General features: G+C 38.4%; 7 protein-coding genes across 10 annotated transcripts; 2 read left to right on the plus strand and 5 right to left on the minus strand.

Moving 5' to 3' along the window:
* Window positions 1-18,237: 18,237 nt before the first annotated feature.
* On the minus strand, window positions 18,238-51,488 carry ldlrap1b (low density lipoprotein receptor adaptor protein 1b). Of its 2 annotated transcripts, XM_028000615.1 has the most exons (10): window positions 51,116-51,488; window positions 35,769-35,911; window positions 34,298-34,410; window positions 32,109-32,223; window positions 30,722-30,794; window positions 25,757-25,852; window positions 23,246-23,379; window positions 22,903-22,937; window positions 21,286-21,317; window positions 18,238-19,467 (listed from the first exon to the last, which is right to left on the minus strand). In XM_028000615.1, the coding sequence occupies exons 1-10, from the start codon at window positions 51,198-51,200 to the stop codon at window positions 19,421-19,423; spliced, it is 873 nt and encodes a 290-aa protein (XP_027856416.1). In that variant the 5' UTR covers window positions 51,201-51,488; the 3' UTR covers window positions 18,238-19,420. The 2 variants fall into 2 exon arrangements, with proteins under 2 accessions (XP_027856416.1, XP_027856415.1); XM_028000614.1 differs by lacking the exon at window positions 21,286-21,317 and having other exon boundaries at window positions 18,241-19,467; window positions 51,116-51,472.
* A 2,282-nt stretch (window positions 51,489-53,770) lies between these two features.
* Window positions 53,771-65,278, minus strand: maco1b (macoilin 1b). Its single transcript, XM_028000741.1, has 11 exons — window positions 65,199-65,278; window positions 64,094-64,235; window positions 62,812-62,938; window positions 61,860-61,983; window positions 60,840-61,018; window positions 58,993-59,536; window positions 57,829-57,987; window positions 57,489-57,671; window positions 57,292-57,412; window positions 55,788-55,962; window positions 53,771-55,672 (listed from the first exon to the last, which is right to left on the minus strand). Exons 1-11 carry the CDS (start codon window positions 65,276-65,278, stop codon window positions 55,470-55,472), a joined length of 2,037 nt encoding a protein of 678 aa, XP_027856542.1. The 3' UTR covers window positions 53,771-55,469.
* A 1,186-nt stretch (window positions 65,279-66,464) lies between these two features.
* On the plus strand, window positions 66,465-71,006 carry rhd (Rh blood group, D antigen). Of its 2 annotated transcripts, XM_028001552.1 has the most exons (10): window positions 66,465-66,679; window positions 66,941-67,127; window positions 67,637-67,787; window positions 67,959-68,106; window positions 68,290-68,456; window positions 68,616-68,753; window positions 68,836-68,963; window positions 69,060-69,139; window positions 70,557-70,630; window positions 70,740-71,006. In XM_028001552.1, the coding sequence occupies exons 1-10, from the start codon at window positions 66,529-66,531 to the stop codon at window positions 70,764-70,766; spliced, it is 1,251 nt and encodes a 416-aa protein (XP_027857353.1). In that variant the 5' UTR covers window positions 66,465-66,528; the 3' UTR covers window positions 70,767-71,006. The 2 variants fall into 2 exon arrangements, with proteins under 2 accessions (XP_027857353.1, XP_027857352.1); XM_028001551.1 differs by lacking the exon at window positions 70,740-71,006 and having other exon boundaries at window positions 70,557-70,731.
* Window positions 70,946-74,495, minus strand: tmem50a (transmembrane protein 50A). Its single transcript, XM_028001555.1, has 7 exons — window positions 74,364-74,495; window positions 73,777-73,882; window positions 73,468-73,580; window positions 72,899-72,966; window positions 71,932-72,024; window positions 71,732-71,792; window positions 70,946-71,637 (listed from the first exon to the last, which is right to left on the minus strand). The coding sequence occupies exons 2-7, from the start codon at window positions 73,876-73,878 to the stop codon at window positions 71,592-71,594; spliced, it is 483 nt and encodes a 160-aa protein (XP_027857356.1). The 5' UTR covers window positions 73,879-73,882; window positions 74,364-74,495; the 3' UTR covers window positions 70,946-71,591.
* A 1,207-nt stretch (window positions 74,496-75,702) lies between these two features.
* Window positions 75,703-77,585, minus strand: mgst3b (microsomal glutathione S-transferase 3b). Its single transcript, XM_028001558.1, has 4 exons — window positions 77,392-77,585; window positions 77,171-77,293; window positions 76,875-76,947; window positions 75,703-76,525 (listed from the first exon to the last, which is right to left on the minus strand). Exons 1-4 carry the CDS (start codon window positions 77,515-77,517, stop codon window positions 76,425-76,427), a joined length of 423 nt encoding a protein of 140 aa, XP_027857359.1. The 5' UTR covers window positions 77,518-77,585; the 3' UTR covers window positions 75,703-76,424.
* Window positions 77,586-80,049: 2,464 nt separating this feature from the next.
* On the plus strand, window positions 80,050-83,155 carry rsrp1 (arginine/serine-rich protein 1). 2 transcript variants are annotated; one of them, XR_003593457.1, is made up of 5 exons: window positions 80,050-80,279; window positions 80,670-81,376; window positions 81,474-81,649; window positions 82,016-82,741; window positions 82,827-83,155. XR_003593457.1 is itself a non-coding variant. In XM_028001553.1 (5 exons), the coding sequence occupies exons 2-5, from the start codon at window positions 80,692-80,694 to the stop codon at window positions 82,968-82,970; spliced, it is 1,071 nt and encodes a 356-aa protein (XP_027857354.1). In that variant the 5' UTR covers window positions 80,053-80,279; window positions 80,670-80,691; the 3' UTR covers window positions 82,971-83,155. The 2 variants fall into 2 exon arrangements, 1 of the variants encoding a protein (XP_027857354.1); XM_028001553.1 differs by having other exon boundaries at window positions 80,053-80,279; window positions 82,676-82,741.
* A 1,059-nt stretch (window positions 83,156-84,214) lies between these two features.
* Window positions 84,215-91,221, minus strand: syf2 (SYF2 pre-mRNA-splicing factor). Its single transcript, XM_028001554.1, has 7 exons — window positions 91,100-91,221; window positions 90,704-90,802; window positions 90,398-90,523; window positions 88,739-88,856; window positions 87,064-87,154; window positions 85,695-85,793; window positions 84,215-84,595 (listed from the first exon to the last, which is right to left on the minus strand). Exons 1-7 carry the CDS (start codon window positions 91,115-91,117, stop codon window positions 84,430-84,432), a joined length of 717 nt encoding a protein of 238 aa, XP_027857355.1. The 5' UTR covers window positions 91,118-91,221; the 3' UTR covers window positions 84,215-84,429.
* Window positions 91,222-144,179: the final 52,958 nt, after the last annotated feature.

The following is a 144,179-nucleotide window of genomic DNA, read 5'->3' on the forward strand; positions in this document are numbered from 1 at the left end:
GTGTATTGAAATACTGATGATCATATCTTTCAAATCTTTAACACACTTGTTGACCCCTTGTTAGCAAACATGCTGCACTGTTTCTAAAATAAAGTGCAAAAACCCCTGTAATAAAATCAGTTTACTGCTGCTCTTGGCAGTTAGCTTTGTCACTTTGCAAGTTTCATTTGGAAGAGGAGAATGGTTAAAGTTTTGTTTCATGTTATTACTGAATCCAACTTCAAACTTCCAAACCTAAATTAAGTGCGCCACCTGCTCTTTTTACGCCAGTCACTTTCAAGAATAACGACGTAGTAAACATAGGAGCTTCTTGAAAAACTCATCTTTTGGCTGTTGTTTTGGCTGAACGCAAAACTTCATCAACTATATGACTGCTACATTCAAACATGTGTAAACTGTGCATGATTTTTTTATTATTATTATTTTATTTTGTTTTTTTAAACTGTGCATGATCCTCGTGGAATTCCCCGGCTGCTTACCCAATGCTGATGACGTCACCAACTGAAAAGCAATGCGTTCTCTAAACCGAATAAATATCTCCTTTTATCTACTTCAAACGGTGTCAGTAGATATATTTAAAGGGGTTTTTGGTCGTAGAAGAAAAGCAGCAGAATTTCAAAGGTAAATGATCGCATGGGTGGTCTACGGAAATGAAAGGTACCGGCAACCAGCCGCAACCAGCTGCGTTTGTTGTTTAAACGTTCATTTCACGATTCGGAATTCTATCATGACAGAAACGCTGCTAGTGGTAGGGACACGAAACCGAAAAAATAAACTACAAACGGTATCTCGTACGGAGAGAAACAATTCTGTCATCGGCATTCGAGTGAGTCACGTGATCTGAGTAACCAAATCTCAGTTTGCATAAAACCATTTGACAACTGATCATATTTGCAACAAGCAGGTTGTAAATAAATAGTTCAAAACCATACTTACAGACTACGACTATCCACATCACCTTCTCCATATCTGGTTTGAACCAGAATGCTCGACAGATCCAGTCCGCGGAGTCTTTTTAACAGGCGGAGCCTCCAGATTATCCACACCCTCTGGATGATACTACTACTGCTACTACTACTACTACTGATAATAATAATAATAATAATAATAATAATAATAATAATTTATCAATATGCAATTGTCTAAATCACTTAACTGAACATTTGCTAATATTGTGGCAATGTAACCTATTTATGTTTTGCTATTCCTTCCCTTTTTTTTGTAGCAAATGATTCAGTGTTTTTTGTTTGTTTTTGTCTAAACTGGTATTGTGTAAGACAGCTAATATCAGTACCATACCAGTCAAAGCTGAAATTGCAGAAACAGATAATAATTCTCATACAGGAGAAAGGCTATTGGCTATTTCCATGGCAAAGTGTAAGGGAAGGTTACCCTCCCCTTTCATAAGAATCGGTGAGGCAAATTTCTCTATTTTTGTATTTTTACTTTTTACTCAGACCTTCAGCTCCTCACATAGTGTTTTCTAGTTTTCTATGCCACACCAGGCTGATAATGTTAAGAGTTGGAGCAAGCAAATTAGCCCAGATATTGTCCTCTAGTACAACTCTGCTTGATTAAAATCTCCCTTCACAGAATGCTTTGCGCTGTAGTCCACTTCCTGCGTTTGGAGTAAACTTTACTTTTTCTGCCAATTGAATGACTTCTATCTGTTTTCGAAACTACTTTACTGAACCCCACTTATAAGTTCAGACCGTCCTTCTATAGCTTCTCTTTGTCGGTGTACGATGGGTTCAGGTTTCCACACACTGGTACAGAAATTCTATCTTCACATAACCAAAATTAAAAGCAAAGGTATAAAAATGAATTTTCACTCTTTTTAAAGCACTTTTTTATTTCCATGAATCTATTTAAAAATAAATCAGGAAACAAATGGATTTTACATGTTAAAATTTACATGTTAAAATATAAATTTCTACTCTTAGGTTTTTTTGTTTGTTTGTTTTCTTGATCTTGTCACTTCAAGTCCTCCACTATATTATTTTAAGGGAGTGTCTTTAAAGATATGAACATGAAAATGTGTAGATCAACCCAAATAGTAGTTAATCCAGTCATTTACTTCTCTCAGATTCAAATTTCATGTTTTTTTCTTTGTGGATCAAAAAAGTGACCTAGAGTAACCCTGACTAACACAAGATTCCTTCCTTTAGTTCACTTCCTGTCTGAAGTTGACTCAAACAGGAGGTGAAGCATTTTATCTAGAAATCATGTTGTGTCTGTTTACAGAGTAAAGAAGGTTTTTCTTTTTTCCATTGCCTCAGCTTGCAAAATAACAGCGTTTTAGCAATTTACACTCTACTGGTCTACACTTTCTTGCTTTTTAAGACTGGGATAAAGTGCCTACAATTAAGACATGGCACATTTGCTACAAAATACTATGCATCCACTGTGTCACAAAAGCTCTAGTCTACATGCTAACAAAGCATAAACATGGGCTGCATTATTCTTGTAAAGTAAGCTGCTGCAAATGTTTACAACCTGACACAAAAAGGATGTATAGACTGTGAAAGACAAACATGCTCACTTATCAACTACTGAATAAACAAATCCAACAGCTTTTATCGAAGTAGTTTGTATGATTTGGCTTTTGGAGGAAGAAGTTACGTTGGTGCTGCGCTTGGACCTTTTCTCCTGTACAGTTTGACATTTTAAGACCTCACAAACGCAGTTTTGTCTTGTGGTTTGGGCCAATTTTATGTCACACCTTAAACTTGTTTGACTCCACACAAATTCTGCATCACATTACTTACACACATTCACTTTCGTGTGATGATGTAACTGTAATATTTGCAGCTGACTAGTGAATGGATAATTCAAGAATCCTCTGAAAAAATGGCTATGACTTTGTGGAAAAAGTGTTCTTAGCGGTGGGCCGTGGTGGTGGGGGGATTAGCGCGACCCACATTCAGAGGCGACGTTGTTGTCGTGGATTCGACTCCCAGACCTGACCACGTTTACCGCATGTCTTCCCCACCCCATCTACTTCCCCCTTTCCTGTCAGCCTACTTTGAAAAAAAGGGACACTAGAGCCCACAAAAAAAGACCCCTTGCGGGGTGATTAAAAAAAAAAAGTGTTCTTAGCAACTTATTAAACATAACCCTTACAGGCCGTACAGTTTGACATTTTAAGACCTCACAAACGTGGTTTTGTTTTGTGGTTTGGGCCAATTTTATGTCACACCTTATGTGACATAATGTCTCTGATGCTTGATATGTTTATTTTGTATGTTAAGAGACTCCACTTCTTTCAATGCTGAGATAAAAATATTGTTTAGTTGTGTTGAGACGCTTATCAAGGACACACACTCACAGTTTGTTACACACATGGAATTCTTCACTTTTACACAAAGGCCTTTGTAGAAATAGGGAATGGATCGTCCGTTTTTGATCAGATGCTGTATAATTTCGGTGACAGCTGGCCATCATAGGACAACGTAGAAGTTAGGTAAAGATTGATTGCGATCTGATCCTCAGATGAAGTATAAGTAAAAAGGTGTTGCCATCGAGGACTAAAATAGGAGCTTTGAAGAGCGTGGATCCATTTCGGTGTTCTATGTAAATGTCAGTTGTGTCTCTGTCAGCTGTGTGTCCGACTCTGCCGCCGAGCAGACGTTTTTGTCCATACATCGCTTTTCTGTTTGTTGTAAATGTGCTTTGAAACCATGGTTGGGGTTTGGGAACTGTAATTTGGGGGAAAGTTTTTAACTTTATCTGCTATGTTGATTTTCTCGCCGCCGTGCGAGCAGGAAAAAAAGGCAGAGGAGAGGCGATTTCTGGGTCTGAACATAGCGGATGAGGTCAACAGGGAGAAATACGATTCAAAGTGGGGCATAGGACCTTGGATTACCCTTGGTGAGCAAATAGAAGGATTAATTACTAACTTATCTGGCAGAACCTGACAAATTTCAGAATAAGGAGGAAGAAGGAAAACTGAAAAAAAAAAAGAAAGATGAAATGTCTGGTGGGGAAAAAGGTGGCGACTTGTTAAACAGACAGCCATTGGGAAAATACTTGCTGCAAGGGATAATTGATTCTAAAACATATTGGATGGAAAAACAGGAGGCAGGAGCTTTCACTAAAATAGGCTGCAGAAAAAATAGGCAGAACGCAGCAGGGACACAAAATGTAAATAATTCAACTACAGTGCACAAATTCATCACACCTTTGGCTCGATCAATAAATCAGCAGTTTCCTCTAGCCACCATCGCTTCTATTACTAAATTTGAATGGGATTGTAACATGGATCCCAAAGAGTATATAAATAAATCTGCAGAAACCTGGCTCAAACAAACTACAGTTAATCCCAAAGGCCAACATACAAACTTAACTGAAATATTTTGAGAAGCAGTTTTAAAAGGCGTCCCTGAACAGGTTGTGCAGTCTATAAAAAACAATCCAGATCTTGAACACACATTTTTAAGCAAAACCGTTAAAGTAAAAAAGTTCAGACATGACTTCCCAGAAGCCACCGCCTATTGTTTCAGCAAACATCTCATCTGAATCAGGTGAGAGTTTGACCCACAGTAACCCCTGCTCTCGTGAATATTTAGGCTTTGATGATGCACTCTTTTTTGATAAGCCGACAATAGATCACACCACATGCTAACAAACGCCGGATAACCAAAACTAGAAAGTTGCCATGCAAGATTCCTGGCTTTTGTTGTGAACTGCATGCATGACACAGTGACACAGAAGTGGCTGGGAGGGTTCATTTACACAATATTTAAAAATAAAAAAAAGCCTTTAAACTTTGATTAAAGATTTATTATTCCAGGGAGGCTGGTATGGCACAAATATTCAAATATGTATGTAAACAGCTGCTGAGTGTTCCACTGCAGAAAGACTTGTTGAAAAATGGTTACATCATTTCCTGTGCAAAATGTCACACCACCAGCAGTTTTAATTTTCATTGGCTAAAAAAGAATCTCCAGACATGTACTCCACCTTTGTTGCCTCACACATTAAGTGTAGCTATTTTCACTTTCAGCTTCTGCCTTAGATCTGATTTGATGTTTATCTCCCTTTTCAGAAACGGCAGAGTTTATTTAAGCTGATCCTGCTTTCAAGCATTGCCCACAATTCTTTAATATAGTTGATGCCCATACTTTGGGAATATGCAGGAACACTAAGCTGTTGATTTGAGATGAACAATTTGAAGGCAGCTCTTTTCATTCATCATTCCATCCACTTTCTGTAAAATACCAATACTCTTAACAGAAAACTGTGACCATGACCTTGCTTGGTGGTCTTACCAAACCGTGACCACCAAACAGTTGTACTTTCCTTTTATCTGAGGATGGCAATTTTTGTTAGCTTGGGTTGAATTTGGACAAAATTGAGTGTTTACAACCACACAAACTCATCAAAATGGAGTTATTGAAAGAATAAATCAGGCTAATATCAGGATTCTTGAATTGATTTTTGAAAGTTCCAACTTCAACATTGTTCAGTAGAGTTGAAGTTGAACTACCCTCCATTAAAAGCGTAACTCTTAAAAGCTACGACAAAAACATAAAAACAACCTATTTAAGTGAACTCAGTCACTGCTAAGAAGAGTGGCAGCTGACGGCTATGAAACACTTGGCCTGCAGCTTTCCACAAATGTCAGAGGAGGTTTATGTAAATTTAGAGCCGCATGCATAATTTTGATGTTAGGTATTTAGACCTGACAGGTTCTGAGGAAACATGCATATGAGGTTTTTGCTCCTAAAGATCCCTGAAAAACAAAAAAAAAAAGCATCCATGCCAATGATGAGTATATGTCAAGGTTTCACAGCAAGCAAACATCTGCAAAAACAAACCACAGACATCTTATGTTGGCAACTGGTATAGTTTTTATTAAGCTGATTAAAATATTGCACTAGTAAACAGTGCAGCTTATGAAAGGTGATACAGTGAAAAAATATAAAAAGTGGAAAAACATGATCTCATTTCACATAGTGAGTCCACACAGTACAGCATAGGTATAACACATACAAATCTTCTGTACGTATGTATAACATTAGTTGCCCATTCGGGATTTGACTCTGAAATCTAATATTTTATAATCATAATGCTCATATCTTGCTGGTGTAATAATAAAAGCTATTAATAATAGGCACTTTATGTGTATAGCTTATATATACATAATATATAGTTTACCATTGGTCATAATGCTACAGGATGCTGAAAGAACACTCGCTGGTGCTGCATCTCTAAGCTTCCACAGCTTTAAGTCTTTCACAGTAAGGGTGGGTTCAGGGGGCTGCTAATAGCTCGCATGGTGCACACACTGGTGAAGCACAAAGGCTTCCACAGCCTCAGAAATAATTCATCTGCGTAACAATAAGTCACACTTCATCAGAAGAAGGAATTACTATCAAGGCTGGGAAGATTATTGATTTTTAAAACATTAATAATGTTGGATTTCTGTCCAAAATAATAAGCTGGGGTTAAAAAAAATAAGCATATGTGTTCTTTAAATTAATGATAATATAAGTTAATTTACTAAAAACACCCAGTAAGATAAAAATAAATAAATAAATAAATGTACACATTAATCTGAGTTTTATAACTGGAGTGCTATGCTAATGGCAGTGGTGAGTAACAGTACATTGATAATATTCCACATGGCAGGATGCTACCATCAAATATAGGCAACAATGTTGAGCTTAAATACAGTTTATAGCAGAAAAACTCTTAAAGGCAAGAAGCAAAATAATTATTTTCTTAGATGCTTTTTGAACATAAAAGAAACTGCAAGTACATCAGCTTCCTACTGACTCGCTATCACCACATCGGATGGGTCTGCATCATTCTGCTTTGGTACACCCGCGTAGAGACGTCTCACAAACATTCTGTGAACAAAAAACAGAGCACTTTCTCACTACTCTCAGAAGCTGGACATTTGGCTTTTGTATGGATGTTACAGAGGGGAAGAAAGCAAACCTGCAAATGTTTGCTTTGAATTTGTAGGACAGGATGATAAGTCCCAACATCCCCAGAAACGATAAGACTCCAATGATGGAGTAAATCAAGATTTGTGAGTCTCCAACTGTCAACAGATACCATTAAATAATTAGAAAGCTTAAAATGTATTCATCAAAGGACTCATCTGATATGGTTTCTTTTAGAGGATTTTTAAATTACATAAAAATGAAGAAATAGAATAGAAATGTCCTTTATTGTCATGCAGTTGGAAAAATTCAGGTGTTACAAGAGCAAATTAAGATAAATGAAAGCAAGCACATCCACACAAAGTGAGAAAATATATTAAGAATAAGAAACTACTCAGAAGCAAGAGTAAAACATAAGTTAAATCATTATATGCCGTTATTAAAAATAGAGTTATTATAAAGTAATGTAGAGATGACTAGTTTAATTTAGAGAAAAAAACTTTACAAGAGGTGCAGAAAAAAACAATAACGAGATTATAAGAGCTGAAAAAAACTGCAAACAGGACAGGAATGTGCAAATAACACCAGGAATGTTATTTCAAGGAAGAAAAACTACAAATCACAGTAGGGATGTAAGGACTTGTTAGGTTTGTTAGGAGCAGAAAGTATTATAAAGTCTTACGGCTGCTGTGAAGAAGCGGGTCGCCGGTTTGTGCACCTAGAATGCATCAATGTGCATGCATCCATTTTATGTTACTCTAAATACTTGGATGGTAATGGTGTGAAATAGTTGTCATGTAAATACAATGTTGTGCTTCAAACTCACCTTTACTCAAGTTCATCACAGCACATGTTGCTAAAAAAACGACATTTACAAATAAAACAATGAATAAACTGAAACTCGAGCTCTATTATGAAGAAAAAAAAATACAACTGATAGGGAAACAACTTATTAAAAAACCAAATTCAGGTGTTTTGATGAAATAATTTGTGCAACCAATACTTACTGGTGCAGTTGGCTGTGTAGTCTATCAGTTCCATCCTCTGAGGAAAATAAACAGCTTGTCTATTTACTTATTTATTTTATTATTCCCTTTAAAATAAACTTTAATTTGAATAAATATTGCTCATTTAAACATCAAAAAAATATATCTAAATACAGTTTTTGTATGCTTCTCAGAGTTTAAAGAAAGTCTGTAGTTTCCAAAGAATTGTTTGGACATATTTTTTTTTCATCTTTGGTAAAGATTTTATACCTCCTCTGACCAGCACTGTGCCCTCCATAAAATGTAGACATGGCAGTCAGATGTCTCTAGAATGTGGAAGCTGTTTGAATGTTTGTCTGAGCTGGTTGAGAGCATAGTCTGAAATCAAAATAGAAAAAGAATATTCATACACAATTACACAATACACAATTTCCTGTTACAGCAGACCAGTCATCAGTGACGATTCTGCAAAAAATGGACCCCACTTTAGACGCTCAAATTAGAATGACATGTAGAACACAATACTGATTTCACCAATCTCAGTCTCTATTTTAGACAGTATTTGTTAAGTGTAGAATTGATCCTTTCACATTTTTCCTATGGAGCTGCTGTCTGGTCTCAAACTAGTCAAACTACACTCAAACTATTAGCAAGTCTCTATAATCGGGCGTTGAAAGTTTTATATCAAAAGCCAATCAGATTCCATCATTGTCACATTTTGGCTAAAGTTGGCATTTTGGACTTTTCTGATTTTATAAATTATAATCTTTTAAAATTGATTTTTAAGTGTTTAAATGGATATGCACCTAAATCATTAAGTGATTGTATAAATAGACTGCAGGGCAACAGCAGATCTACTAGATCAGCTTCAAATGGAAATTGTAAGGTTCCCTTTCGAAGAACCACGTTTTCTCAAAGTGCTCTGTCCGTGAGAGGATCTGCAGTTTGGAACTCACTTCCTGTTGATTTAAAGTCTGTAACCAGTTTTAGTATGTTTAAGAAGCAAACAAAACTCTGGTTATGTCAAAAACAGAACTGTACCCACTTTTCATGTTTCACTGTTTGTTCGATTATTACTTTAACTTTTAGAGGGGTTTTTTTTGTTTTGTTTTTTTAAAAAGCCCATCTAGGGACAAGTGCTGCGAATTAGCTGTTGCTATTGCACTATGACGTAAACATGGGACTGCTGTTTTGTTCAGTTTGTCTATGTCGCTGTATGTCTGTCCCTACCAAATAAACCAATTAAATTAAATTAATTGTCCAGTTACTATAAAGATTAAACATAAAAACATATTCAAGCATATTAGTTAGGACTGCATAGAAACACAATGAAATCCCATGTTTAAATCCCAGCTTGGAGTCTTTATGCATGGAATATGCATGTTCTCCCTGTGCATGTCTGGGTTCTAAGATAAAAAAGTAAAAATGACTGTGGGTTAAAAATGGGGGAAAAGGGGAAATTGTAACTTACAGTTTCATTGCTCCATGAGGAATCGCATATGGCTGACTGGAAACCTGAAGCATGAGACTCCAACGAGATGCTGTGAACCATCCGGGTGCCATTTCTTTTGACCGTGCACAGCAAATCCACAGCACAGCAGAAACTGAAAAGGAATGCTATGAAAAAAGACACAAAACACAACAAATGTCAGTAAAAACACTAAATACAAGGTGTAATCGTTTCTCAATATGGTCATTTCTATTGTCTCTCTAAAAAAAACCAATTTAGTCAATTTCAGATATCGCACACATAGTGTGGTAAACATACACAATGCATAGTAAATTTATCTCTACCCAGTGTGTCATATCTTGAATATTTGCAGTTACACCTGATGATGCAATAAATCTCAGAGAGAAGTTGTTTTTTTTTTTAACTCTGAGGCAGTAACTCTCTGTTGTCACACAGCTTAAAGACAAATAAGTTATGCAAATATTACCGTATATGAACAGCACAGCTTTCTTCCACAGCTCCATCTTAGCCGTAGACTTTACTTTATCACGGTGGAAACCAGACTAATGGCGCTCTTCCACATTGATACTGCGTACTACAGATCAGATCACAAGTGGTCTAAACACGCGAGTCAAGTGCAAATAACTTTGGCTGGTTGTGGAAATACGGAAGCCAACGTTTCTTTTTGAATGTCAAAGTAAATTACACACGAGATCTGGAAAGAGAAACTTCAGCTTTAAGTTCACAAAGCTAAGGTATATCATAAAAATAATTTACGGCACTAAAAACGTATTAAAATCATGCACTTTCATTTCTCTTTTTTAGTGTTGTGACATTTTGGATTTGCCCATTAATCATAAACTGCTTTTATTTTGAAAACATGTCGTCACGGATGATGCAAGGTTACACTAATGAGGTGAAGATGCGGCAGAAGCAAACGTCATACAGGTCCTGCAGTTTTGCGTAGATAAATCACAAGAATGAAGTGATTCAGAATATAAATATTAATTATTACTGAATCAAAAAAATACAGACAAAATCAAAATAAAGATTAAATTAATCTTTACATTTAATTATAATTCGTTAATTTCCACACCTTGAGACAAGTGACCCAAACGGTGCACATGTTGACATGGGGATTTGATCTTATTGTTGACGACATAGAGGTTTGGGCAAGAAATATATTTGATCCTGCTACGTTAATTATCTGATTTAGATTGCGATTATATTAACATTTTCAATGCATATCATGCACACCTACACACAACTTATGTTCGTAGCAATGTGTGTGTGGAGTGGCAGCAGCGTGTGTCGTTTTAATCTGCTTGCTGCCATCTACTGGCCAGTAAGATGGCAGCAAGCATCTGGATCTGGTGTGAGAGCTTAAACTGGAGACTGGAGGCATAAAGGACAGATGGGTAAAAAACTGGGTAAAGAAAGTAGCAGACAGATTGTTGGCTGATGGCAGGACAGGGTGAACAAGAAAAAATAGGACTTATTTTGTAAGGAGTCACACTATATAAGATAGCAAGGCCGTGTTCATTTTAAGAGATGTAAAAGTAAAAAGTGAGGAAAACCTTCTCTCAACAGCTAACCAAATCAGACTCAAAACTGAAAAATTCCAAACTAATTAATCTATAATGACCTACAAGCTTAAAAAAACCTGGCTAAATTCAGCAAAGAGAAACTGAACTTTTGGGAATGAACTGACACCAAACAGCCTAAAAGAAATCACACTGGATGAAATAAACATGGCTACAACCATAAAATTAACTCAGAAATCAAAGGATTATACAACTTAGACTTGTCTTCCAGGAACCTATGGCTCTGTTATGCTTAGGTGAAATATGGAGTTTATATATTTTATGATAGGTTTGGATAAACAAAATGTTGACCTGAAAGCTTCACACATTGCTCAGGAGAAAGTTTGACCGGTATAAACCCCTGCTCCATATTTTAAAAGCATTTACAGTTTGACTTCCTGCCCTGTCGCATTAGCTGAAATGAGTCACGCCACATGCCACAAGAAAACAGTTAGACAACTTTCAACACTTTCATATTTAACTACATGCATGACAGAGTGACCCTGAAGTGGGATGGCTTGGAAGTAAATAACTACCTTTCTAATCCTTCACGCCTTTCTTAGAAAGTTACTATCAGTAGACATAATAGTAACTTTACTGAAGTTATGCACTTTCTAAGAAAGGCAAGTTACTATCAGTAGACATAATGGTTCAAATATGCAGGTAAACAAAACTGATGGAAGACCTGATGAGCTCACTTCCTGTTACATCACCCTCACACCACTAACAGTTTATTGGTTAAATACATCTCACCACCCAAAGAGCCCCACCTTTTTTGTGGTCGTCTTTCTTTGTTAGTGCTTCTTACAATTTTGGTTTGAGATTTAAATACACTCAGCCTCGTGACGAATGTCATCACCTTTGGGCTTTTTAATGATTAAATGCCTGTTTTCCAGGACGGAATAATTATGAGTCAAACATTTTTAAAATTGTTTATTTCAGGATTTCTTCAATTTTCATAGGGTCAAAGTTACACATACAGGTTAAAATACACACTTTCACCAAACTGGCATGTTATGCAGCTAACTGTAGTGCCTTGTATTCTGTTATGTTTCTACCATCATTAAATATTGGACAAGATCAGATATACTAGCTCATCTTATTGGATTGGACCAGATAGGCCAGTATTCACTTCTCGGTTATTCCCAAGCTTTATGATGCTTCCGATCTCTGCTCTTTCCTTTGACATTTGACATATTCTGTACACTGCAGACCAGAAACACCCAACAGTTTCAGTTGTCAAACTCTCGCAATCTGGGTCCCGTCAATCTCACACAAATGCTTCTCCTTACCTATTTTTTTTTTTTTACAGGTTTTAGTACATGAAGTTTGAGCACCAAAGTTACCTCTTGCTCCCATATATTGCACCTACTAACAGGATCCATGATGAGCAGATGATCTTATTCACTTTACATGACGAGTGTGCATGCTCCCTATTTCCCTATTACAGTGTTTCCCAAAGGTGGTCCTCAAGGCATACTGTCCTACATGTTTTAGAGCACAGGTGTCAAACTCCAGTCCTCAAGGGCCGATGTCCTGCAGTTTTTAGATGTGCCACAGGTACAAAACACTGGAATGAAATGGCTTAATTACCTCCTCCTTGATAAGTTCTCCAGAGCCTTGCTAATGACCTAATTATTCCATTCAGGTGTGGTGCAGCAGAAGCACATCTAAAAGTTGCAGGACACCGACCCTTGAGGACTGGAGTTTGACACCCCTGTTTTAGAGGTTTCTCTGCTTTAATGTGCCTGATTCAACTGATTGCAGTTCATCAAACGCCTGTTAATCAGTCACCAATTGAAATCAGCTGGACTGAAGCAAGGAAATACCTAAAACATGCAGGGCAGTGGGCCAGGGTTGGGAAACACTGCCATATTAAGTACTACCTCAACAACATACTTTTTTTTTTATTTACACACTTCAAGTACAATTCCAGTTGGACAATTCACCACCTTTCTTGATAGGACTGGAATAGTTCATTTGAGTTTATTTGGTCTGGATTCGGGTCCAGGTTTCAACCATCTGACCCAAACCGCGAACCCCAGATGAACAGAAATAAGTTTCAGTGTTCAGGAACAGTCCAACAGCCATCAAAGCTCAAGCTTTTGACCAGAACCTGATCCAGGCTAAAACAAAGCTCAGACACTTTATGTTCATAATAGCATGATTTATTAAAAGCCTTGGAATAATAAAGAGCAGTTCATGAAAGGTGGTAGTGAGGGGACATGATCTCATTTCACTGGAATGAATCCAACAGTACATTACAGCACATACAAACCTTTTGTATGTATAATAGTTCATAGTATATAATCATAATTAATGCTCATATCTTATTAGTGTTACATTAAGCATTATCCATAATATTTATCTAATGTGTATATACACATAATATATAATTTAATAAATAGGTCATAATGCTACAGGACGCTGAAAGAACACTCTCTGGTGCTGCATTACTGGTCTCCAAGCTTCCACAGCTTTAAGTCTCTCATTTCCACCAGGGGAGAACTCAGGGGGGGGGGGTTTGGGGAGGTTACAGCCCTGCTAACGCCTCTCAGAGTGCACACACTGGTGCAGCAAAGAGGCTTCCACAGCCTCGGAAACAATTCATCTGTGCACCGATGGGTCAGACCTCATCAGCAGGGGGATTGTCATCAAGGCTACGAGGCTAATTAAATTTAAAACAATAATAGTGTCGTGTGTGTGTGTGTGTGTGTGCAGCACAAATCTGGCATCTGGCTTTTTCTCAAAAGATGCAACCCAATCTCAAAGCTTAGCTTGCAAAAAAAAAAAGTTCACGTAAGAAAAATATTGTTTAAAAATATCATATCAATACAGCTATTACCGGTATATAAAAACCACTTTTGGAAATAAAAACAGCAGTAGTATGCAGATGGCAGAAGTTAGCAGTAGACAGAACTTTAGATTTTAGTGTAGACAATTATTTCAGATATTAGTCCGATTGTTTCCTGAAGTTACATCACGTCTTCAATAGTAATAATGCAGGAGACAAATCTAGTGAATAATAGTGAAACATCTCTGAACTGAAATCCTCCACTTTACACATTGAAGGCTCCTGGTTCATTATTTTCCCTTTTCACAGCTCTGTACGCTCGTCCAATGAGGCTGCAGTGTAGGGTCCTGTCAATCTGAACAAAGCGGCGTCTCAGTATTGTCAGAATCAGTGATATATTTGGATATTGTGGGGGAAAAAACCAACCTGGGAATGCAGTCTGGAATGTATTTATAGAGCAGGAAAGTGGTAAGTCCGATCGGCCCGATTACAGCCACTACGATTCCAATAATGGCTCCAATACTAGTGTTTGACTGTTTCTCTATTAACAGATAACAATACATAATTATATAACTTTGATTATAATCAGCAAAAGGAAAATCCCACACTCTATTATTCTAAACTTTTCTACCATCAAGCATCATACGATGAGAAATAAATTCAGGACGTTTCACCTTCGTCCTTAGGTTTAGTGGTAGGGCTGTCTCCATGAAGAGAGTTCTTGCTGGCACATGTTGCTGAAAACGGGAGACATTTTTAATCAGAAAAAAATTAATAAAAAGGAAATTCTGAATGAATCTAGGGAAATACTCATTTTATGTACAACTGGTAAATAAAAACTTTAAGGGTAAAAACTGCAGTATATAAAACTTACTGCTGCAGTTTGCTGAAAAATCCATCAGTCCTCCTGGCATCTGAGGGAAATAAAGGACAGAGATTGTTATACAAATTTTATGACATATAGTTTAAGCATACACTATATATATATATATATATATATATATATATATATATATATATATATATATATATACATATATATATATATATATATATATATATATATATATATATATATATATATATATATATATATATATATATATATATATATATATATATATATATATCACATCTGAAATTACGGATGTGGGGACTCTAATTTCAGTCCCTACATCTCAAAGATGTAACACCTGTGAGCACTGTTGGGTCCAAGTCACATCAGGAAGGCATTCAGATGTTTCCAGAGAGCTGGAGTTGTGTCTCATCACCAGTGCAGTTTTGTCGTTATTGGTTGCAAGCATGATCTGAAATCAAAATACAAACAGGAAGAAGTCAGAGCATCTTACTGGACCTAAATCAAACCATGAACCTTGCTTGGTTTGAACCAGAACATGGTTTTAAAAACAAGGACCACCTTGTTTTATTAACTCGAAAATTTGACATTAGCAAGTGTTAATTTCTTTTAAAATTTTAATAGAACATAAATGAATATTTGTATTTCTAAAAGGGGTAAATGTATCCTTTATCAATTTTCAACATAATTTATAATAGCATAATTTAATTTTCTAAACTTTAACATTTATTGAGTGTTAATGAGCTAAACTAGGCCTAAGGGCAAACTGTACATGAATTACAGCCATACACTGTTCCAGGCCGATTAGATGACATGCATTTCACAAAATGTTTATTTCAGTCCATAAAGACAGAGACTAGATATGGGTCTTGACTTGGACTTTAGAAACATGACTTGTAAACATCTCTGCAAGAAGAATGCACATTTTTCAGGGTAAAAACTTACATTCTCATTGTCCCACAAGTAGTCACACTTGGCTTCTAAGGGATCAGAGAGGTTCAATATGTTGTAAAGCATCCCGTTACCATTTCTGGTGGGCTTACAGTCAAGGACGAAAACTGCACTGCACATCTGAAGAAGGAAGGCTGAAAAAAATAAAGTAATTAAACAAAAAAGATGCTAAAATACCAACTAAAATTCTTTATCTTTTAACTGTGGCTCTTCTTCATGATCATTTCTAGAAAGGGGCCAACAGAGGCCAGTTTCCCCTGGAGTATTGGCCCTGGCCCTTGTTATTGTTATTATAAAGAAAATACCAAACTAATTTCTTATGGTGATATGTGCTGACACAGAAACTGTAATTTATTTTTTTTATTACCTTCACATTTTTACTTCAACAATTAATTAAGTTCAGGTGTTGCATTTTCAGCTTAAGACTATGGAGATAGGATCAAACTTTTTATCTGTTACATCAGCCGTCTGTAACAAGTAGCTCTTTGACTCAATATCTTAAGTCACTAAATATTGCTTTGTTCATTTGGTTTTGGTTTTTGTTTTGATTCTTCTGGGGCGTTCACCGGCTAGCGGTTTGTCAGTGCAGTAAAGCATTACAAAGATTACGCAAGAACACACCGTCTGAGATCTAAACAAATCGCGCATTCCTAGTAAAGCTGTTCATCATCAAACAGCCTAAACGCTTAGTAACTACCATAGTTCAAAAATAAAGTACGCACAAAGAAACACTGCAGCCCTCCATTGATTCCACATCTTCTCCACGAGGCTTTTTCTGTAACCCGCCAAAATGGCTGCTTTTCAGACAATGAAACTTCAAAATAAAGGCCTGCCTGTTTTAATATGCTGAAAATAACCCTAGCCTAGAAATAATACAATTTTAGGTTTACACATCTAAATCCTATATGTGATGAATAATTGAACTGCTGCTGGAGTCTTTCTAGGATGAGTGCATCAGTTAGAAAACAATGTTGATAATAAATTGATTGGTGATCTAATACTAAAACTGGAGCTAAAATTCAGAAAAGGTGAAACAACAATTACTTACTAGACCATTTTTAAAGTAATGGATTAAAAGAGAAAACAACTCTTAACAAATGTATTCTATGCAAAAGTAAGTACAAACCTATCTTACAGCCACACATCTATCTTTTATCAAAAGGATATGTGTTGGTCTTGCATGAGACTTTGTTAGTATAAGAATCTCAAGTAAAGCAAATGCCTATCCATAATTATCTAATTTCATTTATGTACATCAGAAAAACAAGAATTATTCTTTATATAATTATCGCTAAAATGATGTGTAGCCTATTTATTGCTTTTATTTGATACAATACAGAAAACATTGAATAAACACCAACAATATTTTTGCCGTTTAGGGCAGTGGTCCCCAACCACAGGGCCGCGGACCAATTGTTACCGGGCCGCGCAAGAAATAATGTACTACTTCCGAATCTTTTATTTTGAAAACCCTAACCCGGATTTTACCGGTTACGTCTTGCGCGTCAAAATTGAACCAACTTGCAGCAGAATGAGTAACAACATGGCAGTACTGCGCATGCGCAGTACTCCAACGCTCACCTTATTTTTAAAGGGATTTTCCATGTTGATGAAATATTTGAACAACTGGTAAGGCGAGGCTTCATGTGATGACACAATACATGCTAGGCACAGTCCATCAAAGCCAAATCACCATGGCTTATTTCCTCCAAGAAAAAATGAAATAACTGAAAATGAATATTTTTAGCCATGAGTGTGAACTCCCCCATAATGTGGTATGTTTTTGGCAGTTTGTTGTTCTGGTGGACATAGGTTTCTTTGAGTACAATAGCAAAGAAGAACATCAGTAATTGCCTTTGTTCCAACTGTATCAATTTAAAAATCTGGGAAGGATTGTAAGGATTCCTCCTAATCTAAGTCCATAATTTTATAGTTGATGTACATGGATTATAAACAGTTAATAATCGTCCCAAGAGTGGACATCCCTGCAAATTCATCTCAAAGTCAGAGCACGACATGCGTACAGAAATGACACAATGACTAAAAACTTCATAAGCAGACCTCAGTGTGTAAAGGTGGCAGTTCCTAAAGACATTTAGAAATGATTGAACAACCATATTTCGTAACAACATGGCAGAATGGCCTACAGCATGCTTGCAAAGTGTCATGCTTTGTGAAAGCTAAACACTGAATCAACATAAACATCTCAAACTGCGGTGTCTGGTAATGGAGTGCTGATGTTTTGCAGTTGTCAGCCCAGCCATAAACTCCTCTGTATACCGAAGTAATTTGGAGTGAAAGTTGAGGCCATCTGTCAACTGAAGGTTGGATCATCAATAGGTTTCAAACACAGTAACACTGCTACAAATGAATGACTGAAAAAGAAAAGGATTAGTATGTTGCAACAGTCCAGTCAAAATCCAGACCTCAACCTGTCTGTAATATTATAGTGCAACTTCATGACAGCCGCCGCTGATTGTAGTGATGTGGTTAGGATAATGTAAGGTTTTAGTTTTCCTCCACACATTGTGATTTGCAGGTTGGCAGTGCAACTTATTCTTCCTCCTATTCTAGCAGGTTTATTGAGTTTATTTAGCCAATAATAAATAAAATACTAAAGGTAATTACTGACAAATCAAGATTATACATGTATGTTGGAGGCAAATATTTTTTTTTATGTATTTTCTTCCTAAAACGAGAGAAAAAAAATGATCACACACAAAAAAAGATAATTAGATTTTTATTAAAATTTATGTAATTTAAATTAATGCATAAAACAAACACCAAAAATAACACTGGGAACAGTCCCTGTGGGGGGAGAAAATTAAAAAAAGTAAACTGAATGTCACTGTAACATATTTTGACAAATGGCGTCCGAGTGCCAATAAAAGCTCTTCATCCTCTTAATGATCTGTTTAACAAGTCTGAATCCAAGAGTTCAAATGAACACATGAGAGATTTTCAGTAAAAGTAACTGATTGCCAGCTCCTTTTTCTTATTACAGCCTTGATCCTGAGTGGGAATTCTGAATTGGCAATTGCTTTTAATAAAACTGTGTTACGCACAACATCAACGTATCTGTCCCACAAATTTAGCTCAGGGATTCAGAGTTGTTGAAAAACAATTTTTCAAGTTGAGGAGGAAAAGCAGTTAATGTGAAAGCAAAAAGGTGTTCGACATTAAAATCCCCTTACATGAATTCTGTGCTTTTAAAGATGAATGAAAGCGGAGTGCAAAAATACACTCAAAAATACACTTTTTTTCGCAGTAGAAGAAAATAGGATTGTCACTCTGTTGAACAAACAAATGTTGACACATTTTTTTAAAGCTTTTGTGCCCACTGGAGTTGTGACACGCATATAGGTAGTAACTTTCTGCTGAACACAGTATGGATCTAGCGAGTTAGCATCCAATCTACTAAAGAAAACAACAGCCCACCTTGCGGTAGCTCTCACATGCTTTCCGCGTCGCAGTGTACACATACATAGGAGTGATAGGTAAAAACAAAACATAACAGACTGACTGTAACAAAACATGGAGTGGCTGCATGTTTGTTTTTTTTTTCCATTGAAAGTAAAGGGGTGAACTGGTTTGTATTGCTTTGGCCTGTTGTGTGAGCAGTCGGCTCGTGTTGTCCTTCTCTGCTCAGGTGGATTCAGAGCCGTCAGAGATCCAGACGGTTCGGAAACGTGGCAGCAGGGAGAAGCTGGGAAAACTTACTGATTTCACAGGCTTCTGTATCTATTCTACCAGCATTTTGCCTTCTTTTTTCCCCCTGGTTTTCCCTTCTTCTTGCCAGAGGCTTTACGTTAGAACTCAAACGTGTCTTTTTGTGCAGCTGAGTCTGTCTCTTCTTGGTCCCATTTGCCTGTGGTGAGGCACTCTTCATTGTTCAAGTCCTGAGGGTTTACCCCAATGTCCAGGACCTGGGGGTTAGTGCGAGACTCAGCGAGTCTGCAAAAAGCAAGAGAAAATTAGACATTTTAAACTTAACTTAGACCTCTGTATGACAAAAGACACAATGTTTACTTCACGTGTGGATAAAAAAAAAAAAAAGTACAGTACAAATATTTGTAATCATTCGTAGTCTCATTATATTTGACTTCCAATGATCTGCAGCTGCTCCTGTAATCTTCAGAGCACCTGGCACCTGTAAAACTATATAATAATACAAGTCTCAACAGTGACACATCACAAGCCTGTGTCTTGATGTTTCCTGATCTGTGTGCTGCATTTGATGTTGATCATGAAGTTGATTAGACTTAGAACAGTCTGACGGAATATTAAATATTGTGGTAAACTGATTCAAATATTACAGGTTATTTTGGGACATACATTTGGCAAATATACATTCAAGCAAACAGAGACCACACAGGCCTGGAGTTCCTCAGGGCTCTAATCTCATCCCACTTATATTCGACTTTAATTATTCGACTTTAATTGTGTTAAACTTGCAGAGTTGTTAAACACATTTTTTTATCTGTATGTTCCACTGACACAAAATGTGAAGCAAAGGTTGGCTTGATTCCAAAGTATGGTGAAGGATATCTGAACCATCTTAGATTAGATTAAATCTGGACTGACTTATTTGCCATCAGATTTTTTTAAAGAGAATTTTGTCATCTTTGCAGCTTTGGTTTTGTCTGTAAACATTCAAAAACTACAAGTACTAATGTTTGGTTTGGCCTCTAAAAATAGAACCAAAAGTTCAGTAAAATGTTTCCAAATGCCAAAAAGCTGTGAAACAGCCCCTTTTGTCTTTTCCAAATGAATGTGTATTAAGCTTGTAGCTTCTAAGACACTAACTTTTTTCCATACTCGACTTCATATTGTTTTTAATGCTTGTGAAATCGTTTCAGACAGAGTGAGAACTCTGAACATCTCATACCGTCTGTATGCTGATGACACACAATTGTATATCTGTGTTTGACTACATGACCACAATCCCCATGCCTCCACAAGAATTGTTTTTAGCTTATCTACAAAAGACAGGAGTCGTTATTTTTACTCCAATTAAAAACCAATATTCTGCTAGTCTCAGGAAGGGTTAAAACTGCAGGGAGCCAAAAACACTGGTGCCGTTATGGACTCAAACTGAAATTTTAATCAACAAAAAGTCCAACACAGCAAAGTACCAATGCCAAAAAAAGGTTTCTTATCAAAACAGAGAAAAAGCTATGACATACTTTCATTTTCAGAGTAATAGTGTCTCTATGGAAAAAGGAACAAAGGAAAAACACAGCACAATACAGCAGCTACAACAGTTAACACGGTGAAAAAACACTTTCAAACAGGCTGGAGAACTACTGATCTAAAGCACTTAAAAGATTACAAGAAAGTCTCACTGCTTGGAAGCAAAATATGAAGAAAGAATGAATGATTGAAGACTTTTGTACTATATTATAAATATAACATGGGCATTCTGTTTATGATAGTGAAAGGTGAAAATATTTCAAACAAACCAATTGCAGCAGAGTTAATTTTATCATACTATACCACAATCTGCTCTGTTAGCGCTACATTGTGAACGCACAGTCTGTGTCAAAGGTGCAAAAGTGATGGATGTGATGCAGAAAAACAAGGTCGTACATTGGTGATGAAGACGTGGACACGGTGGCTGAAAGTTCCTTAGGTTTGAGTCGACTATGTTACAGGTGTAAACTATTTCAAAAGTAACACAAAGCTACACGCTGAAAATGTTCTGGCTGAACACAGATGAGCAGGCTGGAACGGTGGATTGATGAGGAGGAAATGATTCATGACAATTGTTACCTGAGTAGGATTCAAAGCTATCCAGACTGCGGCTGAGGGGTGCAAAGGAAACATCACAAGTCAGGGAACAATCCAGCTTACAGCTCCTCCGAACCTCTTCCTCATTATGTTATGAATGGTCCATTTCTTCTAATGTAGTATGATTTTATTGATACGAATTTAAATAAGACCAGAGGTTTAAAAAAAGATTTAGATTGGTTTAACTTTTCCCTATGTTGTTACATTATAACCTCAAACTTCAGTTTTTCATTTAGATTTAATGTGACAGACCAACACAAAGAGAAGAGAAGGAGAACCTGTGAAATCCTGAAGGAAAACCTGTTATTGACATATGATGGTGTTGTAGGATCACCTTCCAGCAGGACGATGTCCCTAGAAGTACAAGCAGATCCGCAGCGGAGCGGTTTGGAGCAAAACATCTATGTGTTAGAATGATCCGAGTCAAAGTCCAGATCTAAATGCTAATGGGATTTTTGTGACCAGGCTTGCAAACTGCTGTACAGCCACATTGAAAGGACTCTGTGTGTGCTTCAGCTAATTTGTAAAGAAGAATGAAAATAAGAGACAGTTTTATATGTGCAAAGGAGGTAGAAATATAGAAGGATTTGAACCTGACAGGAAAAGATGGTTTTGCCAGGGACTTGTAATCCTAAAAAAATGAGGGAAAGCGCAACTTGGACAGTTATGTCCTCCTTAGTGTTGGTCTGTCATTTAAAATCAGAATAAAATGGGACACACTGTGACAAAGTTTAAGGCTTATCCTCTAGTAAGACACTGAATTTATTTTTAAAAAGTTAGGGTAATGCACATAATCAACCAGCAGATGGCAGCAAAGATTTAGACTGCAACAAGGTTGGACTCAAACATCTGAATTTGATACAAAATATTGCCTCCAGAATAACCTCTACTGAGTTCAGAGAGACATCAAATACTCCACATCCTGGCTTTAATCCTTTATCTCTACCTAAAGTTCAACTGCAACAAACACAATCAGCGTCCAGCAAGCCGGCCCGATGTGCAGCCCTATCACTGCTTGCACTGTGAGCATCCTCATTAATCAACAGCGTCACCGTGTAATTACAGTGTGTGCAGACAAATAATCATCTGATAACGGGTCTGAAACGGCCTGTCAGAGCCTGATTAAAAATACTCAGGATCCAATTCTCTTTAGCAGGACAAGACAAAATAAAATGCACTAATATTAAAAGGAAATAAAGCCCAACCTGGCAGCAGATCAACTTATTTCAGAATGCTCATTGAGGACAGAATCAACTTCTAAATATTTTTGCTTTCTGTTTTTCTGTCAGAATGATACTTTAAAATACTTTTTTGTGGCTACTTTAGGATTATTCTTCCTTTGATTTAAATTAAAAGTACAAACTGTGTCTCAAAACAGAAAGATTTGTCGATGGAATATAAAATCACTGTGACCTGAGTCATACGGAGCATGACTCAGGTCAAATGTTAGCTAAACTGGAGCCTCTTCCTGCCTCTCCTGTCTGCTGGAGGGAGAGGCTGCATTTTATTATTTGATCAGGCAAGCCCGAACTGAAGACTTGGAAGTCTTTGTGCCTGTTTAATTTCAGGAAACCTTCCAACCTTCACAGCATCACTCACCTTGAAAACGCCTCGTCCAGACCGTCCTCCAGCTCCTGTCAGACACAACACAGAGAAATAAAAGGTTTTCCTGTGAAAACATGCATGCATGTAAAACTAGCCTTTTTTCCCTATTATCAAAAGTCCCACACCCTTCTCTGCCATGTGGGAATTAGATAAGAATGCTTCTCCTCAATAGGCTATTGTCCACCTCAATGTGGCTGCAGCACAACTATGGTGCCCACTTTGACCGCAGCAAGTAAAGTACATCACTTGGTAGCATTTAATCAGTATTTCTATGAGGCATTCTTCTTATCAAACCCCAGCAGCTGAGACATGTTGGCCAACACCACTCTTGTCTTACCCAAACGGTATTGTTGTTCTCCGCCGTGTGATTATGCACCATGAAGGGATCCGACTCGGCCGGCTTTGTTCCTGAGTGGGCCTGCGCCGCTTTGGCTCCCTCCGCGAACTCCAGGAGAGTCCCTGTGGCTGCATCTGTAAAACACAGGAAAAGTTCACTCCATTTGAGTGCGTGCTATTGCTTCATACTTCATAAAGCAGATATTAGTTTCAGGCATGTGTGAAATCATTAAAGCAGCAATGGAACTTATTAATCAACGATCTGCTGGCAGCAGAGTGCAACCTCCTGACTTTCATACCCAACACACACGATGTTTCTGGTCTGCAACGGGATTGGTTTGTAATAGCACACATGGTGATTAATGTGCATCAACGCTAATCTTGGTCCAGGGCTAATGCATGGGTCAGTGTGTGTGATTTTTAATATCCGCACCATCCAAATCCAATATGAGAGGCAATCTCTAGCAGAAAGTAATCCACAATACAGATTCACCTGCTGCTGCAACATCTCATGACAACTCAGACATGTTTAACTTTACAGCATTTTGCCCTGTTGGAATGTTTTAAGTTGCAAATTCAAGTACTGCGTGAATTTGTTTTATTGTTGCGCTGAATGTCATATGTTGCAGGAGTTCTTTGGTAAAAATGTTAACTTTTCCAAACTCAAGCTTTTTACACGTTTCCCTTTCTAACATTATGGACATCTGAGAAGCATTTAGTTTTCTGTTCTCAGTTGCCGTTGATGGAGCTACAGCTGCCAGAAAATAATAGTACTCCTTTTGTCTTTGTTCTCCATGGATCTAGATCCCTGATCTAGTTCTTTTGTGTATACTCGTGACTCTTTTCTCAAATGTGCCATTAGGTTTATGCCCTCCTTGTTTTTGGTCCACATAGAAAGTGCTCCTGGTCCGAGTGAGATTGAAACAGGGCACCTACCCGCTAAACCTGCTCCTATTGAAGGTTTCCACTTGGTGACATGGGAGATAAACCTTTAAATAAGACTTTTTTTATTTCTGTATTTGTTTTCAGGGTTGATGAAAAGGCAACAAAAAAAATAAAAAATAAAAATACACAAAAAAAAACAAAAAAACAATGCACCTGGTTTGGCTATGTTGCTGGATTTTACATGGATTGGACCGATTTGTCTCATTAAGTGTCTACCAAAGACATTTTTTGGGAACCTAGTTGAATTAGATGGTGAAAATGAAGCAGATAACAGGCAATGACAGTAAAAGCCTGCTTGTCACATTCTCAGAATATTTGAGGATGTTTCTTTGGCATCTGTGGAAACTAACCTCATATATGAATTTCCACACAAAACATTATATTAAAAGAAAAAAAAATAATTTTACGGAGAGAGAATGCAAGTATTAGTTGTAGTTTGACATTCAGCCTTGTGTAGAGTTAGACCTTTGGTAAGGAAGCTGATACCCCAGCAGGAGAAATCCCCCAGCGATCAGGATGGGCTATAATTTAGAGCCGCAGTAAGAGACGCGGTTCCAAGAGAGGGTTGAAGGTATCGTGTCACATCAATAAAGCTGACTCACCTTTCAGCAATGCCGCTGAGCCGTGACGTGCTATTTGATCACAGTGAAGGGTACAAGAATGTAACCTTCTTATTAAAAGAAAAAGATCTTTCTCCAACTTCTATTTCAGAGGATTGTTCTGTCTTTTTCCCAGAAGCACTCTAAAGCTTCACCCCACTGTACAATTATGCCAATTTGCCTTGAGGAAATTCCTTTCCTCTGGCAGCCGAATGACCCAACAAGTCCAAACTTGTTGACACAGAGCCCCTGCTTTTGCAAGACTTGCTTCTCTGAGGATTATCCCCAAAAAACCCCACGTGTCATGAAACGTTTCACATCCAAGGCCACATGTAGTGTCAGGATGGATTTAGAGAAGAGATCCCTGTCTGGCCTGAGCCCAGCTGGCTGAGCAGAGGATGAAGCTCACTACACAGTGGATGTTTTCAGATTTTCACAAAATTCAGGCTTTTAAAAAGATCAGCAAGAAAACAATGAATAATGTAGTGTATCGTTCTGGTATCAGAAACAGAAAGGCTCTCTGTGAGCGAACCCTGCGGCCAGTTTAGAGAAATAAGAACAGGATTTTATATGGATGAGTAGATGTCGACATGTTAATGGCCGTATCATCTTACTAATTCAAATCCAACATAGTCTTATTCATGCTTTTAAACTAACTGGGCTCCACTGTATGATAATAGCTGTTATCGCAGATCGTCACAGGGATTACTGAGGCAGGATATATTTCAGCAGATCACAACGCGGCCGAATGCTTCTAAATTAAGGAGTCGATTATCATCAAACACGATCATCTTAAACTGTCACTTCCTGTTCAGATTAATGACGTCTTCCTGTGAGAATCTAGCCGACCTGCAGCTCTGATGTAGGCCAACCTTTTAACGAGTGGCCGAACACGCTCCCACCCCCGAGGATATGACTGCTGTGACAGCGAGGGTGAGAAAGACGTGATGACGGGTGACAGGACTCACCTCCTCCCTTCAGGCTGCCCAGGCTGGCCGAGCTGTCCGACTGAGAGCTGCTGGCTTCTTCGCCATCTGAACCCGACTTTACTCGCTTCTCTTTGTCTGTGGACGACAAGTCAGCACAAAGAACACAGCAAGTCAGTGAAGGTCAAGAAGGTGTGACCAACTCTTCTGCAGTGCACTGCTTAAAGTACTGTTATTTTTCTAGCAGCTGAAAAATAAGTAAAAGTAACATTTTTGACAAACAAGTCCAGCTTAGCTGGATTTTATGTCTAAAGCCATGCATCATTATCCCTCTACTTCATAGCTATTCACTAGTTTACATTAGTCCATCGCATGAAATCACAATAATACCCTGACGTAGTAATGCAAGGAAATGTGAAGAAGAAAATAAAGATGCAAGTCATCAATTGATGAGTTAATGTAAAGCTGATTGATCTCATCGCTCGACTAACAATTAATTGATAAGTGGCCATTTTCTTAAAAACCTGACTTTTTTTCCTCTTGTATCAAGAGGGCCGACTGTCTTTTCATTAACAAAGATGGATTAAAAATATAGAATTCAGCATATTTTTCCCAATATGTTGAATAATAATAATAATAATAAAAAATTCCACATTATTTTGTGTCAGTTGTATTATACAGCTACTTAATAAACAGAAAATGTTGTTTTTTCTCACATTAGACATATTTATAAGATATACCAAAACAGGGACCACTTACTTAGGTTGCTGAATAGAAACATAAAAGATGAAAAGAATAAACGACGCCCTCTTCTAGATGGTGACCAAACTGCAACACTAAAAGAAGGCTTAGGTGGATGTTAATCGATTGGAACCAATTTTAATCTAATAAGTCATTAATCATCAATTAATCACAAGTCAATTAATTATTTGGATCCCTAATATGAATAGAGCAAAGCACTGTAAGAGAGTAAATAGGAGAAGTTAAAGTGGCTCCTAAAACATCTGTTGGCTTGAACCTACAGGAGGGGGCCGTCTGCACCTCTAGAGGCTTCTCGTGAGTAAACACAGTATCAGTACATCTGGGTGAGACGGATGGAGAGCTCTACCCACGGCATCCTGTTGAGACAGTTTTCAATAAAGTGCAAGTCACACAACACGAGCAACAACAGCTGGCTGTAGACTTCCTGCAGTGCAGCGCTACTGTAGCGCCTCACCTTGTAGAGCGATTTCTGGGCCTATATTTATCACCCTTTCACAGAACGGCTGGTCTGAATGGCACCAATAACTCAGCAAAGGTTGAGACTTCTCCCTCAGAGGACAAAGGTCTATTCATAGGACAAAGCTGGACAATGCATTTGCACAACACTTCACAATGTCGACTCCATGACAGATTATGTATTGTTCTCCGACATTCTGGTGGGGAAATCTAAAGGTCAAACAACATGGCACCAGCTCTCACGTTTTAGGAGTGAAAGGTGAAACTAACTTTTTAGACTGTCTATTCTAAAATACTTTTATGATTTTATGTATGCAATTGCATGTCTGCTTTTCATTTCAACGACATAAAACCTTAAAAATAATTATTCTGCTCAGTTTTACTACACATTTCACCAGGTGGGACAGCGGAATCATCACTCAGCCGGGCTGAGACCGATTTTTTGTGGACATGTGAAAAAAGCGTACACGCCATGTTTACTGCGTATGTGCGCAACTGCTAACCAATTGAAGCAAGCTCAGGTACTGCAGCAATAACAATGTTATTCATGTTACGCTGCGTGCACAATCTCTGCACTGATTAAGATTTATCCACGTCAGCGTCCTGGAAGCCTAAAACTGAAAATGAAACTGACAGCATGACCTAGTTTCTGATCGATTTGGCTGACAGCTTTACAAATCAGAGAGGAAATCAAAGAGGATTGAACTACCAAGAGCTCAGTTGATCCTGACAAAACGGTACTAATGTTGCTGAAAACTGTAAATCCACACCCTTAATCTCAATATATGCTCACTGTTAAAAAAGAAATTCATAGAAAACAACAAAAACTTCATATATGACAGAATTGATGTTACCCTTTCAAAAAAAAAAAATCAGCTACATATCCTTTTGTTAGGCACTTTTTTTAATATGCCACCATACATGGCAAGATGGATGCCAAAATTTGAGAAATTAAAGTTGTCACAGTCAGCCTTTCTTATAATTTTATAGCATTTTTTAAAGTTACACAGTTCTGCAAAGATTTTCATGTCAAATAGCACTTCTTCACCAACATTGGTGTTTCTTTTTTTATCTCAGTGTGTGCAAGGGTTTTATGTTATTACAGCCCTACCCTAAAGGACTGGCCTCCTGTAAGTAATGGTCCTGCAGAGTTACAGCAGGCAAATATTTTTTATTTCATCACCACCCATCATCTATTTAGAAAAAAAATCCAATCTCCCAAGAGTCCTGGTAGCTTAGCAATGAGAGAGAGCAACGAAAGTTTCCCCAGGCGTCCTGAAGCTCACTCCGGCTCCTCCTAAACATGTAAGCCGATGTAAACATACTTCCCTGCTGTAGTGTTTACAGTGAATATTCTATGAGAGCAACTTTAAGAACAAAGTTGGGAGATGTAATATACGGAGGAATGTGGGTCAGGCATGTGTGTTGTACTGAGAAGAACCACAGTGGGTGGTGCAAGAAGAGCTCTTCCAAAAACACAAGAAAACCAGACGGTGGATCTCATCTTCCTGCCTGCCTTAATCCTGAGGGGTCCAGACTCAGAAGATTGCTTTGGGACTCAGTTTCGAAAGGAAATCTGTTTAGAGAAAAAATATATATACTTTGCCTCTTCTGAAGTTTCAAGGCTGAGGAGAAGGATAACGTGAGCAGAGGAAGGGAGCTTGAGTGAAACACTAAAAAGGTTGCGTTCAATTTTAAGTATTTAACCGAAAGCGAGGAAAATAAAAAGCCTGAAGAGGTGTGAGGTGAGGAATCCTTGGCCTTGGTGTAAGCAAAACAAAACAAAAAAAATAGATGCCTTCCATAGAAGACAGAAGGAAAAGCTGGTAGAAACGTTGCCTTTCGTCTGGTGCAGACGTGCGTCTCTAAAGGACTGCATAAATCAGCCTTCGTGTGAGACGGCATCTGACATGGCACTGACATTGAACGTGTCATGGGGCTGAGCTTCAGCTGACACAAGCGCACAATCATTTTCCTTTCTCTCAGCAGCCCTCTGAGCGTCACCCTTTCATGCTTTATTGCCCCCACACCCTACCCAGTTGCTCCCCCATTCTTTATCAGTCCTCGTAGCGAGCACCGAGAGACGAAAATTATTCTACGTTCAAGCCGCAGGTGCAAAACAATGCAGGCAGCAATTGGACAATCAATGAATTCAAAAGACCACCAACAAGGCAACACACATGTAAAAAAAATGAGTAAGGTGGTGGTGAGAGGAGAACTGGGGATGCAGGAACTAATATTATGTGGTAAGATATGCTCATTTACAGAGGAGTCAAACATGCAGTAAATTATACACGCTCTACTGAGCTTTAAAAAAAAAAACAACAACAAAAACTACTGCTTGTGTTGGCCACCCTGCTCACACAGCTGCTCCGGCTGTCTGTTGTCTTCAAAGACATACATTTAGGTATAATAAGTGGAATATTAAAAATGCTCAGAAATATCAAAGTACCAGCTAGACTCATAAAACACACACACGAATGTATAATAAGGGAAGGAAAGCACTGTGTGGTTAAAGATGCAGTGAAGAGAAAATGCACATTCCCACACATCTGCCTCAGGAAACACTTAATTCCTTCACAGTCTTCACTCACTAAAATCTTACAACTTCCAAGACTGAAATGTCCAGATTTGTTGGGTTTTGATGTTCAGATGTGAACATCACCAGTAAATGTGTCAAAAATCCAAATCTTCTCTCTAGAGACCCAGCAAGCCCCAGTTAGCATATTAAAGAAAATAATGATGGCACAAGTAGAAAACAAGCAGGGCTTGTTTGGAAAGGCTGAAAGAAGAATAAAAATATGGCAGCACAACTTGGATTTACAAAGTTGGCTCTGGGTCAACCACAAGACTTCTGGAACATGTATTAGAAGAACTGGTTCAATAACTGGTGAACATTCAGGGGAAAATAGATGGGTAGAGTTTGGGTTGGGTTCTACAGTCAAATGTAAGAACGTGTCCAAAAAGCTGAAGCTTGACCCAAACTAGGTCATCAACAAGACACCAAATCTAGAACAGACTAGCTGAAAAAACCTCAACCTTAATAAAAAGCTGTGGTGGGTTCTTAAGACAGCTATGCATACATGAAAACCTGCCTAGTAAATCTGAAGCAATGCTGCAAAACAGAGAAACATTGCCTGCTTTTTTCATTTTGTTGTTTTGTTAGGATGTATGTTAAAGACTAAATCATATTCATTATGAAAAGATAACACTTTCGGAGATCTTTTTGACAAGGTTGTGAAATAGTGTACTTTCTACAGCTTATAAATACGAACGATCAAAATAACGCAGACGGTTTTACTTTGATCGACAGAAAAAGGAAATAAATCACTAATGCTGACTAAAATACAAAATGATTTCAGATCTTCTTTTGCATCTTCATGGACTGTAACTTAGAAAGTTGCATTTGCATCTCTAGATTCTGAGTTAGTAGTTTTTAATTTTTAAAACACTGATTCAGCTTAAACGGGCCTAGAAGATTCTTAGAGGTGATTGTTACAGTCAGCCGTCACTAAACTCAAACAGCTCTCTATGCACTAATTGATGGTTTGGTTTAACTAATGTGGCTGTAAAATTCCTCTGAATGTGTGAAAATAGCTACACAGTTTGTCAGTATTTCATAAGGTGTAGAGAACATAATCAAGGAGAAGTGGGAAAATGTATTTTTCTATGTTGACATGGCAACCTCAGGATAAAGAAGAAAGATGACAGATTTGTAGGCTGTATGGCGAGTTTCCACTCATCTGTCAGAGGGAAATTGTGGGGCGAGGATGGGGCGACCATGCGTACCTTCCTTGGAAGCTTGCCAGAACTCGAATGCCACTCTGAAAGCCTGAGCCACCGTCAGGGTTACAGCCTGGGCCTGTTAGGAGAGACAGATGTCAGTCGGGGATGAAAAATACCGTCACGCATGTCAGCGACAGGAAGGCGAGAGCCGTCGTCTTGACACAAACAGGAAGCGACCGCAAACACAGGAGGCTTCGTCTTAAGGTACTTGAGGAGAGGGAAGAGAAACCAGTGGATTACATGACCAGTTGTTTGTGCAACTGGGAGGATACGTGGCCTTTTAGCCACAACTAAATTAGTGGGAGGAAGGAAGAAAAGGGAGTGGCTCCGTCATTCAGAAAACCTCCAGGGATGTGAGAATGCCAAGAAGAAGAATCACAAACTCTTTGACTTCCTTCTTCTAACTTCACATGTATTGGTCTGCATGAATAAAAGTCAAAGTATTGCAGCAGTAAATGGGTTTTCTGAATGTTTTCCATGTTCGTAGCACAGCTAAAATTACCTCTACTCCATGTTTACGGCTCTGTCCACATCATTTCCTGTCGCCCTGGACATCATTTCAGAGCGGTCATTCCCACTGAGGGTAGTTTGCTGACTTCCAGGGAAAATCAACAAACTTTCTTACTGTCAGTCTTCATGGTAAGAAAACTCATCATACTATGGATTTATGAAAAGAGATTTTCGGAACTTGCACAACACAGGCTGAATCTCAATAAATCAGATCAACACTGAAAAGTAAATCTATTTCAGTAATTCAATTAAATTCAAAACTAAACTAAGACTCCTATTACTCTCCTTCATTACACAAAGTGATGAATTTCAAGAGTTAATTTTTGATAACTGTGGCATTTGGGAATGAAAGAGGTTTGAATATTTCATAAGAACAGTAAAAATTTACATTTCACACTTACTTTATCTACACTGTCATAAGAACACTGGTGACATCACCCACAAGGAGTGTAAACCCCACAATGTTATCGACAAAGAAGCTGGCAGTAGGCAAGGTGCTGTACCCAAGCATTTTCATGGAAAGTTGATTGGAAGGAAAAACTGTGATAGAAAAATGGGCATTGAAAAGAAAGCTATTACAGAGTTGGGGTTGGAAGCAGTTCTTCAAGAGCCTCTGTGCACAGAGGCTCTTGAAGCCTCTGGGCATGTCCTGATACATGTATATCCAGAACTCGATACATGATATATCACGTATCAGGACATGATGTGCATGCGTCGAGTTAAACCACGTGTGAAAACATCACAATTGCCTTACCTTGGGTGAACAGCACATAACTGTTGCTCAGTAACAAAGTCCTACTTTCACATTTGGGTCCTCTAAGTGAACACAGGGCTCAAATGGTTACCATTCCCGTGCGGACGGGATCTTATTATTACTCACCATTTTTCTCTTGGAGCAGAGGAAGGCGTGACACTCGAGAGTCTCGTTGTGCTGGCTCTGGGCGATGTAGGCAAACACCTTATCGTGCATCTTGTCCGCAGTGCAATATGATATTCTGAAACAAACACATATGCAAGCACTTTAATCCAATTACAGAGAAAGCAGGATCATTATCCGTGCCTGCGATATCTATGAGGTCACAGTTTTTGTATGGGACGTTGCTTTTTGTAGTCTCTCGCACTTAAAAGTGAAAGGGAAGTAGAAGGGCATCCAGATGTGCCATTCCTGTGTCATGTGGCGGTAATAAGTCCTGCTCGTCAGTCTCAGGTGCAGAGGAAGCCTTTAAATCAAACTATAATGACCTACAAATAGCTTTTCTCCATCACTTCAGCATGATGTCATTATTCTAATATCAAAACCATGAGCGGGGATGGACAGGCAAAAACAATGATGACTTTAATGAATTTCTGCCATCTGTCCTCTCTCTGCCCTTCTTGCAACTCTGAGCATCATCATCACCGTCCAATCATCCTGGGTCATATTATCTGAGGTGGGGTTTGAGCAACAAAGATTTACTGCAAATATTTGGGTGGGACGCCATTAGAGAAACCAGAAGTCAGGGGAACTATTTGTTTTTTTCTCTTAGCAGATGTGTGAGGAACAAAGCTGCATTCCACTCAGAGCAGCTGCTCTAGGTTTCTGCACCATCACAAAGTCACTGTTGGACTCAACCTGAAACAATCTGCTTGGAATTGTGTTTAAAAAGGGGTAGCATTTCTGAGCAAATGCAAAGTGACAAAAACAACACGGGAGAATGTGGCACGCTGGAAACAATACGAGCCATTAGCTGCCAATGGAGATGAAATAATGAATACAGAGATTTGAACACTGAGAGGTTTAAACAGCAGGGGCTTCGTGAGTGGAACTGATCCGATTTGTGGCCAGTGGGTTTTAGAAAGCTCTTCAGGATCTTATACCAGCAATTAGTGCTTAATACAGCGAGGTTTGTGTGGTTTCAAAGAAAATCCACACCAAAAAGATTCGTCTAAACATGTTCCACAAAAGCATAAAACAGAGCAACTTTGCTGCAGTCAGTTTGTAAGTGTTTCTCTCGCCCTCTCACAGCCTGAATCACCTGAAAAACTGTCTGAACATGTTCTAGAAAATACCGCCAGGGTTTCTGCAGCTACTTACATCTGTGCTTCCTCAGAGATTCTTTCTTTTTTAACATAAAAACAAACGGATCTGAGTTTTTTCTAAGAAACAGAGAGTAGAAGTTGGTGCAACCAAGTATAAAGGTGAGGGTGTGTTCACTGTCACAAAAAAAGATTGGATTTTTGAATTTACAACAAAGCTGATCAGCAAGAGCCAAAATATTGTCCCTTTCTACTCAACAAATTATTTCTTTATCCATCTTAAAATAAGTAAAGGACAGTTTTGTTCAAGTAAGACAGAAAAGCAGAAAGAAATCATTCGACATTGAGGCAATTATGTTAATTTATGCTCAGATGTAATGTGACTTACACCACAGTAAATTAATATGCTTAGTTAATATGCTTGGGGGTTATATTATGAATTTTTCATTTTCCACAAATGTATCCTTTTTTATTTCGGTCTTCCTCTCACTGTTAGGTTGCAGCTGACCTTTACTTTGACTTCTTTCCAATTTTACTTTTTCCCTCTTTCAATAAACTTTGTGCAGAAGAAAATAGCAGATGAATGCACATCAGTGAAATAACCATAGACTTTCACAGTCAGAGAGCGTGGCTGAGATAGAACAAAAATACAACTTCATAAACCCGTATGCCGTCTGTGGAGCGTTTATGGAAAAGTCCCATCTCTTCTTGATATGCAGCCCAATATAAGTGAATTAAGTGAAAGGTGAGTCATGCCGGGCTCATCGGGTCATGAACTAAGCTTGCAGGCTGAGGCAGGTGAGGTTTTAACAAGAGAAGACAGATGTGGCTCCCTGTGACACCTCGGGTAAAAGCTCAGACTTACAACAGCTGCGGCGTTCCCAAAGGAGTTAAGATTGATGAGAAAAACAGCTGAGAGGGCGACTCGTTTTCCTCTCCCTCACACAGATTTACCACACATCCACAGAGTGATGAATGAGAGCCAGGCAGGAACAAGAACTTTGCTTTAGTTCGGCGTGATCAGGTCGAGGTCGGTTTGACAGGATGACTGACCTGTATATGGAGATATTTTCTATCAGCTGGTTTGAGGCACTGTCGTAAAGGATGATTCCACGAGGCGAGACCGTTAGCGTGACTTTCTGGAGCTTTTTCCCGCTGGCTTTGGCCTGGAAACGAGAGAGCAGGGAGAGAAGGAAAGGGCGGAGGTCACAGAGGAGACAATAGAGGAGGGAGTGTGGGAGAAAAAAAATAAATCTGCATTTCTAAATAACAACCTGCGGAGCTAATTGGTGATGTAATCAGACAATGAAAAGTCACCAGTGAGATGACAGAGGGGTACTAAAACTGCCATGTTTCATCAAGCCTTTCATTAGGCTTTCAGATATATGCGAGACCAAACAACAACTGCAGAAAGAAAAATCAGGCATATAAACAGCCCTTCACATTTTCACAAATTATCTTTCATTGCAGAAGCAAAACCCCATCAAAGTTTGGTTGAATTTTAGTAAAATAAAGTCTGTTTTAAGATGAGAAGAATTTCTACAAACTTTTTTTTTTTAATCTGTAATTTTGGGGTAACATCGCGCTGAGGTCCATTTGTCTTGGCTATTCCTCAAAATCAGAAAGAGCTGTTTAAAAAAAAGTATAGAAAACAGAAATCAATACAGAAAGAGTTGAGAAGAAGAGAGAACAGGAAAGACTCCGGGACTCTGGTGATCTACAGAGAATGTGCAAAGAGGAATTGCCAAAATATGAAATGTTATGGAAGACTAAGAGTATCCCAGTTCATAAAAGAGAGTAAGTGCAGGACTGTGGCACCAGAGACAAAAACTTTCTCCAGAAAATAAATGTACGCAAATTAAAGGTCGCACTTTTCAAAATTTTCAGTACGAGATTACAGCACTGCAATAAAAGCTTATTTTATCTTAAGGCTTTTCACAAATATTTACCAACACTGAAGGTGATGTATATCTAAACCATAAATTAACTGAGGCAGTTACGTAAAACAACTGCATAATGCCTATAATCTCACTGCCTAAGTCTTGCTATTCATCAAAATGTCAGAAAACATATCAGTTTAGCTGTAATCGGCTTTAGAGCGGACACCAACAGATTAGACTAAATCAGAGCCTTTTAGTTCCCCCCTCATTCATCAGCGTCTCTCAAGAATCCCACCATTGTGCCGTCTCTAACTTCATTATTCAGCGAACTGATGGATCCCATAACATTAAGCCGTTTCTACCGGAGCCACAGTCTGAGTAGCAGGGTCCACACTAATTGTGTCCTCTTCTAAAATGTCAACGGTGCGTTTGAGGAAGGTGGTCGGGGGAAGCAGTGTGATCACATTTCACTGAGGTGCCAGTCAGGTCATAATCATCTGGAGCGGCAGAGGTGATGATGTGGAGAAAATATTATAAATGCTTGACAGAAACTCATTTTCTGTTGGTAGGTTATTTACATACAGAGGAGATTTGGGTGTTTAAGCTGATTCAGGCTGTGTGTGTGTGCGTTTGTGGTGTTTTACCGTGGCTACTATCCTTTTGACGGCCGCCGCAGAGAGCTCCTCGCCTTTGGGCTGCTCCACCATCGTCACCCCCAGGTATTTGAGGTGAAACACCATGCCCTCCAGCAGGGTCTCCCTCGTGTCCGTCCAGTTCTCTGGAAGCTCTACAAAAATCACACACACACACACACAGCAGTGAAACTTCTGAACACAAACAACCCAGCAAATAACATCACAAGGAATGTCCTTTCAGATTGAAAATAAAAAGCTTTTTATGAATGAATAGCTTGATTGTAATTACTAGAAACCAGCAGAGAAATTAAATAGTCTGACAATTTTCCCTTGATCATTTCTGACCGGAGGTAGCCAGAAGAATCTGACTTATTTCCTATTTATTACATGAATCAGAACATAAAAACTTCCACTTGTTGGCCTATAAATGCATCAGCAAACAGAATGTCCTGTGCTGCACTCTTTTTTGACATTAATAAAGATCAGATAAAAAAAAGTTAGGGGCAGAATATTTAAGCATAAATGGGAATAATATTTTCATCCCTTCAAGGAAGCTGCAGCATATTTATTTTCTCTATGAAGTTTATACAAATGGTCAAAATTGTAACTGGCAGGTCTAAGAAATAAAAAAAAGTTTTCTGCATCTTTAATTAAAGCCCTAATGTCATTTGTGAAAAACATATATACATAAACACATAACTTTTGAGTTAAAAAAACAGCCAAAGGTTATAAACATGACAAATTTTAATTCTTCATAGAAATTTTAATTAAAGATGGGACTGAAACTGAGACAATTTTCCCACTGAAAAAAAGTAATCAGGAACTCAGTTGGTCAAATGCTAATAAAGGGTCGCCACATCGACTGCTGGACAGTGAGGTGGGTCTGTCAACACTAAGGTAATACACTTTTTTCTTGGATTGATCTCCAGCATCATCATCTAAACATAAAATAAGATTATATCTTTTGGAAGAAGCCGTGCCTCTTAAAGTAATCTGGGGATTTGTGAAATTAAGGCCAAGACAGTCTAAAGCCAACCTGGAAATGTCAGCTGAACCAGAAGCTCAAATATAATCCAAAAATCTGAAAGCTGTAAAAACAGTTGCTTGAAGTTGAGAACGGTCAAGAGATCCAGATACAAGCTTAGTTTAGCTTAGTGTGATTGAATTTATTAAAATTCTATTCAAAGTATGTAAGACTCTAAAACAATCTTACGAAACTTGCTCCGGCTAATATTTTATTAGTTCATTTAAATCAAAATTTCTACATTACGTGCATTGTTACAGCAGTGTTCGTAGTATTTTTATTTTTTTTGTATTATCTTGGATCCCAATGACACAACCTGAATAAATAGAAGTCAAATAAATTAATAAATGTGGATCGCTCTGCTTCATTTTTCTGTTTTAATAAACATTTGGGGAGTTAAAATAGATTGGGACCATAAACCTCCTCTGACCTTCTTAGACAAACACTTCAACTTTATCCATCCCTGTTTAAATCACTACTTCCTCTAATCACTCCATGTAATATGCTTAGTAAACATCATCAGAAGCAGCACTGGGCTCTTTTAAACCATCAGAAATCCCAAAATTTCAGTTCATTTCCATTGTCTGCAAAGAGACATAATTCAAGGATTCTTTAAAGCATCAAGTCAATTTAATACAAGCATGAGTACTGGATCATGCTGGAAGCATTCTAGTGGTCCCTCATTTGGTTTATGTGAAACCAAAAACTACTTCAACTGAGAGCTGAGCTAAAATAAAACTAGAAACAAAAAGATAAGCAAAGCTAGTAGAAGCTAGAAAGAAAACCTTTTTCCTTGACGCTTAGAAAAGGGGATGTTGTGTGAGTATGTGAGAGGGAATAAATTTGTCTCTTCAAGAGTCCCATTAAAAAAACAAACACCACCATCCACCCGCCTGTTTGGCCTGTTGGAGATCAGTATTTTCAGGGTGATCTGTGTGTAATATCACCACTATCAGTAGGTTTTTATCAAAGGGATTCAACACACAATTGATGTATTTAATGTTCTACTACTGAAAAGACAGCAAGCAGGTAGAAAAAAAACAAAAAACGGGCCTTTGGTTTCTACTGTGGTGTGCTGCAGCAGTCCACCTGCTCCTTTCCCAAACAGCCCTACCCTCTAATCATCTTCATCCCTGTTAAGTGCCTTGTTGCAGTGTTTGTTCTTCTTTTCTTTCCTGTTTAATTATTAGCTCCATCTCTCAGCAGACGGTATTTTTTCCCCCCACAATCTGCATGATGCAAACAGTTCTGGTCTATGCAAACACAAAACAGCTCTGGCTGTAAAAATGCATAATTATGGTCACCCGAATGTAGATATAAGAACTCGTTAAAATATGGACAAACTTGTGTCACTGTAGCGAGACACCATTTGCTCGGTGAAATTATTTTTAGTTACATATCTGCTTCTGCGTCCCATTAGAGAAAAACAAAGACATGTTTTGCACATATTAGCACCCATAAATACCTTCAGGAAGTTGCCCCCAAGAGTTTTAGAAATGCTTTTCAAAGTGGGGATTTTCCCCCCAAAAAAAGTAGTCTGTGGTGGATCTGTCTGGACAAGATATCTGAAAAGTTGACGAAAATGCATTTTTTTCTGTTTTTCTACCTCATGTTTCACTTTGCTCTTCCTTGGTATACATTAACATTTAACATTAGCTAAGGAAGTTCTTTGCTTTTATTGTTTTTAGGAGGGAAAAATGTCTATCCTTTTCATTTAGGCTCCAGCATAATTGTTTTCTGAATAAACTCACAGCTTTATTGTCTGCAACTTAAAAAGGTTAAAACCATAAAAATTTTCTATTTGAGACCATTTTGATCTAATATAATGATAGTGACATAACAATGCCCACTCAAACCAACTTTGTACAAAACATTGACAAAAATCAAAAAGAAAATAAAAACCACATAAAACATAAATAAAACAAATTTTGTCGACTGTAAACAAAACTGCCTTCATTAATCAGACAGAAAATGATTGACCTGTTTAATTCCTCATGTGATTAATTGAGTAATTGCTTATTGCAACAGGCTTATTTTTGTGTGAACCTATATTTGATGCGACTATTACACCTTTATTTCCTATCTATATCAATTCTATTCTATTAATTCACTTTGCGTTTCATCATCTGTATTAATCTGTATCCGAAAATAAACAAGTGTGCTTTCCATTCAAAAACTGCCAACTAAAAATGTAACCCATCTTGTACTACTTGTGAATATTCATATTGCAAAGAGTCTTTCCTTATTTTAAAAGCTTTCCTAATGCATTATTTATTGAGTGAGAATGCTGTCTGTCATTTAGAGTGCAGAAATCGTTGGTTTTGTGGCAGCAAATTAAAACCTATAGTATTCCTCTCTTTTGAAGCCAAACCAAGCCAGCTGCACATGGGTAACAAGGTTAAAAATGGTCTAAATGGAGCCACAACCAAACCTATACTTAAGTAATGAGTCTGACTGGGAACACCCGCTGCAGGGTCATGGTCTTTGTGCTGGGAACAAAGCGGATTTTTCTCTGCTGCTCCTGCAGCTACATTAAAGGACTCTGTAATTGAACCTGTGGCAAAGAATCACAAGCTGTCATTTATGTCTCCAGTTAACTTACAGAGAGGACTATAAATATCCTTTACAAGGTGGAGCCGCTTAAGACATCCAGACATTCAACACTTAAGGATAATATTTAACCTTCGGCGTTCGCAAAAACGGACCGTGAACCCTGAGTGAACTGGACACTCCGTCGACCTGCGGAGCTCCTGGGAATTTTGACACGACACATGTGCTTCAAGAGCGCTCAGCGAGATTCGAGACGCGGCGACGGCGTCGGCAGAAATGCACTGCTGAAGGAGCTTCTGCAGGTCCAGAGATCTGAGAAGCATCTGTCTATAGCAGCACTTAAAGATGACCCGCAGTTCACCCTGATAGTAGAGATTCAAGAAAAAAAGAATCGCTTCTTTACACTAATTGCTCAAATAAAGGATCTGCTGAATGTGAGAGACTTTTTAAAAACCAACATGATGCCAGTTCAACTCATGAACCCAAGCTATTTTTAGCCTAATGTGCACACCCAGCGTACCATCCACACTATTAATCCATTTTCATACAAGGCACATTTTCATTCACATAACAGTCACCCTCCTTCTTCCCCCCCTGTTGCAGACAGGCACCATGGCAGCACCTCTCTGCAGCTGTGGTGATGATCAGAGCTAACTTCAAAAGGCTTCAGGGTTGCAGCTTTGGTTGGTCACTGGGAGCTGTTTGTTTGAGTGACGAGATGATGACACAGGAAGTAATGAGAGGAACAAAACAAGAAGACCAAAGCTGTGAAGCTCACATAATCTTGAACTAAGCTCAGACTGAACAAACCTCTGATTGTCCCACATAAAAACAACAGCAAAAAGATGTTTTGTGAGAGTTTTAACCCTGAATGGATGAAATGTCACTGCAACAGGTCATTAGAGTAAAAATACCTCTTGAAAAAGCAAGAAAAAAGAAAAAGCCTCCTCTGATCACGAGTCATGATGAATGTACAGAATTAACATATTTTAAGTTCCTTAATCTTGTGGTATTTTGTAACGTTTTCATTTTAAAAACTACTTTGCTGAAGTCATACTAAAGATTCATGAGCACAAGAAAAAGACCATTTTTAGACCATTTTTACTTCTTTGATAATTTACTTTAAGTTTTTGAAGCTCAAATTTACATAAAAACATTAAAATATTCACACTGCTAAATGTTAATGTTCTCCAATACATTAACAGATGTTGATTCTGTTTCAGGGGTGGATTAATACAAGGAAGGCAGCAGTGGCAGCCCATCTCTTTATTATGTCAATGTGGAATGCCTTTAGTCAGCATCTTATGAATCTATTCTAAATTCTTCCTATTGCACTTTTTCCCTCCATTTTTTTTATTTATTTCTTTTTTTCAGTGTACAATAATAGCTTGAAATGGTACACAGTAAGTGGTGAACTGCCAAAGGTTAAAAACGGGTAAGGTTACCCAAAACTGAAAAATACATTTCAAAATGACAAAATTAAAGTAGTGCATTGTTAAATGATGAGAAAAGGTAATTAACAACTTAAAATGAAGGTATGCCTTTGGTGAAATTGCAAAGAAAGTCAAGGCGTCAGTGACAACACTTTCCTTCGCCATCAAAAAGCTACTCAGAGACTGGGGCAAGCTGACAGGAAGAGGTCTGGCAGACCAAAAGCCACAACTCGGTGAGAGGACATGCTTCTGAGAGTTTAGCAGCTTGCATGATAATGTCGTAACAGTGATTTCACTAAGCAAGTCTCAGAGAAGACTGCGAGGTGCAGGCTGGACAGGCTGAGTCCATGGTTGTTGACTTGCTCAGACTGAGAGGCACCTCGAACTAAAGCAGCTGACACAGCATTCTGAGCCACCAGGCAACACCGCCGGGGGTCCAACCCAAACATAAGTCCAAGGTATGCCAGAACTACTATAAGAAAACAACTTTAACTCCACTGAGCTGTTTGGGATGAACTGGACAGAAGCATGAAAGCAAAGCAACCAATCAGTCCCACACGTTTGTAAGTATTTCTGCTACAGATATGGAAAGACATTTTTGATGAGCATTTAATTTCTATTGTGGAAATAATGTCACAATGTTATACAGCTGTTTATCTGCCAAAGGTGGCTAGTTGGAGTCAAAAATTTAAAAATAAATTTTGGTCTACAAATTGATTCCATGACTTCTTTTTCATATCCTCTTTCTAACTTGTACTATCTGTGCTTTTTCTTTCAGGTGCAATGAGACATTAAAGTGCATAATTTTCAACAAGAAACTTTAGAAATTGGGGTGTTGTAAATTAATTAAATAAAATTAATTAAACTTTATAACATACGAGTTTCACTTCTAGAATTGGACTGCTACACTAAATTGCGGTGATATTTATAGAGCATCAAAATAGATAACATAATATAATGGAGTTAATCTATGGAGACCAGACTGTTGACACAGATCTCAGTGTCACCAGCCAATCTGCAACCACCTGTTTCATCTGTTAGATTAAAATGTTCTGCTCTGAGGTGATTGTTTCTTTTCCCTTTAATATTCAATCATTGGAGTCTACACTTTCCATTAAATTTTAACGACAAGAAAACTACAGAGAGAATGAGCTTCCTTTTGATGCTACAAGAGATTCAGGGAGGCGAGACAGTGCAGAGGTCTTCGGATTTATAATCAAAAGGATCTCAGAGTAGAGGATGTGTAGAATTAGGGAGAAAAAAGGACTGCGACACGTAGTAGTTTTGGTGGATGTTTTTGTCAAAACCAAAAACGGAAAATCTTCTTATCAAATTAGAAAAGTTTGGTAAAGAAAGGTTCAAAGAGGATCACAATCGGCTTTTCTTGTCAACAGACAGTGACAGTAATGAGGCAAGAATATGTTTAGTAAGAACAGAAAGTGGGGGAAAAGAATAATTGTGAATGATTTATAAAGAACAGAGTAGAAAAGATGCAAACCAGTTAAAAAAAAAAAAAGAAAAAACAATCAAAAAATCGGAAAGCACCCAATACACAGACTCTCAGCAAAACTAATAAGAGAGTTGGGGAGAAGCAACAGTTAAATTACTGTAGGAGCAGCAGGAGCTTTCTGCTGTGCCGTAAACTCTCCATCATGCTGTTAGTGCTAGACTGGAGGAGAGCAAGTGAGCAGTGATAAAGGCATTTAAAACTAAAGTCATAAATCAGTGTCACTATGACAGATCCATGGTTTCATCACAGCAATCTTTTCCACTCGAGTGTTTGGATACTAGACAATGGATGTGCCTCTCTCTAAAGCAACATGATTGTGTAACTGAGAACAAACCAAAAGAAAGATAAAATACGTCCCTCGTCTTAACCGTTTGTGACATTCATCTCCACACTAAACAAAACCCCAGAAACGCCAAAATAAAGGACTTTTAGTTTGACTGACTCAAACCCAGCCCCACTTCACAATAATTAGGTATGCGTAAATGTTCCCACAGGAACTAGGAAAATACCTTTACATCCTTGTTCTGAGAAAAACTGCAGCCATCAAACACAGTTAGTCGTAACTTTCATCATTTGGAGCTGTACTGGCTGGAGATGGAAAAGAGCAGTCAAAGTAGCAGAACTACAGGTCCAGTAAGGTCTGCACGCGTTGACTAATCAGCTGGTGAACAGAATTGGATGATTGTTAACTTGATGAGCCAGTAGGGAACATCAAATATCCCATGTTTTCTAAACAGGAAAGTCACACTTGTTTCTAACACCTTTGAACATGGATGCTGTCACCGAAGGAAGAAAATTACAGTTTAACTCTTTCGGGCCCAGAAAGACATTTAAAATGAACTCTGATGGCGTGTCATATCCCAGAAATACACAAAGACTGCCATTTGTTTTGAAAATATTAATGAAAGCTTATTTAAGAGAGACTTATCCCTCACACAGTGTGACATCGCCTCCACTCCTAATGAAGGCTCTTTGGCAAGAAGGCTAGAACGACATCAGCAGGTTTTACAAAGTCAGATATAAAAACACATTCACTTACATTTTAAAACTTTAAATCACTATGGCACATTAAATATTTTATCCTCCTTTATGTTTCCCCAAATGCAGCTTCATTTGTGTAAACTTTGTTTTAATTTAGAAATTATTTTTAAAACATTGTCAATTAAAGGGAAAATGTGTTCCCTGAAAGAAGTAGTAATTTTAAAATCATCAGAAAATGGAGGCTATTTCCATTTATGCATCAACTCTGAACATAAAGTGCATCAAGAAATACATGCTGTTTGAAAATGCATTTGCAGAGTGAGAACAGCGGGAATTTTCATCGCTAATGCATTTAAAGAACAGGCAGCCTGCTGTAAGTAAAGAAGACCCTCAGCATAACAAAGTGATCTGAAGAGAGTCTTCAGGCTCTGAGAGCGCTCCGCCCAACTTACTGTGTGATGTGAGCAAATTTCACTGGACTCATCTGAACCCACTCAATTTCAAACAGTCAATGACCCACTGTTGTTCTGGTTTTGCTGGACTAACTATAGCTAACTTGTATACTTTCTCCTGAACACAGTGGAGAATGAAATGTCTGGACTTGTTAAAAAAAAAAAAAAGAAGAAATCCTTGTCCGGGACCAAAGAACGTACACCAGTCTGGAACAAAACAGAGTCATGATTTTTTTTCTTGGTTTGGAGACGTGCGTCACCCTGGGAAACTGGGAAAAGCGTGTGTTTTCTGGCTGCTTTTTACATGGCCTCCTCAGAGGTTTGGTGTTTAACTGGGGGCAAAGGTATCACAACTCACGGCTCTTCAAGAAGGGAGTTTGTTAATGTCAGTCTGAGGCAGCCTGCCATTTAAAGCAACCCTAAAAGCCATTATTAGGTAGTTGTCTGTATTTTTGCCGTTAAATAAATCACGTAAAAGAACCAGCAGAACATTAAGTTGCTCCATCTCACAATACTTTTCCTTATCTTTACTTATTTTTAATATTTATGACATTTATTTCACTGTTGACATTTTTACTTTTACCAGAAAGGAAGAAAGCAAGAGCATGAACGCAGAATGAATCAAAGAGCTGTTGAAAAGAGGAAATGGTCCCAGTCTTTGGTTAAAGAACTGTTGGTTGTTCCTTCGCAAGAGGAAAAACTGGCTCCTGCTCTGAGTCCAATTGAGCCAAAGAAAACCTATTTTCAGCCATTTTTAATTTATATATTTTCGAATGCGAGAAGAGCCAACAGGATTAAACTGTCCAAGAATCACTTTTAGCACCAAGGTTCAGAGGAAACGGTTCAACTGTTGATGCATATTTAGGAAAAGCAAACCCTTCAATAGGTGTGGCTCGTTTATGAGCCCAGACTTTATTAGTTTATAGCTCAGAAGAAAAACACACATCCGCCTTTATCATCACAGATCATAACTGAATGTAGACACAGCTGGTTTAGGCCTTTTTGGTGGATTTTTTATATTTACATTGAAAACTTAATGTATCCCAGTTAGTTTGAAACCGCTAAAGTATTCAGATGTGTCACCACTGAGGTCTGGAAAGAGACCCAAACTGAACAGCAGGAGGATATTCAGGACAAACTAGGACCCGTCAAAGCTAATGTCAAAAATCTCTTACAATTAGGGCAGTGTTTAACAATTATCTTAATAATCAATTAGTGTACTGACTATTATGATGATTAATCAGATTACACAAAATTCTGCAGTCTGCATATTTTTCATTGGACCACTTATGCCCATTTTTTTCAAACAATATTAGACGTACATTGAAAGCTGCAAATAAATAAAGAAATATTTTTTTACATAATAAAATAAACATTTCATGGCCTGAAATGTAGTGACATCATTCCTTTAGTGAATGTTTGATTACTTGTTGCAAAGGATGCATTTAACATACTTCCGATATCAACATGTGAAAAGCTCTGCACTTTCTGCCTCACCAGGATTAATCTGATTAACACTTTCGGCTTTAATAACACTTGTCAAGCATGGTGTGGATGCGTCATACGTTCGGATTGTTTCATTCCTTACAACAGCGATGGATAAAAAAAATTAAAGACAAACTATGCATTTTTCTGGTAAGTTCTGAAAACAGTGCAGATGATGACCCCAAACGTCAACTCTACCAAGCCGTGTCCATGCAACGAGACAAGAAGTGTCTGAATAATGAATATATTCCAGTTATTTCTTGTTAAACTTCATTTCTTTCTTATCTTGGCCTATTTGGGCCCTCAATTGCAATGCTGGAGGTGATATGAACTTAAACCAATAAGGGGAAAGCCTGTTAAAGAATTAGATTCCTTTCAGCACACTTTGGACTAATTTAGAAACTGCTGATTCAGAGGAGAGAAGATGCCTGAAGGAATGCACCAATACTTGCCTTTAGCATAACAGGAGAGATATCCATATCCCAACAGCACCAAAAAGAATCAAAGCTTTGAAAGAAAGTTAGATCCTTTGTGTATGAAGAGAAAAAGTTCTTGTCTAAAGAAAGAGTTTGGTTCCTCAGCCTGATGCCAACACAAATCCATAATTTTAATTTCTGTGGGAAGTGTTTTGCATGTTATTGGAGGGTCAGGGGTAAAGTTCCCTACGCATGGCTTTAATATGCATCAGCTTCCATCATTATAACAGAAGACGCATCCTGTCCCAAATATCAACGTTGTATTGACCCAAAGATAAGGAGGATGCATTGCAGCCGTTGAGATTTAATTTGAAGACCCTTCAAATTAATTTCAGAGGGGTGAGGGAAGGGATTTAGCAGAGGATAAGTCACCGAGACATGTGTCTTTCAGTATCGGCTAAATCCACTCAAAGAAGGAAAGTGAGTGGAGGGAGAGAGGAAGATGACTGGTCATGGCAGTCGGGGGATTAGGGCTCATGACCAGCTGAGTTCAGAATGTACTCCCAACAAGAATCTGGGTTATGAAACTGATCCTCAACACGCTCCATTGGCAGGCTTGCCAAACAGGAGGGGCTGGGCTGTGACAACTCTGATGAAGCACAAAATCAAAATGCATTCTCTAAACAAGGGCAGGAAACTGAGCTTATTTTTAAAACAAACATTAACCGGCCCGGGATTTTTTTTTCTTCAATCCGATCTATGAGAGGCAGGAACAACTGGTGGAAAATGAAGTGATAATTAGTGTCATTCAACATTGACCAGAATAGGACAGCCACCTCAGGGCCGTTAATAATCAATAGGCTGCAGGCAGAGTTGGAATCATCAGTCGATTGGCATCAGATCACTCTGTTAGCCAACTGGCATTACACGTCATTGTTATATTTTAAGCTAAGATTCCAAGAACAGCTGATGGAAAGTCACCTTAAATATTCTGACATAGAGACAGATGAAGCAACAGATGAAGTAGATATGAAACTAGTGATGATGCTCTGGGACTCATAAGCAAATTGTTTCTGGTATCAAAGGTCATAAGATTTCATATTTATGTCACCATAATTTTCCAGAATGAAATCTCCAGTTCTCGTATGCCAAGTTTTCCATCACAGGGCGACACAAGAGACACACAGAAGCTAAATGCCGCCTCTTCTTGTGTGATTCTGGCCCTGGGAACACAAAGTAAAGAGGTCTCTGTTGACCTGAGGGCTCTATTGGTACATACCTACCAGCAATTCTCACACTTTCAGACCAGAAACCACTCAGTGTTTTATAGACCGTCAACCAGATTTTACGGTCTACACTTTTCCAAACTGGGACCCACTGCAGAGATTTAAGGTTTGGTGTTACATGTCGCAATGAGTCTTCCAGGGTTTGAAAATATACTGCATCTGTCTGAAGAAAAAGTGAAAAACTTTAAAAATAAACTAAGAAAGCAAAGTGATGCTGTAGTTCGCCACGAACACAACAGCATCAACAATGTGCTTTGGTTTGATGAGATTAAGAATGAGCTTCCTAGCAAACAAATATTTCAGGTCAGTGCATAAAATATGTGGGAAAGCACCCATACACATAGTTAATTTATTGCAGAATTATCTGGGAACTTCTTCACCTATCTGTTTGTAGGTGAAGCTAGTCAAACAGGGAATATTTCCTTGGGTTAACCAGTTGACAGGAAGGAGCCCAGATCTACATCTATGTCCGTCTACTAATCTGCTCATTCATGCTTGTGTGCATCTTTACACAACTTCTGCCAGCCAAAAAACATACAGATTAAGGAAAGGAAGAGAAATCTTACAGAAAAAAAAATTCTGATTCTCATGAACCTCGTATACAAGATTAGTTCAATATACAAGTCAGTGGTATTTCCTCCAACTTCTAGACTACTATAGAGAGGGTTTCACCTAAATTATTCTGATCAAGGTTTGGGCAGAGGAAAGGGCGCTACTTTAATAGAAACAACCTCAGGATAGAACCAGTTTGTTGAACAAAAACACCCAGAAGATCCATCACAGCCAATCAACGCACACCAACGATGACTGACTCTGCAGGAAATATGCAGTTGAACCTTTTTGCTTTGAACACATCTAAAGGAAGGATGTATAAATCTGCATTACAATAAGTCACCAACACTATGACCACTTCCAGGATGCATTCACAATATTATTAGTAATAGCAGTCAGGGTTTCTGCAAGTTTCACCAACACAAATGTAAAACTTCTTAAGACCATTAACAGAGAAATTTAAGACCAATAACAGAGAAATTTAAGACCAATAACAGAGAAATTTAAGACCACTAACACAGCAGAAATGTACAAAAGAAAATTGCATTTTTATAGTGTCAATGGTTAAGCTTTTTAGCCCAGAATGAATGCAGCCTTGCACGGGTTGGCAGTAGAGCCAATGGCGAAGATGAATGTAGTCCAACCAAAAGACGATAAAATTTACACTTTACCTAAGATTGATGCAAAAAAAGCTAGCTACGTAACCAGTTAGCTAATATAGTAGTACATTAGCTAGGTATGACTCAAACATTTGTCTGACAGAAAAGTCCCACAAGAAAAAAAGGCTACATACGACATTAAATAGTCCCGCCATGACAAAATTTACGACCTGTGATTGACATAAGGCCAACTTACATTTTTTAATGAGTTTAAATTTTTTTAAGGCCTAATTTTAGGTGGATGAATTTAAGACTGTTTTGTTTTGTTCTCCTTTGTTTTAATTCCTTCTACTGACCAGGATCTCCTGACACTGAAGCCGATAAACTCGGTGAGCATATGCCTCAACATATGGCTAAAGAAGATTACATCAATTATTTCTCACCATGAAAGAGATCTGGTGGACCAGTCTGCTCTCTGCCAAGTTTACTGGAGGAAAGAATGTGTAAACGCAGAGCACATCAAAGACGCTCTTACTATTACTTTGGATATTACTTTATTTTTTAAGGGTTTCTTCCTTTTGGATCACGTTTAAAAGAAACGAACCTTCCAGACTCCACAAGCCAAATTCAACACGACACAGAGATTAGCTGCTTGCCTCATATAATTACAACTGAGTACCCTGGCTCTTATTATAAATGCACTAAAATAACTATTATGACATTGTGGAGTGTTATGTTTTGGCAGCTGTGTCAGCTAGAACCAGAAAAAGCTAAACATCCATTTTCCCCCTCACTGGATTAAAACTGCCCTTCAGGAAAAACAGTGACAAAGCAGGATTGTGCCGCCCCATCTCCACATGACACCATCGCTGACTCCACACACACACAGGCAGCAGCACACTGACACACAGTAACCAACAGTGCTGTAAATCAGTAGGGATTTTACTACACCATAAAGGAATCCTGCAGGAAGCAATCTCCATTACAACATGTCAGATAACCGCCCACCGCCCATCACCCACACTGGGTGACTTTGTACAAGGGACACAAAACTGACTGCCCACACTGCTGGGCCAAACAGGTTCTAATGGAAAATACATAACAAACATGAAACACAAAGAAAGATGCATTTTTCCTTTTTATTCACGCTCCTGATATATTAAAGATCACAGAAAGAAGTAACCAAAAGGCTCATGGGAGAAATGGAGGAGGTTTAGAGCTTCTCCTCAGGTGGGAGAATCTTTTCAGAGGACAACCGTCAGTATAAATAGCAGGAAGGAAATTATCATCAAGGTATTATTTAACACAAACCCAACGTAATAAACTGGTGATGCCGTCTGAATACTGAGAAAAATCTAAGTTAGTTGCAACTTTGATCTCTGGAAACAGCAAGGTTTGTTAACAAGGTTAGACCTAAAATGTGCACTGATAAGCTGCTGCTTCAACATTGACATCACCAAAAATACCACTGTGTGACTTGGAAAGAGTGAAAATATTGTTTCTCTTCCATGTAAGCGGAGATTTCTGCCTACCACCACTGGAAAGTTAAACCACTATAATGACACTCAGCCATTTTCAAAACATATAAAAAAAGGATAATTATTCGGTCAGTTCAGTAAATAGTCTTAAATAGGAGACAGATCCAAAGTAAGAGCCAAAAGAAAGAAAAACAAACCACCACTCTTATTTTAAATGGTGAGGAAAAATTGCAGTGACCTTTCTAACAATCAGGAAAATTTAGTAAGCATGGCATATCTGTATTAAAACATGGTCAGTTTTTTAACATATTGCTACCAATCTAATAAGAAGAACTTGGTCAATATTAATAAAGTGCTTATTTCCATCTTGATATGTGTGTGTGTTTTGGGAAGAAAGAAAAAGCTTGACTGAGGCATCAGAATTAAGCTTTCCTTGCTTCTGATTTAGAATTGCTGCATCTTTAAAATAATGCAATCTAAAGCAGACAGCATGGAAATAAGTCCCAAATCTAAAACTGGGTTGCATGCAGAAGTCAGGATCCACTTCAGGAATCTGACAACAAGCTGAGACTGGCAGTCGTTTATTTACAACACTGTGGAGCCTGCAATTACATTGCAACAATCAAAAAGAGAGAAAAAAAAGAGGAAGATCGAGAGCTCATTGATTAAAGGACAGGACCATGAACATCAGATTAATGTGCAATATGAATGATTGACACAGTCCGCTTAAATGTCAACACCTTTAGCTGCTGACAGGATGGAGAGTCATGGCACACACTTCCAGATCAGGATGAGATCCCGGCACTGCATGCCTCTCTCTCCTGGACCAAAACAAAGCATCAGCTGCGCTCTGCAACACACCAAGCAGCAAATTGCTCTTTTGTCTAGGAATTAAAAGATGAGAGGGACAGTGAAACACTGGCCGTGGGCATCCCCCCCTTTGTGGAGATAAACAAATGAGACCAGGGTGAGTGTGAAACCCCACGCCAGTATGTAGAAAGGTTAAAGTCAAATATCCCACAGGAGAAAACCCTGATGGTTCAGTCGGTCATAAACGGGTCAGAAATTTTCTACATTTGAAGAATTTACCACCAGTCCTTCTGGCAGACTCGTGTTTTTTTTTTTTTGTTTCACATCGAGTATCTCCATAGCAACAGGGCTGCCACGAAGGCGAAGCACATTTCTCTCTCGGTGTGGCTCACAAGTCTGAATCACGGGAGGCTGGAGCTCCCCGCTGAGCCTCTGTTAAACGCCACCAACCACGGCCGGCTGTGGAACCTGACGTGACGGGGAAACTATAGGATTTCCTACAACTTTGGTGCTGCTTCCCTCAGCCCCATCTGGGGTCACAGGCGACTTGTGGAGTTCAGGGAGAAGCTTGCAAAACGAGCCAGCGTTGCGATTAAGTGTCAAGTTCATGTTTCCTGAAGTGTATCTCTGCGCTGCTGGGCTTGTAAACTCACACGCCTCCCCTCGGCGCTGTGAAACATTTTAAAGCCGACAACTGAAGTTGTGAGAGAAAACACACCCTAGCATGGTTACGGCGCCAGCTAACGCACAAATGATTGTAACACGTTGAGCAACACTTACTTTTATGTTTGCCTGCTCCCCACGACTGTTTAGCAATGCTCGGGCTCCGTATAATTGCCCTTCCAGCGGATTTCAAAGCGTCCATATCTCAAAACACAAGTGGGGCGAAGAGCCCACCGAGCGCGTCTCCGTCTTGTCGGCTCTCCTCCCTTGATTTTAAAACCCACTCACGCGTGAAAAACTTTTTAAAATATCAATATTCGGCTGTTTTCTTCTCCACTTCGCTCAGCTCGGCTTCACTCGACGGTGGATTATTATGCTCGTCCCCTGGGCGGTGTTATGTATGCAAATTAGCCGGATAACGTGCGTGAGCTACGCCTGCTTTGTGGCGTTACGCAAGCGGTTGTAGCGGCAGAGGCGGTAATCGCGGCGCGACTGTAGTTGTGACTCGCTGCGAAAGGCGTCGGTTCGGTTCTGCTCCCACCCAGTGTCTACCTGAGACAAGTGAGCCGAACAGGTTGGTTTCCTCGGGTCCCGGAGACGTCATCGGATACGTCATAAATGTAGTTGCCTCACCTCCGCAAGGTGGATTTGAAGTCTAAGGTGAAGCTGGTAGGTGCGGTGAGCCGCAGGGAAGAAGAGCTGGGTGGGATCACTACATTTATGTGCTATAATATGGTAGGCAAGACTTTTGGATGTTTGGTGATATTGCAATGAACTACTGGTCTATAAGGTAGAAAGCTTTCTCGCCATCCGTCTGCCACAAATTTTCTGTCAGATTCTGTGTGCAACTCCAGAACATGTTGATACAACTGTATGGAGCTTTGAAGATTTCATCTGCAATGTATTGGAGTATTATAGTTTTTGTGCTTTCATGAAATGATGTTGTAGGGAAAAGATAGATTAATATGATGCCATTTTTCTTATCAGGTGCATCTGATGATGCTTCTGATGTATAAATATCCTCTTAAAACAGCCTTTACAGTACAGGAAGGACAATCTGGCAACCATATCTTTGAACAAAAGTCATTTCACACTTCCTTGAGTATGGCTAACAGTAAATGTTTACAGAAATGACTAAGTATTACTCAACTTCCAAATGCCGTGAAAGTATAACCACCAAGTATAACTTCTCCTTGACTTCAAACCAAAATAAGCTAAAGAGGCACATTTATAGTTATACCTTACATGTGTTAAGAAATGTTTCCACTCTGTTGGATTTTCCTCTGATAAAATGGTTACTCATGCCATCTTGGGCTTCTAACCAAAAATATTTTAGTTGATACCAATCTACAGTACCATACTGCATTACTCTGAGCTTACATCATTAACCTTTAAACAAAAACCACTCAGGAGAAAAGCTTGTAAAAAAAATCCAGCTAAACCAGACTTCACATCAGATGACAAGCCCAGAGACATAAGTTCAGGGGGTTAAGACATTCCTGGGGACACATTATGCAACATTATGGATAACAACAGATTGGATCTAGGCAAGAAGTGACTTTTCTTGCTTTCCCGTCTAATATAATCAGATCCCGTGAGTATCCAAGGCAATTTAAAGAGCTTGTTATTCTGCTTGGTCATATAGAGTTTTTGTAAAGTGCTGCTGTTGCTTTTCAGCCGGCTGCAGCCTCAGAGACGAGTGAAGTGTGGAAAATTATGCCTTGGATTTTAGAGCAACAGCCTGGGGTAAAAAATTATAGAGGTGTACGTGAACAGGTTTACCAACTTGCAACATCTCCAATTCTTCCCTTTACACACCTATGTGAGTTGCAGCTGGAAACATGTTAGTATTAATGCAGATTTACTCGGCTTTCTTGATTTTCTGATCATTCCTAAACTAACATTTAGATCCATTCGTTTTAAAATTTAATAGATTTGTAACAAAGCATCACAAATCACCAGCACATAGCTAGTCAAATGCTTCACATTTGTTAAAGCATGATTAAGAGGGAAGGAATGAGGAATTTCTCCCTCAGTTTTCTCGCTGCGCCGGTTTATCAGGTGTGCTTCAGCATGGCTGGAAAACAGCAGAATGCTGAGCAGAGGGCTTCTTTCATGCATTGTTCTTGTTAGGAAGAGGCTCCTTATCCTCCTGAAAGGGAAGCAAATATGTGCTGGAGGAATTATCACTGAGATCAAAATCTCCCAGTAATAAATGTCTTGTCTTTTCACAACATATCTTGGTATAAAATCAAACACTCAAAAGGTCAAAATCTAAATATGAAACATAAAAAATGCAGGACTAGGAGGTTAAAAGAAAAACATATTCACGTTCTCCATAAAGGCCCCTCATCTGCACCACTGCTGTAGTCACAAAGCACTAAATAATTGTGCTCAGTAGCACTCAGGAAGATTTTATTAATTTTTTTTTTTTTCCTTTTGTCACCGCTAAATGGGATTTTATGGTCTTAAAAAGAGAATAATGGGTCTAGTCAGAGTTAACAAGATCCTGTGTGGACAGTTAATCTGTTTTGATTTGCACTGCCTCCTAGTGGTGAAAATAAGATATTGCACTGTAGAATCAAATATTATTTCAAAAACATTTTAGATTTGTTACACATAAAAGCAAAGAGAAGAAATCTGCAGAGAAAAATATATATATATACACATCTATAAATATAGAACAAATTAGTTGTAATCTTACCATTTATTCGCTCCATAATGCCTTACAAAATGTTCAGCAAAATGAGTTAAACAAAACCAACAGGTACATAAGTTTGCAAGAAAATTTTTTTATTTCCTGTAAACCTCACAGAGCGAGAGCGCAGCCAAGGTCAGACCTAGGAGAGAACTTAACTGTGACTGTGGGCATAGAAAACAAAAAACAAATAAAACAAGACTTCTGTTTACGTTCACCCATCAGTTGACGGAACAACTGACTAAACTGTAATTTTCACAACATTTTTCCAAGAAGGCGACAACTGCAGTCTGAGTGGGATAACAAGGTAGCAAATGCTTCTCCGTATACAGTAGGTGAACAGAACTTTGTGTGTCTGTGTGATAATCATCGTTTCAGGCGACGGTGAAACCACGTCAGACTCGAGCATATTTCTCGAAGAATGCCAGAAATGGGAGCGAGGTGGTTACCCAAGATTCGCTAAAAAGAAACAGCATTTCAATTTGACTACAGAGTTCACAGCAGAACAGGTGACCAAATCCTCTGCCTGGTGAAGATTTCAGTGAGGGGTATTTAACTGGATATTGAGAAATATGTGAGCGCAAATGTATTTGCAATGCAGTTTTGGAGCACATTTAAGAAAACAGGAAGTCTAAAGTGGAATAATATTTCATTCAAACACTGTCCTGTCCGTCATTGTGGATGTTAAAATGGACTGAACGATTTGGGGTTTCAGGCAGCACAAATGAGCTGTGGTGCTTTCCTTTTCATTTTTTTTAATTACTGATGAATCTGGTTAAAGAACAACAGTCCTTTCAAAACTGGTTAATGGAATTTCCTCCCGCTGACTATATGCTAAGAGGAACATTTCCAGCTTGTTAAATATGTCACAACTATTTTAAGAGCGTTTTGGGCCGTGCTTTGTCCTCCCCTCGATGACTTCACGCAGAACACTGTGAAGTCATCATACAAGTAAGCGTGGACCAACCAGCACTCTGAATGAATACTGAGGTTTTCAAATTCACCCCTATGGAAATATTTTCGAGGGAGAAAACTTGGATGGCAGATTTGTTGCTTTTCTTTCCTAATAAAAACTACTTGCATCATTTTATACACGCAACGTTTTCGAGTAAGTACTGAGAAACCATTGCATTCTTAGTCATACTGTAAGTATCTCATAAAGGTCCGGTTCCGATGCAACTTAATCTGCAATTTATTTCAAACTTTGCTTGCATGTCTTTTAGCCATTAGCTTTTAAAGAAAATAAGTACGGTGAAAGAAAACAACTGTTTCTGGTTTTGCAATTAGAGAATACGTTGCTCCGTAGGGAAATACATTCCTCTGGTTGTACCACTGGTGCAAAAACCAAGTGCCAAATACATGGAGCTATGAGTCATAGAAGAATGAAGCAAAAGAAACTCATCTGCCTCTCTCCGAAAGCTGGTAGAAGGCAGCAGTGACGGAGGAGCTGAACCCTTGAGATGAAGATACACACCTGAATCTGTGAGGTTTCACTAGACATTTAAATAAAAACAACCGGGGCTTCCTAATTTTCCAGGGGATGTCAGTTTTTAGGTGGTTTTGGGTATTTTTATTAATTTTTTTTGTCTTTTGTTTTAACTACAACAAACACAGTCACACAATACAACATCCTTCTGACCTGGCAAAAAGAGAAAACAGAAGAAAACTTGAGTTCTCAGCCGCGACATGACGGGGTCTGCAGGAGCAGTAAAAGTGTAGAGAGGGCGGATGGAGGAAAGGGAGGGGCAGAACGGAACAGAAGAGAAAAGGCGTTCACTTTTTGAGGGGCTGGTAAACAGAAGCGTTGGGGTCCAGGCTGGAGGGACTGGTGTCCATGAACTTTGAGGAGTAGTGGGGGGTCACGGGAGTCATGCTGCTGGTGTCGGCCGTGTAAGAGATGCTGGGCATGACGGCCATGACTTCTGCTATCTTCTGCTTCAGGTCTTTGATCTCTTGATCCTTCTGAAGGATCTGACCTAAAAAAACAACAACAACAACAACAAAAAAAACACAATTCATTTACTTCAGTTAAAAAAAAACAGTATATCAAAGTTTTATTAAAGGCAACATATTGGGAAATATTTTGTGCACCTTGTGCAATTTCCAGCTGTCTCTTGGCATCTCCAAGTGCAGAGAAGAGGTCCAGTTTGATCCTGGTCTCTGCGCTCAGGCTGTTTTCAAGGTGCTGAGTTTTGTCCTGCATGGCTGACAGTGCTGACATCAGCACCTCTGTGTCTTTTTCGTTTTCCTTATATTTATGAAGTTCCTGGAATATAAACAAGTTATGCACACAAGGTCAGACAATCACCCCAAGATATTTTGTGGAAAAAAATATTAATTTATCCAGTGAAGTATTTGTTTTCACAAACAGAGGTAAACTGATAATAGAAACAAGAGCAGGACTGCAGAAAATAAGCAGTTTTTAAAAAGAATACGTCACAACAGAATTCAGCAGAAATGAACAGTTTGCAGTTTTTGACATATTTCTGAGATTCTGAAGCATTCAAACTGCAAATTGTTTAACTCAGTGCTTCTCAATTCCAGTCCTCAGGCCCCCCTGCTCTGTATGTTTTAGATGTGTCTCTATTCCAGAACAGCTGATTCAAATGATTGCATGACCATCAAGCACTGCAGAAGGCTGTTAATCACCCACAGATACAATCCAGGTGTGTGGCAGAAGGGAAACACCTCAAACATGCAGGGAAGGGAAGTGGCGTGAGAACCGGATTGAGAAACACTAACTGCACATGTTTGAGCCCAGTTTCACACTACTGACTCTAAAGGCACAATAGGGATTGGAGCGAATGCAAGGTTAAAACAAACGGTAACTATGACAGTGAAAGTCTTCAGAACTTAACCTGATAGATGTCTGTTTATATGCCTGTTCGGTTTTTGTGCTTTTTCACCAAATGATTCAACATTTCTTTCTGCCTGAACCAGTTAGGTGGTTTTCCAGACCAGTGACTAAGCGTACAATCTGACATCATACTAGCTGAAGCTAATCCAAACACCTTCTCTCTGTGCTCAACAAGATTTTTCTTACTTCTTCACTGTGATGTTGACTGGAATGATTGTGATGGTATAGAGTGTACTGGATTTTGGCGATACAGCACTGTAGTTGGTACATGGGTGAATGTAGATTTTTATCTTGATTTGACAACAATTTAAAACAAATAGAAAAGCTGGCCATAAAATCTTGCTTTAAAGATGACAAATTACATCTGAAGTGAGTTTAAGTAATTTCTCACAAGGGTTTGGCTAATCTAGACTGCTTATGTGCATAGAATAATACAAATAAAAGAGAGAGATGGATGATTAAAGGCTCTTGCATTGTTTTCTAAATCTGTAAAATAATGGTAATTTCAACATTTTCTATTTTGTTTTTTGGACTCAACTTTGTTTCTACTGATACTGTAAGCTGATGAAAATGCAGAAAGAAGAACTAAAAACCAGCACTTTTAAACAGATGAATTCTGGCTTCCCATAATCAAACAGGATAATGCAACAACTCAGAACTGCCAGAGCTGATTATACTCGAGACTGTAAACATGTAAACTGAATTTCCTGCTACCTCTTGGCACTGAGTAATGCCTACCTGAACTTTTAATTCAAGATCCCGTATCTGCTCCTCTTTCAGCTTGATGTCCATTGTTAATTTTTTACCCTCTGCTTCTAATTCAGAGATTCGCCGCCGCAGCGTGTCTGTGCACTCCCCTCTGGAAAAAGAAGCAGAAAATAATTCAGTGAATCTCAGGGATAAACACTGGAGGAGAAAGTGAGATTGCAACATACCTAGATGCTGCTGCTAGCGCCACTGCTCTGGCCGCTGTGGCCTCCTCTAATTTCTTTCTCTTCTTTTCTTCTGTGAGCTGCTTCTCTGCCGCAGCTCGGGCCTCCTGTTCTGCTTTGAGCCTCTTCTCTAATTGGCCGACTGTCTGTTTGTCCTTTTGTTTCGCCTGCACAGCATTGTGAAGCCTAGTACATTGAAAAACACAGAACCCATCTGGCAACTTGACATAAAATACCCATTGTCCACAAAACATTCCCGCAATTTCAGAACAATATTTCCTAACTTTTTTAGGCCTCACTACCCTAACTGTTTACAGATTTCGCAAAGAGTTGTGCAACTTACTTGTTCTGCAGCAGCTCGTTTTCCTGGCGCAACTGGCCCAGCTCGGTGCGTATGGAGCGCTCAGCGCTGCCCAGCGAGCCAATCTGGCTGCGGAGGTCCTGCTCAACCTGCCGGCTGGCCTGCAGGTCCGCCTTCAGCTTTTTAATGTCTTGCTCCAGTCTGTGCCAGGTGGGGGGTGAAAACAGAGGATATGCTTATTTGTAGGAAACTTTTTTTTGGTAAACATCGTTCCTCTAGAGGAGTTGATGTTCTGGAACAGGAGATAAGAGAAACAAAAGTACCAAGCCTACAGCATTAAGTTTAAAGTATGAAAATTCTCATGTCACACATTTGTTAGCATTTCAAAATTATGGGCTGAATTTCCCAGAGTGGTGATTGTGTTTGATTGTTTTTTTTTTTTTTTTTGCAGATCTGTCTAAGGTTTAGTGAAAAAGTTAACTGTAAATATCCTGCAGATATTTTTACATCTCACTTTAAAGGTGGAATCCGCAAAACTACAGACATTGAAAATATGGAAGATTTTAGAAATGGGGCAGTAAACAGGACAGTCTTAAAAACGAAACATTTTTCCAGTATTTGTTTCATTTTATCTGCTGTCAGCTGTTACCCAGGTGCAGCCTAGGTATCTACAACCATCCCATCCTAAATGGCATTAAAGAAAGAAAGATACACCAAGCAGCAGGTTACTTCAGAAAATAAAAGAATTGCAAGATTATTGCCATCAATGCCTATGTTGCGCCAGAGAATCAAGGTTCACGGTGTAGGTTGATGTGTTTTGAGTGAAGGTGGTGTAGATGTTTTTTTTTAGTCTTGGTGAAATATGAATTGGGGAAAAAATAAAGTTTCTGGTCTTCAATTAGAGGAAGTAAAGGAGAAGCTGGCTCATTCCAATCTATGGAATATCCAATACTTTTCTTTTTCCAAGAAATGTAACTAAACAGTTAAAACTTGCATTCAGTTCTCTGCTCCAACAATATTAAACTCTAACAAACAAAAAGTGGGATTTATTTAAAAGTGGACCACACTAAAGGAAAGGCCAGACTGAACATCCATTTGTCTGAAGCTCAAAACCAACATTGTACTAAAGATGGCAAACATTACAAATATACACTTTGTTTAATAGCATAGAGCTATAAACTGTTAGTGGGTGGAAGCGCTTCATACCTAACAAGTGCTTCTGGCTTCTTCAGCTCGTTGTTGGGGATGCAGTTGTCGGTGGGGTCCCTGTGGGAACCACCCGACGTCCCTTTCCCCACCGTTAACTTGTGCTTCTTCTCGTTCTTCCCTGCAGACGACGGCTGTGCCGAGGTGGGTACGCTGCCATTGGTGGCGCTGTGGCCACACGGCAGGGAATTGAGCATTACGGGGTTGGTGTTAGTATTTTTGTAATTTTTGGAGGAGTTTGACGATGAAGATGAACAGGAGGAATTGTTGTCCTCTTTAAGCAACAGGTTCTCTGTGCTGCCCAGCTCTGTGGTCAGTCTCTTGTTGTTTATATGTTTCTCCATGTACTCCACCTCCTGCAATTTAGAGTCCACCGATGACGGCAGGATGCTGTTGTGTTGCTTTTTCGTATCCCCGCTGCTCCTTCCTTCTTTCCCTTTTTCTTTATACTCCAGTTCCGGTAATGGCACAGATGTCTTTTTATTGGCTGGGGTGCCATTCTGTGACACTTGAGGTGTGTCCACTTCAGATATTCCTTTAGTTGCTGTTTCACAAAACAGGAAAAGATGAGAAGATAAATATTTGACAATATTATTCATATTTGCACTGTCATTTATCATCCATGTTTTTTTTTCTTTAAAAAAGATGCAGGTGTCTTGCATCTTAAATAACCCTGATCAGTGAAAAATGTTGCACAAATTTCCAGTTTTGTATGAAAACAATCATATCACTTTTATTTATCCATCTTATTTAATTAAATGAGTACTCATGTTCAGTATGTGCACAGTATTTGCTTAAACTGTGCAGCAGGTGCACTTGCAACCACAGATTCTGAATAGAAAAGGAAGGCCCATGCTTCAGGTATTAACATGCACATTGCTATGGGGAAAAAAGCCTCAGAAAACTTCTGTTTTCACCACCTTATTATATTGACATGTTTCAGAACATTAAACAAACTTTGATGTCAAGGATTATCTGATTAAGTGCAACATGCAGTTTACAATGAAGGAATTTAAATTCATAAAGGGAGTAAAAGCTATCCAAACCAGCCTGCTCCTTTGTGAAAATATTTGCTCTGTGTATCTACAAAGGAGCTGCACAATATTTGCTAAAACCATGTTGGCCCTGAATTGTTAAGCAAAGTAAATGCACTGATTCATGCAAAGGTAAACTAGCGCTGTGGCGCTATGGCGATTGCACAGTGTCTGTGGGATCAATGACTACTGACACACACCACTCCTTGCCATAACAAAAACTGAACAGGTTAAAAAGCTCACTGGACTTAACCCTGAGGGAATGGTGACCCTTCAAAACAAGGCATCACAGAGCACTGCAGGATTAGCCCTATAGAAAGGCGACTGTCTGATACACAGATTATGTGTAACACTCTACATCAGCTTAATGAGCTTTATTATCAGCCGAAGGCAGGAAGAAGTTCTGAGGGAGGCTTGTGTTTGCTGATTTAATCAAAACATTTTTGTAAAATGAAGTTCTCATCTGTTCCTGACTGAAGTGTTGCTCAACATACTTCATGTTGTCAGGCATACCCTATTGAAATGATATTCAAAATTTGCTTGGTGATTTCAAACATTTAGTTGCAAAAGCAAAATCTGAAAACAAATCCGCAAAAGGGACAAATACTTTTTTATGGCACATTTTATTGCTACTTCCTTCTGAACATGTTCAAACTGTTAAGCTAACAGGTAACTATTAAATTTCATATCGTAATGCAGACTCCAGAATGATGCTGCATCAACATTCCAAGAAAATCTGTTTTTATGCATCAGTAACACTTCTGAATCTGGGAATCTCCCATCAACACAAAGAACTTTAGGTCAGACTCTTACTTTCTTCTGCTTCCCTCTCTTGCCTTTGAAGCATCTGTTGCTCCAGAGGCAGAGCCTGCTGTAGAAGTTGCATATAAAACTCATTCTCCTTCTGCACCTCCTTCTGCTTCCGGAGACGCATTTTATAACTGACGTAGCTCTTGAAGCCGAAGCCCAGCGTGACTACGGGATAGCCAATGCTATAGAGATGGATGCAGAGAAGTCTTGTTTAATTCAGAGCAATAATGACTCTAAACGCACAATAGTATTCATATCACTTGAACTTTTTAAGATGCTGTCATAAAGCAACCACAAAGCGTAATTAATCAACACAAAATAGTACGCAATTGTGAAATGAAAAGGAAATAACCCTTTGTTTTCATAAAAAAAAATCTTCAGGGGTTTGTTAGAGAACTTCAGCAAACAGAATTATGCAGACCAAGGAACACAGTAAAGAAGTCAGGAAGAAAGTTCTGAAGAAGTATAAAGCAGAGTTGGGTTATAAAACAATATCTCAAAACACAAACAATAGGCTGACTACCTTGGTCAAATATGTAAAAAAAAAAATAGACTGCAGCAAACGGTTCAGAAAATATAATTAGAAATTGTAAATATAATGTAAAATAAATAAAGCACAAACCATAGAATTAGACTTTATAGATCTACCCTTATGGGTCAACCACATTTTATCAGTACCCGATCTAGAATTGTTTTCAATATTGGGACTGATAAAGATATTAATATTGGATCAGTCCATCTCTACAACAAACCAATAGTATAAAAGTTAATCCACAGTAAGAAAACAAATAAGGAAATCATTGGTTTCCAAAAACCAAGCCAAACTTTTTTTTTCCAAAACAGCTGACAAATATGTATTACACTACATATTTGTGGCCAAAAAAGGTATAACAAAATGGCCCATTAAAATTTGCATAATTAGTATTTACAAAAATAAAAGCACCAGCAGTATGACAGCATTAGAACATGGTTTTTAATTCATAAGGTACACTTCCCGTTGATAAAAACAGAAGTGACGCTCACCAGTGTGCAGCAAAAGGACGGCATAAGTCCACATGGAAATTTTTCAGGTCTTTGAATCTGATGGCCGCCTCTATGTACACAAATAGTATCCATAGAGACACGGTCGGGAGACACACACCCCTCTCTGCATCAAGGAAACAAAGCACAACAAGTGTCAGAATCTCATTTTAAACTTGAGGGATTAAAAGTGGGTAAAATTGTTTAAATAAAAATATAAACCTGTTAAATACAGCCAGGTAGGATTTTCACATAAAAAAAACATATGTAAACATTTTTGTAATACGGATCTATAATTTGTCTTCTGATTTCCATCACTGCACTATTATTAGTAAGGATTTAGTGTGCCCTGAAGTAGACTCAACCCATTGTTTCTTAACAGCACTGCACTCCAAACATTCAACACCAAGCTGTTTGGTGCAACAAGATATTTATACTCCTATGACATGCTGAGAGTCTGAATGTCACTGGCGAGTTCAGAAAGCAACTGGGAACCACTGCGTCCCTCCCACCAACTGGCTCTTGGATTTCAATCTGACACCTGGCCTTTGGTCAACTCAGGCAGACGCCACTAAATCAGTCTGACAGGTAATCTGCAGAGCGTAGCTCGCTTATACCCACCATTCAAATTTTTCTGAAATAAATCTTGTTTGCAAGCAAGCAAACACAATAATGAGCAGTGGATTTAAACAATACCCACTTCTCTTTTTGGAAAGTATTCAAATGAGACTTTGATGGGAAACAAGAAAAAGGATGTTTAGTACATCTCATAAATGAACTGATATTGTCTTCCTTATTTTTACAGCTAAAAAGAAATGAAAGTCTCTGCCAAAAGATCTGATTGACAGAAGAAACCTGGCAGAAAAAAATCTGAATTTCTTGAATTTTCACCTGGGTCCGATCCAACATTGAAACTAGGAAATGTTAAGAAAATCAAAACATGGAGAACACTTACCTGTATGCCACACATACTGCACCCACACATAGGTACTGGCAGCAAAGAATAGCCATTGCACCGGGATGAAGAGGAGGCAAATGATGTCCGAGGTAAACGCCACACAAACAAAGAATACTGAAAACGCCTGAGACAGAAAGCAGGGGTGATAAGAAAACAGACAAAAGCCTTTTAATATTTGTAATCATGCTTACAGATCTAAAGGAGAATAATTAAATTGTTTTACAAAAGGCTAAAAAAGTGGAAAAGATTATTTCACTGATTTTTATAACTCTGAAAGAGGTCATTTAGTTAACCATTGAAGCTTATGTTAATACAGTATAATATCTTTGGTTCTATGTCTAGCATCATATTGAGAAACAGCAACACAAATAAACACCTACACAAAACATTTTAACAAGAACATGCTGTACAGGAGCTTAATGCATCAAAGGCAGAGTAGAGCTACTATAACTCTACTCTGTGTATATATATTCACATTATGAATATATAAACATGACTACAGAAGTGCAGCCCTGGTCAGAGCTAAACTTCGTCATCAGATAGGAAAAGGCAGCGAATGAGATTTATAAAAACAAAAGCATGTTTTTGAGATTAAGTGAATTTAATTGAAATTACAGCAACACAATCAAAAAATGCTAAAAGTAATGATTATGGAATTTATTGTGGTGGTTCTTTTTCCCCCACACACACCCACAGCATACGACAAGAAATTTGGCACACCACATTTGGCAAACAGCTTTTCTTTATTTTATTTTTGTAGTAAATAAAAGCTAAAATTTACGCCAGGCGTACTTTTGGCCATGTCTCTACAAGTAACGCTATAACAATAACAAAAGTTTGTTGAGAAGTGACTGGGTGCATGGGTGAAAGTGAAACTCTTTCAGATAAACTTTTGGTACAACTAATTCTCTATCTAAAATTCCCCTAAGCGCCAGAAAGGGAACTCAAGAAGATGTTCATGCAGAAAGACAACAAGAAAAATTACTTTAAATTCAATGACCTGATAAAACTAGCTGGGTTTCCCCAAATGCATACTTTGAATGTGTGTATATCACTGGGCTGACTTGACTTTATATTTCTGCATCCAGTTTTTAATCCACCAGGCTGACACACTAATCTGCACATTAGTGTCTTAGTTGTGAGAGTTATTTATCGTTTCTCAAAGTCTTTTGTAAAATTGGTTTTCTGGGACCATACCAAGGTTGAGTTCATGCTTTTCATTCAGTTTTATGTAAAAAAAAAGAGACAAATTTGCAAATCCTAATCCAGAGCAACTCACCAGTCCCTGGTATCTGAAGGAGTCGTACACACTCCGCATGAAGAGCCAAAATGGCCAGAGGTACTCAAACCTGAACTCAAGCACAAAGTCTGCCAGCAGCACCAGAGCCCACACAACCAGGAACTTCAGGTACAGGAAGGTACTAAAAAAAAAAAAAAAGGAGAGTCATATTTTAGCTTGAAAACACACAACATGATTTTGAACAATGCTAATAGCAATCCTAGACTTTGGCACTTAAAACACTGTAGTTCCCTTATGTTTTTTTTACTTGCATACATAAACTTGGCATCATGTTAAGTTCTTTTAATGCGCTTTCAAATCCTATTGTCTTTACATAACTACTTTGAATGAATACATTCATACTGACTCGTGTGTATAGGATGAAGCCTGGCAGAATAATTTAAGAGATGCACTTAGTTCAAGCATCTTATGTTAAATAATATATAAAATAGACATACTAATGAAACCTTCTAAGAGTTTGGCCAAGACATGTTAACGATTATCAGGGTATGACAGGGTTACTTCTTGAGGGTTGTCCTAACTCATTAATGCTGTATTTTTTTCGCCTTTTTCATTTTAAAAACCATATTTATTTCTATGATTAAAGCTGATTTGTAAGCCTTTTACTGTTTCATGATGTGGGCACCATCTCAATAATTTAAAGGCTGCTCCATATCTCGATGCTCAACTAGCGGCTGTTGACTGATCAGGTATAAATATAGGAAGTCACACAAAGGTGGAACCTGTCAGGTTCAGTTTGGACAGACCAAGAGACCTACAAAGCCCTCCTCTGAGGTTGCTAAACAGGAAGCAGCTACATTTGACAGGCACCAAGGGATGAAACTTTAACATTCAAAACGTTAACCTGGGCTGTTTGGTTACGATAATCTACATAGCTACAATAAAATAAACATAATGACATGGCTCAAAACAGGCTGTACTGGGGCCTAGCAGCTCAGTTAGCTCAACTGCTAATGTTACCTGCTGGTGTGCAGCGAAAAAACTATAGCTAGCTTCAGTAACATCCTGTCCCGCCGAAGTAGCTCACTCTACGGGGACCAAACCACGCCAGAGTCGTGGTGGAGACTTGTTCCGTATAAGTTACCTGCCGTATATCCCCTCGGCGATTCGGTTCCGTTTTAACGGCCGTCTTAGTTTGCTGCAGTCCGCATTGCGCCGCTTCATCCTCCTCCCCTTGGCTTCGGCCTTCGAGTAACAGCTGTAATCTTATCCAGTTTTCTTGCGTATACTGACAATGATAATAGATAAAATGCCTGTGGTGTGTGTTGCTGTTGTTATTATTATTCCCCCCCCCCGCTGAACACAAAGAAATAAATAAAGGACTCAGTTCGGGATCCTCCTCTTTTTCTCTTAGCGCACGCTCAATAAGCGCAAACCGCGCTGTGTTATACATACGTGACGTTGACAGACTTACCGGACATCCAATCAGCATTTCCACCGAGGCTTTCTTGTTTAACTGACGGGCCTGTTAGCCAATCACATTTCACCAAAGAAGCTCGCTCAGCTCTCTTCTGTCACAAACAACGGTGGCAAGCCATGAAAACTGCGTTTGGAAGGTCTCGCCAATCAGCCAATCACATCCTTACAAATAAATCCGGCATAGCTGATTAACCAACCAAATACTGGAAGGGGCGGGATATTTTATGGAGGCTTTTGGGTTTATTATGAGAAAAATATGCAGTGTTTGGTACAAAATTCTCTTTGTGTGACTTACAAAAACCCCCATTCCAACAGCTGGAGCTATTTATATCAGTGCCTTTGTGAGCGGGTCGTTGAGGGACTGGGCCCAAGGCGCTGAATGCCTCTATGCTTTGTGAAAGGTTAAAAAGTGAGCACAGAGAAAACAAACGTGCCGGAAAAGAGGGGTAATTTTTATTGCACGCGAAAAACAAGTGAGAAAACGTTCCTATATGTAATGAAGGGCAGATGGTGGGAATTGTCCATTTTGAAAATGCTTAATTAAATTAACTCTTCCCAATGAATCAATTAGTTTTTGTAATCTGTTGATTTAATTATTGAAACTCATTAATATAATTGAATTGCATCTAATAAAGAAGTCTTTCACATTTATTAAAAATGCTAAGAGTGTTATTTTAAATTTGAAACATTTATTGAAAGTAAAAAAGAACCAAAGTATTTTATTTTTGTAAAATAGTTATTGCAGCAGTTTGTATTAAATTGCTCATTTTTTTTCAGAATTGATTACTTTTATTTTTCTTATTTGAAATACACTGAAGTTTTTTTTTTCACTATTAAAAAGGACAAAAAATAGATACAGACTGTCTTCCTGCCCAGCAGCTGATAAAGAGCTGTGCTGGTTGCGCCCAGTTTCAAACCGTCGAGGCCACCGATTATGAGTCTGGCCTCGAAGTGAAGTGAAAGAATTACGCAGAAAACAAACAGCCATCGCCCAAATGGCTCCTCAATACGCTCCTAGTCTGCGTTCCCGTTTGGCTCCTTTACTGCTTATTCTGCAAACTGAATTCATCATCATAGCTGCACTTTGCTTTGAAAACAAAGAAACCAACAAACCTGACAGGAAATCCTTCTTCCACTTTTACCCAGGTGAGTTTCTTTCTTTCTTTGGGAGCAAGAATGAAGATGGCTTAGGTTCCAAATATTGAATTTTATTTCAATTTAATCAAATAACATATAATAAAAATAGGATTTTAAGAAACTCTGCCTGCCTTAAAATGCAAAATCAACTTAATAGATCTTGCAGATGTGATTGATGGGTGGCAGCATGGATAAGTTTATTTGTTACACAGTTACTAATTATAGTGCATTTATTGGATTTAATGACACAGGGTTTCTGTTGTCTTCCAGAGTTCCAGGATGTGAATGTGATGATGATTCTTGGTTTTGGCTTCCTGTGCACCTTCCCAGTGCGGTATGGGTTCAGTGGCTCTGGGTTCAACCTCCTTGTTGCCATCATTGCCACCCAATGGGCTCTCATACTGAACGGCATCGACTCCTGGTACAACACCAAGATAATCAGAATTGATTTGAAAAGGTACAGTATGGTTAGTGGACTTGTTTTAGTTATTTAATTATACAAACTATATTAGAAAGATTTATTAAGCACTATATTTCAATTATTTATTTCAGTTAATTTTCAAGATTAGGGCTTACAGCTCACGAAAATTCCTTTCATTAGAAAACTACAATATTATTAACTAACATATATTTTTAACACATATATGTTGACAACATATTGACATGTTGTCATGCCATGTTGACCTGCGCAAGCATGGTTACTTCATGTTTCCCAGTAGAGCATCCCTGCTGCCTTCAACATAGCCTACAATGGGCCCAAAAGATCATTGCTAAACAACTTGACTGTACACAGAGTGCTGTATTTAACCATAATAATGGAAAGTTGAGTGGAAGGAAAAACAACTGTAGAAATCAATATTAATATTGTATTAACATGTTTCAGTAATATCCTAACTTATTTACACCGCACCTTTGTATTAAGATTTGCACCACTCTAACCTTTCTACCATTGATGTTTTCGTGTAGCATTGTAAAGGCAGAGCTGTGTGCTGTTTCTGCACTCATTTCAATCGGATCCGTACTGGGAAAGACAAACCCAGTCCAGCTCACCCTGATTGCCCTGCTGGAAGTGACAGGATTCGCCCTGAACGAATGGCTCCTCCAGACGCTCCTGAAAGTAAGATTCTGTTCTGAAAATCTTCAGTGTACTAGTATATTAAATCTTCAGTGGAAGGACTTAAAACTGTACCCAAAACTCAGATTCCTACAGCAGCTCATATATTTTGAACACATTCTTTACAAAAGATTATAAAGGTCGTCATAAATGAATGATATTTTCTGGCTCCAGGTCCAGCCTCCGAACAGCATCATGCTGCTTCATGTCTTCGGGGCCCTCTTTGGACTCATGCTGACGTGGATCCTGTACAGAGACGGCTCAAAGCAGGGATTTGAGAAGGAAAAATTTGACAAGAAATCAGGATTGTTCTCAATGTTGGGTGTGTAACAGACTTATATTGAGACATTTCAGTATGTCACATTGTGGCATATACTGTAAGTCACAGCTCTTGCGTCACAATAGTCAATGTCTAATTGGATCCATAACAATTAACCTTTTGATTTTTGATTCCAAGTCAAAATACTGAAGACAAATTGAACTGTGCATTGTCTTTGCTCTCCAGGCGCTGTGTTTCTCTGGATGTTTTGGCCCAGTTTTAACTCGGTACTGGTGGGGGATGATCAAACCCGTCTGGAAGCGGTGTGCACCACCTACCTGTCCCTTGCTGTTAGTGCTGTGACAGCAGCCGCTCTGGCTGTGCTCTCCAGTCCCAGAGGAAAATTCAACCCAGTATGATGTGATCCTTTGTATACTCATACATACAACTATTTTGTAACTTTCTGTAAAGCTTCGGGGCACACTTCTTGAGCTTGTTTTTGTACCGAATATAGGAAAATAATTAAGTTGGCCACTATATTTGATACTTTTTTGCATAATTTCCTCAACCAGATCCAAATGCAATCATGCATCTTTGCTGGCGGCGCTGCTGTTGGGGTTTCTGTGTCGGTAGTTCAACAGCCGTGGGAAGCCATGGCACTCGGATTCACTGCTGCCATATTGTCAACCCTGGGATACAGATATCTTAAGGTCTTTATCTATCTTTACCTAAGCACTTTATTTTCTAAAATCTACACTTTAAACCTCTGCTCAGCATTTTTTTTTGTTTCAGACCCACTTGCTGATTGCATTTGAGTGCCATGACACCTGCTCTGTTCTGAGCACACATGGACTTCCTGGTCTATTGGGGTGGCTTGCACAACTGGTCCTGCAGATTAAATACTGTGATGACCACACTGTGTAAGAATGCACTCATCAATCGAAAAGCAATAAAAAACAGTAAAAAAAGAAAAGAAAAAAAGAAGCACCACAAAATAATTTTTTGTTTCGTTTTAGGGCTGTCCGATTTGCTGTGTATCACATCTGCACTCTCTTTATTACTGTCTCTTTAAGTTTGTCCATGGGAATCATAACAGGTATGTTTGTTCATAAGTTAGTTATATAGTCATTACACTCAATGTGATTTATTCTAAGCTCATTAGTTGGGTTGATTTTGATGATATGGCTTACAGCTAATGAAAACCTAAAATGTAGTTTCTCTAGCTATTAGAGCATTAAGATTTTAAAAAAATGTTTTTGGGGGCAGAAGTCTGCATGTAACATGCAGCCTATGCACTTAACACTTGGTTGAGGCTTCATTTAGCGTGAGTGCAGCATGGCACGGAGGCAACAGCGTGCGACTCTGCTGAGGTGTTAAAGAAGTCCAGTGTGTCTTATCAACATCCTTCAACTCATTTGCTGGTCTCTTATTTCCTTTTGATAACAGACCAAGGTGCAGACCAATCGTATCCAATCATGTAGTCATTAAATCCGATCCTGGTGCTTTTAGATGTATGGGCAGATGACAAATCCTGCTGGAAAATGAAATCAGCGTTTCCATGAACCTCATCAGCAGAGAGAATGTTCACCAGGAACCTCCTGGTGAAGTACTGTGCTGACTTTTGTTACTTCATTCTTGATTACAAAAAAAATAAATAAATAAACAAAACACCAATAGGTGCCATGGCACCGCAAATTATCACTGAATGCAGAAATTTAACACTGGACCTCAAGAAGCTTTGCTTGTGTCCCTCTCTATTCTTCTTTCAGACTCTGGGGCATTGATTTCCAAATAAAATAACAATCCAACTTTCATTTGAAAACTGGACTTTGGACCACTGAGCAACAGTTAGGTCCTTTATCTCCTTAGCCACAGTAATACAATACTGATGTTGGCTCAGGTTCATGAGTGGGTTGACACAAGTAAAGCAACAGCTGCTGCCCAGGTCATGGATATGCCTGCGAAGCATCTCTTGAAGCACTGACTCCACAACTTTTGAACTTCCATGAAACTTTTTTTAATTTACTTTGCTTCACAACCCTTACATGACTGCTGTATCTTGTTCATCTATTTCTACCACATTTTTTCCTTCCACTCAGCTTTTCAGGATCAAGTCTGGGTACAGCCCTCTTGTTAGAATCTTTTGGGGCTCACCCTACCCTGGAGAGCGTCAATGACTGATGGACAACCACGTCAATCATTGTGTGGGAAGTTGATGGTCACAACATAAGATTTCAGTATAAGTAATACTTTTTTTGGTCTGTAGTTTTCAGAGAAACTGACTTTTCATTAGCTGTAGACTATAGATTATTTAAATGTTCAAATATTTGAACAATGTAGATTTAATATACATATAAGTTGAATGTTTTGATATGAATTAATTTTGAATGACATTATAATTTGAGATGGCCCTGACTAACATTGAAAAAACTGATTGAAAGACAAATGCCAACTTAAAATCAAGCTTCAGCATTTTTAAGCTAATTTTAACCAAAATATTTTCTGTCTTAAAGCCTTTCTTCTCAAGTGGACGTTTTGGAGACCCCAGCAAAACAAAAAATGCTTCGATGATCAGGCTTTCTGGGAGGTATTCACACATAAATCTCAAAGAAAGAAAAAAAACCAGAAACAATAAAACTATTACAGAGAATCACCTTAATTTCTATTCTGTGAACTCGATGTTTTGTGTTTTGCAGTTTCCCAACCTCGTGGTACGGAAGTGAGAATATGAAGGAAAAAAATGATCAGCTCTCATCTTGGATATGGCTTTTCTACATCAATCTTTGCTATTGAACATAACTTTTATAATTTTGTTTTTCTTAAGAATAGAAATTAGATGTGTTTGTGCAAGAGAAATAAAAAAAAGAGGAAATGCTGGATGATGAAAAGACAAAAGCCAAGCTCATTTACAGCCCAGTGTGTTTAATGATGCTGTTATTGGAAACTGACTGAATGATTTACAGAAAAAACAAAACTGAAACCCAGACCTCTGTTAAAGCAACACCACCATACAGTTCTGAAACCCTCTATTGTGAAATAGTAAAATTCAACATTTAATCTAACTTAATATAGAGCAGATAACCCATTAAAGCTGAAAACATTTTTCAAACCCCATATGGATACATTCAGTAAAAATTCAAATCATTCTAAAATGTTACCTGCAAATTGCACCCATTTCAAATTTCCACACAAACAGTTCAAATTAAAAGGATGATGTGTTAAAGAAGTGAGCCGACCCAAGGGAATGTTGCAGTAAAGCTCTGCTATGTACATTTTGGTATACACAACTTGTAAACCATAATAAAAACATGGATACAGTCTGAGTGCAAACACACATTTAAAGATGTGCCACCTTTGAAAGTCCTTAAACTTCACAGAAATCTATGACAATTTGTGCTTAGTTATGATTTAGCTACAATTCAGCAAAGAACATAAATTACACAGTTTAATGTAAAAGCTAAAAAAGGTTTATATTTAAATGAATGACAGCTAAAGAATATTGTCTCGTACAATATAGAAAGAGTGTTTAACCATGGACAGTCAGTGTTTTACTGCCAGAGATCCTCTGTGCGCCCAAACTTGAAGACCAAACCTCTAAATTAGAGAAAGTAAAAAGATAATGAGTATCATGTTTCTTTTTGCTAATTGGATTGAATAAAAAGATACAAATAATTAATGACAAACTTACCCGAAGAAAATGAATGCATTTTGGAAAAAAATGGCAATACCAGGATACACAGCAGGCTTCTCTGCAAAAAACAACAATTATATCAAGATTATCAAACCGTGATACTTTGTGAAGTACAATTAATGTAAAAGTCTTTAACTTTTACTAAGACCTAAGCACTACCTGCTGCACTATATGCCAATATCACAAATCCTACTTACGAGGCACTACGAATCCTCCGAAGAGAATCCACATGGAGGCAATGAGGGAGCCGAAAGCCAGCATGAAGCCAATGAAGAGCCAAACTCGAGCACCTGCAAAGAGAGATAAGCGGGGGTGGGTTATCAAGGGCAACATGGTACAGCACTTCATGGTTAGTCTAAAGTAGCAGGGAGAAGTTTAGGAACATTAAAGTGATTGGTTTGGGGCTTTTAATGACTAATCAGAATTGTTCTTCATCACAAGAGGAATGACTATGAAACACATAAAAATGACATTGAAAGGCAATGTTTTAATTCAATCTTGAGGTTTCCCTCTTCCAAACAGGCTCAAGGAACAGTGCAGACCTCAATAGTACTATTGTAGAGTTACAACTGAGAAAGTGATCTGGAGTCATTCTAAGCAGCAGTGGTTTGATCAGTTCTAACTACTGTAAGCCAGCACGAGTCATCTAAACTCGTCAACATCTCATCTGGGCCTGTAAGAAGATCTAGAGTGTCACCTTCAGATGAAAGGAAAATATTTAACATGCTCACTTCTAACTAGAACTGAATGTGAACACATGCAATCAAGTTTAAACCTGCCAATGTGATTGGAATGTATTGAGTCAAGTATGCATTTCTGGATGTTCATTTTAGTAAAGGCCTTGAGTCAACATTCATTGTTAGTCAGAGCTATATATTCTGAATTGTTTAAAGAATACAATAAAAGCTGGTAGTTCCCACACCAGAAAAGCTGCAAAAATGTAGAATTCTACCAGAAATTGTATTTAAAAAGTGCAGTAGATTAAATTTAGTAAAGATATTTTCAAATTCATACAAGAATTCCTACTAATAATTTACTCAAAGTTGTTTCCCACTCACATTTACACTAAAAGTGGGTGATAAGCAAAAAAATATGAAACCAAAAGAAAAGACAAGACTTGAGTTGCAAAAAAAATAAAACAAAATGACTCATCCATGTACTAACCTGTCTGTCCAAGGCAACCCTCGCTGTAGCTGTCCCCCCTCACTTGGCCATTAGAAACAGCATTTATCCTACACAAAGCAAATAGAACGAGAGTTAAAGACAATGATCTCAGCCGTCTTTAAAAATACGTAAACATGAAGATTTCAAACCCAACCCGAAAAATCTGATGTCAACGAATCTCATTTTTGGATGTTTCTGCCTAATAGAAAGTTGCCCTGAAATTTGATCAAGTTTTCATACATTTTGATCAAAGTGGTGAGAGATATCACATTTATACTGTTCATGACAAACAGCAAAGGTCTTTATCATTAATGATTGTAGCAATTTGCATCTAAAAACTAGGTACCCAGACAAGAGAAAAGGGTTGGGGGACACACAAAAAACACATACTAATCACATGACTGAAATTCCAAAATGAAGTCATGTGATGAAAGCTACCACTCATCCATGACAATAGGAAATAAGAAAGTACTTAAATAAAAGGAGATTCAAGCTTCCAAAACAAAAAAATAATGGAGCTTTGAGAGATTACTTATTTTCTGCAGAAAGTGAGAAAGAACTCCACTTACATGAGAAAGGCCACTGTGGCTATGACTCCACATGTATGATAGGCATGATGAAATTCTCCCTCGGTGGGATATTTCACAGCAGCATCAATGATGATCCACCATCCTGTGAAAAACTGCAAAAAACAAGATGAACAATTACCCTCAATGGTTGATTGCTGACATGAGATCACTAAGAAATCTTCCTCTTCATTATTACACACACTTAGATCAGTGTTTAGAACATTAAAACAAAGGTAAAACAAACACAGTAGCTCACACTACCCTTTCCACAACATATGTGATTTGGACAAAAGAAATCATTGCAAATACCAGAACTCCAGCAGCTATGGATGCGATGGTATTTCTTCTCTCCCCCCAGTCCACATTGCACTCACAGTCTCCGCAACGGATTCCGTCCAGAAATCCTGACATGATTCTGGAAAAAAAAAAAAAAGAACACAAAATAATCCACAATGATACATTACGTTGTTTAAAAGAAATTAAGAAACGAAGCAAAAAAAATACACGTTAAGATCGGGGGAGAGAAAACAATAAATACTTTACTGCGCAGCCGCTGTACAGTAAATACGATGCTAAACCCAGTTCGCACAATAGTACTGTACCTCAAGATTCAGAGTCTAAACCAGTAGGTTTCTAACATGGATGAGACAACTACACAGTGAATGAGTGCGATTTTACACAGTAGAAAATGATAGTATTTTTCAAAGGACAAACCTCTGTTCCTAATGTCTCTTTTGTTCGTCGCTTTAACGCTAGCAAACATTTCCTTGAAGGTTTCTTGTTATAAAGTTACGAAAAATAGTGTCATAATTAGGACTGACAACAATAACGACTGACGGAAACATGCGTAAGCGAGTTACAAGTGATGTTTAAAGTAAGTTTCAAAGATAATTTACCTTTTAATGTTCGGTTTTTGATGTCAAGCCTTTGGTTTAACCCGACTTGGCTTCCGACAAGAAGCTCTCTCATGCACATGCGCAGTACATCCACACCCAAGCTTTGTTCATTCTGTTGCCTTCAAGTACCCTGCAGAAAATTAGACTTTTCTATCGCATTAAACGTAAAATACAAATTTGCAAAAAAAAATAAAGTTAACGGACAAATAAAAGGAAATACGTTAAATTGTACCACATATTTTATTTTCTTAGGAATATTATATATGTGACAAGTGTTTTTTTCCTCTAAATCAAGCTTTGGTGTCATAAATATTCTAAGTCATAAATATCTTTTTTGTTTGTCATAAATAGACAAACAAAAATGCGACTTATTGTAAACCATTAAAATAAGAAAGTGACAAAAACTATGATTGAACTTAAGACTGAATCAAGGTTGAAATTCAGTAAAATGTGATGCAAATGCAATAGTGAATTTGTATCTCTGTCCTTCCTTTAGCAGTATTTTTGCTTGAATCATAATCCCAACCTAACCCATATCCCAAATTATTAAAAATGTCTGTTTCATTTGCAAAACCACTGTACCACTGATCTAAAATTATTCTTAGTTGGTTCACTGAATTCAATTGTCATTCTCAGTGAATTACATTATGAACCTACTAACTAGACCATATAGATTGAGTTCAAATCTACTCTGACCCCCAGAACCAGAAACAAACATGGAGAAGGATTCGGTTTTTATCCTCTAGTATGGAACAAATTTCCAGGTAACTGCAAAAATGCTGAAACACTGAGTTCCTTTTATAGCCAAAAGCGCCAATTTGCCTGTCCAGCTAAATAAAATTGGGTAGAGCATCTGTTATCTGACCTAAAAACAGAGTAGTTGCATTTTATTTTGAGTATCCACTATAAGAATTCTTCTGTCATTTTTGAAGGACCACTGCTTTATGGCTATTGTTAGGTTTTAAAGAAGAATATAGCATAAATAAGGAAAAAGCAAAAATCGAAGTTTTTGTATTGAATGTTAATATTTGTGGAAAGCTGTGTAAAAATAAAACCACAAGTGGGTATTTCTAATTACCGACTGTTGAAGAAATTAAATGCATTTATTATATGAAACAAACATGAAACCTGCTAAAACCGTCATTTGTTAAAATTTGTTGACTCTTTATTATGTATCCAAAGCTATTAAAACCCATTTTGAAAGGTCCAGAGAGAAACAGGTTGCAGACGTCTGCTTAAAGCAAAGTAAAACCCCACTTGCCAGAGTTGCCATTGATAAATAATACCCGGAAAATGATGCATTTTTGTCTGTATTTCAACTTTTTATTTCTTTCCTTTATTGTGCCACTGCAATACATTGTGTTTTTGTTTAATGTTTTCATCATGTAAAACACTTTGAATTGCCTTGTTGGTGAAAGGCAATTCAGTTTAGACAAATAAAATTGTCTTGCCTAAAATAATAGTCACTGCCTGGATTAAAAAAAAAATGGAAAAGCATAACAAAAAAGCAAACTTGTAGGCTTCAGAGCAAAGGCTTCAAATTAACTCATCTAAAGGTAGCTAAATATTTAACTAATTTAAATGATTAGGAACATTAGAACAAAAAACATTTATTTTTATTCTCTTTGACGTTATTATTTGAATGACTGAGATCAAAGCATTTTATTGTGAAAGAAAAATCATATTCATTCTGTATGAAACAAACTTGAGGAAGTCAACATAACATTTTCTTCCACATTTAATAAGAACTGTATCCTCAGAGCAAGATTTGTGACTTAAGCATCATGTGTAAGTCACATAGAGCCATCAACCCTCACTGCTTGGCCCTTTCGCCACTAACACTCTATGAGACTAAAATCCAGTCATCTCTTTCTTTTTCTGATAATCCTTGGCTACATGAAGTATTTTTTTTTTAATTAAACAATATTAACAAACCTTAATGTCAAATTACCAACCTATAAAATATATGCTGAAACTAGCACTTACGTATGGAAAGTTTATTTTTGATGTTTGCCAGCAATGAGCCATTAAACTCTTTAACTATATGGGTTGAAAACCACCTTAAAAGACTCTCAGCAATTGCAAAGAAATGTATATGGACATAAGGATCACTCCAAAGTATCCAATGTAGCCAAAGGAGCCATTCATCCTCTTGTCTGGTTCTGGGAAGAAAGAAATAAACAAAACATTGTAGAACAATAAGATAAGACAAACTAAAAAGTATTTGTCTTAAGAACATGGTGAGTCAACTGCTGTAGATTCACATGTCTTTAGCAGATGTTCTGATTTTTTTTTTATGAATAACCTTTTGCCTAGGTGGTATCTTATGTAAATAATTAAACAAAACTAGGTGAGGAGCAACACATTTTGCAAGGTATTAGCTTAGGCGACACCTTCTTCTCATAAAATGAAAAAAGGCAGGTGTATTTGGGGCAATGTTGTAGAATGGGGACTTGCAAGTATTATCAGTTGAAATCCGTGAAAATAACATATCCAAAGTGGGGGTCTTACCTCCAGTGTAGTATCCCCAGGCATAGAAGAACCTACTGGTCACCCAAATAGCACCCAGCGCAGATGCAATTAACTAGTAAAACACAGACAATAGAAATCAGAGTCCACATAAGTAATGTAAATAAAATAAATAAATAAATTAGTTAATGACATCTGGAGAAAACACGCCCATCACTGTGACACCATATCTTTCGCAATCGGAGGAATTGCATGATGATTGGCTGCGTGTCGTTCTATGTACGTGGAAATGAATACACGAACAAATAACGATTAAGTAAGTATAAAATGATAAATACCGGGTACACAAGGGCTGCGATTGTTTGGAAAACGAGCCACTGTGGGTACACCTCTAATGTGTTCTGGTGGGCTCTCTGGATGCAGTTGAACATTTGGTCCTTGTCGCTGTACATTGCGGGATACTGTAAAATAAACAAGCAGTTGCATTAAAAAATGTTTTCAAACAAGTTGTAGGCGCATCATAAAGACTTTAGAGACTTCTCAATCTCAATCAAGGTACCTTCACTTTGTATTTCTTCCGGGCCCCGATAACCTTTGCTGCCAAATAACCCAGCATAATCCAGCTGTATAGGTAAATTAATATCACATATCCGTAGGAGGATGGCAGCTTAGCGAGAACGTTCATCTTGGAGCAGTTTATCGCCTGCTTGCAGGTTTCTGGAGACACAGAACAGGAAGTTGGCGAGCGTTCACTCGGTGGTTAAGTCCAAGTGCGTAGCCAAAAGCTGTAGACATAGAAGAGTAGAAGCTGCAACGGGTTCGTTGCGCCGTAGAAACCACACGGTCCGCCATATTGTGAGTGGCAACCGCTCCTTGAAGACCATAACCAATATTTGAAAATAAAATACTAAGTATGGCCGTATCTGTATCGTGCCCGTAGAAAGAAATTGCCTTGCAGCGAGGTTAAATATATGACAAATACACATACCCAGACACTCTACAACAGCATTGCAAACTCAACGTAAAAGCATCGGTAAAATTATCAATTCAAACCACCCACAATAAAATGATAAAACAATCACCCCCCATATTTTTAATCTTTCTGAGTAATTCTAATAAACCAAAAATGAACAATGCATATAATCATAAAATACGGGCCATATAATTCAGATAATGTTAATAAGTTATGCATTTAGTTCATTTATACTTAAAATTATCAATCACCATTTAGTTCATTTGATTCCGCCATTTTGTTTTGTCAACAATAATAATTTAAAAGGTGAAAGTCACAATTTTATATATTTTATATTTGTTTTTCTGAATGTAACTGCTCTTAATATTATACAATAAAAACTGCATAAACTGCAATTTTATAAATATCACGATCAAAACATTTATTTTGTATTTTAATGAATGCCAATATAAACTTTAGTAAAACAAATCAACCCTCAACACGTGACAGTCATTGAACAGCTTTTTTTAACTGTAATATGACAGAATGGAAAACACTAATTCAACTTAATGTTACACTCAGATAATATACACTACTCTACATTTTATTATACAAGAAAAAACAGCAACACGTGTCTAAAAAAGTGTCTTCCACACACACACACATACTTGCAAAGGCGAAAGAAGTGTATTCCGAGTATTCATGAGCCATTTACTTTCTCCCAACTGCCCAAATTCTTGTTGCCAAGGTTACCGGAGAAAAATGCGTCAAAGATAGTTTGCTCCCAAGAGCGCTCGCTTTGTCATGTTTCCACAAATATGACAAAGATGCCAAATTTTGATCAAATTTCCAAACCAATTTTTTTTTTAGCTATTCTTAGCAGGAATTTAGTCTCACAACTTGTTAGCTATGAACTTATTTTCCAACTTATTATTAATAATAAATTAATAAGTAAACAAAAATAAATAAATAAATAAAAAATACAAATCCCACATTTCACCCACGCTATTTTCAATAGAAATGTATAGATTTTTAATACATAAAACACGCATAATTACATCAAACTTCGAAGTCGTAGTTTGATGTAATTAAACTACAGTTTTTTATCTCTAATACACTTTTTTTTTCTAAAAATGACCATCACAAAATGGCGTTGACACAGGACAATCTGTTTTTCTACGTCTACTCAAAGTAAACAGGAGACGTTACATAAAATGTCGCGAGATCGCCTGCAACGTCTGCGATTGAGGGGAAAGGACAATGATTACATTTTCTCCAATGTAACGTCCAAATAGGACAAAGATACCTATAAAACATAACACTGTGTTGGCATGTCATCACAAACCTGATCTGTTACAAAGTACAGAGCTGGGAGATAAAACTATTATTTCCAGCATCACAAAATTCAAGCATCGACAACAAATAGCTGATATTTTCATGTTATTTTGCAACATAAAGTAAACTGACGCTGTGTTGTTGAAGGGGTTGGCAAAGCGATACTTCTGGAACTGCAGAGAATCTCGTAGCTTTTCTACACTGACCTGCATTTTAAGATGCAACGCAATTTTTGCAAACAAATTATATTTACTTTTTTCATAACTAATACTTAACTGCAAACCGGAGTAAATCTGTTACGAAATGAGTTTAGTATAGCTCTCAAAGTGAGTTGTACTTTGACCTGCAACAGACGAATGATTTAGCAGAGAGATGTAGCAGTTAAAAACGTTTAACACAGTGGTGTTACTTTCGGGGTAATCCCAAATAAGTAAAAATGATTACAAGAAAATTAATTAGTTAGAACACATAATTCAAATAATATAGGCTTTGTTAACCATACGGTTATTACACAATGAACCATATACTCAACTATTGTATACTATGCAGCTAAAAAGGCTGAAATTGTATCTTCACCACTTCTATAAGTTTTATGGATTTATTTCCTAAAACCGCATTATGCTGTGCACTTACATAAGCAAAATGTAACCCGTACTCATCCATTTTACTGAACGGCGGGCCGTTGAAACTGATTCGATTCTTTTGGATAGTTCCGAAACTGGATTTTCTTTTTTAATTCAATCTCAACTTCACAGTCATTTTGAGACAGAAAATAACAAACTTCAAAACATTTCTTGGTGAGCAGATGTATGGCGACTTGAATTTGGAGAACACTGGGCTTCTCCCGATAACTTAGAAGAGTCTTAATAGTGAACTTGTCAAAAACGTCGAATCGGCCGGGCAGCACACGAATGGAAATTTCCCGAGGCTTCTTAAAAGCAGTTGTAGCTGCAGCCTCGTCGTCATTCGAGTAACGACGACTGGAGAGTCAACGTTGGATGACACGTTTTGTTCTTTTTTCAGCATTTGGAAACAAGACAATATATCTGATAGCTTTTTAGCTGTTCTTCTACACTCGCGCCTTGTTTTAAGTTTTTTCTACATAGCAGCCTTTTCTGTCGACGTTTTTATAAGGAGACCAACGAGCTACATTTAAATTGGTAAGACTACAGCAACACGCCTATATTTTCGTTTCTTCGGGGCTTAGTGCTTATAGAGCATTGTTTTTATGTTTTGTGTAGATATTTTCTTTGAAATTAATACAGAAGGGTGGTTGCTGAATCGCCCACAGATTTTATTGTTAGAAGAACTAGCCTGCGAGTCTGGAAATTTCCACAACTCTCCGGTCAGCCGTTGGGAGTTACGCAACGCTACTGCAGTCACTAGGGGGCAGTATTGAGTAGAATTTAGTTACGTCATCCATATTTCTACAGTACTTATTCAAATGTCTTTGGTATTTGTATAATAGACTATCTAAACTTAATGAAATCAAGTTACGTTTGCTTTACATCCATACATATAGTAACTTTTTAATTTCCATCTTCTTTCAGCCTTCGGCAGAAAAACTTAGAGATGGCTACACAGGTTGACTCGCACTCTGATATGGCACATGCTCGCCAGAGCGACGGCATCAATGTGATCTTCGACCAGAAGAGCCCAGGCTCTTCACACTCCCGATCTCGCTCACGATCCGTTAGCAGCTCTGCCAGCAGCCGTTCCACTGGTTCTGACTACAGAGGGCGTAAAAGCCGCCACGGACGCAACAGGTCTTCATCCTCCTCATCTTCATCTTCTTGCAGGAGCGGGTCATCGTCTAGCTCCAGGTCCCGTTCCAGGTCCCGATCCTATCCGCGATGCCACCGACATTCATCCCGCTGTAGATGTGATAACCACCGCAGTTATGGCGGCGACCGCTACCGCTGGTCCCCACCCAGGCGCTACAGGGCACACTCCCGCTCCTTCAGCCGGTCCCCACCCCGCCGCTATAGGGGACGTTCTCGCTCCCACAGCCGATCCCCACTACGCCACTACAGGGCTCATTCCCGCTCCTACTCACGCTCCCCGGTATCAGACAGATATTCCCGCCATCGCAGAAGCTATAGGTCCAGGTCCCGCTCTTGGTCTCCTGCACGCTGGAGTAGGTACAGGAGACCAGCAAGTCAGCTGAGATACAGATACTCTCGATCTCCTTCCATGACCTACAGGGGGCGATCGCGATCCAGGTCATCTGGACGTTCTGTCAGTTTAAGCCTACGTGGTGAGTAGACTTTTTTCTTATTTTTTTCTTATTTTGCACAGGTGGTGGATAGTATTGATTGGATAACTGTCTTCTCTATTTTCATTGTGGTCCACAGACAAAAGGGAACTCCTTGAAGTTGCCAAGGCCAATGCTATGCGAATGCTTGGAGTGGAGAAGCTGGACCTTCCTGAAAGTGTGAAGCCTATCCTGTCAGAGCAGCCAGCAGCCAGAGGTTCTTCACCAGAGCCTGTTACAGGGGTGAGGCATGGCTCCCAAAAGACTCATTTAGAGGTGAGTGTTTTTACTACTGATAAAAAAATAATGCTATAGAAGAAATTACCTCCTCAATCACTGAGAAATTCTTTGTAAATTCTATTTTTTTGTAGCTACAGTACATTGCTATTGGCTTGGTGAAAGTTGCATAGAAGTAAATATACATGTTTTTTTGGTTTTTTTGTTTTTTTAAAAAAAATAAAAGTAGGTTCTTTTAGATTCAAGTTCCTTACATGATTTTTTTTTTCTTGAGAGCACACCAAATGTATTACCTGCTCTTGGTCTAGTTTCTTTTCTTTCTCTTTTGGTTTTATTTCCTGTCTTTTGTTAACCTGACCCATGAGGGAACACACCTGCTCTCTGTATTTATTCCTGTCTTCATAGATAACATGACAGTGGTCTCCTTCACTCATCGGCACCTGGGATTAAAAGGCTGTCATGTGACATGGGTGACAACCATTTGTTTGCGTTGACATGTTCTCTGACTTTAGATGTTGCAGTATGTTTAATATATGGAATAAGCACATACAGTTAACATAGCAATTCACTCTAGATTACATGCATATGCTTATTGCACAAACATGTAAATAATTTAGTTAGGTGTTAGTTCTGTGCCATTACAATGTATTTATGCTTTCAGATGAAATGGGTTATTGTTACTTAGCAGAATCTGCCACTCGCTGAAGGAGCACAGGCGTGTGGACTGCATTATAATGACTATTCCAGTCAAGACAACTCTTCTCCATATCCTAAAGATAAGTTGGTACACAAGATGTGTGCTGAGGGGCTGGGGAACTTGCGTCTTGATCACTCTTCCAGTTTAAACAAACTAAACTTTTTTATTATCATTTTATAAAGCTTCAAGGTCTGTCCTTTAGATATAATTTAAGTAATGGAGGGCTGCATGAAAGCTGCAGTTTGAAAGTGCCATATATTAAGTAGAATTGTTTAACTAGATCTTGAAGTCCATCAGTTTGAACTTCAGGTTGAAGAACAGTTCCTTGCTCATGAGTAACTTGTAATCTGTTTCTCTCCTTGAATTAGGACGAGGCAGAGCCTGGAGTGTCCAGTCCAAGGATAGAAGGCAGGAAAATTGCTTTCAGTATAAATGTAAGTGACTCAAAAGTGCACACAGAGTCAAAACAATCTGGAATAAAATAGGTGTTTAAAAACTTTCCCCCTCCCCATTTTCTAGAATTCTGTTGCGAAGCCAACAGTGGTGACTCCATCTCCTGCAAAGGTAACTCCCAGAGTTGACAGCGTTGAAAGCCGGAAGCCTTACGGCCATTGGATTCCCATCAGTTCAGGCCAAAACTCCAGTCCAAACAAACACCCTTAGGCTAGTTCTGTGACTGGATATATGGACACTGTAAATAATGTACATAGTTTGTGAAATATCAATTTTGTGGTCATTTTCTTTCAGATATTAAAGATTTAAATGGGAAGCTGTGAAGAATTCGTTAAGGTGGGATTATTCCTTCTCCTCTGTATTGTGTATTTATTAATAAAGAATTGAATCAAGAATGATGTCTTTTTCTCTTTGAACATTGACAAAATGGATTTGAGTTTTGACAATGTTGGCAGTGTTACTAACTAGGGTTATCCCTCAATATTTTCTTAAATGTTTGAATAGAAACAGTTGAGTTTGTTGAATAAATGTGTACAATAGCAGTTTCTATAAATCCCACATGATGGCACTGTTTTCTTTAAAACCATGAGCAAATATTCTGCCTCTTGACAGATTTAGATCCTAATCAGAAGGGATGTGTGCAATTTAGTTGAAATTGGCTCATGGTTTCCCAGTTCAGTATGATGCATCTCTTCCTTGTTTCTACAAAACTAATAGATAAGTTTGCTGATTTGTATGATCAGGACATCTGTTACATCTTTTAAAATGGGAATAATCAAACTCAGAAGCAGGTGTGCTTGGTTTTGTGGCTGTTTTTCAGCAACCCTGAAGGTTATTGGTGGTAGCCTTGACAGCATCTTGGCACAGGCGCCAGTAAATTAATGCTGAACTGCAAAGCTGTGTAATAAATCATGAGAATTATCACTGTAATAAAATTAATTGCACATTGGAGTATCTTACAGCCAGACATGTCCCTGTTCTAACTTGAGCTCAGACAACTGCTTTGATAGAAAATCTACCTCAAGTCTGTCATGATGCTGTTTTTTGTCTAAGTTGGATCAATATTGGAAGTGACACTGAAATGTGCCATAGCAAATGTTTCTCTAACAGTATCCCCAGGTATATCAAACTTGGAGTTAAAAAAAACCATGCATCTTTATAGAATCTAATAAAAAAAACATTTCAGAAAAATACTAAATGAGTGAATTTAACCTCCAAAAAAGGTCCTGCAGAGGGTGCAATGCCACTTCATTTGCAGTTCAGGAATAAACTTGAATGGGAACCTGTTTGCTCTTTTCAGCCACAGTCACAAGGCTTTCTTGGTCACATCACAGCCCTAGGCAAGTTACTACTGAGATGAAGTTATGATGGTAGTTAATACTTATTTTTAAGCTTAAAATATTTCAATCATAAGACCACACACAGCAAACACAAAAGCCAATAAGCAAGCAGGATTACTGTGTAATTAGACATGGTTTATTAAAAAGGGAGGAGGAATGTCTTTTCTAAGGTTTAATACTGTACAAAGTAACAGAAGACAAAATATTATAAGAGATGCATGTCAGATCAAATCCACCAATCAAAGGACTCTTAGATTGCTTAAAAGCATAAGCAAAAAAAAACAAAACAAGGTATCCAGAAAGAAACATCACTGAGGTGACGGGACAAACTAGACGGCTGTTCCTCTCTCCAAGTTCTGTTTGATCTCTGCTGTGTATTTGCCATAGAAGCGCTCTGCCTTCTTGTTGAACTTGGCGTTCCGTTCGTTGATGTAGTCGATGTCTGCATCGTCGTTGTACGCCCTGCGCCGGCTGTATTTGGCACGCTTCTCAATCCTGACAATCGCAAAAAAAAAAAAAAACAATCCATGAAGGACTGCATGAGCCAGTGTGGCCCCTATCCATGGCATATCCAATAACAATAATTGTCTGCAAGCAATATTTCTGGGGGCATGCGCTTAAATTTGGTAGGGTGAGTGAGGATGGAAAACCTAACACACACGTACATGCTCCGAGGAAAATACTGTCAATTTGTGAGCTCCTACTCTTGATTCACCATGTCTTCAAAGCATTATTGTGCGTCATCCCTGGCAGCTAAGTCCTTGTCTAATGTTCTACAGTTGCATCTCCGACACAAGTCTAGGACTGTCAAATACAGAACAACTTGGGGAACCACTAGCGATCAAAAGTTAAGGAGCCCAAACATTAAAACGTGAGGCACACCAGAGTGCAGGCAGTTTTTAAAATAACTTTATATATACACACACACAAGGAAAAACTAAAGTATGTATTGAAATGCACATTACAAATTGCTTCACAGAGCAAAATAATAAAATACACCATTACTTGCAAGTTGTAATGATGTAATGCCAATACTAGGTGCTAAAAAACATCCACCTACACTGACAGGCTTGTCAGTGTTGATAGTATAAATGGGGAAATTTATGTATTTCCTCATAAATTTTAAGATTAATTGTTGGGCTGGACCAGGATTTATACCCTGGAGTTGATTTTGTTTCAAATTAGATAGGCTCCGGTCTATCACAGAAGCAGACTTAGATTGCTGACACTTACTGTATCGCCACACTATGTTTGTGGTGTGCTAGTGTGACTCAACTCGCTCTCATTCTGAGATAAATGAAAAACAGGAATTGTTTCAATAGCCTGAGCCAATGATAAGTACCAAAGTTAAGGAAGATTTCCAACATTTGCTTTTCAAAAAGGGGTTTAAGGCTGGGTAACCGGGTATTAACAAGGATTTAGTGTTTCTTCATACTTTTAGCTTCCTATGCCATTCTTCTGCTCCTTTCTAACGAAGATGGATCAGTTGACCTGAGAAAGCTTTCATGTCAGACTGGCACTGGATTAGAAGCTCAAATTATCTAAAGGTCAAGACATAATAGGGAACTTCTATAAATTTACAACTGTGACTTACTGTTTCTCAACATCCTCCACCATGCGGTCAACGCCCTCTTTTGTGGGAACATGGCTGCCGTAGCTCAGGCTATTGGATGTGGGGTAGAAATCCTCACCGCTGTGAAGAAGCACCGGCAAAAGAATTAGAAATACATAACCAAAGATAACCAGCAATTTAACACACTTAAACTGACTTTTCTATTCCACCATTGTGATTTCAAGCATCCAAAGAAGGAAGATGATGCTGCTTCTGGGCATACGTGACAGTGGACTCCTTTGCTAGGGTGCATGTGGTAGCAGTACAAGGGTAAAAAGCCTCCATGCACCAAAATCCTCTTAACATTAGCATGCATGTCCTGTGCATCTACACTTTAAAAATTGTTATACTGGATTGTGCAACCATGTCAAAATAAAATCCCATTGGCAAATTGAGAAGTGCATGGATGATCATTGACTAAACTCTTTATGAACACATGATGGGTGACTTCTGAGTTGGCTGCACTGGGCCAATAGCTACAACTCATCTTTTTTATTTGAGATTTCAGTTATGCCCTTCAATCAACGTCATGATCCTTATTTAGCTTTTTGTCACTCAAATTTTTAATAATAGACATAACTGATGTGATAATGTGAGTTAACAAAGGCTGCTTGAAATGATAACATTGTACATTGAATTTGTTTGTTTTTTTTATTTAAAGGTGTTAGGTTTTATGCCAAATACTTTGGGATACATCTTTCAAATATCTGTATAAATCATAGGGATCCTTATGATATTTTTTGCCAAATGTGAGAAAAGCCTGTCTATTGTTTTTGTTCATCAATGAGTTTCACATTAGAACTCGCGCAAGGATGCCATTTTGGATTAATCTCTTTTTATTGTTGAATCATGAACACTGCAAAAACACAATCTTACAAAGTAGTTGGTCTGGTTTTCAGTGCAAATATCTTTGTACACTTGAAATATGACAAAACTGCCTCAAGAGGCACAGAACTAATCTGCTGGTTCCACTGGCACTTAAAAGAAAACAAAATCATTAAGCAATGGTTTACTTAAAACAAGCTTCTATATCTTGCTGAATAGTTACCTGTGCGTTAGTTTTGTCTTATTTCAAGTGTACTAAGATAATTGTAATAGAAAGTAGACCAAAGATACTTGATAAGATTTTGTGTTTTTGCAGTGTACATAATTTAACATCAGAGAAGAATATACTACATTTGGAGGTCTTTTAGCCTGTGGTGTTACCACACATGTTCTATTTAACAAATTTCTTAATTTAACTGGTCCGGCTGTAATCAGTCATTGAGTAAAACTGAACTTGGCATCTCGAAAAATTTTAAATCACATACAAAACTCCATTTTGAACAGCACTGTATTCTTCCACACTTACCTTTCCTCCCTTTGCTTCTCATAGCTTTGCAAATCTGGTCTGATTTGCTTGGTGAGTCTCTGGTACTGTCGGAATTGGGCCTCTGCATAACCTGTAGTCCATTGTGTGTGTGCGTGTGTATTTGTGGGAGATGGCAAGATAAAACCAAAAAAAAAAGTTATAATTAGTGGAACAAACAGCAAGCAGGCACGAGGCACAGTAACACAAGCTGCAGCTGGTTAAGTAGGGCCAAAGAGGCATATTTCCTCCTCCCATCATTTCTCTTGAATCCCCTCTGGTGGAGGGAGATTGAGACATTGGATGACAGCCACATTCAGCAGCAAGCTCTTTTCTCTACAGAACAAATTAGGAGACGTATTGCATCTATGTGCTTATATAGAGTACTTGTTGCTTCACAATCTGCCATCATGGAAAACCATACAAAGAGTCAGGATGTTTCTCACTCACACACTGAAGCACAGTGGAAGAACAGAATCCCAGTGCTCTGCTTTTGGAATCGACACACTACATTGCATTACTAATCATGAGAAGAAAAGGGTTCCAAAGCGTGAGAACAGGGTTACCCATGCCCAAAATAAAACTGTTTGATCTAAATGGCATTCCCTAGAATGTTAATTCCAGATATAGTTAAAACGCTCATAGGAGGATTCCAGAGTGAATGTAATCTGGAACTGACAGCAATTTTAGTGTGTGACACAATGTTTGGTAATAACATTAGCTGTGAAAGATCCTAAACAGAGATCAGATCAGACAGATAAGACTGTCGCCTGTAGTTCAAACTAAAGTGAATCCCATGAATTGATCATTAAATTGAATATGTGGGTGGTGAGCTGCCTATTTAAAAGATAGAATCTTTGTGGTTCCTTCAAGTTATGGTACCCAATCTTATTAAGACGTGATGGAACATGTGCGGAACCAGATTTTCCATTAACTATTACAAAATAGGGTAGAAAAACAGCATTTAACATTATTTGCTAGCCATTCTACCCAGAGCCATCATCAATTATTATTTTTCTGCAGGAGTAATGTTAAGGCATATCCGTTAGACCGTCGTTGGCTTTGAAATTCGGCATTTTCCATGACAGACTGATTTTAAACAGCTTTTGTGCCATTTCTTCCTCATTTTTAAACAGGTTAACAGCACTGTAAATAAATGCTTCTCTACTTTCCAACAAGGTCCACAAAGAGGCGCTGTGAGGTGAAAATGTGACATGTTCACCAAATGGAAGTTTATTCTGATGGCTGGTCCCTATTCAACCGATTCTGTCTATTCCTAATATAAGATATTTTCAATCTGTTAAAGCTATTTTATCTTGATAAAAATTGCTTTTTAAAACATATACATCATTGTCAATGATTTATCTCTGAATAAAGCAGAGGGGAAACATGAAACTGGACACCATAAGTTAGATATAGCATCAGTGTCTTTATCTAGTATTATCTGATTAGGTTTGTTGTAGGTAGTATAATCCCAGTGAGTACTATGCAACTTGGATCCTGTTGTATTGTGACCACTGAATGCACAAGCTTTTTATTAACACCAAAAGAAATCTGTTTAATTAGTGAAAAGGGTATCTTACTTAATCTCCAAATGGCTGGCTTGTGAGATGTAATGCAGGTGAAACCAAGTAGAACTGAGATGTTTTCTTTCAACGTCTAAGTGAAGCCATCATACCTGCGAATCCTGTGTCCGGATTCTTCTTCTTCTTCTTCCTCTCCCATCGCTCAGCCTCATCAGCAGTGATTTCCAGCAGCTTCACTCTGTGATAGTCTTCACCACGAGTCGCACATTCCTTGAAGGTAAATGTTCAGTCAGAGCTGCACAATATATCAAACCTCAATCTTCTCTGCAATGTCAACGTGTGCAATGTCTCAATCACGAAAGATTGCACTGATAGGTGTCATTGAAAGAAACCCCCTAAAACTCTATGATACTTGTCAATAATATAATTAATTGACTTGGAGTTTCATTGTCCTTTATTTCCACATCTGGTACAGATCTCATCTAGCTCTTAGGGCTCAGGGACATTGTGATGATGTAAGGGGAAGTGAGCAGCGATCAAAAAACATTGGTTAATTGCAATGTTGCAATGTTTTCTTGCTATCTTGTGGCCTTTTTAAAACCAAACCAAGTTAGGTACCAGGCCTGCAAAATGTTAACAAAACAATCATCTATATTTTTCAGCAATATTGTGGTTAAAATATCTACTGCCATTAGGCCACATTTTCTTCCCTCTTTTCTTTCTTTTTCCCCATTGTGATGGTAGACGATGGGGTCATCATCTGTCGGAGCAGCTGAACACATTTGACAGATTAAAAGTTATGCTAACCTTTGTTTACTAAGATGTAAATAAGGAGATGACAACAATGGCAGGGTAATTATCATCTAGTTGGGCAAATATATTATTGTCAAGCAGAGTGTCAATGCCTGGCTTCTGAAATATTACAGCTACCAAAAATTGGATTCAAGTAGTCCTTTTTGATAGCAATATTTAATAAATTGTGTACTAAAGTTTTGAAAATAAAAAGGATGAGCTTATTACAAATTCTAAGGCCTTTAAACAAGATGCCAAAGAAAGAGCCAGTCTAGAAAACAACAACAAAAAAACCCAACAACTGAATAATAAGTATGTTTACAACAATTAAAGTTATTTATTGCCCTTACTTTTTAGGTTCTCTACCATTCTGTACGAATTGCTATACAAATGTTATGATGATTAACATTATGACTGTATTAACTACTTCCATTAAAACAGAAAACCAGCATGTATCCCTACTGTTGCTACAGTAATTGATTATTACTGATAAAAAGCAGCTGTTTCATGTTATACACTTTAGTTTAAAAGTTTGTGTGAATAACATGATACCATGACATATTTGGTCAAGGAATTCAAACCATGAGAATTTGATTCCAGCTTATGCATAACAACATCAAGAGATGAATCAGCAGAGTAAGAGTGATTTCTTAAATACGCATTTTGGAAACTTCTGTCTCTTTAGTGAAGCAAGAATAAAGAAATGCATCAAAGGCAAGAAGATCAAATTTTGCGATTTTAAAGAATCTTTATCGTGAAAGGCTAACTGGTAACCATCTACTTTAAGGTACAATCAAAAAATTACAAAACATCTGTACATTTCTTGTTCTACCATGATTGAATTCCTGCAATAATAAGTGTGGAAAGAATTATGATGACAGAGTATAAAGACAGAAATAAATAAATCAAGATTTCCTAATATGAAAAGAGTTGCAAACTAACAATAAGGAACTCAAGAGTGAGCCAATATTTTGAACGCAGTACTGTATTACAGACATAGTGGAAAATACAGAAAATACCTTTTTCTTTTCATCTTCCGCAAGCTCCCACTCCAATCTGGATTTTTTAGCTTCCCAGTTTGAAGGAAGTTTCAGCCTTTTATCCTCCTCCACCACCTCCTGATGATTCAGTTTACGAGCCTCATTCTGCATTGGAAATAAGATTTATAGGAAGATATTTTGTTTTATGTTGATGAGGTTCACACAGAGACGCTTAAACGGGTATCTTCATAAGCTATTTGTCATTTACCGAAAAATACAGATGAATCTGGCTAAATGAATGCCAGATTCATTTAGCTCTGCGAAATGAATCTGGCAACAACTCACCCGTTTAAAATGCAACTCCCTGAATTTACGTAGTCTTTCTTCTCTCTTCTCAGAAGTCGTAGTTTCTGTCGGTTCTTCGTCAGTAGCGGCAACTGTGTCCTTAAAAAAGAGAAAAACATCAGGATTTAGACAAAAGGCGACGCAAACCATTCGTTTATTGTGATCAGTTTTTTTGAAATTACGGTCTGAATAGCCGAACACAGCTGACACATTAAAGGTTAGTTAGCATGCAGGCTAACTACAGTTAGCTTAGCACAACAATACGACATTTTAAACAACAACAATTCAACTAAGCCGATTCACCTCTTATATATACAATCTACTAACAATAACTACCGATTGTCTTTTAGCTATACAAATATTTTCCCCATGTCAATAACATTATGATACGACTACCTTACTACAGGACGCCATTGTTGTTCTTCCTTCAAGAAGAAAAAAAAAAAAATCGGAAATACGTCAGTGGTACCGGACGTTACGAAAGTATCAAGGGACGCGAAATTAACCATTGAGGAGAAGTAACAATAACACAATTCACTGTTTTATTCACAGTTTTATTCTTTAAAGAAAGAATTTTAGATATATTACAGAGTAATTAAGAAGGCATATTTTTAAACCAATGGTTTATAGCAAGCTTAAGTCTAACACGGACAAAAATAGTCTAAATAGAAAAACTACACAGAATTTGAAGGTGTCTCACACAAGCAACTCTAAATCTAATATTAAAACGCGGCAATTTTTGCCCTAATTAAATTATTTTGTTGTTTCTGCTTTAACTCACTCCACATTCACAATACTGTTCAATTTCTGTTCAGTCATATCAAGACACTAGAAAAGATAAGGAAAAACTCAAAAAACAATTCAGTCCAGTCATATACACATTCCTATTGATCCTACTTATCAAGCAATTCAGGCTTGATCATTATTTTGTTATTCAAAATGCTTTAAGAAGTTTTCTGTCTATTCTATTGACAATTGTAGTTAGCCTGTTGTCTCTGCATACAACAATTAGGAAAGGTGTCATTTCCACATTAAAGTTCTTACTTTTGATGGAAACAGAAGATAGAAGTAGCCACCAGGACTTCTTTCTGGTTCATTGGTCTTCACTTCAGTTTCCTGTTGTTTTTGATTGAAGCAAAGATCAATAGGCTGCCATAATGAACCTTCTCTAGCAGTGTGTGCCTATTAGCTTTGAATCACAGGCTACCCTCCAATTATTATGCCTCTGCATTTGCTAGAAAATAAGTAATATATAAAACAGTCATTTGTACATCAGTATTTGACTAAATTGTGCAATATGATCCCATTTTTCATTTCTGCTTTAGAGTTTAGGGTTTAGAACCCCCGATAAGTTTAACATTTGTGGACAATTTGTCAAACTTAACACCTGAAGCTCTGAGTTACAGCCAAAAAGTTGCTATTTTGGATGACCCAATGAGTTCAGTCACTGTACAATGTTAAAATGTAATATTGGTCCTGATGAAACTATGATAAATGTAATCAAATAACTCTCATAAATCAAAAGAAGACATTTACCAACACACATTGTGCAGGTGGCTTTAATCTGCTTGATTAAATACGAGCAGCTGAAGAACAGACTCAAATTCAGTATGCACATGGAATATAAAGAAAAAACAAAATGAGGATATCCTCTATTAGCACGGGGACTTTCCGTCACACAAATATTTTTATTGAAATATTTTTCTAAATAAATACAAAAATTAAACCTCAATGCAGACCTTCGTCTGGACTTTATTTACTTATTTATTTCAAAAACAGACAAAAATAAAAGCAAGAAAGAAGAAAAAAAAATTAAAACAAATTATCATACCCAATTGACATGCAATTTTATGTTTCCTGTTCAAAAAGAAGGAGCAGTTAGAAGATGCAGGATCTTATGATTTCCCGACCCTTTCATACTCACTTACAAACAATTAAATGTCCAAACACCAGATAAACAAAAATTATTCCCACCTTACATGACATTTAAGACTCACATTTTCATCTTTAGATGTACAATTTATTTAAACACTTTTTATATCATCAATAGCATTTATGGTCTTTGAAACACTCATCTTATACAACATATAACATATTTCCCAATAAGCGCCTTTTTAAACAGTTTTTAAGTTGGTTTATAGTTGTACTTTTTTGAACTCATTCAATCCATTCCATACATCTACTCCTTTGATTGGGCCATTCTAACACACTGATATACTGGGAGCTGTGATAAATGGTCTCTAGTGGAATGGTGTTTAAGTGTTTTTGACAAATTAAATCCTACGATTGATGCACAGTTTCTAGTACATTTGATTTCTTCATAATGTGGTAGCTATCATTCTGCTTTAATGATGGAGCTACAGGTATGTGCATTGATATGTAGAATACTGTATGTTTTGATGTTAACCATTCCTTTGTAACTCTGGCTGAATGTTTAGAATTGTTTTCCTTCTTGAAGTTGAATCTCTGCCTTTGTTTCAACTCTTTTGCAGTTTCCTACGCTATATTTAGTTTAATCCATCTTCCCATCAACTATCTAGCTTCCTTGACCCTGTAGAAATGCCTTCCCATGGCATACTCTTCCACCACCACATTTCATTGTTAGCATGATTTAATCAGCATGGTGATTTGAAATGTTAGTTTCTACTATACTTAATAAAAAATAAAAAAAAGTTCAATGTTGTTCTCATCTCAATGGAGCACCGTCTTCCACGTTTGCATGTGTCTTCTAAGTGACTTCAGGCAAATTGAAAATGCAACAGCTTTCCTTCAACAATGGATTTTTTCATTCCTCTCTTTCATAAGGTTTCTATCGTCAGAGCCAAGTTATTACACATACAAAATACTGGCAAAGATGTTGTATACTGAAAACAAACAACTATCTGCATTTCATCTAATTTTAGTGAATAGCAAATCAAAAATGAAATGTCACATTTTACAAAAATGTCTTTGTATATAATTTTATACTATCCAGTTTTGCTTTTTAACTTGAAGTTTAGATTGATAGAAATCTTACCAGAATGTTGGAAACTGGAACAACACAGACAGCAATTAAGAATATGGCTTGAGGTTATGAAGTGAGACGCATGAAAGGTCAAGCATAAAGTCATCTGTGTGCCACACAGAGAGACCGTTTAGACTCTCCAAAGCTCCATTATCACGCTTGTTTTTTGGTTGCAAGAAACAGAATCTGCCATATATTACCAGTGAGTTTTATTTTTACCCATGAGGTTACGAGTATCAGACCAGGTTTTTGAACATGGGACCTCTAAACATAATTTTATGAGCTGATCAGAAGACAAAAGTAAACACTTTCAAGAGCCATCTGAGCATGTTTGACTTGCCAAAATGGATGTGCTCCCTGTTTGATTGCATTATACTAATAGAGCTCCTTTGGAGGATGTAATTAAGTGGAGTTTATAGTCTTAGATTAAAGCATCCTCTAGATCACAGGCAATGTTAATGGAGTGATGCATTTTCACTGGAAACCAGATGGGAGCACATCACAACAGAGCAAAACATCACTGGGTGCAGTAATGGGCACGGCTATACTATTGCCATGCAAACAGGAAAACATCTCCATAATGAATGACTCTCGCGTAAGAAGGAGAAAAGTGACCGCCGTAAGAAAGAGGATGGGGAAATTCAGCATTTCCTCTGTATTTAAACTCACTTCCAAAACAACAGTGAGAGTGGGGTTTATGACTTTTAAATCTCCTGACATAAATACAGAACAAGCGTGAGAGTTCACAATTCGCTGAGTTATTCTTCCTTTATTGTTTTGTTGGATTCATCTATACACGATCTGCTGGTCTCAAGTATTCTCACATGTTACCCTCCCTTTATTGTGATTTTACTCATTTCCCTGGAAGTTTCTCCAGCATGTTGAGCTTTCTGGAGATCCAAGGCAGAAATAAATGAATCCAAAAAACATGTTGCTGGAAAGAGCCATTCAAAATAAGAGTTAGGAAACAGTTGGTTTTAGTTAAGAACACAACATACACATCAAGTGTGCAATCACATATCAACTTTTGGCTGTCACAGGATCTCACTATGTTCACTGTGATGTTGTCTTTTTTTAGAGAACATCGAAAATAATTTTATCTTTTCTTTTAGTTCAATTCAACCTTGTTGAATATTGTGAAGCTCTCAAACTATTGCACAATTCATAAAAAGTTGTGTGTTAATCCATTCTGTGAAATCACAGATCACAATTTCCCCAAAGCACCACATATGTAGCTGCTCCCAAGTATAAGAACCTTGTTTCTCCAACACATCAATAAGATGCAGGTGTCTGTTTGATAGCTAATGATGAGCGCTAGAGCCATGGCTGAAATATGAACATCTCCTGTAACTTTTTGCAACGTTTACAGGCATAATTTTTAATGACTTATAGCTTATAAAACAAGCAATTTTAATTTAATTTATTTTATTAATTATTAATTTATACTTATTTTATGAAAACACAGCAATTGCGAAATTGTTTTTTCAACATCAGCACAATATAGGCAAAGATTTGTGAACATCTGTAATGGACACACAGATACAGGTTCAAATGAAGGCCGAAGGTCATACCAATCCAATTTCATATTTCATTACGCAGTCTGTCTACTTTGATGCAACCCTGATTTAATTAAGTCCATCACATAAGTAAGATACCATCTCAAGATATTTTTTATGGTGAGCGAAACATGCCCTGGCACATGTAGGCAACCAGCTTCTTTATATAGTATGCCTGAAATACCAAAAAAAATTAAAATAAAACAAGAAAACAAAAGGTATACATGATTACCAGCAATATTTCAATCAATAGCTCCTTCCAGAAAAGAGACACATCTAAACATTGAAGCACTAATCTATGGGAAAGAAAAACAAAGAAGTAATGGCCTTCTTACTGGAGTTATTTAGTTGTCTAAGTTAAGTTTTGGGAACACTCACCCACCGTGTCACATTTTTACAATATTTCATGTATGTATAAATGATCATCAAGAACACAAACTACGTGCAAAACTTTTTTTCCTATTCAGCAGTGTTGCATTAAATGTCCAGGTAGTGTAGAATACATTTGTCAATTCCTTGTCATGAGCTTATAAAAATATCTTTGGTCTCAAAATACACAGATTTGCTTTTAATTTGAAATCCAAACTGAAAGTTTGACAGGGAAACGCAGGGATCTCAGTGCTGTTGTCATTTCCATTTAAAGCACACTGAACTACGGTGCAACAAGGATCTCACATATGTCAGGGCCACCCAAAAATGCTGAACAGTCACTCTTTAATATTAACTTTTCCATTCAAGCAAATCAGCCCTGAAACGGAGTAACATTATATCTGCAAATAAATTGCACTTTGGGGGCAGATTTATAAATTTGAAGCAGACCTCACGGTGCTTTGTGACGGCCTTTCATTAATCAACCCAGACATGATTGTAGTTTAGCTTTCTACATACTGTGAATGAAATACCATACGTTTCTTTAATGTACACAGACATGAGTTTGGCTGGAGTCGTTATCTTACTCTTTTAATAAGAGTTCCTCCATTGTAGATAGCACACATGGGGGCAGGGCCTTGTGCTCTGCAGGCAGCTGCTCCACATCTGGAACTTAATATAAACATCATGGCCAATAAAATCATTCCATTTCCTTAATTACTATTCCTGTCATTTCCGCACTAAATGAAAAGTTATTAATTCAGGGCCAACACAAACAGGCTTCTCCAGAACGAGGAACTGCTCCTGAAGCGCTGCCACCCCGACTACACGCCGCCGTCACTGGACTGAAACCACAAGCTCCTGCCTCTCTTTTGGCAGCGTGGGTGCATGTGTGTAGGTGAGTGTGTGTGGCGCATAGAACAGAGGCCAGGACGACCCAACATGATCGGGAAACATGGCGCCTTGTTTTCCGTCGCTTACAAATGTCCAGAGCGGTGCCAGCAAAATCATGACAGGCAGACAGCTTCATGTACACTCTCCTCCTTTCATCTCTGCTTTGCCTTGTGTTTGACACGTGTGTATCAACACCCAGTTTATCCACGCTCTGTGACATGCCTCTTATTCACGTTTTTCACAGAAGGCCGTTGAAATAACATGCAGTGTGATGATAACTATTTAAGGAGTATTCTTGGAAAGCAATTTCAAGAGGTCAAATGTCGCCTTGCAAATTTTCTTCCGAGGCATTCCCCATAGCTTGCCATGGGGAAAGTACGTATTGAATATGTCAACACTTTTTCCCAGTAAATATATTTCTAAGGGCTCTATTGATGTGAAATTTACACCAGATGTAGATAACAACACAAGAAGTTCTCACATACAAAGAAATCAACACAAATGAGTCAGTAAACTACGTTATGTGTAGTAAAATGGAGTGATGCAGATAATGAGTATTGGGCACACTTTCTAAAACCCATTAAATACTTAGCAGAAAAAAACCCTTTCCTGTATAGTTGCATTCATAGCTCAGCATTGAACAACAATGTTAAATTTAAGAAGCCAATCTATGCCACTGCCTTAGGTAGCTAACCTAAAGCCTGTGGATTCTGTGGAACTATGGATTTATTTATTGTTCTCAACAGATTTTGAATCTAATCATTGAGGAATATAAATAGCTGAATGGCCATGCTCTAATGTAGCATTCAAGTGTACCTCTTCAGCTTTATTGCGGATTTCAGCCTTGAGGTCTACTGAATAGCTGGACTATAGTGAAGCTCAGAGGAGAAATGTTTGCTTCATCACTCTGAAATTTTTTTTAATTAATCTGAGTTGCTCAACATTTAATTTCCTTTTGGGATCAACGAAGTATTTTTGTATTTGAAATGATTAACAAATGACTGATATTTAATGTGCTGTGCCCCAAGAGCGATTGTGGAAAACTATGTGGTTAAGTATACTACTTTTTTTTTTTTATGGAGAAATTGTTTCTGGTAATTCCAAGTGTTTCTAAAAATCTCTTCTGATTATTCTTTTCACTTCTATCAGAAATCTTATGTGGAGGTCGGGGTTCTGTTTATGTTGAAATAATATTCTTTTCCATTTTCAGATTATGAGAAGTTGAGAAGTATATCTGTAACTAATATGATCAGTATGTTTTTCAAATTTAAGGTTGCAAAAGGCTTAAGTGATTACTGTATTTGTACCCATCATGACCGAATTATTTTACAATACCTTCACACTGTGAAACCGATTTGCAGGTCTTCACTTAGGACTGAACAGGGTGACGTTAAATTGCATTGATAAGGAGCAGGATTAATTTCTGCATTTCAAGTGCCTGATTACAACTCCTTCTTTATGTGTTCAATTCTTATTCCATGTGTTATTCTATCTCATTACATATAAGGTAATTTATAGACTAATCTGTTCTTATTTTTTAAGTGTAGATAGGTATGCCTGTTGTAAATAGCTGTGAATTTTATATTTATATCCTCTTTATAAGCATTCAAATGCTTGTAAAGTAATACAAATAGCATAGTACAAAGAGTAAAGTACTTAGGTAAAACCATTTCATGGGGTCAAATGTCATCTTGTTGTCTTTACAACTTAGAAGGCTTCGAAGGTAGTCACCAGCATCATATTTAAATATACCCAAAAAGCGTTGATAAATTGGGACAATTGATAACTAAATGATCTTTTTGTTTGCACAAATGACAGTGTATGCATCTACTGTATTTGTTGCATTTTACTCACCAATTGCCAATTCCTCATAGACAGTATAGATAATGATGTATATGATTGGACATGGCTGCTCTGACTCCAACTGAAGCCATTCACTAGCCAAGAAAAGAAGAGGATCGGGTGAGCCGCACATATACTTACACAAAAGATGCATGTATGCACTCAAATACCACCAGTTTTGTAGTCAATGCTTTTGCTCCACCACACACACAATTAAAGTCCCAATTAAAGGCCATTATGGGTTTTTCCACTAGCAGCCAACCGCAGGGGGAGCAGCTCCTCGGCCCGAACGTTGCGGGCGCACAGATGTCTCCTGTGTTGTCATCCAAAGGAACTCAGGCTGATCCACAAACTTTATGATCATAATTACTGATCAAAATTAAAGTGCAGCAGCAATATAAACTCAAAGGATTGGAGTAATAAAAAATAAACTTTCCTGATTCCAGTAAGCAGTGCCAAGGGGACCAGGAGGCAAACTCTAACCGATTATTATTCTCATTTAACACCAGAGGGAGCTATTTTCATTGTATTTCAGCAGAATCTGAGTGATATTATTGAATAGAAAAGCCACATTTTCACGCCTAATTTAACCAAATTCTGTTTCCCACAGCCGCAATGAGCAGAAGATTTTAGTTCGCACTCCAGATGAAAGTGCCAGAGTCGTATTTCCGCTGTGAAGCCTCCATTCACCGCCGTACCCACACACGAGTTCAACACAAGTGTCTTCCCTTGAGTGGGGTCCTAAAAGTGTCATGGGTTTCCTTTTCTGAGTTCCCATCCTCTTCCCCAGTGACCTTAATGAGAGAGTTAAGCTCTCATCTGGCCAAACAATACGCTGTTGTATACGGCTGTGATAAGAGGTGGCCACTCAACAGCCTGTGGACATGCAGCTGTGTAGGCAAACAACCTTCCCTGTTTGTCCTCGGCATGACACGCACAATCAGTTGCCAGATTTAAAAAAAAACAACCTTCACACGGACTCACACACACGTGTCAAAATGCATGATGCTGCCCAAACACACACACTCACATCCTCGCACACAAAAAAGAGAATCCCATTTCCACCCTCTTTGGGTCTCTGAGAACTAACAATCTATTTACTCCTTTCAACTCAGGTTCAAGGCACAGATGATCTAATTTCAGATCTAATGATGAACAAATAAGCGCCAAATATCTAAAATAAGTGTCCACAACGACAGTCCTGTGAACCGCTGAATGATAAACGAGGTCTTTCTTTGTGGACACTACAGTTTATTCTTTGAGCTATTTAGGGATTTAAAAGGCCCTTTTCTGTCCATGTGCACTCTAATTTGAGAGACAGAAAACTAATTGAGTCATCTGGAAGGTAGAGAGTTAGTTCTCCTGGGAATAGTTGAAAACCAATTTGCACAGAAAGAAAATGTTATTTTTTTGAGAAGAATAAACCCAAAAATATTGCAGAATAAGCTCGCTAACTAGTAAACATTTGAGAACTTTAGCATACATATACAAACAAGCAAAACTATTACAAACTGAAGTGCAAGAAATCTGATGCAGGTATTTTAAAATGTATTTCCTAAAGGACAGCCAAACATCTTCATTTTGAACTCAAACCAGACGGAGTAATGTTTAGTTCAAGACATTTTTCGAAACACTTTAAACTATTTGGATTAGTTTTTACCTTAAAACTTATCTTCTAGTAGATTTCTCATTTTTGTATATCGTTCTAATTTTAACAGGTAAATAATTGCTTTTCTATCAAAAGTAACTTTTTGATTATTTTCAATCCAAATACTGTCAAATCCAGTTGATTATTGAGTGCCAAGTGGCAAACACATATCTATCTATGGAAGCTAATTACAGTACGTCAAGTGAGGTAAAGTTAAAAAAGTAAAACTTCCTATATATTCTAGACACTAACAGGTACCATAGAATTACACAAAAATCTATGAGGGACGATGGAGTCCCTGCTCAAAATTCCGTGAAAGAGGTGTACGGAGCCTTGTGCCAGAAGCACATTAAAATGCTGTCTACATCATTTTAAACTGTGTGATTGTGAGCGTGAGTGGGAATAAAAATAGCAATAGGTATTTTGTTCCATATAACACAGTAGGAGTGTAACAGGCAAATCTTTTATGGATGCAAACTTGACATCCATAAAAGGATTGTTTACAATCCTAAAAAATCCTGTTTAGGATTGTATTTGAAACGTAATCAATTACAAATTTATTGATGGAACCTGACTTAATGTCGTGTTTCGATTGTTGATTCTATGTTGCATTGTGTTTCTGTGTTTGATGTGATGTAAAGCACTTTGAAATGCCTTGCTGCTGAAATGTGCTATGCAAATAAAATTTGATTTTGATTTATATATAGCACATTTTCAAAGACAGATATCATAAACTTCTCCACAAAAAGGGCAAAAATAACAAAACGCACAGAAATGTCCAACACAGAAAACAAAACACAAAGTCAGAAGTACCTGTTATAAAAGCTCAAGTCTACACTTCTCGGAGTAAAAATGTATTCAGCTGCTTTTTAAAATTGTCCACAGAATAAAAACTGTATAAATCCATCTAAAATATAAATTTTAAACAATGTTTAAAATCTGCCACAAAACCTGTGATTGTTATTCTAACTTAAAACAGATTCTATTTTTTGTCACCTTTAGGCCTCCATACAGTAGAGATTGGAAGTGCTGCTGATAACCGCTTTATAAAACTTTGCTGCAATATTTGAAGAAGTCGTGTTGTTGGAGCAGAAAGTAAGTAGAGCTGTAGCAGGAAATATTGAGAGCTGGTTTGCCTCGTCAGACGTTGGTGCGGCACAAAAAAATAAAGTGATGAATGAAAACTAGAATCAGAGCAGGGAAGAGAAAATGGCACATCTAAGCCATGATGACCAGATGCTATTAATGACAGAAACAATTGCTTCTGTTAGAAAAAAAAAAGCTTTCTTAAAGGTCTAAAAATTTCCAATGTGGTCTTGGCATTATTTGGGTCCATTCACTTTTAACTGGACTGTGGGTGCGTGGCAGTCATTAAAACCAGATGCACATGTGGGGGGAGAGGAAAACTGCGACAAATATTCCACAGTCAATGAGCGGCCTCAGACGGACAATCTACAGCAATCTGCAGGGCTCTGTGTGAGAAATAATGAGGTGTTTCCCTTCATGTAGGCAACAATCTGACCTCAGTGGGAGGAGCTGTGGAAAATATTCAGAGCAAATTCAGAACCGAAGGTTACTTTTTTCAAATCTAGTACATCGACAGGAAAAATCCCATATCTGTGTGTTCCAGTAAGAACAAACAGAAACACAGAGATGAAGTGAAGGATTAATATTAGACAAAATAAAAGGATGGAAGGGGGAAAAAGGAGACCATGTGTGTAAACAGAGCAGATAGAAACCAGATAGGAGGCAATCGTAAAGGTAATATGGAGAGAGAATGAGTTTAGCAGAGTCCATTAAAGCCTCAAAGGGAACACTTCTAGGCAGACCCCGGACTCTGATGGAGAAGACACTCTAACTCCAGGTTAGTGTCTCGCTCTGAGTAATGGACAAATTCGTTTCCAGACTCCCATGGCCCCTTCGAGAGCTTCGGTGAGCTCCCGTGATGAAGTTAGAGAGGGTGAGGGGGGGTTCAGGCACAATGAGCCGCGCTCGTCTCCGTTTACTGTTGAATGCAATTTGGGATCAGATTGCAGCGGAAGCACGACTGACAGCAGAGGAATCTATCGAATTCAGCTCAGACATCGCAATAATATTGAGACTTGTTTATAAACAGACATTCGGGAGGGCTCGCTCGAGATGTTCAGAGAGCAAAGCATGACCAAAACAGGTGCGAAACAGTAAAAACCTTCATTTATTTTTCTTATCGTTCACTTTGCCCTTGTGCCTTTTCCTAGTGGTTAACCAAGTCTTGGCTTGTCCCTGCAGAGCGACGCCATCCCTATTATAATGCCATCATCCTTGTCCGCCAAGCCATAGAGAATGATGTCACTTCCACTCTTGGTCATAGTGGTTTGGGTTTGGCCACTGGTGCATGTGACAATTTGTGCACTACTTGGCAGGCCTGAAACTCCCAGCCTGGCAATTAGCCACAACACCCACAGCCTCACCCAGTTTTCATTGATGCAGGTTTTGGCAGCACCCTTATTTACTCCGCATCACTTTCAGAACGGCCGTGTTAAACGCCATTCTTTTCGTCGCTTCTCTCATCGTTTCCTCTCTGGCCGTTTAGCCCAAAGCTTTGTAGTCGTTTTGCAAGGCAGAAAGGAGCCGAGCAGGGGCCGGTGGGGTGGCTTCTGAAGGAAATACACAGAACGGTCGACAAGAGACTGTGGTAGTGTGACTGTGGCAAGGTGCCCACTCTGCCTTGTGTTTAGTGGCAGCCTTTCTTCTAATGCCAGGTGGGAGGGAATGAAAGCTTGCTCAGAAAAGGCTGAATGAACACAGGCCTCGGATCAAACAGCAGAGATTCAGCAAAGTGTGGGACAGCGGCTTTTCTGTGATATGGTATAGTTCTAAACAAAGTCCTCTCTAGAAATTACAATGTTTAGGGATGAAATTCAGGCATTAAGCAAGTGTACCCAATATTTTGTGCGGTGGTGCCCCGGTAGTGAAATCTGGTCTTTAACGCTTTAGGTGGCAGGGATATCAGTGCTTAAATTTTCAATATGGAGATGAAAATAAAGACATGCATATTCAGATTAGTTTTAAAAAAAAAATAAAAAATTTAATTCTCAGTCATGTTTCACTAAAATCAAAACAACTGTTTCAAAAATTCACCATGGAAATGTGGACAATTACTTACTATGTACAAAATGACACAAACTACAAATTCACTGTTTACATAGTTTTTTCCATTGATATGCTATCAGTCTCTCCACCACATGTTACATGCTACATATTACAAACATTCTGTAATATAAACCAGATTTATACTGACCAGTGTCTAATTTGTCGGTAAACTGCACTGCTGTCCAAACTTTGATTCTGCAGGTTGTTTGGTTGTGAGTTTTACATACATACTCCCTATGTGACTGAGAGCAGGGGCAGATGCCATTGTTGTCCTCCTAGCATCTCATTATTGCAGTAATTCAAGTTCAGACATGTGGGTTAAGCAAAGAGAACCCCAGCCCAGAGTGTGGTGGTGAGGACGGGACAACTCAACCGCCACTCACAGCCTCTGGTCGGATGAGGAGGGAAGAGGATGACACTCATCATTTGGAGGTTTGGGTCTGATTGCTTCCCCTTGTGAGGGACTTAACTGTCTCCTCTGGGAATGCGGTCCCTTTTACGCCCACGCCTGGAGACAGAGGACAACTGAGAAGAAAAAGTTCACAAATAAAATAAGAAACACGGCCGCAAAGAGCAAAGCTGAGTGTACAAAACAGGGTCAACAAGTCAAAAAAACAAAAACAAGGATGTAATCTGCATAAAGAGATAGGTGACATTCTGTACTGATGCCTTATGAGCATAACCAAATGCTAAATATGGATGGACTTTCAACTCCAAACTGGGTATCTAGTTAATGTTGCAAGCTTATTTCTAGCAAATACACAGTGCAAAAGAATTGATACTCCCTAACATATTTTGTTAATGTTATAATCAGAAATGTCAGTGTATTTTTTTTATTTTACAAAGATGAAGTTGAAGGCAAATAATACATCCATGCATTGTCAATACTTATTCTTGCACGGCCACAGTGAGGCTGGTGTGTTTCTCCAGCCATCATCAGGCAAAAGGCAGGGTACATTACAGAGCATCACACACACACTTAATAATTAGAAGGCTGAATTAACTGTCATGTTTGTTTGACCATATGAGGAATCCAGAGTACCCAGAGAAAACCAACGCACGCATGGGGGGAACATGCAAACACCATGCAAAAAGACCAAACACCACCATTTGTACTCAGATATTTCATACCACGCATTTAGACTCCATTCATGAAATGATGACGGTATTTAAAAGAGGGAGCCATACGTCAGAAAACAGTCAATGTAACTTTATATCTTGTGCTGTTTTTAAAACTCCTGCCCCCTTTTGAGAGTTAAATGCAGCTACTTTATTGACTCGGACATTTCTGTTCTTCAGCTAATCATTTCAATTTCCTGGTATCTTATGTCATTCGTTTACTTTAATTACTGTCTATGGAAGGCACCAGTGATTCTGCATGACTAGCGTCTGCTAAAGAGAGCAGAACTTTACAGCGTTTATAGCTGCCAGTGTGGCAGAGAGATCTGAAGTCGAGTTAATGACTGTGTCGGAGTCCAACCACACAGGGCTCATCTGAGCTCTTTTTGATCTAAATACTGCAAATAAAGTCAAACAGACAGACGGAGACAAATCACCTGTGGCTTCTTTTGAAATTCCTTTTGAGCCAGCCAGCTTTTCATGCAGAGGAGGGGCAGAAAAGGGCTTGATCTTTGTTTACTCATTACAGCTTCAGATTACTTATCTTTTTATATCTGGAATTGTGCTGGGGTAAGGAGAGAGGGATTATCTTGATTTTCCTTGATGATGAATAGTTCAAACTCTTTCAGACTGGAGAAATGAAAAGTACAGAAACAATAAAAACACAAGGCAGGCTGCATGTGGACGACTGTGATCGCTGAACTGCCTGGCACTCTGAGAGTCTCGGCCCAATAAAGAATTATAGCCCTCGACTGCTTCATTAATTAACAGCCATTCAGACAGGAAACCAGATCCAGTGCTCCAGTCCACTTTCATATCTCTTCCTATTTGCCTGCAGAAACCTCATTTTTCATTATTTATTGCATCACATCAAGAACAAAGATCATCAGTGTAGTGAAAACGAAGGGGAGGGCTCTAAATGTATAACAGCTTGCTGATGAAAGACTGGCCTGCGCTGCGTGCTGTTAGAGAAAGCTCCAGCGTGATATTAAAAAAAAGGCCAGCTTGTACTGCCACACGTTCAGGCGTAACGGTAATGAACCCCAGGGACTGCAGGGCAGGAGAAAAGTGGACACAAGTGTTTTATGATCTGGCAGCACCGTGGACAAAAGCAAATAATCGCCAGACACAGAGGAGCAGGTAGTTTCACTTAACCTCTGCTCTGTGCTGAGCGACAGCTTAACTGGAAGCACATGGCTGCAGAGCACATTAGATGGACGGAGAGGCAGAGAGAGATTTATTTTTCCTATTAGCCGATCCAACGGCTAAATATCCTTGGAGGTGCAACAGAGCCGTCGGGCTAATGATGCAGGTAGAAAGCGTTTTGCTTGTCTGTGCAACCAAATGTTGGACGTTGCTCAGGTTTCTCCAGCCACATAGTCAGTGGTAAAACACACAAAAGAGTTTAGGAAGTCGCAGTTCTGGCTGGTGTACCTGCATGGTTAGATGGAGGAAAGAGCACACATCTTGCGGACTGTGGTCTGCTGTTTACTGGATGTCTGTGGCCTGTGGCTTTGTCTCTTTCCCATTAGTGTGTTTGGTGTTGTCCACGTTCTAACTGGCCCTCCGGTAAATGCTGCTTAGACCTATTGGTCAGCCAGTCTGCAGGGCACTGGAGCCACAAAAACCTGTTACAGGCTATAGGATGGGAGAAAGAGAGAGATGAACAGAGAGAGAGCGAGGGAGAGAAGGAATAAATGTGAGTGCTGTACAAGTCTTTGCTCATCCCTTATTTCTTTGGCTTTTGCTTCCAGGGAGTGTGACATCCTACTAATCCTAAAAGTGGTTTCTGTTGCCATTGCCCGGATATTCCTTCCTTTTAAGTCTTGCCCCTCACCATTTTCAGGGGAATGTGATTTGTAGCCCTTCCTTTGAAACATTTATGAAAGAAGATTCCTAAAGCTAAGAGTGAATGTTTGGGCAGCTTATAAGTAGAAATCTGTGCAAATAACATAAAATGTATAAGCAATGCAAAGATAATGCGGTTTGATGGACAAAGATAGTATTTTAGTTCTAACAACATGGGTTATTTGCTAAAAACTAAAGCATCATTCATGTCTCTGGGCCTATGTACAGTTTTTCCTGGATTTCTTCCCCCGTATGTTCAAAAGACATGATCTCGTTCTGTTCATCTGCTGAGGGAATGTTTCTTAGGGATGGACACTTCTTCTTTTGTCCTTTATTTTTCTTTGTTTCAGGCACATGCATGTTCAGGTACAATAAGATGACACCAAATCATAGGCCTCCATAAAAACCTAAACTACTGATCAAAACTACCTTACTTTCCACAGAAACAACTTTAATTTCAGGTACTGCTGTTCACCTCTAGGAAAACGTAATTTAGGCATTGAAACTTTTATTTCCTGCTCAGTTGTATTTATTATTGTTATTATTATTAGCAAAAATGAGACCAAGATGTTCCATGAAAATAGTTTTTAAAAAATTTAGTAAAATTCAACTTACCTACTTAAGAAATGACTTGCATCTGCTGTTCACCTGCTGGTAATTAATCCCGAAGAATCAACAGGAGGTAATATTAATCTGCTGGAAATAGGTTTTTAATTCCTTCATTTCCTCCTTTCTGCTCCACTTTTCAATCTTCTAAATATGCAAGACTGAGTAAACACAAGCAAAAAGGTAAAAAGCAGCCCACGTCTTCAAATGATTACGACAAATGATTATGACAAATAATTATGACAAATAATTGAAAGTTTAGCTCTTTTTGAGCAAAACGTTTATTTATGAGTGGTTTCAAACTTGCCTGTAGCACGGCACCACCAGACAGTTGTATTTTAAAGTGTATGTTGAAGGTCAGAGCAAGCATTGACCTTCTATCTCACAAGTGTGAGACTGCCCAGGTTAACTTCTCTGGTCATGAAATACCACTATCAGGTTCCCCCATGTGGTTCTAATTAGACCGCCAGGGGCTGCACATACAGTGTGGAGACGGCCTTACAGGCCACAAGACCGGACGGCCCCTGTGATTGTATACGGAGCAGACTCATTGTGGCGCACACCTCATTGCTGCCTCTGTGGAGCCTCAGAGCCCAAAGTGAAAGGCTCCTATCCTCAGATTATTGCTGTGCTTCTCTGCTTACAATTGATGATAAAAAAAGGTGAGGTTTGTTTTCACAAAACGTCATGATCACTTTAAATGACGGCTTAAATGATAAAAAAAAATACATTTTGGAGAAAATCCGGAGCACAAACTTTGTTAAAGTTATGATTTACGGACCAGCACAGAGATTGGTGATGAAATTACAGGGTTATCATGACACACCCTTCAGTTCTGTAAATGTTCCCAGCTCTTTCTGGTTTGAGTGAAAGCCAGTCCTTCTGTCTCAATGCCCCTCAATCTCTCCTTTACCACTTAAAGTCTATCACTGGACATTTTTATTGATGAGGCCTGACAGCCAACCAATTCCAATGTAGCTTGGGACATCTGATACGCAGATCCACCCTTAAACCAAACAAAATTAAAAATAAAAAAAAAGGAAGGAAAAAAAAATTTAGCTTGGCCTTCCCTCTAGATTCAGAGGCTCCACTCCCCAGAAGCACTAATCTCTCTTTCCAGTCATGGAATATGATAATTTTCTTATTTGCAAGAAATATCAATTGCTCAAGGCGGACACATAATCATTGGGGAGGAAAGCAGAGGCTACCTGTGTAATGTTCTTAAGAGGATAACCCATTTATCCGCAGGCACTGTTTGAAAATGAGAAAGTGCTGATGGTCAAAATCAATTTTCCCTGTGTCCAAATTACTCCCTACCCGGCTTAGAATTTCACCTAAATGGCCAAACCTTTAAACACTGATACTAATTCTATCATATTAGGGCCTGGTCATATAGTTGAAGATATTTCTAATTTTATTTTGCTGTATTTATTGATGTAGAGAGATGACGCAGAGGCCAGGGAGCAAAGAGTACTGTTACTGAATATGTGTTTGTGCAGATGTCGGGCGACGCATTTACTGCACCTACAGCCATCAGCCTTTCACAGCGCTTTATAATAATTACAGCTCAAAGTGTTCAACAAATTTTGAACACAAGGTTGCTGCACATTTCCTATATCAAAATTTTATTGTTTTCCAGACTTAAATTCAGAGTTCAGTCTTTTTTAAGTCAAATTTAAAAGTCTAAACAAAAAGCTTCATGTTGAATTTGTGGCAGATCATTCTGCAGTTGCCTGTGCTTAAAAAGCTGTAAAAAAAAAAAGCTGCTGGAATGAATGAATGAATGAATGAATGAATGAATGCATTTTAGATAATGCGCTAGTGCATAAAATCTGGAAATAGTATTATTTTTTCAAACTCCCAGTTTCTTTTTTCTTGTTCCAAAATACTTAAATGCTATTCCAGACTGCACAGCAACCCCCAGGAACAAATGCCTAGAGATTATAAGTTAGTTTTTGTTTTTTTAAATAACTAAATCATTTTTGAAAATTAAGTTGTTTTAAAAATTTATTTGGAGATTATAATGTATTTGTCGATACTCCTGATTTTTACAGAAGAAGGATGGATACAGTATATTATTGCAAGTATAATGGAGGTGTAAGATTGAGAGGAAAATATAAGCTTTGACTGTAGAAATAATTCAGCAGAAAATTGCATTGAAAGACAAGATAAGGCTTAATAGCACACAATTTCACACAGATAAAGCTTTTGAAGTTATAAAGAAATTGACTTCCGTTTATGTCAGTTAGCTATTGTTGGATCAACATATAAATCTGAGCTAGATGCCAATTAAGCGAAAAAAAAAAAATGCTTTTAAGAATTTTCTCCTCTGTGTATGTTAACGTAGCATTTGTAATTCTGACGAAAACCTTTGCTGAAATCTCTCACAGCGTTGCAAAAAAACAAAAACAAAACAAAACTGCAGAAACGACCCTATGCTGCCATGAACAATTATACAGTTTTACTTGGGAGCTACATTTTGCTAGAAGCCATAACTCTGAAGTGCTTAAGTAAATTAGAGGATATCACAGCATAGGACACAGATGTAAACAAATTAATGTAAGATGGACAAGAGATGTCCTCACAATCTGATACATTTGGAGAACTTTTGTAAGTTAGAGCAGGCAGATATTGCAACACATTTTCATGTTAGGAGTCCAGACGTGTCATGCAAACTGGTGGTTCTTGCACATGAATGCAGGGAAAATGCTTGGAATCATCTGAGATTCAGAGGTGGGATAGAATATGATGCAGTTTTCCAACAAGCTCATAGTCTCCATATTCTTAGCAGCAAGAGGGAGGGATCTAATCCACACAAATAAGCTCAGATTCCTCATTGACAGGAGCATTTGATGCTCCCTCCAGCACCAAATGCAAGAGGGAGCATTTGGTGATCATGCTCCCTCTTTAGAAATCTGCCCACATGATACAAAGTGTTGTCTGCTAATAGTGTCCCGCCACAGAAGACGGAATAAAGAAGAAGTGCTTCATAAGGGGCAATGGTGTTGACGGTGGTAGGGGTTCGCCCTGCAAGAGGAAGGTTGCTGGTTCAATCCCTGCTCCACCTGCCTCCGTTGTTGTGTCCTTGGACAAGACACTTCCACCTGCCTTGCCTGCTGGTGGTGGTCAGAGGGCCCGGTAGCGCTGGCACCCTCGCCTCTTTCAGACTGCTCCAGGACAGCTGTGGCTACTTTCCAGTAGACTGCTACCATCAGAGTGTGTCTATGAAAGGGTGAGTGACTGTAGTGTGAAGCACTTTGGGGTCCTCTGGACTTGATAAAGCATTGTACAAGCACAAAGTCATAATAAAAACACTTTCTTATGAGTGTGAATACTTATGTATTTTTCCTTGTTCATCTACTACACATTTTCTTAGCTTTTCCATTGACTAGCACACGATTAATGTCAAATTAATCACAGAAATGCTTTGGAATGATTTAGAATAGTTTCATAAAAACTTGGCATTTTAGCAGGTCTTTGTGCTCTTTCTAAAATTTCAATAGACCCTGCCCTCGTATTTAAAGTGTTTTTCATTCCATCTATTGTTGGAGCTGTTAAAAGAGCTTTAAATGGAAACATTAAAGCATTAACAAACTGTTCTCCTACATCTGATAGGGTCAGATCAAAGCCCTGCTCCAGACTTGCTCGAAAGGAGCTGGAAATTTCCTGACTAAGGACAAACCGGACTTGACTTCCCCCTCCAAAACAATTCTGGTCAGAACTATAGATCTGTGGATTCGAGGTTGGGTTGGCTTGTGGCCTTGGCCCGTCCACCTGGGCTAGCCGCATCATAAACAACAGCTGTGTGTCAGGTCCGCTTCTGTATCAACATCACCACACTGGCCACTGCCTGCAGCCACACATAGGTATTATATCCACAAGACTTCCTGCTGCAGGGCGGCCCTGTAAACATAAAGGCCACTGTCCAGGAAGTTACATGAATCTCTGTGAAGTTGCTAAAAGGTAACAGCAGAAATGTGCCTTTTTTGATTCTAGCTAGATTCTATCAACTATATAATAACGAATGGACTTCAATATGCCCACTGGCACTTTGAAGACTCGCAGAATTTGAGATTGCATATCGGTTGCAGGTCTGATTTATCTGTTTAGCCCTTTCCGCTCATCAGAACCAGTCAGCCTAATAACATCTGTCAGCTCTTCAGGCGTGAACAAGGTGTATTGTAACCATTTGGGCAGAAACAGGCAGGCTTTCCCGATATTGACTCAAACACACAACGGGGAGAAGAAGGGGAGGCGCGGAATAAAGTGACACTAATGGAACACTGATGACAAAACAAGGCGCGCGCGGGGACCACTTTCTGCCGTTTTTAATTCTTAATGCCGAGGCCTCGGGTTTCAGCATGTCTTGGGCCGAGGCAGCTGCTCGCGTCCGGACGGATCTGGCACGCGGATTAGGATTTCTTCGCGAGGAAATGCTCACGTGATTTACTGTTGCTGGAGAGGCGCTACAGGTGCCAGCGGGCGGGGAGATGGGGGGCCGAGGATAAAATGACCGAAAACCCGTCTCCTTTGGAACCACACCACGCTAGCTCACTCTGCGCTCTGGAAGCTGCTCTGTCGTGACTGGGCTGAGAGACCGGAGCGTCACCCAATACTTTGAAAACACACTTTGATGGCAATTAAATATTAATACGGGGAATCATAGCCTGAGAGCTGTATCTACATTACATGGAGCATGCAAATCGCTCCAATCAGTGAGCCAACTGAAATAGCATCTGGAGAGTTATATAAATAAGACTATGGTTATCTTTAATATCATTAATATGGACTAAACCAACTGCAGAGGGAAAAAAAATAACACAGAACTGGAAAGGAATGACTGTAATTATCATTATTTTGCATGTGGAGAAAAGATGGTTTGACATTGTAAGAATCACCAGTGAATTTTAAAAGTGTAATTCAGAGTCTTTGAAGTGAGGTCTTGTGAAAATATTAAAGGGAATATCCCTTTACCTATTGTTGACACATGTCACCAGTAGTTTGTAGAAAAGCAAACACATCCTCACATGAGGTTTAAGACTCTGCAACGTAGTAAATAGAAATAATTATAATGCTAACTGGTTAAAAGCTGGTCAGACAAGACAATTTGTGTAATTCAAGACAACAAATTAAAACAAACGCTGCATAAACGGTTGTTGGCAATCTCCCCTTTCACAAATCAACTCAACTCAACTCAATTCAGTTCAGTTGTACTGGACAAATGTATCAAGTCAATGTCTTTGCAGAATCCTACAACAGAGCAATCCAAAACAAGGGATGGACATGATCAGCAACAATACTCAGGAAAGCTGCAGTGTTTAAAAAATGCTCAGTTGGTACCATCCCATTCAAAACTACCAATAAAATATTTTCCACACCATCATACAACCTCAACTAGCCTAAACCATCGATGCAGCTGGATGATCCCAGGTTTTTATCTAATGTTTCAGATAAAATTAAGATTCATTAGATCATGTGTTGTTTTCTACAAACTCAGGGAAGTGGCTCATCTTTCTGCTGGGAGGCAAGATAAAAATAAAAAAAAACATTTGAGGGGCAGTTATTAGGTGTCAGTGATTTAAAATTGCACACCTATGCTGCAGACAATTCTCTGCCTTTGCTCTTGGTTTCACTTTAACCGTTTCATAATCAGGCCTGGTTTCCTCCCAATAGGAAAACATCCCCTCTTTCCTCCTCGCCTGAGTCTGTCAGCGATTCTGTGTGGGCCTGGACTCAGCTCAGCCTGTGGCCAAAAATATCCCCCCATGGCTCCTCTGGTTGGGACAGGCCACAGAGACCACAGGCACACAGCCCTAAAAATACAGAGCTGCTCAGCCACAACTCCCCTCCGTTCATTCATTAGCACCGTGCAGACTCACAGGCATCCAGAAATGGCTGAAAAATGATGCAATGTTAGCATATGTATTGGAAAATAACAATGCTGTCTGCTGTTACACAGCTCCGTCTCCAAAAATCTCATTGCAGACTTTGCATAACTTCTTATTTCAGCCTGGAGACAAAAACACCCCTCTGGCTAAGACGGAATATCTCGCATGTGGCGTGGGAGAAATTCATTAAAAGTCGTAAAGCTGTCTCACCAAAATGATTAATAGCTCTCTGGCTGGCTCTCAGAGATATCATCGCATCGTGCCACCCATTATCTCCACAATCTTACGAGACAGAAGGTGAGAAGGAGAGTGTTTAATTGCAGCAGTATTTATTTTTAAAGACAAGTTATACGTCTGCATTCCTCGGCTGCTGCTCAGCCTCTGCGTTTCTCCACTCTGTGCCATATCGCCAGGCGGCTGCTCGATGTGTGGGCGCTGTTTGTTTTGCGTTTCATGCCTCCGTCTTGCCAACAGATGAGACAGGCCCGGGCAAAAAAAAAAAAAAAAATCACACAATACCAACGTCTGTGAAGAGAAGTCTCTGTTTGTGTGACTACATTTGCAAATATGAATATGTTTTCATGGAGACTGAGTTTAGATAGATGTGATATGTATCTGTTGGTGTGTGCAGGGCCTGCTGGATACTTGCATTTTAAGAATGTGTGAATGTCTGAGTGTATGTGTGCTTATGTAAACAGCTGGCATGCGTGCCTGTGGTGCTGTGTACACAGAAGTAAAGGTATTCTGGTTGAGGTTAGGAGGTGGGTGGGGGCAGCAACGCCATGGCTGAATGGGGCATTTAGTGCTGACAGTTAAAAATACGCTCCTCGAGCAGAAACAGCGATACTACTTCTAATGAAACAAATCCACCGGAGACGACCCAATCCCCCACCTCACAAACAATTACTCTCCACAGCAACAACTCTCTGGAAGTCCTGATTTGGCATGCAGCCTTGCATGCTAAACCTGATGTAAGATAATGGTTAACCAGAGGCATGGATGCATGCTCAGGAGAGCCACCCGCCACACATAAAGGCATGCGGGTTCCTTGTTGGCATGAAACAGATTGTTTGATATTCAAAATTAAACAAGGGCTTTCCGTGCCGTGTGTTGCTACAGTAACGCCGTGTCTGCAGGAATATTGGAGGCAGTGGACAGATTTATGGAGGCATGAGAAAACTGAAAACATAAATAATACAGTTGATATGTGAAGGGAATGCCATGATTTAGTTTGCTGTGATGTATTTATCTGCAAAATTACAGAAAAAAAAAAAGAAAAAAAAAGTCATACATGTTCATGGGTGCTCATTTAATTTTGTATTACTCCTTTTTTTCCAAAACACAGGCGGCTTGCAGTGCATCCGGAAAGTATTCAGAGCGCGTCACTTTTTCCACACTTTGTTATGTCACAGCCTTATTACAAATTGTGTTAAATTAATCTCTTTCCTCAAAATTCTACAAACAATTATCCCATTATGACAATGTGGAAAATCTTTTCTGCAATTTGAAAATTTATTAAAAATAAAAAAACAAGAAATAACATTTGCGTAATTTGCGTATTCACGTCCTTTGCTTAACACTTTGTTGATCCACCCTCTGGCAGCAATTACAGCCTTAAGTCTGCTTGGATATGATTCCAGAAGCTCAGCTCCCCAATCTTTAGGCATTTTGGTCCATTTTCTTTTTGCCGCACTCCTCCAGCTCCATCAGGTTATGGAGATGTCTGTGCAGCCATGTTCAGATCTTGTCAGAGATATTCAATCGGATTCAAGTATGAACTCTGGCTTGGCCACTCCAGAACATCCAGAGAGCGATTCTGAAGCCTTGGATATCTTGGCCATGCACTTTAGGTTGTTGTCTTGGTGAAAAATGAACCATTGTTCCAATCTGAGGTCATAAATAAAACCTTCAACATAACAGTTGTGTGCTTAAGTATTATTTTATCAATCAAATTAAATCAATTTATCATCATACTGCCAAATTACATCATTGTGAAAAGATGTACAATATTATTTAGTCTTAAGAAATATCATGAAGTAAGGAGACAGCCAGTAATTAATTAACCGCTTGCTATGGTTAGTTTTCTCATTACATTCTGCTGCAAGTGGCAGAATGTCATGTTGATTTGGCCCAAAATGAAAATGAGATGGACACCCCTGCAACATAACAGAATGTGGAAAAAGTGAAGTGCTGTGAATACGTACCCTTATGCACCATTTTAAAACCAAAATTAAACCTAACGCACAAAAAAGTCTGTGTTGTGAAATGTACAGATTGAACATACAGAAAAGAGACATTTTCAGCTTAATAAAACAAAGTATGTAATAAATCTGGGCTCATATTATAAATCAACTTGAAATCGGGCAGAGATAAACCACCCACCCCCTCCCTCAAACTCCATTTGAGAAACACATGAAGGGGCCTTGTAGCTCCCCCACAAAAAGATGCAAAAGGCCTCAACATAAATTCATTCACCACTGCCTCTACAGTGACACAATATCACATATCATCACAGGACAAAGAACCCTGCAGTCATGTGGGATGAACCTGGTGTACCTGGAGAGAACCTAATGGAAGAAAATGCAACTCTGTTTAAAACAAAAATAGAGTCTGGACCTTCTTGATGCAATGCAACAGTGCAAACAACTGCACCACAATGTAGCTTACATTTATTCTGTGAAGGAAAGGATTCCACTCGAGAAAACAGTATTTCATGAAACTATCTATACCACAATGACTTGCAGTGCTGTCATAAATGTTTCAAACCAGTTGAACTGCTTGTAGTCTTCTCATGGGCAGGGACACCCAAACAACATTTTTTTGTGTATGCAAATTACAGTGGATTAGCAGGGACAGCTTTGAGGCTTATAGGTCTACTCCACATGCAAAAAGTCACGTCAAGTCAAATTTATTTGTGTAGCACATTTCAGCAACAAGGCAGTTCAAAGTGCTTTGTGCAATAAAAACATAATACAGTAATCAATTATGAAACTGCAATAAACATCACATTTTCTCAAATGCCATCATCACAATAATCAAGCATATATACATCAGATCTATTGATCAATGTTAGAGTTGTGAATCAAAGGCAACTCTAAACATGTGGGTCTTTAGCCTTGATTTTCAGTGAAAAGAACATTTCTCAAATGACCTTTGTATTTTTTCATTTCTAAAATGTTCCGTACCACAATATTTAGAAATGTCTTCACTTACACAAAACCAAAACGTCACAGTTACTGCGGCCCACTTGGATGTGGCAATAGAAAAGAAAACAAACATGTCACAGGTTTTCATTAGGATTTAGGTTGTGGACTGACACGGCTATGAAAGAAGGTTGAGTTTGTATCTGGTAACATTTCCATGTTGATTTGGTGATGTGTTTTGAATTATTATCTAGCTTAAAGGCTTAGTCCTGACCCATCTTTCTTGCCAAGGCCGTCAAAACTTTATTCAAAATGTATTTTTAATGAATCTATGATGCAATGCACTCAAACATAGTTCCCAGGAAACAGGCCCACAACAGTAATTTTTTAATTTACCTCCCTTGTCATGCTGAGCTTATGGTGATAGCAAGATAAACCTTTGTAATTGTTAATCCTGTTGCTAAAATAATTGTCCCACTTTGTGACGATTTTAACCCCAACTCACAAGAAGTCAGACATCTAAAAAAGGTACAAAGTGTGTTATGTTCTGAAAATACAATGAGGTGAGAATATAATTATCTTTTAATTACAATTATCTAGTAACAAGCGTGGTTCTAAAACATCTCTACATGACTTAGAACCATTCACTGTTCAATGTTTTCACTTATTGTGGTGATAACTAACATGTTCATAAACAAGGTAAGGATCTCACCAATCATCAGAGTAAAATAAATAATTTTGCCTTAAAGACCAAGGAGGCTATGTCTAGCAGTAAGTGTAAACAAGCTGCATTGGAACCTAATGTGCATATAAAATATGCAAATGCAGAAGGTAATGATATATTTCTACTCATTTTTATGAGAAACAAAACTCTTTAAGAATTATTTATCGTTAAAGTGTCACAGTCACTATTTCAAGTAGTTTCGTGTTTTTAGAAAACTTCACTTTAAAATGTTCACATTTAAAAAATTTAGAATCCATAAAAACTACAAACAAAAATAATTCCATTGGGCTAGTTAGTAACATATGAAAAGGATAATAGATCAAAGAAGTGGAAAAGAAAGTAATTACACAACCAAACCTTCCTCAATGTTGGAAAACAGCACATTTAAACAATTATCTCAATTTATACATGTCTGGTTTGAGACAATCTTGCACACACTGAAAATCATGCTTTGAGTAAATAGTTATTTCTACAATTTGTGCACAGTTGAATTATTTTTGCTTTATACTGTTTTTGATTTGAATAATGTCTTACATGCCACTCAAAGAAAGCTTTTCTTATGAACAATTTCCCTAAAGGAATGAGCAGAAATATTTGCGATGTTTAAAAGTATTGATCATATGACTTTTTCCCCATGTGTTTCTCACTTTAATCAATTATGTGCAACCATAAATTAAGTTCATCTCTTTGGGGATCAGTGCTCCCTTTGCCTCGTGATGCACAGAAAACAATTTTACTTCCTTTTTCTTGGAGTTACAATGTGCAAATCTGGAACTCTGAGAGTGTGAAAACTAGCAGTTACAAACTAATGAGTTAAAATAAAGCATTTTCTGTTTGTGCCTAGATTTATCTAGTCTTCATGGTGAACAAACAAAGTCAGCACGGGGTGGTAGGGTGATCTGAAATAGCTGCTTTAAGACCAGGAGTTCATTTATTCGTCCAATGTCGAGTTTAGGTGGAAAAGTTCACTGGGTTGCCACCTGACCCACCAGAAAGGGAGCCTTTCAGATGAGCACATACTGTATTTAGCACAGTCAGAATATAAATGATGGGAATAAGAAACAAACAACTTTGAGCTGTGGGTCATGAGGCTGAAAGAGATGCGCTGCGGGCAAAGAGAGAGACCATTTCTAAAACTATGCTGATGTGTTTATGCCTGATAAATGAAAAGTAACAACTTTGGGCTGAGACTGTAACTGATGCTGATTTCTTTCTGAAAATAGTTTTGATCAGTTTTTTTTAATCAATATTTAATGTTACAGTAAACTAAAAAATAGAATCAAATTTGTTTGATAGTTTATGAACTTACATCAAATTTAGTTACTAGCTTTAACTAAAACCGAAACAAAATGTGAAAACTCCTCTTCTTTTGGACTTGCTACCTTATTGTGGTGGAAATGTTTGAGGCACTCCTTGAGCTCTGAGCACTTTCATTAAACAGGCTGGTTTCTCTCACCTTTTTTCTATCAAAAGCTGATTCTGGCTTTTGGCCACAAAATATGTCAATCAAAAGTCCTTGCAATGATTTTGGAATTGTGATCCATGGACTTTGAGTTACTCTATCACGTTGCATCGCAATTTCTTTTACTTTTCTGTCATTATCATTCTTTGATTATTTATTAAGCTTTGATGTGTTTCACCCTTTAGCTGCAGCGTATTCTGTTTATTGGATTAAGTGAATCCTTGTCTCCCAGAACCACTCTTTATCTGTATTTAATCCTTCAGTTTTGTTTCTTTACTAAATGGATTCTACTGTTCTGCTCATCCTGGTTCCTCTTCAGTTCTTCCTCGGGGTTTAGTATGTAAGTTTCTTATTTTGAATTTTGATGCCATTATGTTCTTTTCATCAGCAATAAACTAAAGGCTTATTTTGGGCCATGTTACTTAAGCTAGTTTTCAGTGAAATTATAAGATTTCTTTCTTGTTTTTTTTCTTTTCTTTGAGATCCAGCCACTTGTTTACACATCTTCATAGTATATGCCTCTTGTCTTTTTCTCTTATCAAGTCCATCACATCAAATTACAGATGAAGAAATAAAGAAAAGTCATAAAACTAGGGTTTTAGTTGAATATTAAGCTCCAAATAACCTTTTGTTTCTGATACCTAAATTTGTCCTTTTTGACAAAAGACCATTGTTCACAGAATATTCCTCTCATATGTATTAATTGTGCTTTAAATAAGATTTAGAGCTTAAAAAAAGTAAAAAGATTTTGTCAAAGAAACTAGCTCTGAAGGTGAGGAAGATATGAAATGCTGTTGTTAAGGACACACGGCATTTTGTATAGTAAAATGTGGTCCTCAAACACATATTTCCCCTCCAAATGTACACCACACAGGTCCATTTCCTATTACTGGTACTCTACTTTAAAAAGCTGTCCAAACTTCAAAACATTCCCGAGTTGTAGCCACTGAAGTTACAGGAACATACATCTAATTCCTACTGGCTGAGGTCAGGCCGCTTATACATTGGAACTGAATCAACAGCTTAATTTCACTGATTCATTCTGGCCATTAAATCATTTTAGTCAGAGGCAAATGGAGAGCTGTTTGCTGTTTATCAGACTGAAAGGCTTCCTCTTCGCTCATTTAATGATAGCATTACAGTAATATAGGTGTTTACGATAGGTGTGGGGCTTATTTAGAGTTAATAAAATATTCCCTTTCCTATGTAATGAAGGGTGCCGTTTGACATAAGTGCTTTTTGTTTGTTCTGTTTGGTCTCAAGTGTGAGGAGAGAACCATTAACTTGAGACAAACATTTTTACCAGCGGTTTGTGAAAGCCTTCTCTGAAACGAACGAGAGGAGAGGCTCTGATGTGAAGCTTTCTTGTCGACTTTGCTCATTCCAAGGAGCAACACAGTGAGAGAGAGGAAGTTTTGAAATAAAAGTTTATTTGTATTTTTAAAGGCAAATAAGGACAAAAAGAATTTCAGTAAAGTTCTTATATGTAAAATAAAATACATTTTGAGTTTGTGGAAGGTTGCTCTTTTTTTTTTTTACCTGGGTAAATACAGTTTTCAAATAATGAGTTCATTCTTTGAAAAAAAAGAAATCCAAACAAACTTATATGAAAAGGTATTTACCCAATAAAGCTAATAACTTGTGCCAACCTTGATGGTTGCAACTACTGGTGGCAGTTGTTGCTTGGTGGCCTCACCTGCCACCAAGTATTTCTGATAGTCTTTTATGTCGCTGTGGAGCAATTTTGGCCAAATTTTGTTTGCAGAATTGATGACCATGTCCTTTAAGTGATGTCATTGCTTCACAACTTCCATCTTGTGTGTCCATTTGTGACTTCTCGGATAAGTTGTTGATGCTCTTTTGGAGTAATTTTGGCAGACTAGCTGCTCCATGTTGTGGATATTGGCTCCCAGTGCAGTTTTGCGGAGCCCCAAAGTCTTAGGAATGGGTTTGCGACCCTTTCCAGACATTGGTTTAACTGAATTTGTACATTATTTCTTCTTCGTTTCCTTTAGATGACGTTTAGCCTACTTCATGTGGCCAGATAGCTTCTATTGAAGAGATTTCTTTACTTTGTAGGTATGGTGATAAGGAGGACCGGGAATGGCTTGAACTCCGCTGAGTGTGACTTATCAAATAAATAAAATCGTCACATTAAAGCATTTGTTGTATTCACTTCAGGTTACATTTGCCTGGCATTAAAATTTGTTTCATGATCTGGTATACTTAAGATTGTATGTATGATATGGTTGACAAAATATAAAGCAGTGGGTTTTTGTTTTTCAGTTGAATTTGATGATGCTTCCCTTGGGATCCCAGAAGCTCAATGCGGCTGAGCGTGCACTACAACTTCAAAAACCCACTACCTAGGAGCTGCAGTTAAGCGAGATCCTTTAAAACAGCCAAACCGCTTCAAACGGCAGCCAAACAAGATCCACATTGTTCGATGGCATGTCCAAAGTGGCCATAACCCAGGCACGGGCCCATAAACAGATTGTAATTGGTTTAATTATCATATAATTTAAAAAATATGTTTTAATCTGGGGTCCTATCCTTTTATTTTTCCAGAGCCAAGTGGAAATGAGACATGGGGCCCTGTAACAAATTCAATATGCTCTTTATGTAAACACCTTAAAAAGCTCAAAGGGAAACAGAGGAGAAAGAATTAGCCACAATGCAGAACGTAAATAAGAAGTTTCAAAAGTTAAAGCACTAAAAGTTTGCTTTATTCCAAGAAAACACTGAGGTGGAGATAAAGCCACCGACAACTCCCCCCTACTGCCTCTGTGGCTGGTTTTCAGATAATGAAACAGGGCAGCAGACCGTTTAGCAACAACTGCTTCCTTCCTGGATGGAGGTACGACTGGTGGCGAAGGATAAGAGACAAGAACGAGTCAGAGGCGGCAATGAGAAAGTTTGTCGGCTCCTACCGCCTAACTGCAAAAAGAGTGGAATTAAACCGCCTGCTGAGCGCTGAACCACGAGTACTCTGAGACTTCACAGGGCATGGGGCAATTCATGACTCAACCACTACTACAAAAAACACAAAGAAACGTGTGAGAACACCACGCACTGCAGCACAATTCGCAGGAATGCTCAGCATGTTTACTTTGAGTGCCGCTTTACTGGCAGATTGATGTGCAGAGCCAAAAACGTCTGCTTGGCACAGCCACAAGGGCGACATGTAAATGAGAAAAGAATAAAACCCAACCCCAGTCGTGTACGATCATGTCTAATTAACTGGGAGCTGTGGGTGGAATCAGATCACATACAACAAAAATACTACAGATTAACCACAGTTTATAAGTTGTTTTGCAATGATAAGCTGGAGGGGTTTAATTTCTATGCAGACGTGCTTTTAAACCAGCCGTGACGCTTTGATGTTTAACCATTCAGTTTACTTAATTAAGATACAATGTCTTACAAAAGTACTCATACCCCATAGACTTTGTATGCATTTTATAAGTCACTTTGTTTACATTTTTTCACAAACTTCAATACATTTTATTGGGATTGAATCTGATCAACCAATACAAAGTAGCAAATAAGATAGAAACTTGGCCTACATAATAAACATAGATGCTTCTCGGTAATAAAAATATGACCGAAAAGTTCATTTATTTCAGTTAATATCTCAGTTAATATATAGAATAATTGCACAGAGATTGATATACTTCATACATCTATTTTAATCCATCTAGGTCTTAGAACAAAATAAAGTGCTGATAAAAAAATGGAGGCATGAAATATCCTCTTTAAAAAAAAAACTGGATGCAACATGATGAAATGTAAATGCAGGCTTTCATTTTCCACACATTGGTTCTGTTTTATTGACTCTTAAATGGGTGGGAGCCATGTTAGGGTTGACTTGAAAGTGTTTTATGAAAAGTGTTACTGGGCTACTCGTTTTTATTGATATATTCTATGACAGACAACCTAATACGAACTCTAAAGGTTCAGATTCAGTGTTTCAGAGGTAAAAATGTTTGATCCCAAGAAAAATATATTGGGATCAAAAGTATTTATTCTTTCCCCCTGAAAATAAAATTCAGGGCAGGAAGAGTCACAGAAACAACTAGAAACAGCTGCATCCCAAAAGAAACTCATTCTTGGGTGTTTTGTTTTACTCCTGGAAATTTACTTAATCTCAACATTAAGTGTGTGTTGTTCAGAGACAATGCTTTGTCGCCTTTAAAAACAAATACTCTCATGCTATTATACAAATTTTATGGCCTGACTGCAATTTCTAACAGAGACAAAATGAGGGCTAAATTGCTTTGAGTCATCAGATTCCTTTAGGGAAAAATATGGAATGACTGGCCATGACACTAGAAGCAATTTTGAAAAAGCTGCCAAAGATGAAGAGGAAAAAGTAGTTGAGGTATCAGGTCCTTTCCAAGAAATAATCTTACTGTCATCGGTGTCAGGCTTGGGTTTGGTCTTTTCCGAAAGACACACAGTGAAATGGTTTTTAATAGCCCTATTGACAATTTAGTAAATCCAGATATTTATTTTTAAATGTCAGGATCTTCTGGAAGCAAGAAAAGAAAAAGGAAAGTTGTTAAAGAGGTGACTGTATATAATCTGAACACCAATCTTATGTTTTATTGAAGAACTCAATGTCCACCTGAAAGAAAAGCAGTTATTGCAAAGTTCAAAGCTCATATTTCAGTTCATTAAGTGAAAATCTACATTGGGATTTTTGAGGTGAGGGGGAGAAAGTTGGGAGAAATGTTGCCCGATAGCAATAGATTAGAGACCCCTCAAACCAGCACCCTACAGAGATATTTAAAAGTGCTTTGTTGTGAGCCCAGTATATCTGTAAATGTGCACATTGGCAAATGATTGTTGATTTTAACCAGCATTGTTATGCTAATGCGCACATACATGAATCAGAACTTCTCTCCCTATGACCTTAGTTCACTTTAACAAGCCATGCAGTTGTTGTTCAAGTCTTGCTTTTCTCTGTGTAATGAGTCTGACTTTTAGTCATGAGGATTTAACTACACTAAAGAAATAGAGCTGTCAAATCGTCATTCCAAGGACACGTATCATGTCACAAACTCTAAAAGTCCATCTGCAGTTTGTTTCCCCAATGATAATATGTTGTTTGTCCCAAGAACTCACTTCAAGCTAATACTACACATGTGATGGATGAAAGGTAAGTAAAAATACTAAGGTACAATCAAACTGCAGCTGTTGGCAAACCCTTTCTTCTTCATTTGGCACAGAGAAAAGAAAAATAAAATGGAAAAAAGAGTTAAGCTAAGCAAAAGCAGACATTTCAGACAGACAGAGGATACAACTGCTGTGAATATATGGTTTATACTTTATCCACAGTTTACCTATGTTTTCTGTTTACATTATCTTAGCAGCAACAATTATCACTCTGCTTTTTCTGAGGTATTGATAATTATTATTTCTATTAACTCTTTTATGTTAAGGAAACAGCTTGTTTTCTCTCTTCAACAATGGCCTCTTCGACACTGCTGATCCAAGTGACAAGTCATTATCCTAATATGGCATTCATGCCCTGTTTTTAAAAGGTATGGTTAACAAAGGCTTATCTGTTTTTAAAAGGCGTATTTAAAATTCCTCATCTGCTTTGAAAAACAACGGAAAGGGCAATTATAATTTATTTTTGTTTTCTACTTTCAATATTTACAGGTTTCATGGCTCTAAAATCTGATATTTGGTCTTCAAAGGGCAACATGCTGGTTTATTGGGAACTCACATCACAGCTCTTACCTATCTTCAAAATGTGCACTTCATTTGCAGCTTCAACCTCAACATCACGTCACTATTTTCAAAACAAACTCTCTCCTCATTAGAGGTTAGAAAAGTGATGGAGCGACAGAGGGCAGAGGGAGGGGGAAAAAAATCTGGAAAAAACCCCTCAGAAATAAAGATAAATTGAAAAGAGAGGAAAAATGAGAAACAGTGAAAATGAAAGAGTGTTTTTGTTGATGCGAGCCAAATGACAGACACTGGGACACGAATGTGAAGACTTAATGGACCTGGCCTCAGAAGTTGGCCTCCCCCTTGGTAAAATGAAAAGCCTGTGGAGCCGGCTCCTGTGATGGATGAAGCGTTGCGCTCGCCCAGTCCTGACAGATTCTGGGAAAGTGCCTGAGCCGTCTCCGGTCCTGATAAAGAAATAAAAGGAGAGCCAGCGCTGCTCGTCTTGCTCCTGGCGGAACAGAAAAGCTTTAAAAATCTGATCGGTTTGCCCAACCACAAACCTACAAAGTCTAGTCACGACACTGTAAGCCACAACAACATCAGTGTTTAATGAATTATTATAAACACACTTGACCCAGTTGGTCAAAGGTGGTGACCTTATAAGTTTATGACCCACTGATTTTAATAAACTACCAATACGGAGGCCTGGAAGTGAGCCCACATGTGTCTGTTCAGGAGATGTCTCCAATCTGTTTCTAATTGGTACCATCTTCCTTCCAGAGTGACATCACTGAAGTTAAGGCAGAGGTGATGGGGACCAGATGGTGCAGAGACAGTGACAAGCCACTCTTCCTCACTCCTCACCCATGTGGTTTTGTTTCAGTCTTTTGCTTATCTTATCTCTCAGATCGCAGGGATTCATCCCCCTCCATGGCTCCATCAAGATGTTTTTTATTGCCTCTGGTTTCCAATATAATTGCAGTGAACTAAATCAATGCTCCTTCACTTTACCTCACACATTCTTCATGCCGGCTGCGATTGATCTCACAAGATCAGTTTTCTTTTCATACAATGAATAGATTGGTGTAAAAATTAAGCCCTGATTTCTGTCAAATCCTTCTGCGAGTCTGCGACCTCTAATTAACACCCTCCCCGCCCCCCATCCCATCATTTCCCAAAAGTGATCCAATCCAGCCCCAGCGGCAAGCACTGCTGACCTGGCGAAGGTCGAACCTCTCCAGCGTTTCACGCCTGCATGCAGAAACGCATGAGTCAAGAGTCGCATTGATCCTATGTGTGGGTGTTCATTTCAGATTCCTGTTAGGATCCATCCAAGGCATTGATTTTACCATCTCCTCTGATTAGGCAATTGAGGGGAACATAACGGTGCTCTAAAGGGGCCTGATCAGGAGGACTCATCCCAAAGGGCGGCTGATGAAAAATGAATGTAAAAGTGTAAAATAGAAGAGGACAAAATTAATTAATTCAAATCGTACATTGGTTATTAGTTTTAAAAAAAATAATGATCCAATACTTAGGCAAGAGAACAATTTGTACAAAGAAATGTATTTACAGCATTGCATGTGGATGAGTAACTGAAATCTGCAAATACTTAAAACCTCCTCTGAAATGGCCTATGTTGATAGTTCAAACACCAAACATACCTTAATATGCATGAACACACACGAAAAGCTGTCTTGACGCTACAGCAGAAAATAATGTTTATATTATTTTCCTTATCTCCACTCTTGGGGGTTCAGCCAAACAGCACCAAGGCAAGAGAATGCTATGCAAACGCCAGCTAATAGCGTATCAACTAGCACTGCAACCTGGGAGCCTTGGATTGGCTTAGTCAGCCGTGACTTCCTCAGTATACTGACTGACAGCTGAAGCTCAGCCATAACAGGTTTTGAAACAGATCCCAAACATCGAAGCTAATCGACAACAACAAAGATAAGAAAGAAAGAAACTGATATGTTGGGATGGCCTAGTTAAAGCCTAGGGCTAAACCTGATGAAAATGCTGTACTGGGAGCCTGGAGTCAAATTTATGAAAATGCTGATCATCCATGCAGGCAGTAATATTTGGGATGGCATCAAAACTCAGCTTTAAAAAAAAAACTGCACGTGATGAGCAGAATAAAATACAATGTTGATGTTTGTTTTTAAGAACGATTTGGAGAGATTTAAAGCAGATCTACTGAAGCAGGGAAAAGTATTCAATGTGAAAGGTAGCTTGGCCGAGGGATTATGATGGGTCAGTGTTGTAGTCTAAGCTACAAGTAACTGATGTCATACTTATTAAAAGTCATAGTAAAATGTTCTTAATCATTTATTGGCTCAACTTATTGTTCCAAAAGGTAAGCATTGTTCAGCCTTATTTATTGCTTAGGCTTAATACCAGTTTTACTTTGCAATGTTTTACAGGATGCAAAGGCGCTTTTTTATTTAATTTTCTTTTATGAGTGGTTAACAGCTGAAGTTACCCTCAGCCCCTCACAGTTCTCCCAATCACATTTTTGTTTCTTTAAAGCCAGTGAACTGTACCTTGTGAAGCAAAAACAAGCTGTAAATAGGGGATGAAATATAGTAAGAAAGTAATAATTATGCATTCTGTAATTCTATTATTTGGAAGAAAATGAAAGTCAAATGAGCTTGGCAGAAACAATAAGAGCTGCTAAGCTCTGTCTGGACAGCAGCTCTAAAAAGTGATTCAGGAAAAAGTTAAAAATGAGCAAACAGCAGCAAAGCTTCCATGCCAACAGTGAGATTTGTGGCTTGAGCAAAGCAACATGACATGTTCTGCTTAATGATTTCAGACCTGGACAACAGAGAGCAGACACAAAGCTTGTCTGAGCCTGTGACACGGATCACATGCAAGGAACTGTAGTGGCCTCCGAACACACAGTCCAGACCACAGAGAGTGGATCCAGTCACAGAAACAGAGGGAGACTGTCCAGGCATTCTTCTCCGTCTGTGTCAACAATGACACAACTCTGCTCTCCAGCTGGTCTCCTCCCTTCTCCTGGATGTCTTTCAAAACACACAGGCCTGTGTCACAGTGTAAAGCCACTTCAGACTGCTTTTCTTCATGATTCTTCTCTGTCAATCCGTAATCCCAGTCTTATATGGGGGTCTGCCTGTCTCATTCTGGTCCCTCTTGTTCTCTTTCTTTATAGGAATAAAACAGCAGTTGAAGAAGTAGCCCACCCCAGGGGTTGAAAGCTTGTATCCCATCCAACCCTGAAAGCTGTTTTCACTCAAAACATTGTCAGCGTGCCCAAGCATGTCAAAGGAAGTTATTCGTAACAAGGGGGATAGCAAGCTATCCTTTAGATCTGTCATCGGGCTCTGGAGGGAAAGCTCTCCACTCGCTGGCCACAACACCTCGGCCAGCCAATCGGAGGGCAGAAAGGGAAAATAAATAGAGGGCTCTGTCCCTTACTGGGCGGCTCACACTGGTGGTTTCATCATCCTAATGGTGAATCGTGGCAACAGTTTATATTTCCTATTTTCCCTACCAATCCCTCTTTATTTCCCCACTGCTGACCACTTTTAAACACAGCATATGAAACATTCTTAAAGTTAGTAAAAGAGATTTTGAATCAAAAATCAGTTGGTAATAACACAGTAAAGATACATCTAAATAATGTCTGGAAATGAAAGGAAGAAGGATTCTTCTTCCATGTTTTTAATACAGTTTTAGTACCTTGGTGCATTTCTTAAATGCAGCATCCCAACCAAATGCTCTACAGGTTTTTATAAAGCAGCCCAAACTGTCAGAGTAAGCAGCAAGCGCCAGTGAACATTTAAAGAATTTTAAGTCTGGCAGCAGATTTTCAATTGGATTTAGCTCTGGATTTTGACTAAGCCAGTTCCAATATATATATAAAAAAGCCTGGTTGTCTTTTTCAGCCTCTAACTGGTTTTCGACCAGCATATTTACATCTTCTTAACATGTTTGTTTGTATGCGAAAACGCTTATGTTTTACCTATTAACCGATTTGGTGGTAGACAAAATTTTTTAAACTTAAGTTATAAACTTTGATTTGACCATTTTTTCACAGGAAACAAAGGGAAACATTAAAACAGCATTGTTTGATAAACATGAAATTGTATTTTAGTAGCAGTGAAGTCATTCTTTAAGATCTGTTAGTTAAAAACTTTGCTTGCAGTCAAAAAACCATATGGCGGCTTTCAATTTGTATTTGCAGGATTTGGAATCTCTTTTCTTTAAAAGCAGAACAAAAATTTAACTAAACTGCCAAAGCCATTAGAAAAAGCCCGGAAGACTTTTGAAATGGCTTTTTTTTTTTTTTTTACAAAGTTCTCTTTCAAAGATTACATAAGCTCTAAAGTGGGAAAGAAGATAGATAATCAAAATGTTTTGCTCAACGTTTCAAAAGGCTACAAGCCTTTTACACATTCAGCTTATTAGTCTGTGCTGCTTGTAATTCCCTCAACGCAACAAGTCTAACCAGCTCTCTTGGTTTAAAAGCAAACTTTATTAAAAGATCATAGGAAGGTGGTCCGACAATAGCAGCAGTCATCAATCAAAGACTGCCATGGTGTGCGTGACGCAGTGGGAGGTTTGGTTGGAAGAGCATCACAGAAAGTGACTCATGCTTCTCCAGATTTGTTGGTGCACTTCCCTTCTGTCTCCTCCCCCCCAAAACCAGGAATGTCACTGCAATCAAAGATGATGTCTGGGGCGGTTTTTTTCAGTCACAGACGAAGAATTGAAACTGAACACAAACAAATGGCAAATGTGCTGGCACTACACGCACAGGGACGATGACACTGCAGCTTTATGGCATGATAGGCAGGAACACAAGCTCAATTAAACTCTAAGGCGGATAGAAAACAAGCCAGGCTGCACTCAGTCAATTGTCTAACCATTATTCAACACATGAGGCTAATTTGTCCCTGGCAATTTTGATATTGGTTGGCTGACGGACTGCAGGAGAGATAGAACAAAGTAGAACAAAGACGTGGTTGCATTATGATTTCCAACCAAACCAAGGTAGCCGCAAACACCATATATAAATGTTAGCTCTCTCGCCAATCTCCTGCTATTCTGCCTCTGTCAACACACCACGGAAGCCGTGGAGCACTGGCCGAGGCCGGACGCAAAGCTAACTTGAAGGAAGCAGCAAATGTGAACCGTCTGATGCGGAACTGGAGTCATTTGACTAAATTAGGCAAGTTAAATGTGTTGGAGCCTGTGGTTAGCAGAATATAAGGAGAAGAGTCACTAATCCATCCACACACATTTGTCAACGCAGAGGGATGAAGCACGCGCCCGTGCGCTGGCAGACACACCAAGCTTTGTGGGTAATGGTGGCTGGATGGGTGTTAGAGGGGCGCCACTGTGGTTGTACTGGGCTGTCTGGGAGCATAAAGTGGCCTTCTCATGGTTCTCCTCATGCCTGGGTGGTCTGACCAGGGCGCTAATGTGTGTGTGGACAGGGACGGACGTGCTCTCGTCCTGCTAAGGTGAGAGGAGTGAATATGTGTGTGGCAAAGACTGCCAGAGCTGTGCCCACACATGGAGCAACACTGATCGTCCTATTCAACACACACAAACGCGAGCGCGCGTACACAGGCACGCATAGTGACCATGTACATGGAACAAATATTTTGACAGAGACGGTCAGACTATAGGGCGTCTCCCCTCTCGCTGAGCGGGATTCGCTTGGTGTTGGGGTGGGTTCTGCACAGGATGGTCATGCTGTGTTCAAACAGGACCATAGGAAAACCTCAGCCACTTTTAGAGTCAGTCAACCCCCTCCTCAAACCCACCAAATCCCGCCCCGACGACTGAAACACCAACACTGAGCCATCAGAGTGTGGGGAGAGGAGGACAGCAGATTCCTTGGGTTTCTAAGTTGTGGTCAAGAAGAAAAAAAATAAACATTTTCTTCTTTCAACGAGATTTCAACAGGCAGATATACAGCCTGTCGCCATTCCAGTTACATTGAGGGGAAAAAAAGTGTCCTTCTCCTTCTCTCATAAGTGCCAGGCTATTTTGGTTTCCCAAAATATTTTCTGAGGCCTGAAGAGCTGCTTTTATATATCTGTCGCTGTTGCTGCTTGAAAGCGAGAGTGTCAGCTGAAAAGGACCATTCAGCAACCAGAATCAAAGTCCTCTGACCATGTAAAATGGTCCTCTATTGAGAGGGGGGGGGGGCACCTCAGCAAAACTACAACTCTACAGTATCTAATGTGTGCTTCCCTAGACGCTCCAGTGTGGAAGGACTCAATATGCTTAAATTGTTTTCTAAAACAGGGACTAAATCCTTTCTGGAGTTATTTGTCTTTCATCAATTCAATTTAGATAAGGCTTATGAGTTTAACACACTTTACAGAACGAAACGTCCAATTGTTATTTACTTAATTCAGATGTTAATTCAAAAGGTTTGGAATTAAATGAAATAGTTTAATTATGCAGTCTGCAGTGGGCAATTAAAGTCAGTGGAGCTTATGATGCAAATTGATAATGTCCAGCTGATTGCATCGAGCTATTCTGAAAAAGAAAATCTATTATTTATCAAAAAGAGAATAAATCGAATGTTTTATTACATTCTTCGAAGTCAGACATACACTATACCAACAAACCATTTGAAACTTCAGAGTATAGGAGGTCCCAGTCTGGATGTAGTATAAGACAATACTTCAAACATACAGCTTCCCTGTATACTGACAGAAGAACAGCAATCTCAAATTGGAAGTCAGATTTCTTTTAAAAGAAACACAACATCAGAAAATATGAGAAGAATAAAACCAGAAAGGAGACTGTGAAGAGGAGAGACAATGAAGGTCAGGGAACTCGGCATGCTGGGTAATGGCAGGAACTGAGTGAAGGAAATAGACTCACTTAAAACTGATTGAACAATGAGATGGAAACCTGGACAGTCCAATTAACCATGCTAAGCAGCTGGGTAACGACGCTCATTGAAAAGTTGAGTAAAATTAAATTAACACAGAAAATAATACACATGAATCCACAAAGGACACATAAGGATTTTATCAATCCAAAAGCTAAAGACTTGCACTAAGGTATTAACCAAACCAATGCATCAAGACATGAATAAACTAACAACCTTAAAGCCAAAAGTTTAAACATATATAGAAACGTGTGATAAAGTTAAAACAAAATAGTCCCACTCAAACACAACACCAAAACTAACATGACAAATTTCAAAGACCTACGGATTATGGCAGACATGACCATTTCGGTGACATTCAATTTAATGTACACCTCCAAAAAATATCATCAGATTTCTGAGCAAACATGATGATCTTTTAACTCATCATTCCAGGTACTGAGCCTTGCTTTGATCTAAACCATTTTCCTCTAACTCTGTGTGTATTTAGGGTCATCGTGGTAAGATTTTTGTTTCATATGTGTTCTGTCATCTGTTTTCAAAGTATTCATTTGTTTTTAGTTGTAGTGTTGAATTTGCTTGTGTTCTAATATTTACGTGTTTAGATGTTAATGTATTTTTCCTCTTTTTCTTTCATTCTTCCTTAGATCCCTACACATCCATAATCCCTTTGTTTATTAATCATTTCTCCTCTATTTGGTAAAATTCTAACTAACCGTAAGGAACACAATGAAAATGCAAATGAAACACCAGATGGAAGCAGGAGTTGTGTTGTAAAGCTCTACACACTGCAGTTTACATGTAATTTTGCTGCCGCCTTCATGCATTCAGGAGTTAAGAAAGCCCCATTTATTATTGATCAGGCTATCTCCAAGTGTCCTTACTGAGTAATAAACAGTTGTTCACAGACAGTCAGTGCATTAGTGTCAGCAGGAGACACACAGCAACGGTCTATCAGTCACCATCACTCTCAAATTGACGAGACTGATTATAGGTCGTTATTAAGCTGTATTGATTACTGCCAGGAGCGGCTAAGAGAACAGGAAAACGACTGTTGAACTGTACTTTTATTGCTCCCTGCACTAAAATACAGCATTCTATAGTAAAGAGAAACTTAAGTAAGGTTACTTTTTCAAAAGAAAACTCAAATATACTTTCTTTAGCTGCATAATTCCACAGTTTCATTGACCTTACAGTCTCTGTAGCTGTGTCAACGAAGTTCACTATTAAATGCTATCAGTGGTTTTTAGCTTTTATCATCACAGTAATTATGGCTGTCTATTTGTTGAATAAACCTTTGAAGCGGTATCTTGTTCAGATGCCATAGCCACCCCAAACACACCACTTTGGAGGCAGAGGGAGCAGCTAACAGGCTTTTGGAGGCCATGTGGGTTACCTCCTCTCTCTACGAGTTTATCTACACACACACACACACACAAGCACACCCACCCCATTCTGTGCACCAATCATTATACCAACAGTGCCCACAGCTCCTCATCTCCACAGAACACACTTAGCTGTGGTTGCAGAAGCACTTACACCCACTCAGTAGGCAGCCCCCTTTTTCCTCCCCAAGCTATTCTGGCGAGGGGCTGGGATCTTCTTTTACGAACTTCCTGCAATCATCTATCAGCCAGCTGAAAAGAAGTGGGTGGGCACAGTGGCCGCAGTCTCTAACCTCAAGACGAGCCTAATGCAAGGAGGGCCTCTTTGGACTAGCTCCTCCGGCCTGCGTTGCATAAGAAGCGAAGCCATTAAATATTAACCCTCCACTGGGTTTAATATTTAATGGCGGCGACATGTAATTTACACTTAAACTCGAGAAATCACGGGGTAAGGACCAAAATAAACAAGTGTATTTGTTCCAGGAGGTGTTATATGAATCCTGTCAGATGGGCTCTCTGATCTTATTTCACTAATAAGCTCCTCTGTGAGGCTGCAGATGTTTGAGCTTTGATTTGATTCATACTGGAAAAGCTTGGAAGCAGCAGATTTTAAATCACGACATATCAACTGGCTGTTCTACTGTCGAATCTGTGGGATATTAATCTTTTTCTACAAGACTGCGTCTGATGAAACTCTCATGTACAGGCAGGGATTTTAATACCGCATAGCTCAAAGCAACATGTGTCCTGCCTCTGATCTAAAAATATTGTATAAAATATCAGCCAGTAGCATGTGGTGGTACACCACACTGAGAGAACAGTTTCATGTTCTGGTTCAAGCATTGTATTCCCAACCATCCCTCTGTTGCATGCCTCCAGAAAACCAAACACTCTTTAATCTATATCCAGTAAAAACAAGAAAATTTTTTTGATTAAATCGTGCAACCGTTCTGTAAGTCTGCACCTCAAAATGCGGCCGCAAGTTTTCAATGAGCCACTGAACTTCGAGTTAAAACCTTTTGGGGATTACAAACTATGTGAACATGTGTTGTGAATCTCTCTGCCTTCAGAGAAGACGACTGACCTCTGACATGTGGAACACCTTCTAATTTGTTCAGAGGAGAACTTAACGAGGCCTACTGGGTAGGGGGCTCGTAAAAACGATGAGTGCTGGGGGTCTTGTTGACAGAGGCTGAGTTTTGGTGCATACATGATGAGTTTACAGGGGACATTTACTGTATGTGTGATTTATAGATTTTTAAATAAGGGCTAATGAAACTGGGAAAGTTTAGTGCAAATAATACAAATTTGATCAAACACTACAGCCTGTCTGTACTGTGCAGATTCGACAACATTTGGGTAATCAAAGTCATAAGGAGGAGTTTGCAATTTGATGACCAGGAGAACACGGAGTCAAAAATACTAATAAATGAAAACTCAATCAAGAAATCATAAACAAATACTACAAAATAAAGTTTTTAAAACAACATACATTTCTTCATAGTTTTGTTCTTTGGGATCAAGCTTTTGTGTGACTTTTTAACAGTATTTCAATCAATATTTCTCCAGCTAACCAGGCATAATTTTTTAGTGGTTACAGACATCAATTTATTTTAGTTTGATTTTATTATTGAAAGACAGACATACAGTAAGAAGTTCAGTTTGCAGTTCGGCTAAAGGCGTTTTCCCTGGGGCTGTTTTTCTTTACACCTGAGATAATCTACTCCTTTGTGTTGATCTACTACATAAAATCAAAATATAATACATTGAAATTAGTGGTTGTAACAAGACAAAGTGTGAAATTGCTCAAGTGGTCTGAAATGCTTTTGCTAGATGTTGTGCCATGTGCCAGGACTAATTTATTTGCGGGCCAAACCAAGTGTTTTTTTTTTGTTTAGCTGATTTCAAGCTAAAAGTTTTGAAAATAAAGCAAAAAATATTTAAAAAAATAACAAAACAAGTAATTTTTTATACAATTTTATTTGTTAAACAGGCCAATATAGAGTGAAGACTTACTGGTAGAAACTCACATGTTCAACCATCTGGTAGGTCTCCTATGATCATACGACTTTTCCTGAAGTTCACCTCTCGTGCACCCCAAGCAGAGAAACCACACCATATGCTTCCAGGGCAGTGTGCTTACCACTGATAAACATTCCTCAAACTGTGGTGGAAACTGTTTTATTTTTTTTTTTTTGTAGCTGCTGTGTGTGTCTTTGTCAGCCAGGACTGAGGAGGAATGCATGGACGGCTGCTGTGAAGGACGTTTTTTTTTAATTTTTTTTATTTACTGCACCACTGGAGGGCACTGTTCCGTCTGCATTCACACACTATACTCTTTGTTGGAAGAGGCTTCTGCTACAAGGATAGGTGGAAATCAATTGAGGCTAAATTTGACCTATTGGAGTCTTTGTTTTGCAATTAAATTTACCAGAAAGGTCCAGTGTAAAAGAAAATGCATACATTGAGTAATTTGATGACTGAAAGAATGAAAATAATTACAGCCGGTTTTTTTAAATTTTTTTTTTAACAGAGCTGTTTTAGTAGATTATTCAATTTTAAATGAGTAGGTTTTAAAAAAGTAACAATAATAATGCAGTTATAAGCCCGAAAATAAAAAGGGGTTAAATGCAATGCCACACAATATGAAAGTCTCTTCACCACAGACTTCTCAGCCTTGGTTTTCTATTTCATTATGTTCTTTTTTAAAATTTCGGTCTGCAAACTGAAGCAGGGTTGGCTGCTCTGGAATGTTCCCAGGTTTGAGTTATTTTAAATGACATATTTTCACATCAACACGTCTGCCCCCCATTTGCCTCTCTGGCCACAGTATCACAAACACTTTCATACTTGATAGAGGTAGACTGTTGGCAGCCTTAAGGTGCAAAAGAAGGATTAAATTCAAAACCAGAGCATATCTGCTGATTCAGTGGGTTTGCATAGCGAGTATTACTGCTACAATTACTGAAAGTCATTGCTTTGTGGATTAGATTTTGAAGAGCTGTCAGTTAATAATACCAGGAAATGATGGGATATAAGTGAAAACTAAATGTTTGAAATGGAAATGGTATAAATAGAGAGGGCTGGCTTTCGGAGTGGGGGACAGAATGATGAAAATGTTTTCAGAAACGTTGGAAAATCCTTGTGAGGCACAGCAATGCTCTGCATGACTGATGGTCCTTAATCAGAGGATATGATACAGTGATGAAGATCCAAACCACTGTCAGCTCAGTATGCCCGGCTGTGCGCAGCACTGCAGAAGCTCAGGCTTTATTGGAGGTGGGCAGATGTTCAAGTTTTTTTGTTTTTTTTTTTCCTCTTCAGATGCTCCACCCCTCAAGCTGCTTTTATGGGGCTGTTTACTAGAATTGGCTTCCAGAGATCTTTATCGAGGGCGCCTTTGATTTACCAGAGCTCTCTCATCCCACATCCCATATGCAGCGGCAGAGACACGGGCCTTTCAAGACGCACAAATAGGAATCTGGCAGTCATTTCACAGTTAAGACAATTTTTTTTGTCTGCTTACTCCCTCCCTTCATTTTGCTCCTTCATAGCCCCCCTTCTCTTTCTACACATCTTCACATATAATTATGGATGCGCTTTGCAGATGTTGCCTCTCTTCTTCCCAGCAAACAGAATTGCGGAGGAAAGCAATTCCTCAACCTAATTTACTGTCACTTCTCTCAGTTGAAAAGTCCTTTTCTGGAAAATAGCTAAAAATATGAAATCTAAAAGTGAAATAAGCGACACCATATTGCTAATTTTAATTATCTTCCATTACAAAGACTGCAGAGGAAACAGAGCAGCTGGAGTGGTTTCCGTTGAACAGTCTAGGTGGTCAGGAACCCACTGTAAACTGTACAAGACATGAATCACTGCAAAGAGACAGTTATTAATCATCACTCATTAATGCATGGCAGAAAGGCGTAGATTAAGAATAATGACATGAAAGAATGCTTTGGAGAAAAAAAGACGATAAAATCACTTCAGCAAACTCTATGGATAGATACTAATGCTGAAAAACAAGTAATTACTGGAGTCATTTGGAGTCATTACTGATTTTATAATATTTTGCCTGTAAAACTCCAGACTTTCTTCTGTTTAAAGACATTTTGGTTGAAATTTCTTTAGTCTTTCTAAAAAAAACAAAAAACAAAGTTTTTTCTTTGGACTTTGGCTATTTTTCATTCAGGTTCAAACCATTCTAAGAGGAATATTTTTGTTTTGTTATTATTAACTTTGACCTTATTAATTATTTAATCATTGTACTTAACACCACTGTCATTTAGATTAAATTAATCAGAAATTGGCACTATTTCAAATAAAATTATTCAACAACATAAAAATTAAGAATGCTTTAAAACTTTTGTTCATTTTTGAGCCATGGACAACAGTTAGGCAGATTATTATTTTACATCAACGCAGAAGCACACTGATGATAACTTTCGATCATTAATACCCACCACTTTGGGTAGGCAAGCTTCTTTTGTGAGCAGACTAGAACTCACAGTTGAGGTCAAATTAACCAATGAGCATGTTTGTCACATCACCAAGGTCAATAGATGGTTTCAGAAGAAATAAAGCTGTGGGCCAGCAATGAGTGAGCCTTCTTTTTTATTTTTTTAGAAATATTTTGCTTGCCTTTCATCACATTACCAGAAGCATCAGCTACAGGCTTTCAGGCAGGCAAACCTCTGGTGTGCCTGCTCAGCAAAGTGATGAAGCTTCCAGTTTTAAGCTCTGAGTGAAGAGTGCTTGTGTCTTTCAATATTTTCACAATTGTGGCCTTACAGATGTGTTTGGGAAGTGAGTCTAGGCAAGAAAATTCTTTCTCTGTGGATTAATCCATGAACTGTCACGGTCCAGGTAAGGGGTGTGATTTGGCCCATGGTGGCTGAGGAGGTTCTGCATGGTAGACAGAGGAAGGAAGCGCTCACTGGGCTAGAGAAGGTCAGCAAGTCTATTTAACGGTTTCTGAGAGAGAGAGAAAAGTTTAACTGAAACACAGAGCCCCTCGCTTGTAATCCTGCTGCGGTTTCCTTCCTCAGCTTGACAGCCCCACACCCCTACACTACTGCCCTACTCTCCCCCATCTCTGTCTTTCAATATTTTTTTTCCCCTTCTTTTTCTTTTGTGGCATTGGCTTCCATCCAGGGGAGGAGATGTGGTTTCTCCAGCTGCTGTGAATCCTGCAATAAAGGTTTGCTCATGAAGCATGCTTAATTTGGAGTTGGAAGTTATGATACACCCCCCACCAACTCCAAGTATTTTTACTTTTATTTTATTTTTCTTTGAGATCTCAACCTCCTGTTTATGTTTATAACTTACTTTTATAGTATTCAAACAGTAGCTGAAGCAGTAGTGTTTTTGGATATGGGTGATTCAGGGAGTTGCTCAGGGCAGCATTAAAAATGGGATGCACCTATAGTGTATAATGGATCTGTCCATTGTGTCCTGAACAAGTTTCCTACCATCCCAGAATCTCAGATCACGAGGACTTGCCCAGATCAAACATTTGTTTTCCTTGCACTGCCACATTACTAACTGTTCTTACTACAATGTAAAATAAGTATTCAATAAGTTGGATGTTTATTGAACAGTTAATTTATTAATTTTACTCAACTCTCTAAATCAATCATTTTATATAGATTTAAAAACACAACTGATATTTTCAAGCCTTTATTTCTGGTAATTTTGATTATATGTAATGTAAACCTTACAAATACAAACTAAAACTATCTGTAATGTTTTTCCTTTTTCTGCCATGTGATGCTGCTCCTCTGCTCTGTCCCTCCCGATCCTGTTGCTAATATAAACTCCTGCTCTGCATTCAGTCGGTGTGTCGTCGTCACAGCCTTTGAGTGTTCCACATCATTGTTTCTGATCATATTCCTCACCGGTTTCCTGTCTTGCCTGGCTCTGAACCTCGCTTCATGTACCTAGACTGATGTTCTGCCTTCCCTCCTGGCCCTGTTGCTTACACAGGCCATTCAACATAGAGCTTTGGGTTACAGACAAAGTAACTTCTTCCTTTCCTTTGGTAAAACCTGAACATTGGATTGGAGTGTGTGACCCTAATTGCCCTGCCACAGGAGTGTTCATACTTTATGAGCTCAATGTTCCTAGTTTCCAGGATATAGAGTGTTTCCCTCTATTTGGTCCTGTGGGTGAGACAATCCCCAGTAAAAAGGATATTTTCCAATCCTCAACAGCTGCATTTCTGAGAATTCAAGTTTGTCAAGTTCGAGTCTCTGAAGAAGACTTACTGGAAAACACCTCTGCTTAGTAATCCACAATATCCTGATTTGTTTTGCTTGTGACTCCATGAGGATATTTATGTACATTTTTGCAACATAAAACTAGGAAACTTCATCTTTTGGGCAAAATAGAAAAATGTGTTACTTTTTTAACATTTTAAATTACGTGTTCAGATTTTGAGGGTTTTTTAAACATTCTGGACCAAACTTGCTTCTAAACATTTGTTATTTTTTTCAGTTAGCTAAATCAGTTCTGATATCTTTGCCAGATTTTCTCCCCATTTCCTTAAAACAACTTTACAAAGTTAATATTGATTTAATGGTAATATTTGAATTTTTTTTGTGAGCTCTTTTTCTATCTTCCACTTGTCCAGTTACCTGATTATTTAATACATTTTGTTGAATAACCTTCAGAATTTCTAATTAAAAACAAAAACAGTCTGACTCATTGGAAGAAAAGATTAGTCATGTTAAAACAGAAATGTAATTTTTGCTTAGCATTGTTTCTATAACATGTTTGTGGGTAATGGACAAGTTTTTCATACTGTATACAACTTTCCAGGTGGCTATTGCAAAGTCACGTGACTTCTCTTTATCCTAAAAATGTTTTTAATTTTATAAACCTAACCAAAGTTACTTTTGTGCTCAGCAAATAGTAAAATTTTACTACAATGCCAGAAGACCATGCATAAGCTATTAGGGAGGAAAGTCTGCCAGCATTTGGAGCTGCTGCCATGTCCACATATAAGTCCTATTTACATCTCCCACACTAAACACTGCCTACTGCAGTGATCAAAACATTACATAAGACTGCTGTGGTGGTAGGTTGGGTTGCCTGGCTGGAATCCAGTGGCTTTCTAGAGGCCCTGGCTTCTCTCTGTACATTAGCCAGGATATTAAAGGAAATGCAGGCCGCCACAGGCTCCACTGCTGCGGTTTGCCATCAGCCGGAGCAAATCTGTGTGTTCCAGTGGCACATTCTCTGCCCAGTTTTGACAGGGAGGCTGCCTAGAGTGGGTGGTGGTGAGGGGGGACAAATGCACGGCCACTGCACTCTTTTTTGTGTGGCCTGTCAACAGCGGGTCACTGTAGTAATACTCATTACACATAATAGTCATAGAGACAAAGCGGCAAGCCACACGCACTGTCATGAATCCACATGGGCCCCTTGGTGTTCACGGACCATTAGCATAGCTGCTGTGTGCTGTAATCGGCTGTGGCAGCATTTTGCTTGGGACTGACCGGGTGGGACAGGTAACTCTGTATTACAGCTCGGCCAGGGTTGGCTTGAAAAAGACACTAGAGAAAACACATGGACTCTGCGGCTGGATGGAAACTGAAAAGCATCCTGCCTCGTCATTACCCCTCCACTTCAATAAGAAGCCCCAATTTCTGCATTTGTGTGAAAAAGAGATTAATCACGAATGACTCAACATTCTGTATTTGTGTATGTTCATTTTTAAATATCAGCATGTGTGTGTGTGCGTGTCTGTAGGGGATTGTCTCTTAATATAGTTAAGCTGTGAAAAACCCCAAGTCTTTGGCGAGGACTCACACACACTTTTTCTTCTTCCTTCCTCTCACCAGAACCATTTATCAGAGCAGAACAGGGGCAGCTTGCGTGTCGTAAGCCTCTTTGGAGCCACAAACAAATCAAGCAGGGCTCTCCATCAAATGAACTCCCCACTCGACTGGCGGTTACATAAAGGTTTACTCACTCGCTGTGTAAGAGCATGTTTCAGTGGGAAAGGCTTCTGATTGAATACATCCATACTAAGAAACACAAGGGAAGAAAAATTACTAAAATTCATAGCAAGGGTAGGGGGGGGACTGTCAAACTTTTCTCACTTCTTCATATGTCAGAAAACTCTGAGGCTTAACAGCTGATTCCTTTATCTCAGAGCAAGTGTTGCAAAATGTCACTATTTTACCTGGTGTGTGACTGACATGCAGAGCCCTGAAAACGTTTTTCATACTTTTCACATTTTGACTAATTAAGAAAAAACTGTAATATATTTTGTCAGGATTTTACAGTTTGTGTTGGACCATGCAGTAAAGCAGAACAAAGGAAAAGGCTGTGTGGTTTTCAAACACAGCTTTGATTATAATTAAGATTTTAATGGAGAATTTTTCTACCAGTATATTTAGAAGCTAAAATTATTGACATTTCTTTTCAAAATAGCGCCACTCCAGTTATGTTGAAGAGAGAGCATGTAAAAACAGCAATTTTCAATTATTTTTGATTGAATTTTGGGCTGAACTTGAACTGGGTCATTTCAACACATTAATAACATTTCTTACACTTTGTTCCATTACAGGTTTACTTTTATGTTTAGGGTTGTGGTCCCTGTGGAATATGAACCTCCTCCACAATCTTAAGGCATTTTCCTCTTACAGCTTTTATCAACAATGCCTCTATAAAGGGATCTTATAGAGGGAATCCCCACAGCATGATGTTTCCACCACCATGTTTTATAAAGGTTTAGGGTTATTTTGAATGTTGATTATGCACCACAGATATTTTTTTCCATATCGGCCAGATAATCCCATCTTGGTCTCATCTGATCAGCCTTTTTCTTGTCTGTTTGCTGTATCTCCTAAATGGCTTATTGGCAAACTTTAAAGACATCTTCATATAACTTTCCTTAAAAAAAAACAACAAAAAAAACAACTGTCAAAAAAATAAGTACCGTCAACAAATGATTTTCCTTGAGATGGGACCTTTTGCAAGCCCTTCAGAGAAACTCTGGCCTCTTCGCTGGTTCTCTGATTAATGTTCTCCTTTCGTCACCTACCAGTTTAGGTGAATGAAAATACCTTCACTGGTTTCCAGTTGTGCTTTTATTTTTGGTTGATGGGTTTAGCAGTACTCTGTTTGATGTTCAAAGCTTTGGATATTGCTTCTTAACCTAACCCTCCTTAAACCCTGCTTAATAGCTGAAACCTGAGTAACGAAGTAGGGTTTCATGAAAATGTGTTTTTTAAAAATGCCCCCAAAAGCACTCATCAGATTTGATGAGACCTCAGAACTCAGTCTGGTTTGAATCTACTGACCTGGTATTACGAACACAGGGAAATGAAGGCTTAAACATTGGCACGGCCATTCTGCAACAGTGTTTGCTTGTTGTACATGTGTTCACAGGAATCAAGTGGTGCAAGTTTGGAGTCTACTGTATGAGTCATCAATCCCTTTGTTTGTAGAAATGTGTCTATGAACAGAGAGAAACAAACACAGACACCACCATGGTGACACAACAACAATAGATAAAACATGCATATCAGTACAGAGACAAAAAAAAACTGGGATCAGACTGGGTAATGCTTTCATCCCTTTCACTGCCATTTGGAAATAAAAGGTTTTTTTTGAGCAGTTAACACCCTAATTTATCATTCCTGCTATTTTGACAGCTTTTCTCCAGATTACTTCACAATATCCTAGGTGAACCTATAGGTCCAGCCAAAATAAACTCTTATAACATGCAGATGGGGTCCCAGAATGTCCAGAATGAGAACATGAATTACATGAAGCATTTCCTATCTTAGGTCAGCTAGATTTAGATTGAGAGAATAGTTTAGAAAGTTTCTGTCCATATTTAGAACCACCTTTCAAACTGTAGGGCTTGCATGAAATGTTACGAGTATCCTACCAAAAGCTTCCCACAATGTTTTGCTAGAATTTTGTCCCATTCCTCCTGATAGAACTGATGTAATTGAATCAGGTTTGAAGGCTGCTTTGAACATTTCTTCAGCTCTATCCTCAAATTTTCTTCTTGACTATGACCAGAGCTTTGTGGAGGGAACCGGAAGCTGATGAATGAAAATGAGTCCAAGGCTTTATGTCTCCTTCCCTTTTTCCTTTCCCCTCTTTAACTACAGTGGTATGTTACTCAACTAATACCGTTTAAATCGTCTAATCATGTTACAGCTACAAAGTAAAGAAGTAGATTAATCTATATTTCAAAGAGTATGTGACAATGGCCAATATGTGAAATTATTGAGATCCAGTAAGGCTAAAGGCTTCATTACAGAAGCTAAGTGTTGCATTAGTTTCAGACTACAAGAAAAGTAATCAATATCATTCATTCAACCTATTCCCTAAACATAACAGAAAATGTCTTTGTGGTGTTGACTATCCTCCGTCTCCAACATCACAGTTTATGCAAAGAATAACCACAAGAGCCTCTAAGAGGGGTCACCAATCTGAGCTCCACAGTGAAGAAAAGGCCCAGGTCAGGACAAAAAGCAGGTCAAACCTCCTCTCTGTGGTTTAGCTACAGCTGGAAGAGTCTCCAACAACTTGACCTTCACCTTTGACCCTGACTGTGGGTTTAGATGGAGACCAGGGGTCTGTACCCTCCTCTGACTTCTGCGACTGTAGCAGTAATGGCATTGATTACCGCTTCTGAACTGGAGTGTTTGCATATCAGGGGTGTATGAAAGCATCGCGACTGCCTGCTTTGAATTATGGGGATATGAGGGATGTGGTATGGCTCTTTTGAGTAGTTTGAATGATTCATGGTGACAAGAAACACTTGCATGAAGTACATCATATACAGTCCCTCTGGTAGCTCCACCCTTTCAGCTCCATCTCACACCTCTCCCTTGTGGAGTACAAACGGAGCTTTTAGGGCCCTGAATAGGTTTGGAGTCATGGAGTGAGGATTTTCAGTTATTTTTGCCAAAAAGCCAGAAATAACTCAAAGGAATCCCAGATCATCAACAACTTATTGACATGATTTGTTCATGTTTCAAATTTCATCAACACATAATGGTGTAATGAGGAAGCAACATTGTTTGAGCATTTGTCTGAACGGTGAGCAGTAATTTGAAATGAAGGGTAATCTGTGGAGGGCCCAGTCTCATAGGGCCAACTAGTGAACATTAGAGAGGCATGCAACTCACACTACACATCAATATTTAAGGACATACTGGGACTCTTCCATTTGATATCCCAAGGGGATGAAGCAGGCCAATATTTTTTTTTCTCCTTCATCTCCTAACCCTGACCTCTGTTGCTCTTTTGCACTTCCCTTTCTCATTTTCCCATCCATTCATTGCTCTGTCCTTTCCACACTCTGGTTTCTGTTGTGCTTTTTGCTTGTACTACTTCTAATGTTAAAACCAAATACAGATGTAAATGTCAAATGAGAAATGCTTGACACATTATATTTCTTTAAGCTATAAATCTTTGATTATTAACCAGTAGTCCTTCTCCTAGTGGATCATATACAAAATGACTAGACCTTCATATTTTCTTCACGATGCCATTCAAATAACTATCCACTCATTTCGAAACTCAGCATTATAGCTAAAGTGCTTGTAAATGGCCAATTAAAGAAATATTTAGCCTTCAGTGGTATTCCATCTCTCCATTAGACTACTTTTGGGAAACAGCAAAGCACTGTATGTGCCGCTCCCAGTTTAAAATTATTTTATGGCTTGATAAGCCTTGGCTATCATCCTGCCCTTTTTATGGATATGTAAAATGCTTTTGACACTGTAGATCATGACAGTTTCATAAATCGCCCTCTTAAAACGTGCCTTTGGCTAGTTTTTGAAACATGTCATATACATTGGAATCAATTCAGTTTTTCTTTGAATTATTTTGCTGTTTTCAGCAAAGTATCAGTCAAATCTTTATGTTATAGGATCAGCATGTTTTACTATCAAGGACCTGGTACAGCCACCTAACTGAAAGCATTATTTATATTAATGCTCTTGGCCAATTTTTGAATTGAATTGAATTCATGTATCATGAAGCACTGACACTCTTCATAGGATGTAGATCTATTACCCTCCATTACACTTCATGCTCACTGGTTAATAGGGCTTCATTGTTCTCAAGCTCAGTTTTGCACTAGTATATTTTGATGTAAAATGTCATTGAAACCCAAGGCTTCTGCAGCACAATTTTCTACTTTTATTGTTTCTTTGAAAGTAATAATCAATGATGTAGAAGCCTTGGACTCCAAAGACTATTGTACTACACTGTTCTGAGATCTGTCCACACTGCTGACCATAACTTTCAGAA

The sequence above is a fragment of the Xiphophorus couchianus genome, chromosome 19 (genome assembly GCF_001444195.1).
Source record: "Xiphophorus couchianus chromosome 19, X_couchianus-1.0, whole genome shotgun sequence".
Classification (NCBI taxonomy): Eukaryota; Metazoa; Chordata; class Actinopteri; order Cyprinodontiformes; family Poeciliidae; genus Xiphophorus; species Xiphophorus couchianus.

Bases quoted from the DNA above. Each gene is read 5' to 3' on its own strand.
- ldlrap1b (XM_028000614.1), bottom strand. From the start codon at position 51,200: ATGGACGCTTTGAAATCCGCTGGAAGGGCAATTATACGGAGCCCGAGC. The intron at 35,912-51,115 runs GTAAGTGTTGCT...TGATTTTTGTAG, and splicing joins GGGAGCAGGCAAACATAAAA to AGCTTCCAGAGAACTGGACG. The intron at 22,938-23,245 runs GTAAGACAAGAG...TGTGTCTGACAG, and splicing joins AGAACAACAATACCGTTTGG to GAGCTGGAGGACGGTCTGGA.
- maco1b (XM_028000741.1), bottom strand. From the start codon at position 65,278: ATGAAGCGGCGCAATGCGGACTGCAGCAAACTAAGACGGCCGTTAAAA. The intron at 61,019-61,859 runs GTGAGCGTCACT...CCATCTCTATAG, and splicing joins CGTCCTTTTGCTGCACACTG to CATTGGCTATCCCGTAGTCA. The intron at 57,672-57,828 runs GTAAGTTGCACA...TCAATGTACTAG, and splicing joins AACGAGCTGCTGCAGAACAA to GCTTCACAATGCTGTGCAGG.
- rhd (XM_028001551.1), top strand. From the start codon at position 66,529: ATGGCTCCTCAATACGCTCCTAGTCTGCGTTCCCGTTTGGCTCCTTTA. The intron at 67,788-67,958 runs GTAAGATTCTGT...TTCTGGCTCCAG, and splicing joins TCCTCCAGACGCTCCTGAAA to GTCCAGCCTCCGAACAGCAT. The intron at 69,140-70,556 runs GTATGTTTGTTC...TCTGTCTTAAAG, and splicing joins GTCCATGGGAATCATAACAG to CCTTTCTTCTCAAGTGGACG.
- tmem50a (XM_028001555.1), bottom strand. From the start codon at position 73,878: ATGTCAGGATTTCTGGACGGAATCCGTTGCGGAGACTGTGAGTGCAAT. The intron at 71,793-71,931 runs GTAAGTAGGATT...TGTTTTTTGCAG, and splicing joins CGGAGGATTCGTAGTGCCTC to AGAAGCCTGCTGTGTATCCT. The intron at 71,638-71,731 runs GTAAGTTTGTCA...TCTCTAATTTAG, and splicing joins AATGCATTCATTTTCTTCGG to AGGTTTGGTCTTCAAGTTTG.
- mgst3b (XM_028001558.1), bottom strand. From the start codon at position 77,517: ATGAACGTTCTCGCTAAGCTGCCATCCTCCTACGGATATGTGATATTA. The intron at 77,294-77,391 runs GTACCTTGATTG...TTTATTTTACAG, and splicing joins GGAAGAAATACAAAGTGAAG to TATCCCGCAATGTACAGCGA. The intron at 76,526-76,874 runs GTAAGACCCCCA...CTTTCTTCCCAG, and splicing joins CTGGGGATACTACACTGGAG to AACCAGACAAGAGGATGAAT.
- rsrp1 (XM_028001553.1), top strand. From the start codon at position 80,692: ATGGCTACACAGGTTGACTCGCACTCTGATATGGCACATGCTCGCCAG. The intron at 81,650-82,675 runs GTGAGTGTTTTT...TCCTTGAATTAG, and splicing joins CCCAAAAGACTCATTTAGAG to GACGAGGCAGAGCCTGGAGT. The intron at 82,742-82,826 runs GTAAGTGACTCA...CCCATTTTCTAG, and splicing joins AAATTGCTTTCAGTATAAAT to AATTCTGTTGCGAAGCCAAC.
- syf2 (XM_028001554.1), bottom strand. The intron at 87,155-88,738 runs GTATGATGGCTT...AATGGACTACAG, and splicing joins TCCGGACACAGGATTCGCAG to GTTATGCAGAGGCCCAATTC. The intron at 84,596-85,694 runs GTAAGTCACAGT...TGCGATTGTCAG, and splicing joins GTGGAGGATGTTGAGAAACA to GATTGAGAAGCGTGCCAAAT.